Genomic DNA, 144,179 nt, shown 5'->3' on the forward strand with positions numbered 1-144,179 from the left:
GCACGTTTTACTGTTTGTGTTGGCAATAAAGGCAGCATCTGCTGCGTAAAACACAATGTAAATACGGATAAATTATTTATTAGTTTGTTCAGCAAGTCCACAAATGTCTTTGTGGCTTTCACTTTCAATGGTATATTATCAAGTATCTTGCCTAATAAGTCATCCCCCAGTGAATGCAAGCCTTAAATGGTTTTGTAATCACTTATTTTCCTCATATTTGTCAAACTGTGAGGACAGGATGCACAAACACAAGAAGCATGTCCTTTTATTCTCACCGTTTTCAGAATGTATATGCAAAATACATTCGACTTTTTCATTGAAATTGTCTTAAAGAATAAATACAAACATTAAAAAGTACATCAGATATAAATGTAGCATAGCAAATATATAGCAAATATAAATAAAACACTTCGACAATAATGATTTTAAAAACACAAAAAGAGCTTAACGCTTTGATTAAAATCCATAGGCTCACACTTTTTGAAAATTTCCAAGTGAAAATAACAACTTCGTCATATAATTAACAGCTGGTTTCTGTCACTTAACATAACAGCTTATAAATCTGTCCTACATAACCTCTTTTTTTTTTTTTTTTTTTTTTTTAAACTGACCTCAAGCCAGTGTTTATACCAATCCTGTCATTCTCCACTATAACTTTCAGAACACCTCTATCCAATCAGCCTTGAAAAGTCTCAATAAACATAAATAAATAAATCTAATTTCCTCATCCTGTCTCAAACAAACCCTCCCCCTCCCCACTGAAGCACAGACTTTCCCCAACAATGTGAAGAATTTGATGAGCTTGCATTCAGGCCATCTCTGCTTGGGCAGAAATGTTAAACAAAATGTCAGAAAACTGGGAGGAATTACATCCATTTTCAAACAACCTATGAAAAGAATTTGAAAGAATTTGTTTGTACACATTAAAACAAACAAACAAAACTTGTTTTTGTTTGTTTTAAGCAAAACCAAACAGCTGTTGCACACAGTGATGAACGGACAAAACAAACATTTCAAAAAACAGTTTGTCAGCACAGACCTAAAACTTTCCAACTTTCCACCCAACTACTCTTGAGTACTTCGCAGACTGATCAGACTGTCTCACACTCATTGACTCTTCTCAAATGTTATGCATGCCTGAAGGTGTATACCAAGTTAAGGCATGTTACACTGTGTTCTCTACAGCCTTCTTAACAGTCTTATTTGGCCACTTTGACCAATATATTGCTGAAAGGGACAAACTATTTGAAATACATTTTACTTCAAGCAACATCACAAGCAGGGCACATAAAGGTTTCAAATGTACACAGGATAAGAAACCAGAGCACTAATAGCTGGCTGGGAAACAGAGCTACAGGTGCAGCTGACACCCATGTGTTTTGATTAAACCAGCAGAACAGGTTTTCCTTTGAATGAGCTTTGGCTGTACTGTGATACCAGCACTTCCACATTAAAGTCTATGTCTGTATGAGCTCTGGTTGTATTAAATGTGTGCCCAGACGACTGTTTCTGGTGATAGGACTGGATGTTTGAAATGCCTGCACTGCTGCCCTTGTGTCTCCAGGGCAAGTCAGCCTCAGTTTACTGGATCAGATTTAGCAACTTGTCCAGAGAATAATTTCCCAACCTTTAATCTTTAGACATGGTCTGGCCATGCAGTGTTATCATTGCCACTCGCATAGTTATTAATGATGTGACATTCCAGTAAATTCTAGATGGGCATTTCCCTCACTTAATTTAAAAAACCAAAACAACAAACAACAAAAATGGGTATTGTTGTGGAGGAGTTGTATCAACCTCACAGTTGATACCACTTTTAAACAACTGTGAGAAGAGGTCAAAGGGGAAGCAACATAAAAGAAAATCATGACTTGTGAAAAAGGGGCTACAAAGAAAAGCACATGAAAGGAACGTCCACATCAAAATATGACACACCTCTCTTTCCTGCCCACAAATGAATGCCTCTCACCTATTTATGAATCACTAGAATGCCAGACTGTTTGCACTGGGTGAGGCAGTTTGGAGAAGGTTTGAGAAGGCATTTGCTAATCTGGTGGACGTCTGTTGGAAATTAAGTGACCAGACCCGCATCTCAAATTTTGGTGCTGTAAATAATCACCAGAGCAGCAAATATCAAATATTTAGAGGTTTTAGAAAATTACCAAGTAATTTTAAAGAGTTCCTTTTTTATTCTGAATGAAGGGTCTAAAAGTCAAAGACAGCCTGAGAAGCTGGAAAGACAAAGACAAATGCAGTATTTGAGTTTTTAATAGTAGTGTTTCAATATGTTTGAGCTAATAACTGCTTGATCCAGCAACACCGTCTGCACACTCAGACCAAGCTAAATGTGAAGACTTGTTGCTCCTTTGTAAAAACTCATTTCTTTCCTCAGTTTCCTCAGATGCTTTTGTTTTTCTACTAAGGGAAATATTACCATTACTGCTCTATAAAGTAAAACCTAACCCAGTTCCATATATTGATCCCAAATGTTGACTAAATCTCTAGTAAGAACCACTAAAATTATCAATTAAAAAAAGAGGGGTAAGAAAGACTGACAGATAAGATTACAGTAGATACAATGCATCTACAAGAAGACAGACCCACCATCACTCTTCTGCTTTCTCCATGTTCCTTGCATCTGTACACTGTTGAGTCCTACCATTTAAATGCTTCCCTGGGTAAAGAATGGCCACATAATTAAATAATGTGACAGTGGAAACAGTAACACTACTGCAGTGCACGAGCATTTAAAACACCAGCACCCTGTGACGTTGACTCTGAATGGGTCGGTTGTAGGGAGTTCAGTTAGTGCATCACATTGATACCTTGTTTATGTTAACGTTTGTACTGTAACGTTTGTGTTAGCTTACCTGTCGGAAATTTCTCAGGATCACGCTTGCAAAAAGGAACACCTTTTTAGTTCTGCTAGCTAATGAGTGAAATGCGATAGTAAACCAATACACTGTCAGTTAAACAGCATAATTGGCATTGAACACTAAACCATATAGGGAAACTATGACATGCAACCAAATTTGTGATTAGTAACGTTTTTTTGTTTGTTTTTTAATTCTATTTTGTCCTGTTTTACTTGTATTAATCAAAGGCGTGTAGCTGATTTTGTCCTGTAAAGACAAACTCAGCCAAATGACTTCAGCCACTCTGTCAAATGGCTGAAGTCATAACAGAGCGCATCTTTAGCATGGTTATTACCAGCTGGGAACATCATCTCACTCCACAGCATGTACACTGCAATTGTGAATTCATGAACTGAACTGAATCATCTGTAAACTTTGCAAACTTGTTATTTTGGACTGGAAAAAAAAGTGGTTTTTTTTGGATTTGAAGCTTTATTTTAACTTATTGACAGAAGCTATTTTTAGTTTCCTAATTACACACTTTAAAATAAAAAAATACTACTACCACTTTAATTTTTATTACGTAATTTTTTATTTACTTCATTTTTATTCTGACGGCCCTATTGAATATTGATAAAAATACACATGTGATTATTTTCAAATTCATTTGTTTCCTGGGTCAACAGGGTGATATTCACAAGTGGGCAGAATTTAGCAGGTGAGGTACTGGAGCCTAAAACAGGAGGTTTGCCCCGAGGAAGCGAAGATCAGAGTTTTTGAAAAAAATTGTTGACTAATCAAATGATCAAAGACAAACTGGCAGATTAGTCGACTACATTGAGAATCTTTAGTTGCAGTCCTAATATTAAGTACGGATCGCACCATACAAGAGCACTGAGATGCCTTAACATATCAAAGACCATACCTTGTCTTAATGCACAGACAAAATAAGTGTCTTCAGAAGTAAAATGTTCTTTGACAAATGACACAGGAGTACATACACTGTTTCAAGTATGCTGAATCCAAAGAACAGGTGGTTATCCCCCAGGAGTTTTTATGCTGACTACACCATTGGTGCCCCTACCACAGAGATTAGAGAGCAGTTTTCACATAAAAAACTGATATACAACAACATGACAAGTGTTTGTTAACAAATCTTATGAAACCACACTGCGAGGCCTGTATGTCTGAAAGCCTCTGCTGACATCACCAAATCAGACATTACATGCACCACATGACATCAGCTTTCACATAACCTTCAAATGTGAGGAAACATAGTTCTCTGTGGGCTGCTAAATTCTACACCACATCCCATCCAAACCAAGCACTTAGCTGTGAAAAGCCTAAGATAATGATACAGAGAGCCACTGGTGAGCACTGGGCGTTCCAGCCTTGTACTGCAGGACAAGGTTAGGAGAAGTATCATTACTCAGTCTACAGTCTACACAGACACGTGGTGCATTTTCTGCACGCCACACTTCTACTTGTAACATATGGATGAGAAGGAAATGACTGAATGCCATTTATGTGGGATTTTTTTTCCCGTATGCTGACACAGATCTGTGTGGTTTGGAAAAAAAATTACCTTTTTGAAGCTTCGTTCAGTACAGTAGTTCCCCAAAAATTTTAAAGTAAAAAAAACAAACAAAAAACAAGTTTGCAGCCCACATCTCACAGTTTTAAATCAATTACTGACAATAAAAGAAAAGATTTACACTGAATTTTACTTAAACAGAGGTGCAAATCATCAGTGAAACCGTTCTCTGTACTGCCTTAGGCTACGTCCACACTAGGGCTGGGCGATATGACCCAAAATTCATATCTCGATATTTTTTAGCTGGATGGCGATATAAGATATATATCTCGATTTTTTTTTAAAGCCATAAGTTAAGAACAAAAAGAGAGTTCTTAGTCACACTGTGTCCCAGATGTCACACGGGCACTTTTATTTACATACAGCGTAGATGTACATGAAGAAATTACTCAAAAATAAATTATCAGCATTTATTAAATAATCATGGTCCATAAATAAAAGAAAATAATGTTGTTTTTGTGCATAACAAAAAGCTCACAATTGTGCAGTCAAAATGTAAACTAATAGACGCTGAGCATAATAACAAAGAGACAGATTTCACAGCTGCACCACGTCTCTGAACAGGTGCCATTTGTGGTCCTTATACACACAGTACGTATCACTCCGCGAGGCTCCTCCTCGTTAGCCGTAATCCTCCGACAATCCATCAAGTGGTGCAGCTCCGTAGCTTAGCAAAGTCATATTAAAACATTTTTTGACAGATTGCTGAGCGCTGTGTACCACATAAAATCGGTTCGCAGTCAGTAAGCACAACCAGAATTCATACATAAGGCGCACTGTCGATTTTTGAGAAAATGAAAGGATTTTAGGCCATGCAGCCCCTCCTGGCTGCATGTCGTTAGCGCGGTTAGCTCGTTAGCGCGGTTAGCTCGCTAACACGTTGACGCCGTCCAGCCCCACGCACGGTAACTCGCTAACTGAGATTTTCCGCTTTCATCTTGTCATTGCCTGCAGGTGAAGCTATGGGGGAGGCGGAGTTGTGTTCAGTGAAGGAGAGGCCAGGCCGAGTAACGTTGCGTAGAGACAAAAGTGGACGAAAGAGAGGCAAACCTGCGGCTCCACAAGTATAATTATAACGTAACATAGACTATATCGATATAAACGATATTGTCACATCTTATATCTGGTATGAAAATATATCGATATTTTTTAAAAAACTCGATATATCGCCCAGCCCTAGTCCACACTAATGCATTTTTGTTTGAAAGCGCATTGTTTTCTCTCCGTTTTGGCCTCCCGTCCACACTGAGACGGCGCTTTCCCCAAGGAAAAACACAGCGTTTTGAAAACGCTCTTGAAAACGCATACATTTCAAAACGGAGCTGTCCCGTTGCGGACACTCGAAAACGCAGGCTTTCTAAGACGATGACGCATTTCAGTCATGTGATGCAGTCATGTGACCAATTAAACAAAGATAGCAGAGTGCATTATACAGCAGTTGTTTTGACTGCTCTCAATTTTGACAGCCCTAAAAATGATTAATATCAGTTTGTACAGATAGCTTTTCTTCAAATTCTTTAATTCTCACTCGCTTTTGTGAAAGCGCAGGACTGGAATGTAAGCGTTTTTGGCCGTTTCAATGTGGACGCACAACTCTGAAAACGACTGAAAACGCTAGTGTGGACACAGAGCGTTTTCAGACGAAAATGCCGTTTTCACATCTATCCGGGCTAGTGTGGACGTAGTCTTAGTGTCACATAAAACCCAAATGGCATTCCTTCAGGCCGAGGTGTACTCCATTACTAGCACACATTTGACTTCTGGTTTGTTGAGCAGTAATTTGATCTCTGTTGTTTTAAAATGTGGAAATGCCATCTCACCTTGGCACCTGATACCCCCTCACTCACAGCAGTGATCCTCTTTCCTTCACCTCTCACTGTTGTCAGCTTAGCTACTTTATCAGTATAATTAGTCACCTCTCATAGAAATCTCTCTAGAAATCTTTTATAAACAAAAACAACTAGAAACCAAACGAGCAACTTTTGGGACAAGCCATCTCCTGTACCGCTGTCAGAGATCCTACTCGCCTGTTGCAAGAACACGTCTATCTGAATCTACTCTGCTCTGTCAGCAGCAGAGAGCACCACCTGTGAAAGAGGGCACATAGACGTTTTGCACAATGTGAAAGGGGGGGGGGGAGAGAGAGAGAGAGAGAGAGAGAACCCCCCCCCCCCCCACCCAAAAAAAACCACACAAAAAAAAAACCAAGACAAGACATACTGTTGGTTTCTCTTTGAGTGATAATTAAAAATTTTAAAAAATATACCCCACACTCAAAAAAAAGGGAAAAAAAAAAAAAAAAAAAAAAAATCACGGCACAACCATTGTCTTATCTCGTTGTCTTATAAAGCTTAATATCCTCATTAGTCCACACTGTGCTGGTCGAACGTGCCAGCATTAACAACTTTTCTGAAAGAAATCCTGTTACATCCCGTATGAGTTTGTCATACAATGCTGCTGTTATAAACATTAAAGCTGGTAAATAAACAGTCTTGCTCAGCAGCTGTAAGCCCACCCCTTGGTTGTAATTTTGAACATACTTTCTGTTGATCGTTACTGAAACCCCAGAGGGCACGGAGAAGCCTCTTTGCATACGCGAAAGACTAGCAGTGAATTATTTAAAAAAAAAAAAAAGACAATTTCAAAAAAGCTCAGCACCAAGGAGTTGTAGTGATACTTCAGTTCTCTGCAGGATCATTTGCTTTAATTTTTCATTCTCCTCAATGGGTGAAATTACTGAGGCCACTTGTTTTCTGAGCAGACATGTCAAAAACACTGGCATTATCTCACAAATTTTACTAAAAATACAAGCTACTGAAAACGAATAACATGTTAACATATTTGATAGAACTGCCTATATTTTAGGTTTTGGACCAAAAACACTGGGACATGTGTAACGGGCATTTTGCTTTCAAAATGATTTAGTGAGCAGTTGTTAAAAAGGAAAATATCCCCTCTTATTGGATTTGTCTGTAACCATCTGTAATCTTTCTTAGTTGTTTGAACAAGACACAGAGCATGTCACACAGTTTTCCATGTGTAGACATAGATGTTTTACAACACAGTGAGGAAAAACTGAATCACACAGCCCATCTCGTATGTTCTCTCGTGAGACGCTGCAGACACAATCATAACGCAACAGGAAGTAACAGACGACTTCTATCCAATTGAAGGTCAATTTTCCCTTCCGATTGCCATCAGTTAACCATACGATGCCTGCGCAGAGGGTTCTGTAAAAAGGCAGCAAGCCTAAATCAGATAAACACTGAGCTTTAATGAAGCCAGGGTTGTGGTGACAGGGGAAGTCTGTTTGTCAATGGTCTCCTACGGTGCTAAATATGGATCATGCTTCATCATCCAAAACAATAATCCAGTTCCAACCACTCTCATTTCTGTTGTTCTACTAGAGAATGAAAAGCTGGAATTATCCATCGTGAAAAAGGCATTCATCATACAGAAGCTGTAGGGGGGAAAACCCATACAATAGAGTTTGATTTAGTAAACACCATAGGCCAATATAGAAATTCCTAAAACACACATAATCACACAACAGCACACTCATCAGCACTAAGCAGCACTGTGCCGCTAAATGAATGTCTGAAATCCAAGCAGAGGAAGGGCTGTCTGCTATTTGGATTCAGCTGCAATGTCTGAATACCACGCACTATTCAGCTGATAAAGCAGACAGACACTCCAGTGTGGAGGAGGATAATGCCACCAATCAAACTCTTGATTCAAATAACAGATATTTTTCCTCCATTTTTAAGCGTCTGCTTCACAGTATTCACTATAAACACTTTCCACATGTCTAATAGTTATAACGGATGAGAAAACTTTAAAAGAACAGGACAGACTAGTAAAGAATTAAGCAAGGGTGTGTGAGAAAGACTTTTCCCCCACCCCCAGATCCAGCTCCCGTCCCCCTGATGTAATTCCAAGAACACCAACAGTGACATGCTTTCTCTAAATTAATATACAAGTCTTGTATCCAAATGATTTTCTTGATTCCCAACGACTGCAGCCATTGCACGCTCTTTTAAGATACTAAGAGAAAGTGAAAATCCGCCTAGGAAAATTCTTAGGTCATTAATTAAATCCAGTGTCATCATTTCCAGAAAATCCCTGAACCAGAGACTCCAGGGGGTTTCCGGCTCAAAATTAGCACATGAATTGGTTTGTGTGGTAGTCTTATTAGAGGGAGTGCTAAAAAGGAGGATTTCCTCTCACGGCACTATGCTGTGGCTTTCCCTCATGGCACATCAACACTTACTAAAGTATTCACAAACAGGTTTCTGGGATCCTATGCAAAAGAACTGTCTATTTTCTCTCATGCTGTATTATTCATTCATTAAATGAGTGTAGTAGTGGCAAGCATGTATCCAGATGGCTGAAATAACAAAAGGTAAGCACATCATCTAAGTTTGTTTTCTTAGCTGTGACAGTGAGATGCAGCTAAGGCTGTGTCTGTTGAATGAGCTTCAACAGTGAATGCGCTAGTATGTGGTGTGCTGGTTGATCCAGAAATTTTAATTTCAGGCCTCTTAGGAAAAAACAAACAAAAAAACCTCATCCCTGTGAATAAATTAGAAAAAGAAACCCCGGAAAACCAACTCTATTACTCTGTAATTGATTCATTATAATTTTTTAGGCATTATCTGCTGCCCTGAGTCTGAGATACAAAAATCAAATTCAGCACATCTACCTAGTTTAAAGTAACAACATAATCACCTGTATGTCCCTCATTTAGGGATGGTGATCATGCAAACTTGGGAGGCTTAAATGACAAGCTGAATATTAGATTAAAGGCAATGGAGGAAATCAAAGAAAACTACAGACTATAAATAGGTGCCCTTTCATTTCAAAGAGTCCCAGTTGCTACCTACTTTATTACAGTATAAAGGTCTTCATTCAGGCTGCAAGCTTTCAGAGGAGCAGATGGTGTCCTGTCTGGTACAGGGGTCACAGCTTAAAAATCTGAAAGACGGGTCTTGAATAAACACCATCGTTTGAGTTTGATTATAATTTCAAATCTGATTAAATGTTGTAACCAAAACCTGTTCTTTTGATCTGTTCATCTACCACAGCCAATCTTAGTTGAGAAAAATCTGAAGCACTCAAAAGAAACAAAAATCTGATGGGCATATTTATGACAAGAATAGATAAGAGGCACGTTGTTGACATAAAGAGCAAAAGAATTCAGCAGGGGTTGCTACAAACACAAACAGCTGGTACTTGGTGTCAAACAAATCCCACCCCCACCCAAAACCAAACTGAAGGAGGTGGGATAACACTGAAACTGCAATCAGTTGGCCACAGAAATCCCTTTTGTCATCAGCATTTAACACATTTCAGGACTTTAAAGAAGTCTGACTCATACTCACCTCACAGAAAGAAGATCTTGCTCGTTGCCTCTCATCGTCTTCACAAGAAGGAACCCACCGTGATGCCATCATTTAGCTTCAGTTAAAATGCTGATGTCTGTAAAGCACCACATGAAAAATGTAGCTCCACCAGGATGTTAAAAAAAATGCTCCAATCCGATTCACACCTCCATACTTGCTGGATTTCTTAATCCATCTGTTTGAGAGATATGAGATGACATATGTGTTTAGTGCATTTAAAAAAATGAATTCAAAGGCAGATTTAGGAATCAGCTGCACAGCAATTACATCTCACACTACTCCAAGAGTCTGTACAAACAACATGAATGAATACCTTGGTTGTTTATAATAGCAGACCACTCGTGATTAATTCTAGACAATCAGCATTATGCAACAGGGTCCTAACCAAACGCTACTTCTAAATGCTGTTTTTGTGTCTCATCCTTGGAGAGCTTCACACTCAGGTGCTTGAAAACAGGCTGATTCAGGGTAATACTATGTGACGGCACATAATAAAAAGGTAGAACAAACTTAATTTGACAGTCAACTGTAATAATAATTCATTTTAACTAACTTAATGAAGTCTAACAATGTTGTAGTAGCCAACACCAGGACTATAACCAGCGTAAAGCACAACAACGTGGAGAGCCAGCGGTGCATTAACTGAATAGCCAGCAACAAGTGGACTGGGGACTGTCGGGAGGCTGGGCGAAATATGTCCGTCGCATTCAAAATTGAGACACGAAACCCCACAGAAACTATTTCTTACAAAATAAAAACACACGAGCTTTATTTGCCGTTTGTGTTTCACGACAAAGCCGACGTTTGTGCTTTTTAGAGGATGGATTTCAATCACTTGATTGAAATCGATGTTTAAATGAGACACGAAGGGAGCATGCCGAGCTGTTGTTCCCGAGCGCTCAACAAAAGAAGCTTTTCCCTTTGTTACTTTACATAAAATACCACAATAAAAGCGGTCCAAACGTCCACACGAGGCACTGCTGCCCCTTTTGCGTGTTTATGGAAGCTCCCTGTAAAACTAGCAAAGTGGGCAAAAGCGACAACCAAGCAAACTGCGGCAACAGGCTGCTAACAGTTAGCCTCCATGCTAACGGTTGGAGTTAAAACAAAGTTACCTGTGTAGTTGAGAAGCGTCATTACAGGCTGTCAACGACGGCGATGCTTATCCATAAAAATCCACAGAAAAAGTACAAACATATCGTGTATGGTCCAGTGTGGAGGGCGTTGTCATAATTTAATAGAGTCTGAGTACAAACGACTTTCCGGTGATTAATCCAAACCTACTCAGTGGAGGCGCATGGTGCAGTTCGGAATTTTTTTTTTTTTTTTTTTTGTGCCTCCACTGTTCCCGACTCTCTGGGAGTCCACCTTCGGTCAACAGGACACTATCAGCCAATCAGGAGCGGGGTTGTATTTGACCGGGCCAATGAGGCGCGAGTTTACAATAAGCTTGTATCTGCGCTTGTAAACGGTGGCGTTTTTTTTAACCGTTCCCGTGAACTATTAGAGCAGTATTCCCGGGAGAACAGGGGAGAAGATGAAAAGATGCATCGTGTAACAAATCCGCAATTCAAGCCGTTCAAAAACTCGTCGTGGTTTTGGTTTAATACGCACAGCAAGGGTGAACGAGGAGTCACATGCCCCGGTTCAAAGTGAGGTCGAGCTGAGCTAGTAATGTGGAGGGCAGTGGTGATTTCACACATACCACACAGCATAAAATCTTTTCTTTCATCTTATCCACGAAGCAGATAGTTAACAATAAATGGACACTCCTTCGCTGCACTTTAGCTGCAGACTGAAATAAGTGCTCGGATTCTCGGGCCCCTGACAAATGCCCCTTTTATGCCTCTCCAACATAAGGAGCCACCTGTTCCTGGGACTGGCAGCTTTTGTTACAGAGGTCAGTTAGGGAGGAGAATTTCACAAAGCTGTCCTGTCCAGCCGGTTCTACTTTCAGTGGGTCCAAGTGGGATATATCAGCTCTGAAAATTGATATAAAACCTAAATACTTAGCATTATATCTTCAAGCAGCTGTTTTTCTTAGATTTATGGTGTACATATTATTTATTAATGCAATTTGAGCTTTTCTCTTACACAGTACCAGTATTGTACTGTTATTAACTTCATTTTATTTATTTTTTTAAAATAACTATATTGTTTATTATTGTGTATTGTAAATGTTGGGGGGGTTTTTTTCAATTATTTTTAGTTTCCGTTTGTATGACTTTGTAATTCTGGAGAAATCACTCATTTCAGCCTCCATTAAAGTCAGCTGCACTAAAGCCTGTAGTTATTTAGATCCAAAAACATTTTTTATTACAATGTGATGTGTAATGCACATGTAGCACCCATGCACCCATAGTGCTGAAATTGCACTAATTCTTTCAGACATGTAATGCTGATATAAACACATATTTATGTCACACACATTTATATTAAAAGGTTTTTGTGCATTTGTTTAGCTGGACTACACAGCTCACTTGAGATTATATTGGGCTGAATGTGGCCTGTTAATTAAAGGTAGTTTGACACCCCCGCTTTAAAATATTACAACTATATTGAAGTTTGGTCCATAGTAAACTGAGAAATGCTATTGACATCCAATTGTAAGATATTATACATGAACTTTTTCTGTAATTGTGAATATTTACAGTGGTGCATTGCTGCTTTTGCTTCTGAAAAAGATCAGACTACTTCTTCCACTACTGTAAAAAGTACTGACTACAAATTTAGGGGTTGCAATAATGTAATTCAGTTGTAGCTCTTACTTTATCACTGTTGGAGGTCTGGTGAGTCAAAAAGGCAAAGTCTATTCACTGTCCCAAGAGATGGTTTTCTTTATGGCACGTTGTGCTCAGTGCTTAAGCAAAGGGAGTCACATGTCAAGTGCATACAAAGAGCACAGCAGCTCAGCACAACGAGCTCTCTTTTGTTCATTTTGTAAGTTCACTTACAGTTAAAACCCCCTTTTTAAAACAAAACAATGGCAACCTGATGTTTCAGGATGCTTTTGGTTTAAAGCTTTGCTACTTCAGGGCCTATATAGGTGCCAGTTTTCCATAAAATTAAGAGAAGCTCAACACCATTAAAAAGACATATGAAAAAAAGAAAAAGACTCCAAGCCCCTTTTGTATATCATCAGCCTAAGAAACATATTACACAAGGTCTTCTTTATATTCATAGCTCAGCCAAGGAACCATTGTAAATCAATTAGTACTAAAAACATTCATTCATAAAATCATGTGGGAACATTAATAGTAGAATGCAGAAATCTTAAAAAAACATTTTATTGTATGTTAGAACATAAACTGATACAGAGAAATGACAAAAGTACTCTACAGCAAGTGAAAAAACAAGCAAACACACACACAAAGGAGGTAGTAATGGCACTTAGTGTTGACAAGACTTGAACTGTTTCTCCCCTGTGTGTTAAAAGTGATGGAAAATCAGATGAAACTTTAAAAAGGCATCGCACAGGTGGAGAACAAATTAAAAAAAACCCAACTTCCTTTCATTTTAGGTTTTGTTGGTATTCCTCACATGCAGTGGTTATTGAATGCTTTACATTTCATAAAAGAAGCAGTACACCTGGGATGATTGGATGCTTTAGATATAGAGTTAGAACAGCATTCCCCCCACTTAACACTACACGTTTTAAACCTGAATCACCTGTGTCAAAGCAACAAAGCTCCGACTTATCCTCAAGCATGCGCTTTTTGTGTTCAAATCTCCAGTTAAATGTTGCAGTGTGTGTTGTTAAAAATGTTAACATGTTCGGAACCAGGAATGTTATAACAACGCAGGCATGATTGGGATCAGATGTCACCATAGCAGCTGTAAGTCAATGGCATCTCACAGGAAGTGTCTGGGCTTGCTGTCCGATGACATCTGCTCGACAGTCGCCTCTATCGCCGGCCCTCTCTTTAAATCTTATATTTCATCTTCCCGGTGTCGCTGATCACGCAAATGTGCTAAAAGAAGCACCAAAGCACAGGTCTTTATTGTGTTACTGGATTCCCAATACAGTCGTCAAAAAAAAAAGAAAGAAAGAAAGAAGCCAGACAGTGACTTACACTGAGATCTCTAAAATACTCATTGTAGTCTAAAGCATATCCAACCACAAAACGATTGGGTATCTCAAAGCCGACATCTGAAAGCACAAAACGACAAAGGCAAATATTTCCAATAGTTTGGGACTCGGCAAATGCAACAATTTTTTTAACTGTGAATGACTCACTGAGCCATAAAAGGGTTGGTCAGGTACGTACAGTCAGGAACACATGCTGAGCTATGCGGCACTCTCTTCACCAGCAATCTGAGGGGAACAAAAGCAGACATTATTTACAACAGCCGACTCAAACCGTCTCAGGAGACAGCGTCACTTCAAAAAAACCTGCGGTACCTGAGATCTGCATCACAATGTTAGTCTTTGCCTCTCTGTGTGTCTGTGTGTGTGTCTCAACTGAAAGGGGAAAACAGTGATTCGCAAAGCAGGAAATTGAGCTGGTTTTGTTTGGCGGCTTTACCCTGCTACTTTGATCATTTTGGGCCCGAAGGCTTCGACGTGCTTCAGGAGAGTCTTCATCGTCTTTCCGGTGCCTACAATGCCCTGTGAGGGTGGGGGTGGAAGATGTAGAAACTGGACTGAGAAAGTAATAACATGGCAGTGAGGAAAAAAAAAGAACAAAAACTCAATTCTTCTTTCTCTGGACTAGAAGTGATACAGAAACTAAGTGCAGTCAGTGTCACACTGTACTCAAATTACGCAACTGTTTACAAGCATTCACTAGGAATTACTTGAATTCACTGAAAAGAGGAATTTAAACACAAACATGTGATATTCAATCAAAAAAAAAAAAAAACGTCATCTGACCTCTTGCTCTACGATGTAGGCAAACGCTGAGGCGAACCAAAGCCACAACAGTACGCTCGATCATGTCAGTGTGCCGCTGGTCAGTACGCACTACAAATATGTGAAATGTGTGACTGTCCTCACACATTTTTCATCTGTCACTGAATATGAGCCAGAACAGACTAACAGCCTTAGCCTAATTATAATACTGCAGGAATTTAAGATTTTAAAACCTATTTTACTTATTTTTAAATGCACTTTGCTTGTTTCCTTCTCTCATTTCATTTAAATTAAATGACCCATATTTAAATTCCTTACACAAAATAACTATTATGATGTAGTATGATCTGTTTTCTGTCAAGTCAGCTCAAGAGCCTCTCACTACCACAGTGAATGCTTTATAAATACTTTATTATCACAGTCCTGGTAAAAGTGGGGTTTCTATACAGAGGTCAGTCACTACATTGGCTGCACTTGCCAATAATGCCAAATCCTGTGCTCAAAACGTTGGTATTACTTTTGACAGGTGTTTGAGTTTTGAATCTCATGTCTCTAAGCTCATCCAGTCATCTAAGAAATATCGCTAAAATCCTTTGCTGTGAGCCCCGAACTACACACTTGCTTCCCTTCACTGGCTCCCAGTGAAATTCAGACCACACTGCAGATTTTTATCAATCACAAAGCCCTGCATGGCCTGCTGAGGTGTTATATCACCTGATCTCTGATCACCTGATCCGGGTCTTTTAACTGCTCCACGCAGGGGCGTCTCCAGAATTTTTTCATAGGGGTGGCCATATGGGAGGTGGGGGGGGGGGGGGCACAAAAAACAGAACTTCCAGTTTTATTATGCTGTTGTCAAACACAGGTTACTTGAAAAATATGGCAAAAAAGAGAGGAAGAAAATATATATACGCTTAGTTAATTTCCTGATATTAAAGTTGATATCACTGAAAATCGGTACCTGTGTGTATTTGTAGGTACTGTTTGTTGGGATATGTACACTTCTTTAAAGTATTCTCCTATCTCTCTCGTATCTAGTGAAACATTTTGTAACCTTGTGTGTTTCAGTGCGTTAGTATTAAAGTCATTACTATCTATCAGTGCTTGTATTTTACCCCTTGTAAATACCATGGAGTGATGACTGCCATTTTACAATACTGATAGCAAAAAGGGTTTTTTACTGACCAACCCACTGCACAAGTCAAAACTAAGACAAGGTTGTCTTTTTAAAAATGCAATTGCATAACAAGTACACAGCAGTATCTATGTCTTATAAATATGGAAAATTCTGCCTGTGGAAATCCTGTCGGCTGAGTCATCGACCTCCTTAGAGCCTTTCCTGATTTTGACTTTTTATTTCCTTTTAACTCTGTTACTTCCTGTACAATGTGACGCACCTGATGTAATGTATTGGTTTTTATGAGACGCTAAGTCTTTCCATCTTGCTTTATCCCGATGACGTTGACACACAATAAAGATTTTAATATTACTTAAAGCTGAAGCGGCCACAGATTGCGAGTTCCCTGTCACACACAGTTGTGCACTGACTAAAGGGAGCTGTTTCAAAATGTTTACTCCTACAATCTTTTTACAGTAAGTATCATGAATGCCCACGATGATGACTGCAGGCCTACATTTCCTTTTTATTTTTTTGCAGTGCACCTATTCCAGTATGTAGGGCAAGGCAAGATTTTCAATGATGTTAGTTAAAAAACACACACACACACACACACACACACACACACACACACACACACACACACACACACAAAGCAATAAATCTATTTGGTTTCTCAAATATGGGTCAGGCAATTAAAAAGTGTCCTCATGTTGAATTCAGGACCTTCAAGAAGAAGATAAAAATTTTAAATGAGTTTTCCTGACCTGGAAAACATCATCATCAACAACAACAACAACAACAAGGAACACAATAAGGTCCATTTGGTGAACACGGGGAAAAGCAGAGTAGCAAAAACATGGCTGACTCACCTCCACAACCAGAACATTCTTATGGAGCGAGCATGTCGAGGAGAAAAGAGAGGGCAGGAACAAACAATTACTCTTGATTGAAAACTGATAATCTGCTCCACACTTACTCCAAGACTAAAACTCACACGTTTAAAAAAAAGACAAAAGCCATTTAGAGGTGATTTAAGAAGCAATTAATTATAAACAGAGAAATACACTTTGTTGTGTTCTAAAGTGCAAAACAAAACCAACTGACAAATAATGTTTCAGGAAATGATCAGGCTGCAGCTGAAATAAAAGCAGAAGTACTGAAATATGGCCAATATCAGCTAAACCAACCACATTTTTTCATACACTACATCCGCGAGACTCTTTGCATTTATGATATCAGTGATTCAGCTAAACGAATGATCCTAATCCAGATTGGAAAGCTATGTTCCTGCAGCGCTGCCCTGAATGTCGCACAGAAATAGCTGAAATTCTGCGAATGTCTGTCTAATAAACTGAAGACGACTGGGCAGTGTCTTTATTAAGAGCCGCTATCTGGGCTTCGCTTCAACTTAGCTAGGACACGATGAAAAGTGAAACTCTCTAACTGCCGGAGTTTACTCCACTTTTTTAAACAAAGGGTTCATCCGAGGGTGCAGTCGTGCTTTGTTTAGGAATCATTATTCATCCAGATTTATTTAGAGCGCACTAAACCCTGGAGAAATGCAAAAGCAATGAGCTATACAAGATATGTAAAGCTCACTGTCTGAAAACTACATTTCAGGGAGGTCAAAAAGCAAATGAACAGTAATGTGTACACTGTTAAACAATTAGGTAACCTCTTCCTGGAAAGCATCACCTCATTCTGTTAGGACCTGGGACAAAAATTAGCAGCACGTCACAGTGAGCTCAGGGATTTCACAAGCACACTAAAGATTCTGTGAGGAAAGCAGTGAGTCAAGCCTACTACCTCATATCCTATTCAAGTTTTAGGCACCTGGCTACTGTGTGCATGTACTGCTGAGGTATGCGTATGACTGTGAATGTTCATATCAGCTGACTTTAATTATCTAAAAATACCACTGCTGACTTGTAACTCCCATAGTAACGGTTAATGATTCATCCCTCTGTATGCTTACATAGATATGTGCACGTGTGTGTGTGTGAGTGGGAGTTAAAGCTGCTTACTTGGCAAAAAGGTTGTACACAGATTCTTTTATAAGAAATATATGGGTATGAACAGCAGAGCTCACATAATTGTGAGATGGTTCAAATCTCTGGTGAAAATTGGAATTTAGGCCGGTTTTATTTATTAATTTTTTTCTAATAAACCAGATTTAGTAAACAGAAATGTGGTTTGAATGCTCTGTTATGCCAAACACATTTACTTAATGCTAAGAGGAGTGCTGTGTGCTCTCTATAGGCTCATCTTGTCTGTCTTTTTCTTTTCTTTCTTTCTTTATTTAATTGTGTAATTTAGGCCACTTTCCCTGCTGAATAGTCTTTGAACCTTTTAGGACTTTCCAGATTGAATATAAGCACACAAATATTTTCTCATTAGTTTTTATTTCAATTTTTTGTTTTGAATTCTGCTTATTTTCAGTTAGTTTCTTGTTTCAGTTTAGTTTTTATTGTATAAAATGTTTACTTTTACTTTAGTCTGAATTAGTTTCAGTGTTAGTTTCCATCTTTGTATTCACCATTGTATGGTGGGCACATGTCCAAGGCAAGATTTGGGCAAATCAGCAGAGGTATTACAATAAAAACACAAAACCATTTGAAAGCAGTTGACTCACTGTCTCATGGACATCTAAAGACATCCATCAACGCCTCATCAGGCATGTTGTAACTACATTTTTACCAACCTAAAACTAAGGGTATTTCCTCTATACTTTTAATTTTATTTCAGTTAGTTTTCAAAGTTCACAATATTGTTTCAGATAGTTTTAATATTTTTTAATTTGTTGCTTTTATTTTTGTTTTAGTTGACTAAAATGTTTTAGTTTGGTTTAATTTCACTTTAATAATACCTCTAGTGGTCACTCAGCACTATGAATGATCTGCTGCCGTCACAGAACCCCATCATGCTGTAATCAGTGCTGATTATTCTTTCTAAATCAAACTAGTTACATGTCATGTAATCAGGGCCTTTAATGTTAGATTGAGTCCTTCCTAACCTGCTGTAAACAAACAAATAAAATGTTTTCTTTGTCATATATACAATTATGTATATATGTATTTTACAAGAAAACAGGATGAAAGCATCTAAAAGTTTTGCTTTTCTTATTTCCAATCCTGGAAATGATTTTACAACTCTTTATAATAAGGTGACTGTCATCACCACAAGTCTGCACTGTTTCACTGAGACCCTTTGTTAGGTGGCATGCACTATCAAAGGCTGGCAACAGCCTGCACACACACTCGAGTTCTGTGAGCTACCATCTCTAATTACAGGATAACACGACGAGCCGTAGAAGAGGGACTGTGTTAAGTAAATCTGTCATCCCCTTGATCTACCGAGGTACGCACTCAGTATGGCCTCCAATTTACACCATACATTTTGCTTCACTTGAGATAAAATGGAATAAACCTTTTGTCATAGCTGGCATGTGATCAGCGCTAGGTGTGTCAGAAACTGCCATCTTTGATCTCATTCACTGAAGTGAGGCAAACAGCACATTAGGGGGAAGGGTGCCCTCTTGAGGCTGCTGTCTATCAACAATCACCATCTCCATGCTACCTATTTTTACAAAAGCAGGGCCCATCATAAGGCTCAGACGTCTCAATGATAATGAAAATCTTACCTTTCCAGCTAATAAAGACAAGTCCTCTCCTCCGAGGATGTGAAGATCCTCTGTTGACTCGTCATTCTGTGGACATAAAATACAGGAGAAATATTTTCAATTATCCATTCATCTATCTATAAGAGATATGATCTCTCAAGAATGCACTGAGTCTATCCTGGAGCTTCATCTCATTTGGACATGGCTGAAAAAACACCTCACCCAGGAGGCATTAGGGGTGGGGGGAAAAATCGATACTGTGTAGTATCGTGATATTTTGTTTGCTAATAATGTATCGATACAGGGACAGCAGAAATCGATATTTTGTTACAAAAAAAGTTTTTGTGCTCTGACTTCAGAGCATGTTGATCAGCTCCTTTTTCTGAGCAAGAATCCTGACATTCCTTCACTGTCCAAATGTGTTTAACTTTTTTTTGGCAGCAATAAACATGACAGTTTACTTATTTTAATTTAAGACATGTTTTATTTTAATTAAGTTCAAAACTTTTTTATTTAATGTAAATTTATATTTTGTTTTAATTTACTTTCAAATTCTTCAGTTGCTGAAGGGGCTGCATAGTTTTCATAAATTGCATAGTTCAGAATAGCTATAATTGTACCAGATGGTTGCATTCAGTTAAGTTGGACTAGACTGTAATACAAACCGTTCAGTTTGTCAACAATAAAACTGACTGAAATGAGAGAAAGACTGAGTGCGAGACTTTGATATTAGATAAAATGAATATTGATAAAGTTTACTTTTATGTACAGAATCTGAATATCGCAGATATTTTAAAAAATCGCAATAATATCGTATCGTGCATTAAGTATTGTGATAATATTGTATCGTGGGATGTATGGTGATTCCCACCTCTAGGAGGCATGCAAGTCCAATGCCCGAACCAGCTCAACTTGTTTAATGAGGTATATCTGTTCAATTCCTCATTAACTCAGATATAATCAACTAATCACATGACAGCAACTCAAAGCTTTTATGTATGTAGACATGGTTAAAATGACCAGCTGAAGTTCAAATCGAGTTTCAGAATAAGGATAAAAGAGGAATTAAGTGACTCTGAGCATAGCTTGGCTGTGACTGTGCCAGACCGGTCTGAGTATTTCAGAAACTGCTGATCTACTTGGATTTTCCCACAGAACCATCTCTAGGGTTCATAGAGAATTGTCCAAAAAAGAGAAAATATTCAGTAAGTGCCAGTTCTCTGCGTGAAGATGCATTGTTGATGCCAGAGGTCAGAGGAGAGACTTCATTGATCTGATAGAAAGGCAACAGTAACTCAGATATATCTGTATGCACATCACACTGAACCCTGGAGCAGATTGGCTGTCACAGCAGAAGACCACACCGGGTGCCACCTTCGTCATCTAAGAACAGGGAATAATTCTCCACAGAGAAGTTTAACCCTGTGTAGCTTGAAGGTGTACCCAATAAAGTGGCCAGTGAGGGTATCTCACCAGCAGTACTTCACAGCTAAAAAAAATTGTCAGCAATCACATCAAATCATAACAGCACTTTCAAGGCAAAGTTAGAGGAAGACACCAATGTTCTAATGCATGAAAAATAATACACATCTTGTGACTAACTCTAAACTCACAGGTGATACTTTTGAGCGTGAAAATGCTTTCCACTTCTCACACAAATGCCACTCAAGATAAACTGTCAGCTTTCTTTGCTGGAGTGGGCAACAGCTCACCAAGTAACTCTTGAGACGAATGAAGTGTACCGTCATGGGGATTGTGCGGTTGGAGTTGTGGCTAAGGTCCTTGATCCTGTCCACCAGGTCGGCACAAAACTGGTAACCTCCTTTCAGCACGCACAGGACCACAATGGCGTGGTTCCCCAGGTCATCCATGATGTTTCTAGCGAGACGTTCTGTTCTGTGTACAATGAAGAAAAGGTGAATTACCTCTAAAAGACCTCTTTTCTCGTCAGTTAAGACAGTTTTGAAATCCCTGTCGGTCCACAACCATATGTGATGTTTAAATTTGTTTAGCTTTGTGTTATTATTTCACCATATTGAATAATTCTGGTTAAATATGCAAAGACAGGTAAACTGATTGATTAACCGTTTACTACATTTAAATAAATGTTTTAAATATTTTATAAGAAAGAAAAACAGATGGCTCACATGTGATTTAAACTGACTACTGGCAAAGCACTTTTTGACACTAATTGAGCACCTAAAACGCTTATTCAGCCAGTCGCACGCACATTCCTACTGCACTTTTTATTCTATGCCTAAGCAACTTGTTTAAACATCTGACCACAACTATACATAGTAGTACATGCCCATGCTTCAGTACTGTTCCGCCCGCTCATGCTGTTTGACATGAAATGATAATCATAAGGTGTTCTACGTGCGTAAATTCTAAAAATGGTTGATTTGAGCCCATTGCTAGCTGGTTGCCAGAGAACCTCTTTTGTAGATATAAATTACAACTACTGTTATTACATAAAACTGACATAGTTCTGTTAGTGCACGGGTATTAAGAACAGATCATTTTAGACCTTTGTTAGACGATTGCTGGGAAACATCATGATGTCATGATATCGGTAATAGATTAAAAACTTCAGGTGCATAAAATGTACCCGTGTGCCAAGTTTGGTTATTCGGCTCCTGATCGTGTAACGGCAGGTAGCAGAAACATAAACAAACCCACATACAGAGCTTTTGTGTTTTACAGTAAGATAAAAAGCTTTGTGTCACGTGACAAAAACACTAATTATTTAATTAAAAATTCATTTTCTGATTTCTTTTATAGACATACAGAAGTTAATAAGTACTATTTAAAACAAAGTATGATTGAACTCCTGCTGGCTTTTCTCTTTTTACCAAAAAAGTATGAATACACGCGGGGAGTTACTGTGGGATTTGAGCTTTCATTGGGGAGCTGTGGTTTTTTATTTGTTTTGTTTGTTTCTTTGGGGAATTTCTAAGCTTTACCAGGATTCATTTCAATAAAAGCATGCCAAAACCTCCGTCAAGTTCATATCGCATAATCTGTGCATGATATCCCCTGGATTTCCCCAGAAACTGTACAAAGGCTTTTATGCAGCCCCCGTGCAAAAGCATATGGGAACATTACTTCCTTGATGCACGATTTTATCAAAGAACAAAGAAAGCGACTTCCCAGTTGTAGCCATGTACCTGTCCATAATCACGCCATGCGGGATGATGACACAGTCTAAATCTCCGGAGTAGTGTGCTGGATAGCTGAAGAGATCTAAACTGTAGCCTGGCCAGTCATCTTTAATCTGCAGGGGGGGAGATAAACGCAAACATCATGTTTCTGCTGTACTACAAGGAGAAAAACAGCGGGTACGAGTTTTATCTTGTTTGCACCAGAAGCGCATGTGACTTTAAGCAATCTGCAAGGCGCGCAAAGTTGTCTGCCTGCGCAAATTGTGCATCCATACACGAGCGACGCTTTTCTTCGACACTTGTCCCTTCCCCGTCAGCCCCCTAATTTAATTACCACAATCCCCTCGCTTCTTCCTTCGGACTGGACGGCAAATTCTGCCATGTTGTTTTTCCACCGCCACAAAAGGAGCTTTTGTCTCAGGAAAGTTGATAGAGGGAGTTGGCACCAACAGGAGAGAGGAGGAGCATCGGGGTGAAGGAATGTTAGGAAACCGAACACTTTGCATTTCTCGCTGTCAAACAGCAACCATCCAGCAGGGGCGCTCTAACATTACATTTACATGTAGTGCTGCTTTTCATGGGGCCCCACCTTTCTGTGTGTACCTGTTCAAGGGCTAGTAATGAAGTGATCACTTTTTGGCACAAAACCGGGCAGTGTTGGAGAGAATACCCAAAACTAACAGTATACTACAGCATACAATCATGAGGAAAATCATGCAACAAAAAATATATATATTTATTAAATGTTTTTATTATTCAGAACGGGCAGTGCCGTGGAGATCGTTTCATGAAATCTGCCTTTTTCTAACCATGCATCATTTTTACAAAGTTACAAGTCTTTCAGCTGAAAACTTCTTCTGTAAAAAGGAGAGCAGCTCTGAAATGCAATCATCAGTATTCACCGGAAGGCTTGATATTTGTTGATTTTGAATTGCCATGTTTTTCACATATGCATATCATTCTGCTGTCACTGTTTTTCCATGAGAGGAAAATACACAGAGACTGAATCTGAGTGGTTTTCTGAGAGAAAAGAGTGAAAGAGATGGATCAGCTGCAAAGAAAACAGAAGAGGCGTCATCACTCTGGGGATATAACGAAAGTTTTTAGTGTTGTGCAAGAGTAACTGGGGGAAAAACCCAAAACTGAAATGCTGATTACTGATAGGGTAGGGTTTTACTTCAGTCAAAACATTCCCACTGGGAAATACTGAAAGCAATCTTTCCTGTTCCATATCACAGTGTGGAGGATGTGAAAGTTTTGACAAAATGTGTTAAAGTCGCCATCTAGTGGAAGAAGACAAACACTTCTGGCTCTTCTGTACACAGCTTTTCTTCTGATCAATCATTTTGTCTTCATGTAACTGAATCTTTAAACAGCCTGGATACATGACCCCTCTTAAACATTCATTAAAACGTTGCCTTGTGCCATTATAAAAATAAGAGATGAGTAACAGACTGTAATACAGAAAAATTCAGGGGCCACACCCTGTCTCCTGTGCATGATATAATCTGTGGGTTACAGTGTGTGAATAAGTGAATTTAAGATGAAGCATCCAGGCAATGTGTGAGTGGTAGTTTCACTGCATATTCAAGCAGTATGGGCTCTGCTGAGAAGAGGGAGACACAAGGTGTCTGAGCCACTCATCCATGCCCCTTCCACAGCAGCTGCAATTTAAACAGTGCTTCACTGACAGCTGGAAAACAGATGTCAACAGCAGCATTATATTTCAGTCGGCCTGTGCAGTGTCACCACCTCGGCGGTGTGAGAATTACGCTGCATGACAAAAAAAATCCCTCAAAAATTAAGTAAAACTCAGTCTGCGTGAGTTATCTCACTTGATGTTATTGTTTCAGATGACAAAGCTGCAGGCTTGACACTGGAATAATCTCGCTCATGAGCATCTACTGCAGCACTGCAGAGGCCAGGAGATGAGAAGTCTTGTCAGATTGTTTTTGAGGCCCTCTCTGCTGGTGAGCACAACCCGGCTCCTTCGCTGCCCTCGGGGTGCAGGGGAGCAGTTTGGCTTTGGCACTTCACACTCGCTCAGCAGTCAAGGCCTCTGACCGTCCGCAGACTATACCACCAACTGCTCCCACATACCCTCGGCCCTGTTGTTTGGCCAATTATGAATATTCACTTGCTATGAATGTAATTCTGTCAGACATGCAACTGTCCATTCAGATATTGTCAGCGGTGTTGTTTGTATTTGAAGAATCTGATCATTTTCTCATTTTCTATCAGATTTTGAGCCAAATCACGGACTTCAAGTGATTTTGCTTGAGCAATGTCCTGCATTGTTATCCTACTAAGACACATCATGAGCCACACTAAGAACTGAATTTTAAGCTTACAGAAAAACTCAATAGACCATAAAAATTTATGTAAGGTGTAAGGTGAGACTTCTTTGTTTGAATTTTGGGTTGATGAGGGGAATCCAATCAGAAAAAAATTGGGTTTTAAGGAGGAGGAAGGTAACTGGCAAGTGTAGATGAACAGAGGAGTCGCACCAAGCTGTGAATCATACAAAGCTACTTTGGTCCAAGAATAAATATATCGAGCTGGAAGAAACCAAAATAGGTCTCCTTTAAAGGCCTCCTTCCTCAGCAGGACACAAAGAGCTTGGAGCTTGGTGAGTATGACAGAGTAAGAGATTTTTTTTTTTTGTCTTGGTCTTTGGATTTGTCATGACATGACGTGAATCACATTGATTAATGCAATAACCTATTGTGCAACAATCTAAACCCCTGGGTCCTGACATTCATGTGAATACTATGCAGACATACTAAGCACAACCCACACAGCAGCAACAACCGCCATCAGCAGCAGCCTCCCCCAGCACGACAATTTGTCATCATGAAAAACTGCTCGAGCAACATGACAAAGAGCTCAAGGTGTTGACCGGGCTCCCACGATATCAACAAACATGACAAAAAATTATATTAACAAGACCAAATCTACTTCAGTCTGTAACAACTGCTGAAAAATACTACCAATTAAGAAAGAGCCTGTCAGTGTCAGCCAGTGAGAGGTGCTGATGAGTATATACAGAAGCTTTTGTGGCTCACAGTCAATACACTCTAAGTTTCTGGATGGCACAGTGGTGTAGCACCACTAGTCACAACAAGAAGATTCCCAGTTTGATCCACAACTGGGACCTCTCTGTTTGGAGGTGCTCCAGCTTCCTCCCTCAGTCCAAACACATACCTGTCAGGTTAACTGGTGATTCTAAATTGGACTTGCTTGTGAGGTAGATAAAGTGCTTTAAGTGTACAGAATAAATTGCTCTATGAGTGTATGGCTAAGGTACAACCTGAAGTTAAAAATGCTACATAAACACATGTGTGTTACATCCTCAGTACACACAAAACCCTCTGTTCACTGTAAATGCTTGGATTTGGTTCAGTGTGCTTTTATCTGAGTGCATGTGTCCAAATATGTTGAATATGTTTGGACAAGAGCCATCATGAATGGTAGGAAGATGTGGAGCCATTAAGGGAGTGGGGGCTCACTAACCTTGGCTGACTTTCAGTTATCACAGCAGTGATTACCATCGCGCCATTGACGCCTCCGTGTGAGCAAAAACGTAGAGTCGTTGCTGTCTCGTAAAGCCACAATAATAAAAAATGCTGGATGTATGATCATTACATATCATTTTAATGTGTTGAAAACCCTTTTCCAACAAAGCAAGTCAAGCACAGTGGTGCACATTAACACATGTTGAAAACCCATGAGCTAATTCACAAGAATAGGAAAACAAACAAACAAACAAAAAAAAAAAAAATAGGAGCCTACATTAAGCACACCATAAAAAAAATACAAATACAAACAAATAGGCCACACAACATAAAAAGTGTCTATAAACAAGGTTAGACTGCTCAGAAAACACATTATTTGACAGAATGACTCGTCCCTTCTTTAAGTACTTCATCGTTAACGCTTCCTTGTAAAACTTTGATACTGAGAAGAATCAGCCTGATAGGTATGGAGGCAAGCATGACTTTAAACATCTATATTTGTTTTGGTGTCAGTTCTAGAGTTACTAAAGCACTTCCAGCAGAATAATGCACTGATTTATATGCAAATGAACATCCTAACAAGGACACAATTCAACAAAAAATGCATAACACGTCAAAAACTGTCCTCAGCTGAGCCGCAGTTCATCCACCTGCTCCTTCCGTCGTGACGGTGATCATTGGCTTCATGCTACGAGCATCTGTGGGCCTGCGCCGCAGCTTCAGGAGCAAAGATCCACTGTGCGAGCATGTAAAACTCTATTAGCATAATGACTTCCCTGTTTAAGTGGATTGCAACAAACTGAGTTACATGCGTCTTTGACAAACTTTTGTCTGCGATGAAAGCAATATTTCTTTTCATCTTTCTCTCGGAAAGGATCGGGATTAGTAACAAAGTAACCAAACACGGTGAGTAAACTGAGCAGTTTTGTTTTGGCATGATCAGAATCTGCTGCGATAAAGAAGAACTCAGAAAAACACAATTCTTACTTTTCCTATTAAATCTGTCATTCGTGTATCTGCAGAACCAAAACCAACATTGTGTAAAATCGTCTAGGTTAATGATTCTTAATGAATAATGTCAAGCTTGTCTGATTTGATGACAGGTATTTATTTATTGTTTTACAGATAACATACTTCACAGGGTTACCTTAGAGGTAAAAATCTCCTGACAGAACTTGGTTTTGACTCGTCGGAGACAGCGAGGGGAAGATGAACATACTTTTTGTCAAGCACACATTGTAAACAACTGAGCAATATTTAAGTCTAAATGGCGTACCATAGAATAGGTGAGAGACAACAAAATGTAAGTAAGAAGATGTGCCTCTTGCTCGCAAAGACAAAAGTTTCATTTTTACAAAACAAATAATGGTCACTGACATTTTTCTACTTTTTTTTTTTTTTTAAGTGGCTGAGAGGTAGAATGAAGTATTTTCAGTTAAAACCAATGATTTTATTTCTTTGCTTTATCTTATCGTCATAATGAGCGAAAACATTACGAGTGAATAAGGAACCCCAGCCCTCTGATTATAATGTGAAATCTGTACAAACATCTCCATTGATTGCAATATCGTTTAATTTTTTGAAATATTTTTTATTGTGAAACTTTTTGTTTGTATCCCAAAAGTCCATCGTTATAAGCAGAGGAAATATTATTGAATTTTTCTGGTTAGGATTTCGTGGTACCTCGCCGTACGGTGGGGCAGTGAATTCCGTTTTTTCTTCTTCTTTTTTTTAATACTGCGAATAGCAACGTCAGTTCATGTTTTTTACATTTTTTGTTTGTTTTTCGTGGATGGAGTGTAGAGATGGATATATTCAGTTGGAAGTATCTGAATGAACGCTTCCGGGTCCTTCTGTGGGCGATGTCACTGACGAAGGAGTCGGAGCATCTTGCCAGCCACCGTTTGTCTGTAAAGACACAAGAAGACAAAGTTAGCGTGAATATGAATGTGATATGAAATATCATCATTCTTTATATTAAGGATGGGCTGCTAAATTGTGTCAAAAATCTCAAACACGATTAGCTTGGTTATTGTTCAGGGTTGTTATTTAACTGACTTTGGAGTCATCATGCATTTACAGAGCTCTTTTCTTCTTTAGTTTTCTCCAAACCAAATCACTAAAATTAAAACAAATAAACACAAACTACAGTTAATATGAAATAAAATAAAAAGAGTGGTTCTAGATTTATAAGAAAAGAGTAAATAGAAGGAAAAAAAACATGTTTTTTACCCCAAAATAAAATATTCTTAGTAAAAACTCTCCTCCTCCTGTTTGTGTTGTGAACAAGAGTTAGGTGAGGAGTTTACCTCACAGGTTCATGCAAACCATGAGGCTGGAGCCTGGAGGTGTTTAACTCGGCTGGTTCTGATCAGATATAATAAAAACAATCTGCACGTTGGCATATTGCTACTCACTAACACATTATGTCCTGTTTTCTTTAAAATCAAAATATGCCAGGGATGACGCTGGTCACAACTTCTACACTTCGGTTTTGTGCAGAGTAAATTAATACGTTATAATGCGTTAATTAATCTGCAGACTCCTGTCAGAGCGAGGCTGGAATATTTTCTTTATGTTGAGCCAAATGACCACACAGGACAGTGGTATTAATCTGCCCATTGGACTCTTAAACAGGGAGACAATAAGACGATTTATAGAGCTTTTTGCTGTAAAAATGAAACTTCATCATATGCTTTCATTACAAGGGACTACCGGTGCACTACACCCTAGTTTTATAAAGTACCCATACGCCATACAGCTACACTGTAACTGATTATACTCTAATATCTACAGGAAGATACTATAATAGGTGTGTGCATATGTGTTAGTATGCTGGGTCACTACTGTAATTCACTGAGGTAAGGTTGCTTGGAAAAACTAATGAATAGTGAAGATTTCTTTGAAAATTACAGTTTTACTTTAAAATATACACAAACCTTTTTACAGTGTGCTGTACAGACTCACCCGTCCCCCCAGATATGTTCAAATAGAGCCAAATATTGAGCCCAACAAAAGCACTCTTTGCCTTCTATATGACATCTATGTAATATAAACCACACTACTTAATATTTACATCTTTAGTGTATTGATTGAAGATAATAAATGTGGAACTACACCTGCCAATAAAAAGGAGTACGCTATAGGTAACGCCTTCGAAAAATATTCACAGCAGAAGGTTTTGCTTAGCAGGTTTTGTTGTTAAATATATATGAAGAATACCAGGTAAACCCTAAACGTAAAAACAAATATAAAAGACTTCCTCAAAAGCAGTGATGTTGCTCCTAAAACCTCTAAATGAAAGCACTAAAAACTGTCAAACGATGCTTTCAGAAAAAGAAATAAATTATCATGCCACTTCTTTCACTTGGACCTCCACATGGTCGACATAATGTGAGATAAACAGCAAAGATAAAACAGCGAATACGCAGACCTTTCATATATCTCAGAATATACCCCTGAGATGGATGATAAAAGAATAAATTATCACAATAAAAAAAAAGCTCTTTAAAATGGAAGCCTTCTCAAATCATCATAAAAGGTTGGCTAAAGACCATTAATTGTAATTTCAACGCTATTAGTGAGTGCTGGGAATGTGCTTTGGCAGCCTCTTATTTCCAAACCCTGTTATTTTGTGTAAAGACCGTCTGTCATCTTATTCAGAAGCAAGAAGAGGGAAAAAAGAAAGAATGAGGAGGGGAAAAAAATGCATTTCCAGTCTCAGAGAAAGTCGACACCCACTAGCAATTTGAGGGGCTGTAATTGCTGTTCAAGAATAAAGAAGGAGAGGTGAACCACGAGAGTTCAGTCAGTAAATCTTAGAAAGAATATAAAAAAAATATCATTTGGGCTAAATAGATGCACGACTTCATTCATAAGCTTCAATAAAACACTGCAATTTTTGTTAGTAAAACTGTAAAAGAGCCTCATATTGTTAAGAATTTCCGAAATAGTTATTTCTATTCTTTTCTAAAGCTTTCAAAGTAAGTGTTTCTACTCAGGCTGGATCTGCGATCTATTTCACAACAAACAGCACAATTAGTTTTAATTATTTTTAATATATCGATTACTGCAATTTGAATTTTGCAGGGTGGCTCATTTGAGTTTTGGTGGGGTGGGGCTTGCCTTGACAATAAAAGCACTTAAAAACCAAATGCGTCGTTGAGCATCCAGTTCCAATTTATTAATGAAGCCATTTATGGTAGCTGCAGTTTAACCACTCATTTATGTATGACAATTACACTGCAGTCATGATACGCTACGTTTCTCTGAATTACTAATTCATTTGATATTTGATGTTTAAAAAAATCCTCAAAGACTAATGAAGATAAAAGAAAAAAGCATTTAGAGCAGAACAAAGTTTTTTATAATCCTCTACTACCTCCACATATAAAAAGCGTTTTTTTTATGAACAAAAAGCAAAATTAATAAGAAAAAGAAAGAAGCCAAATTAGCTGCGCGACTGAGGTCAGAGATTCATAATTTGGTGTGTTGTTATTAGTCTAAATTACAGATGTAAAAGGAGCCTGTTGCATGCTGCAGCGCGCTGGACGCGTCCTCGTTCTTATTTTAGCACGAGGGGTGTTGCAGGCTTGGCTGTCAGTGCTGCTGTTCCTGTGGATGAATGATCTGGCCAATGTGCTTGGACTGTTAGCCCAAAGCCTCGCTCTTTCTGTCCCTGTGACTGTCGTATTGATTCTGTTCAGCCCCGCTCGGCCTGTCGCTGTGGATCTACATGCTAACACACTGCCTCGAGTGCTGCCTGTCCCGCCCTGCCCGGCCCAGCAAGGAGACCGAGACAACTGGCTGAGGCTTTGACAGGCTGCTTAACGAGTTATTTTAAGGATTAGCAGCAACTCTGAACTTCTTTTTTTTCCAAGCCAGTCTTGGAGGGGGAAATAAATATGAGTCGTCCTACAGTGGCAATGACAGAGCAGCGTCTGGTGCGACGATGACACCTGTGTCCTTGTTTCTGTCGACTGCAGGTGCCTCGCTAACGCTAATATCCTCCGACAGGCTAGGAGCATGTCCAGCTACTCAGCCTGGTAGCTGCCTCGTTGCCTGCCACCATAGGGCACGACTGGGGCAGAAGACAGAGGGGGGTTGGGGGCAAATGGCTGGACAACAGCCCAACCCCGGCAAAGTCTGCTAAGTGGCATTTTAGTGTGCATACAGATTTAGGCGATATCACCAACATTGTGCAGCTGGGGAATCACTGCAAAGTAAAAGAGCAAAGAAGCACTGAGAAGGACAGAATGAGATTGTTTACAGGTCTTACGTTGATGCCCTGTGGACTGTACATCTGGCTGGCTGCGAGGCTGTCACTGTATCCTCCGGTCTGGCTGATAACATGGCGAAGGGTATCCACCTGGAACAGCGGGGACACAGACAAAAGGACCAGTAAGACAAAAGCTCTGGATAACAAAGACAGTAATGCACAAGGAAAGGTCAGTCTGATAGTAAAAGGGTATCATAAACAGGAAAAGGTTACAAACAGCGAATCAGAATGATTTGGCCTCTATTACAAGCTCGATAACAGACGCCACAAAAGGACAAAAACACAGGAGTAAATATAGGATAGCTAATTATCAATGTATTTGTTGTTCTTGTTGTATATTCTTATGTCCAGACTTGTGTCTTTTCTTTAAACTATTTAAAGTCGAGCAAACACTCAGATGAAGTGCCACAGTATCACCTGCTGCCAATAAAACCATGGTGTGATGCAGGATTTGTTCTACTGTTAACATTTTGTCATGCTCTTTCCAGATTCCACAGTCCAATTCATATTTCTTTATATTTGTTTTCCCCAGAAACACACTTTCCATATGGATTTCACAACAAATCTGACTGCTCTACCAACTAGACAAACATATATGAATTTGTACTTTGTGCCTTTTTTATACTTGCAAATCTTTGAGATTGAGGTCATTCATTCGTGATCAGAAAAATAAACCCTTTCGGGTTCAATAATTAAGGGCAAACCCCGAAGACCTTTTTATCTACGATAAGGGCCGTCCCTTCTGCATATTCATGAACGACCTAAAGCGATTGGCGTGCTGATCAGAACAGAAGAGGAGGAATGGAGGGAGAAGGAAGTGATGCCGAAAGCACTGAAACCAAATGAGGCCTTCACTACGGGTGGTGATTCCTTAATCTGTGGTGAGAGTTGTAACACTGCGTTGGTCATGACTGTCCACTGGGGCAAGGTCAGGGAGCTACAAAGTGCACCAGTGGCTATGTGAACTCTTGTCAGAGGTGCTGATGAGTGTTGCACCGTTTCCAAAACTGTCCGCAGTCGTCTACTCAACTGTGGCTTGACAATGGTTTCTACATTAATGTAGTGCTTCAGGCTAAGTATAACCTCCGTTTCACAATGTAGGTCAAGTTATTGTGGGCATCTAAACTCCCAGACTGGTCAGCGGTTAAACCACATCACAAACGAGCTCAGGAATGTGCCAGTTTACGGCCACATGGGATGCTAAACTTGGAGAGGCGCCTACCTGGGATTGTATGTTGGCCCCAACCTGCCCCCCTTGGTACGAGTCCCCATTGAGGGACTGCACACTCATGAACAAGTCTCCGGAGTTTGACATGTTAAAAGAGCCAGCAGAACCTGAGAATACACAGAGGCAGAAGAAAAAGAAAGACGCGCAGACAGGAGGAGAAGGATCAGAAGAAAGGGGATAGTAACAGAGAAGAAGAGGGGGACAGAAAAAGGAGTTAAAATGAAATCATGCATAAGCACAAAGGCATTGAATGGGTTAGTTTGAGAGCGTGGCAGGCATTATGAAAAAGACTTTTTCTACAAAGTTGCACACAATAGACGCACTGAATCAACCAGCAAGAACAATCCGACAGGTTCTCGTCGTAAAACTGTTTAAGATCCAATTAAAACGAGCCTCATGGATCATATTACTGTTACATGTCCGTGCTGCTAGTGTTTCATTAAGGAAGTAATAATTGATCTGCAGGAAGACCCAAAGAATCGTATTCGTCCTTTAATGGACCCCAGCTCCCCAGATGTAAAGAGACCATCGCGTAACTTGATTTCAACACCCGGTCCTAATCCAATACAGTCGCAAAGTCTCTATATGACAAAAGACTCCGCTTGCCCTCTGAGCAGCTTAATGGCATACATGAGGTCAACCGGACAAGAGGCAGGAAAAATTAACGTCCACAAGACCAAGAGGTCAATAACAGAGAGAGAGAGTGAGAGAGAAAGAGAGAGCGAATGAGTGAGGGAGGAAGATAACGACGGCAGAGAAGAAAGGAAGAAAAATGGAAGAAGAACGGCAAGAAAGCCAAAGTGTATTACTGGGTTAATTAAGGAGAGCGTTCTGTTAGTCTATAAGAAACATCACCAGAGACTGAATTCTTGAGTTGTGGCTTTGGTATGAGAACGTCAATACGCTCCATCTTACGCTTCTATCTGCTCTGGTGAACAACAAATATTGATAACGCCTCTATTGATGGAACTTGTTTCACTATAGCCCAGCGGCCTTTAATCAGAGCCCGAAGCTCACCTGCTGAATTGGGAGTAGATGGGGAGTTGGCCTGGCTGCCGTGAGCGGACACGCTGGTTGCATTGACTGCAGTCCTCGCTGCATACATGTTGGCCTCTTCTTGGAACTTGCTGATGTTTTTCTTGTATCGGATCCTCTTGTTCCCGAACCAGTTTGATACCTGTCAAGACGGTAGCAAGATAAATAAAAGCAAATATAAGATGATACTCTGCACACCTAAAAAGTCTGAGTCATGCCATGTACACCAGTTAGCACAATAACCTCCTCTCTTCTTTGCACGGTATTTCATGTTGCTTGCGAATTAATTCTCATGGAACAGAGCAATATGGAAAGCCCTCCATCCACTTTCTTCTGCTTATACAGACACCCAGACCTCCCTCTCTCCAGCCACCTCCTCCACCTTATCTGGGGGAAAACTGAGGCCTTCTCAGCACTACAGAAATATAACAGCAGTATTCCAGTAGCACTCTTCTTGTTTTGATGAGGACTTCATGGACCAGATTTAACTTTTTCCTGCAGTTGAACTGCAAATGACTGTTACCACCTAACCTAGAACCCATTTCATGTATTTCTACAGAAAAATAATCTGCTATTGAAGATAAGTCAGAAAAATAATCTTGTATTGGTGCAAAAAACCCCAAAACAAAACAAAAAAATTGGCAGATGCATGACACAAGAAATTCACTAACGACTCTTATATGCAGATTCTCTGACATTTACTGTCATAGAAATGATACCAATTCATGCTGCATAGTTACACTGACTGGCTGACTGGCTCTCCAATAAAACAGCCCAAGGCAGAAGTGGCTCTGCACTTCAAGCAGGTAAATGATCAACTTTCCATATTCAGCTTTTGCCACGCTCTACATGTTTGAATTTGGTTGCTATTCCCTGTGAGTTTTTTAGCCCTATTCAAATTAGATTTTTGGGTGGTCGTCTTTATTACTAGTATTTATTTAAGAAGTGATGGAAAATTATAGCCAGCGTACCAACTGAGTAAAAAAACAAAACAAAAAACAATGAAACAACCCAAAAAGAAAAACGAGGATCCATGATAAAGCAAAAATGTTACAGTACAAAAAGAAAATGCATGCAAAAAAGAAGCTTTTATAGTTAAAGTCTTTGTAACTATCCAGTCTTTCCATGAAAAAACTGTGAATCATTTTTTCATCAACTGACTGTCAAATGCTCCTGGAAAGGTATTGGTAGCTTTGGAAACTACTGACAACTTGGTAAGAAAACCAACTGTTTTTAATGTGAGTGTTTCTAATGGTAACCCCAGGCTGACAGGGCTCCCGACCGCTGAAGCACAGAGCCCTGCTGATTTAGAATAATTGAATTGTTTTTGAGCAACACACTTACCACAGAGCCTAATTTTCTCAATTTGCCTAGGATCTTACCTGTGACACTGTGATGCCACATTTTTTGGCCAGTTCTTCTTTGGCCTCCTCGCTGGGATAGGGGTTACTGAGATGGGAGTAAAAATACTCGTTTAGGACCTCTGTCGCCTGTTTGTTGAAGTTCCTCCTTTTTCGCCTGATCAGAAAAAACACAGAAGAGAAAAATGACTCCTCCCTTGCACCATCAATAATCTATAACTGTAATAACAAAATCAAATGGAGTGATAACAAAAAAGCAGCTTAGAGTCAAATAGAAATATAAGTACATATGAATAAGATTTAGTTGGGGGCGCACAGACACACACCTGGCATCAAGAAAGCGTGAGCGCAGGATCATAACAGCTTCACAGGTGCTCTGCTTCAGCTGCATCTGAATGGAGCTGAACTTGCGGTGGATGATGCCGACCATGCGCTCGATCTCTTTGGGCGAGATGGGTCGTGTTCGAGACTGCTCCCTCAGCAGGTTCATCACATGGGTGGTGAACTCATTGCACGCCTGGATGCACAGACAGGCAGGATTCATAAAAAGAATAACTATCGCAGAGGCTCGACAGCTTCAGACAGAACAAAAGGATGAAATTGGATTCTGGTGAGCCTGCACCTTCACTGGTAAGCCTTGGCACGAGCAGTGCTGACAGTGTAACAGCAGTAGTGTTAGAGGTAATAAGAATAGTCTGAATTAAAGCGGCAGACACGCAGCGATGTTTCAAGCCAAACAAATGTGGCAGCGGAGTCATACAGCGGAGGCAGCGAGCACTTGCAGTGCTCTGAATATTAAAAAGACTTCTCTTCAATAGCAGAGAGAATGTGACAAGTGAAGAGAAATCTAAAATGACAGCAGGCTTTCAGTCCCGTTCATGTTCAAGAGGTTTAAACTGTCTCCCTCTCTTTTCACTCCATCTTTCCGTCTACCTCGTTCTCTCTCTGTCTGAATCAGTCACTGGATATGACTGCATTCAGAGTCAAGGTGTCTGTTGCTTGTCAACACCAGGGTTACGTCAGTCAAAGTGATGCACTGAGCAGCCGTTCTGCTTGCACACACACACGCTAGACACTACTCACTCATACCACGTGAGGTGTACATAGCGTGGTGACACAAAAATGCTCAGGTGTATATTGGCTTTGACAGTTAGCGATGACTAGCCTTCCTCGGAGAAGATGACAAACCCAGAGCGCTTTGACTTCCACGGGAATGACAAGATGTTACAGTCTTTGGAAAAGAGCTGGTGTGTGACTGATATAATGGCTGTTTGCCTGCTGAAGATAGCATCTCCGAAAGGCTCAGCTTGCCTGTCCCACGAGTGCTGATTTCAAGAACATTATACTCTTAGACTGACAAAATTACTTAAACATCCTCAGGAAAATATCTCGTCTGTCCTTTACCAACTTATTCCTATTTAGGCTGGCAGCGTGGAGCCTCTCCCAGCATGCAAAGGGCAAGAAGATCTGGTCTGGACGGGACGTTAGAAAGCTAAAATGAAAAGCCAGATCCTCAACATTACAAAAACAGTGAGGTCATACTGACAGAACGGCAAGATCTTCCATCCACATTGATTTTTGGAACTGCTGAAATTTATGCCAACAATTCTCACAAAATACAGATTCTGTATCCATCAACATGAAAGTGCAACGTTTTGCCTTTTTTCAAACACTTAACACCAAAGAATAGAAAAATCACATTTTTGCTGACAAAAGGTTTTCTCTAATAAAATAATGAATTTACACACAGGATTCCTTGTTACATATATCCATATACACAATCCAAGAAAAAAGGGAGTTTCGTACCATTGACTGGCTCATGGGCACATCAATACGGGAGATCATCCTTTTAAAGGGGGGTTAAATTTATGTGTCTTTCGTTGAGCAAAGGGCTCAGTTTTCAGGAAAAAAGCCTCACTTACATACAGCTTATGTATGCACTCGCATTATACTAAAACAGCAACATAAATAACTTGTGCACACAGAGGACCTGAGCTAAATCCGTGATCCATGATAGCTGAGGAAGTGTTGAATGTGTTTTGAAGCAACGTGTAATAAAGAATGAGCTTGCTTTACCCCCACCTGCTCGTACTTCTCCAGCTCCGTGTGGTAAATTTGCCGGATCTGAGACAGCTTGGCCCGATAGTCAGAGTGCTCTGCTGAGTTGTCGGCGCCAACGCCGCCGGTGGCTGCCGCTGCAGCGGCCGCAGCTGCCGACCCGCCGCCTTTCTCCGGTCCGGCCACGCCCTCCGCCAGCAGCATGTTGTCCAGTCTCATCAGCTGGGGGTCTGGAGGCTCCTCCTCCTGGGCACCTCGAATACTGAGCACTGTGGAGGACAGAAGAAGAGGTCACGAGAGCAATGATGTAATACGGGCCGATCTGCATGGGTGTTCAAAATGACTGTGGGTATAAAAAATTTACAGCGCCTGAGAAAGGAGTCTTAAGTATTCTTCCATTTTACTGAGTAGACACCCTGAAATACAGGCGTCATTAAAAGAGTTCAAGTCCACGCCATAAAAACCTGCAGCCTTACACAGGCTGGCAGCTGAGCGAGAGCATAAAACTATCATTTCATTATTTTTGACTATCATTTCATGCAAAAAAAGAAAAAAAGAAAAACGACACAGACTCCTACCAGAGTTTATGTTTCATGTCTCTAGCTGAGGTTCAGTTTCTAGCTGAGGGCTTTATTATCCTGTTAATGTCTAAACAGAAAAACAAAACAATTATGAGTCCTGCCAGAGTTTGAGTTAAATAAAATAGTCCCAGTGCCATATTTACACACAGAAATGAAAAATGATGAGTACATTAAAGAAATATAGTAACATTAATCATAATTAAGAGTTCAAAATGCATCACTTAACAAAGAAAATATTCTTTCAGTAGGAATAAATCTAACATTTGTTTCAAGCTGTATCCATATCTCTCCCTTCTGTACACGGCCTAATAACAGCACGCCTCGGACGCTGGTGCCACAGCCACTGTTTAGATAGGACAGCGTCTGAAGCTAAACTGAAGCTTCTCATACCTACAGGCGCTCAGCTCTCGGCTGACACTCATCTCCCATGGTGTGGAGAGTGAAGTGTAAACACAGCAAAGACAGGCCTGCTGAGGTGGACAAGCACAAATGACATACCACACCACAACACGCACAAGTGCAGGCTCAGCTCGCACGAAAACTCTCCGCCGGTGGCTCTTCTAACACTATTTTAACTGTGCACAAGTGGTTCACCCTCACTTTCAAACAGAGAACGAGGTTTTTTTTACTGCCCTGCCTCTTTCTGCCACCAGAAGGCTCCCTCGGTAAAGAAGCAGAGCGTCCTGCTTTTCAGCGAGCAGCTGAAAACAGCCGACCAGGTGCAGCCCCTCCGTTCCATCCCCTGTCTTCAAGGACAAAGACAAAGCTGCCACGACATTTGTCATGCACACTTTAATCCACACATCAATCAAAATGCTTAAAGAGGACGGTCTTACATTACATACTGTACGTCCCTTCCGTGATGGCTGTAGGCAGTGAGGGGATGTGACAGGCTGTGTGACAGAGAAAGCCATATTGTAGCTAAACAGTCTCAGGTCACAGCGACGGCTCCTTTGTAATGAGGATGTAAGGCTGAGACGCCCTGTGACCTTTCCGGGGAGCAGGGGGTCCAGATGGATTCCAGGAGCCGCGTGGGGAGCTTGTCTACCACAGTCCACCTCTTTTCAACTGCCCCCCCGTCACCACCCCGACCACCACATCCACCCCCTCCACCTTTTTTTCCCCTTCCCTCCCTTTTTCTCCTCCAGCAATAACATCATCCATTCCCATCAGCTCCAACACGTGAGCAAGCGCAGCTCAGGAGGCAAATGTCAATGGCTATCAGACGGCTGGAAAAGGTCAGGAGTTCAGATGGGGGGGAGTGGGCGCATGTGCGAGAGTGTGTGTGTGTGGGCGCATGTGCACATGTGCTGGTAGATGAATATGTGGATATTTTTCATGTGAATCACACCAGCGGGAAATTATAACACTCGCCAATTTGATTCTGACAAAATAGTGGCACATCCCTACCAGAGGGGGAATCTAATGAGCCTAAGAGTGATTTATTCATTCCCTCCAAGTCCCCGAGTGCACAACTAAAAGCATGAAATGGATTAAATAAATACAATTAATAAGGAAAATCAAACAATTCACTGTGCTGTGGCATAATTACCCCAACCACAGCCATCAGCTTTATTTATTTCTGTTCAGTAATAGCAATGAAATCGATTAGACCTCAATGCCAGTCAAAGCGCTCGTCGTGAACTCTGCGACCACGGACTATACATTAACGTAATCACCTGACAAAGGCGAGTGCCCTCTATTAAAATAAGTCACCCGCTCCCAACAGTTGCACAACAACAACAACAATGGCAGCAAAAAAGAGAAGAAAAACTCTTTAACACACACTTTTGACTTTCTCTGGTGGCGACAAAGGAGCGGAGACCGCCCCACTCTGCGATTCTCTTATTCCACGGACAGTCACAGATTAGTATCTATAAAAGGAAGATGGCCATCATCTCATCTTGATCATTACCGACAGACTTAATTGAACAATGAGAGGACGCAATTCCCCTCTCTGTCGCTTCCTCCTTCCCTCCCTCCCTCCATCCTTCCTCCTGTCGTCTCTCCTTCCCTTTGTTTGCACGTTCTTGTGTCAATTCTTTCCCGAGATTTGGGCCACCAACCCCACAACCACCAAAAAAAAGGGCAAAAATAAATGTGCATCGCAAACTATTCTCGAGCCACTTCCTATATGATGAATGGACTTCTAAGAATAAGCCTTTGTTTTGCTTATTGACAGGATTAATTTATGCCGTTTTACTTCCTTAAGAGCTGGCTCATGCCCATCGCCGCACTGCCTGCTGTTTGCAGACAACAGGAGTGTAAATAAACATGACGATTAAGCCACCCACTCATACAGGGAGACTCAAGGTACAAGGAACGCACACACACACAAACACACATGCAAACACACTGGATGAACAAATGTAAGCACTCTTAATAATGAGGAAGCACACAGTAAAAAAAAAAAACACAGCTACGCACATTGCTGGACTACCCTGAGCACCCAGCCTGGCGCCCTGCAAGCTTTTTTAAATGAAAACATGTTTAATTAATGACGTCAAAGTATTCTGTCACAATTAGGAAGATTTACAATCAAACAAGGCAGCAGTGATGTCCCTGACAGCCACGATGAAAGTTTAGCCTTCTTGCCTCTGACTGGCAGCTAGCAGCCAACACTGGACTGGATCCATTTCCCATCAATACAGTAATGCAATACACTCCACAGCCCCGTAGTGTGTATGTATGTGTGCGTCCTCTCTCTTGCCTAGCTCTTGTCCACATCACATGACCCAAGAGAGGACCAGGCAGTGGCTGTGCTCTGTATTGATTGTGTGGGCAAACGTCATCTTGGGTTTCAGCAGTTAATAAATCAGGCCTGCTCCTGACACAAACGTGTGTGTGTGTGTGTGTGTGTGTGTGTGTGTGTGTGTGTGTGTGTGTGTGTGTGTGTGTGTGTGTGTGTGTGGGCCTGTCACAGACCAGTCAGCAGGAGTGAAAGCGACAGCCACATGATAATGTAACATCACCACCATTCATCCCTGCCACACAGCATTCTGAGACAAAACAACAACAACCTAGGAACCTGAAAAAAGCAGCGTGATTTACAGCAGACATGACAAGTATCACTAATACAAATCCTCCCCCCCCCCCGCGCCTTCAAGGAGTTCACCATCCTGCCCTCATCTGCATCTGATACAAGCCCAATAACGCAGTCTTCATAAGAGGCAGCACTGAGCCATATCTCATGCAGACACGACGTAGAGGTGAACTACATTTCTACACAATGCTATTATCATCAGCGAGAGCACTAAATGAATATTGCGTTACATTACGTCCAATTTACGGTATGCGCTGTGTGATCATTCCTCCCGAATTCGATTTGGGCTTTAATAAAGAAAAGGACAATCGTTACGAATTCGCCAATCAGACATCTCGACAAAATATCAGCCGTGAAAACATTTAGATTCTTCATCCTTAAAGTCCTTTTTTGCCATGTTTCTGCAGGATGTGTGATTTATGCGCGAACTTTCTCCGGCTCCGTACGTTCTGTCAATGAGATAATGGAAAGCTGTTTAAAGATTACTGCGCCGATTTAGCGTCACGCACCTATAACACTGTCTGACTCACAATGGACAGTTAAATGGACACATTTTAAATTCCATTCATTCTTCCTTAGTGTCAAAATATGGCACCTACATTACCCACAATTCAACGGCTCAAAATAATACTGCATAATAGCAGAGACGGCGACATGTGTCAGCCTCTTTCTAGTGCTCCTTAAGACCTGCAATCACACTGTGATGTGGAGCTCTCTTTAAACGTGGCCCAGAGATAATTCTCCTCTCCAGCGTGCATTGTTTCATTGAACTGCTTGTTTTTGGTTTATTTCTGATGCACTGAAACTATTTTAAATTTGATTAATATCGCGGCAGTTCAAAGGGTAATTCCTCTCAAAGCAAGGTGAGGAGCTCACAATTTTAGCCGCGAAAGAGTACGTATTTCAGCATCGATCTGTAATTTCCAAAGCCCTGTCGTTTTGTGCGAATTACAGCACCAAGCTCAAAGATATTAGGTTACTAAATCGACTGCAAAAACTGGAATCCTCACGACAGGGAGCTGCAGCAGGCGATGCCGGTCAGTTTTTGACCCCTGCATTCGTCACAATACTCTGTGATTGAATTTTCTGTCAACTCGCCGATCAGGTAATCACTGTTTCATCTGTACAGACGAGTCCGACGGCACTGATCTCGGCTTTCAAGCTCGACACTTCAATGCTCACAGTTACAAACACATTTCACTTGGTAGCGGGAAAGCAATCATCATAAAACGCGGTATTGTGACATTTTTCAAACTGACCCCACAGAGTTGAGGTAAACTACTGAGCAATGCAATTATCATTACCGAGAACACTGAATGAATATTATGTTACATTAAATCCAATTTACTGTATATGTGGTCATTTCTATTGAATTGAATCTGGGCTTTAATAAAGAAAGGACAATCATTATGAAATTACTAATCATAGCTCACAGCCTGCGCATGAAAACTCTTTAACACTGAGCTGTTTACAGGGGCAAGAGACGAGTTGGGGTTCTTTTTTTCTGACTTATTGTCATGAAGTAATTAAGGCTCGATTGCGTAACCAAAGCAGGAAGAGGATATAATGATGGACATGGAACAAGTATGGAAACCAATATGGAAGCAAATATGGAAACTGGCTGACAAGTGAAAAACACCCATGTTTGTTGGAGGAAAGCAAAAAAATAAAAGGAGAGTGAAAGAAACTGAAAGTTTAGCATTTTTTCAGTGTATTTGTTTTTTTTTATTCGCTTTAAAATTTTCCATTTACTGCCAATTAGTTTCCAGCTCATTTCATTTTAGCTTTTAAATTCCTTTTTAGTTGAATTTTTATCCGTATTCGTGTTTTTTCTTTATTAAGTGAGGCAGGGGTGGGCCATTAAATTTCCCAAGGGGCCATATAGAGTAACTGGGACACCAGTGAGCTTATAAAGAGATAAAAATTAATACTGAGCAGAAATGAGTTCAGCTTACTGGTCCCAGTTACTTACTGTTGGCCCATGGGAAAATTAATTATCCTTTTTTTTTGTTATACAGCTAATTATTGTACGTATTTATTATTATCAGTGAGTAGGGGCGTGCTTGTCCAGTGCCGCTTTAAGGAGTCCTAAAATGTTTTCCACTTCAAGCTCAAAGCGAGATTTGTGGCTATCCATGAACTCATGGGAAACTTTCTCAGGCCCAAAATGTTCTCTCCATCACCAGATAATGGGAAGCTGTACAGCCTCAGTACACAAGGGCATAGTCATAAAGTACCGCTAAAAACAGCTTTATGTTTTATCAGCCATCTCGAGTATCATGTGCAGAAAAGGGGCAGAGCTGAAGTGTTGTATCTGTCACTGGGTGGGGGGATGGGGACACAAAAGGACAAGGAAAAACACCAGAGAAATACTGGAGAGACAGACAGAGATGAGGAGATGTGGATGGTGCTGGCAAGGAGTGATGGAGAGAGAATGAGAGGCGAAAAATAGAAATGGAATAGGAAAGCGAGGTGTCAATTAAAAAAATGAACCCCAGTGCATTTGGGAGGTGACAGCTGGTGGGAGACGAGCTGACAGGCGTCACATTAGGCGGATTTGGTGGCCGCTCCCCTCATCCCTTGCTTTTTTTTTTCTTCCCCTCTGTCTCTCCCCTTCTCCGGCTTTCTCCACTAGCGACCGGCAGTTTCTCATTCGGCGGCAGCAGCGGCGGTGGTGGCAAGAACTCAGCTTGGTGTTTTTCAGAACAAGTTCCCCCTGCAGCTACTCCTAATAACGGTAATTATCGTCATCATCTGAGGCTTAAGCAGGCCAGTTTGAGGCCTGAGGGGCTGGCCTGATAATGAGGCAGCCAGCGCCAGAGGAGAAGACCATTCAGTGCACCGCCCTGCCACCAACGCAGAGCACTCCCATTTAAAAGCCTTCATTAAAATAATTCATTATTCAAAATAGGCAATACATTAGCCCCTGGGTGTCTGTCTCTCTTAAGGTGTCTTAAAAAATATATATCTCCTTGATTGAATCAAACTCATGCTCAGCCCATGCAGTTCCAACTGCTCGAGGCTGCGTAGGAAACCACAGCAACTGAATAGCTGAGAAGTCACAAGCTTGTGGACCAGCGAGCTGCACAGGCGGCCTGCAAGCAGAGAGACAAAGATGTCTCTGTGGAGAGAGGACAGTCCACAGGATACCACAAAGTACACAAAGACTGGTCGTATTCATTTTTGGATAAACGTCAGGCAGGGTTTGGCTTTTTTTAAAAAATCTATTTATTTTTAGATATTTATAAGATTTTTTTCACAATAAGACAGGTGACAAGAAGAAGAGAAGAAGAGGGACGAATATACAGGTGCCAGAATTTTAACCATACATGCTGAATTTATCGTCTGCCCATTTTTTGAATCTGATATTCATGGACTTTAAAGAGAGTGGCCGGGCGTATGAAACATTGGCGTCAATCCTTCATGGGCTTCAGTACTGGCAGAAAAATTCTAGCCTCATAAAAGGGTGGGCCAACGCATCAAACAATGTCTCAAAACTACTGGCAAAGTAAAATGAGTTTCAGCACTGATGAGATATTTGATCCATGAAGCCCCATTTTTTAGGCGAGCTGTCAATATTTTTTTTCCCCTGCTGTTTAAGTAGCTAAACAAACCCCTTTTTTTCAGCCTCTAATCAAATGCCAGCGCACTGACGCTGTCCTGGGCAACAGTTGGTGAGGAGGTGATGTGTGAAGTGTTCGGAGCCAGGAGGAGGTTGTCCGTGATAGTTAGCGTCCTGCCCTAACTGCTGCCCTACAAGCCCTCCCAACGCACCAGGACGAGACACAAAACAAGAGGTCCACTAAAACAATCCTCCTCGAGTCCCCGCGGTGTGTGTTCCTGTGCATGGCACATTTCATAAGGCCTCGCTCTTTGACTGGTGATGAGTTTATGCGACGGTAATTAACAGTAATTAATCCTTAATTACAGCAATTAGCAGAGTCGCAGTAAATTAAGCCACATCTGGAGGCACGGAGCAGGGCGAGACGAGTAGGGGTGGGTTTTGACTAGCGGGGGGAGGCAGAACCCACGTGACCGAGATTGTTTAGGTCTACCTGGGATGCCCAGGGTTGCCATCCCTGCTCAAGGCAGTTTGACGGGAGCTGTGATACACTGTGAGATCTCAGAGGTGGATGATGGGGCAGGGTCTGATGAACACGAAAGGCTGAGAGACGAGGTTCATTGCTGAACAAAATTGTTTCATCTCAGGGAGAAAGGCTCCCTTAAGCTACCATGCAAGGACACCCACCATATGGCCGCTCATAGACAGTAGTGCTTGTGGTTCTGCTTCGCTGTGCTCGGCTTCACTCGACAACATGTGAACATGAATTTTTACACAACCGTCACCGCAAAGCAAACCTGGCTCACAGTCTGTGGAAGAAGGAGAAGGAAAAAAACTACACCCACTTTCTTTTTTTACAGGGGAAAATATAGAGAGAACAGAAACACAGAGATGCCGCCGGGACATTTTATTACTAACATGATGCACAGAGCCTATTCACAGTCACATGGCTCAGTCTGCGCTATCCTATACTATTAAAAAAGATTCTGAGTGGTTACTTAGATTATCCCATGATACATTTCATGCCCACTGGGAGCAATATCTCCAATGATGACAATGCGTCCCTCCATAAAGCACAAGTGGTCACTGAGTGCTTTGAATGGCATGATAATGATGTTAGCCATATGCCTTCTGCAAATAGATCCTTTTGTCTTTTCTATATATAGATAACCTACAGCGTATACATTATCTGTGCATCAAGGAAAAGTGACATCAGAGCCAGATCCAAATGAGATAAGTGCTAGTGTTGTGTGCTTCTTGACTGGTCAGTAGTTAATTTGTTCTGTTTTAGAGACAACATTTGTATATTTCATGGATTAAATCACTGGTAGCTGTTCAGCTTCCCTCATTTGTACCATACAGCAAAATCCCTGAAGCTTTCCACAAGTTTAGATCACACTCCAGCAAATCCATAAAAGACACTTTTGTTGCCACATGATAAGTCACAGCAAAGCTAAAAATATCAGCACACTTTCCTGGAGGATGAATTTCCGGGATTTAAGCTATAGCCGCAAGAACAACTACTCTTCTTCACTCGAGCTGCTGCAATTAAGCACAACGTGGAGGAATTTTGGACCTGCAATGCTGTTTTATGCTTCTGAACTACATTTCAGAGGCAAATTTACTTTTTACTCCACAACATTTTCATGACAGTCATTATTTTGCAAATGGCAGATTTACAAAGAAAGCATATCTTAAATGAATATCAGTTAAAGAGTAATTAGTTTAAATGACTGCAACGAAAATTATGTTCATATTAATAATGTGAACATCTGTTTAATCAGCATATTTTTATTACTTTTGTTACTTAAAGTATTTGATTGAATTCAAATAACTATCACAGAAGCTTTATTAGTTAGTGTGTGGGCCTCAACGTATCTCTGCTAATAACAACAGAGTTTAACTTTACAGCTTTTCTCGATTGCTTTGGTGCAATTCTCACATCAGAAAAGACATTCTCACTACTCTTGCAGTTCTCAAATCAGTAACGCAGCCACATTAGACGTGATACACTTCTCACTTGAATCTCGCAACTCTAATTTATATGATGTAGTCCCGAAGTGGGCCATTAATTTTCCAAGGGACATGCTGTGTTGGACTGCACTGGTGTTTTCAGCCAAATTACTTCAAACTTGTATAAACTAATAAAGAACAAGGCCAGGAACACAGGGCCAGTAACAGCACTAAAACTGCCCTTCAGTTAGAAGCAAACATAAACACAGAGCATACTCTTAGCCTTGTGTCATGGCACCTGTGACATGGCAATGACACACGGGCTTGTACTATACGTATGCACTCATTGGTCACTTTATTAGGTACACCTTGCTAGTATGCGGTCGGACTCCCTTTTGCTTTGTTGCTGTGCTGCTCAGCACAACAAGGTGCTGGAAACAGAGAATTTGCTCCATGCTTACATCATAGCATCACACAGTTGCTTCAGATTTGTCAGCTGCTCGTCCAAGTGTGGTCCAAGTGCAGCCCATCTGTGCCACGTTCGATGTGCTGCGTGTTCACGGATGCTCTTCTGCACACCTTGTTGGTAACGAGTGGTTGAGTGAGTTTTTTTCTTGCCTTTGTATCTGCTTGAAGTAGTCAGGCCATTCTCCTCTGACCTATGATTACGAAATATAAGGTATTTTCATCCAGAGAACTGCCGCTCACAGATATTTTTAGACCGTTCTCTGTAAACCCAAGTTGTGTGGGGAAAATCCCGATCGATCAACAGTGTCTGAGATACTCAGACCAATCTGTCCGACACTAACAATAATGCAACGTTCAGTCACTTTAGCAGGCTGTCTTGACCATGTCTGCATGCCTAAATGCTTTGAGTTGTTGACCTGTGATTGGCTGATTACTTATTTGCATCAAGGAGCAGCTGAACAGGTGTACCTAATAAAGTGGTTTCTTAATGTATGTAGATGAATTTACTGGATTACACAACAGATGGTGCTGTGACCAGATTGTATTTATTTTCTTTGCCTGTTTTCTGATGCATACAGTTTCACAAGTATTTAGCTTTTGGAGATTTCAGCAATTTTGCAAAGTTTTAAATAAATCCTTCACATTTTATTTTTGTTTCTGGACACTTTTTAATGTACATTAGGCCTTCATCTTTGCTCTACTCAGTAAGATTTTTAATAAAAATGTTTTTAAAAGAATTTGATGTCTAAGTTTCAATACAGTGGTGAAATGTTTGTTTTTTTCATTCATCAGAGTTGAAGTGCTTGACTGATTTCTCATGTTTTGATATGTGTGAAAAAGAGAACTGCATTAAGAGTGCTGACAATGATTTTTCTGATGTGAGAATTGCACCAAAGCAATTGAGGAAAAACTGTAATTAGCAAAACAAAAAATGAACAACTTTAGCAATTAACTGTATTTGAATTTGTTTTATCTGATCTATTCAGGTTTTGCACATAAACATGAAAAGGTGAAACAAGTAACAGTCTGTCTGTTCTTTAATAAAAAGAGAGGACAAATGTTTATCTAAAAGATAAAAATGACTCTTCTTTATAAAATCCTGAGGTGGGCCATTCGTTTTCCCAAGGGATCTTATGAGAAACTGGGACTGTTGTGGAGGGCCGCATCAAAAAGCTTATAAGGGGCAGTCTAATCACAGATACCCACACCACCGTGTATCCAGCCACCTCCTCCAGCTCTCCTGTAGGCCAACGAGGTGCTCCCAAACCAGCTGAGAGATGTAATTCCTCCAGCAAATCTGGGATCTGCCCAGGGGTCTCCTCCCAGTAGGACATGCCCAGAACACCTCAACTAGCTGCTTTCAATGTAGTATTGGAGTAGTATCAAGTTTCAACTCTACTCCGAGCTCCTCCTGGATGAATGAACTCCTTGTCCAATCTCTAAGGCCCGACACGCTCTGGAGGAAGCTAACTTCTGGTTTTCTGGTCACTACCCCCAGCTCGTGGCCATAGGTGAGGGTAGGAATGCAGGGTGACCGGTGAATCGACCAAATCACTGGCAAGGATCTTACGATCTTATCGCCGAATAAAATAATTTGTTTGTAAATGTCAGAAATCTGCAACTGAGCATTTTGTCGCATGAAGCCATTCTGTTTGTGATGCAAAGCCGAAAAACAAAAACACTCACATTTGAAAAACTGGAGTAAATGTTTGATCATTGTTTTTGTAATACAATATGTGCGATCAACTAATTTAATCAAGCAATTAATCACCATGAAGTATAATACTTGATTGAAACACATTATGCACTCAATATTTGCACACTAATAGATCCTTTGAAAGCAGAACGGATTCGCTTATCTCATGCTCGTCATCAAAACAAAAGTAAAGACTGCACCAAGGCTCACATTCATGCCCGAATGCTTGATGGGTTACAAGTTGCCAATAATGCTGCAACACTTGGGAGATATGCCCGAGCAGGAAATATCATCTTTCCCCGCATTTATCAGGCAAGCTTCACACCAAGAGAAAATAAGTCATAGTGGCTTTGTTCCTGCTGCGTGTGCAGTTTGTTAGGGTGCTGTCACAACTACAGAAATCCCTCTGAGGTTTGCTGTTTTGCCAGGCCTGATGTTCAAACGCAGACTAGTAATGCTCAGTGTGCCCTGAGCTGTAAGGAAAGAAAAACAATGTAAGCAATCACTGTCCACGAGTGAGACCACCTCCGCTGCATTCACTCACTTTTCTTGGCTTAAAATGTTTGTTAAGATCTGCTTATAGCATGCCATATGTGCGACTGTTTGCCTTTGACTTAAAAAAAAATAGCACCAGACACTTTGCATAAACAAAACAGAATACTTAGAAGGAAAATGCATGCACTTTTTTTTACATGGGGAACCTCACTAGACACTACTAGAGCTGCCTTAATTTCAAAATAATGCAAATAGATTTGGCTAATGACTGCTAAGGGAAGCATTCTCACTGAGTAAGGGTTAGAGCGAGGTCAACTTGGGACACCAGTTTAGAGCTGTAATAGTGAATATGATAGTACAATGGCTGTAGGCAGAGAGAGTGAGACACGAGTGTGTTTACAGCAGAGGTAGCGGTCCAAGCAGTCTAAGTGGCCCGGCTGGCAGGCCTACCACACCACTAGCGGATAAAGCCTAGTCATTAATCACTGGCCTGTGGGATCGTCCCACTGTAGCAGAATACTAGGTCAGGGGGAGCTCCTGCTGTCAATCAGCACTAAAAAACGTGCGTGAGAGTCTAAGTGGAGTGGGACTGTAAGCGGAGAAATGTGCTTTAGATAGGAACGTGTCATTTTCAGCCTGCAGCTACAAAAAGCATACAGTACTGAGAAATTAATGCATTAATGCAAACACCGGCGTGCAAGTGCTAGACGCCATTTACATGAAAAGCACATCAAGTCATCTGTTGGGAGTGAAAGCAGCATTTTCTGCCCTAAAAGCTGAAACTTGATTTTAAAAAATAGAGACAACACTGCTCTATTTTTATGTTTTTTTAAAGAAGAAGAAGAAGAACAAGGAGCAAACTGATATATGGTGCAGACCGTCCTGTGGCACTAAGACTGCACGCCGGAAACACTGATATCCCGCTCAGGTATGAGAAACCTGTGCATTGAGGGACTGCCGAATGCAGGTTCAACCAGTGTTTAGCCCTTTTTTTTTTTACGGTGCTTTCATAGGCTAATTCAGAGTCATCACGGCATGAAAACACTTGCATTGGCAGAAAACCAGCGTGGCTTTAACATGGGTCATGATGCTGGGCTGATGAGGTGATAAGAGAAGTGAGGAAAACGCAAAAATCTAAAGCCGGTGAAACGCACTGAGCTCCTCCGACCGGCTCACTGTAGATGAGAAGTGCAGATAGGCAGCATACTTTTATAGTCTCCGCTCTATGCAGCTTGTTTGGTTATCTACTCTGACACGCTGTACTCAGTTTACTCTTACGTCATGCAGACCCTCTGCTCACGCTGTGTTCAGCTGTGTCTGTTTCGCAGGGGTCACAAAATGTAAACGTGAGGTCGTATCTTTCCTAGTAAACTGAGGGATTAATAAAATATACCGTGCATTCTTAAAATTAATGACAGCCTCTAATAAGATCATTATTACTAAAATGAAACTGAGTCCATATCTGTCACAATTACTGCAGTTCTACTTGTTTTTTTTCTCTCCATTGACCCACATATCCTGTGTTACTGCTCACAGATTTAAATAGACACTCTGAATATTTTCACTCAATTTGTTCTGCAAGCTGAAATTCCACATGCTTCCTTCAGGGGTTGAACCTGTGCAGATGGCACGAAGAAGCACTGCTAAGAGCCCTCTGCAGAAACTCGCTCAGATCGCTGTAACCATGGAAACAATGTCAAACATTTTATCAAGCTTACAGATGCCCAGCTGAAAGCGAAATCACTAACGAAAATGAATAATCCACCAAACACCACCATCATTTGACTAAATTTAAGGCGTCTGATTTCTTCTCACACTCAATTCACGTTTTTTTGTTTTTTAAGTGATAAAATGTTATCCTCTTGTTACTACTGCTGATGTCCGAGTTTCTGTCCTTATTGTGGTTTTGTGATTTACTTCAGCACATGACGACAACGCTAAGATCATTAAAACAGCAGAACAGCAAAAAAGGACAAAAAGGAGGGTAGAAACGGGTTTTTCAGAGGCACACCGTTAGCTGACACCCCTTCATGAAATGGGAAAAAGGAGCAATGAAACACCATTCTCCAAAAGATTAAGTGTTAGATGGTGACGGTGGTGGTGTGGAGCGCAAACATGTGGGCTCAAAATCTCCCTTATGTATTCAAATAGGTTGAAATCTTGTGACTGCGAAGGCCAGCATGTGACTCACATCATTTTCATATTTAAAACATTCAGCGTGGCCAAGTGAGCCCAAGAGACCATTCCCAAGAGAATAGAAATGCTTCATCGTAGGATCAAGATCAAAGTGTCCTGATGTGTAGTAACCATTCCCTCTAAGTGCGGACAAGCAGACTCAAAGCATGCCAGCAAAAATGCTGTAACAGCATAACAGAGTTCATGGATCCTGGATGGAGGTCAAAGGTCTGCTCTGCTTGTTTCTCAGTCTTTGTTACGTGGAAGTGCACTGACAGTTTTCCTGAAAAAAACAGCAAATTGATTTGGATCCGTTTATTTTTTCTAGTTTTCCATCTTTTCATTCATTCAGAATTAAAAAATTAATATTATGCTGAAGTTCCACTTCTTAAACTGGATCATGCTGCAGCTTCACCCGCCCTCCCCGGCCCCCTGGGTGAGACAACAGTCATATACTGTCGGTCAGCTTCTACACACCTGCATCCCCAGCTGGACCTCAAACTCCCTCCCCCTCCGCCCAAGCTCCACAGCGCTCTACTCCCAGCTGCCTGGGCTATTTATAGGCCTTGTTTCATTTCCACACCTGCAGGGGGGCAGAGTTGTCACAGTGGGCCCACAGAGGCTCTCTGGAGTACTGCACGGGAATGAAAATGCACCTTGCTGATGCAGGAACTTATTCTTGTCACTCTCTCCCTGCAGACTCGCATGGCACTATTTTGTTGTGCATATGCGGTGCAGTATGTGGTGCAAAGATAACGCGAAAAAAGCAATGCGTGTAAATAAGATTCCCCCGTAAGTAGTGTGAGGTGTATTGACATGGATTACACTTTGAATAATCAGGTGTTTGCAGTAACACGCACACACACACACACACACACACACACACACACACACACACACACACACACACACACACACACACACACACACACAGAGCAGCTTGATATTATATCGGCACATTCCCTCACAACATCCTGCATGGACACTACTCTTTTTTAAAACTTGATTAAGCGGAACCAGCTAGGTGATATGCAACAACACCTTAAAGTTGCTATTTTTCCTCCTACATTTCTGTTTTTTTCCTGTCATGCTTTTCTACTCTGGATGTAGTGGGCTGAGGATCCAGTCAGCGGATTACATTATCAGTCTGACCTAGTTGCCAGCTATCTCCTGAGACCTGAGGAGCCAGGCTTTCTGCACAGCCTTCCGCTGCTACAACACGCACACTGTGTAACTTTAATTTATCAGGGGGAAGAGGAGGGAGAAATGTGACAGGTTGACAGTTCTCTTTGCCTGCCACTCCGAGCACTCCCCTCTCCCCGCAGTGTGCTGGTTAAGTGTCCTCGCTATAGAACAGTGCATTACAGGAGCGACTATTATTCAGCGCCCTGGAAACTCATCAGCTAGGTTGGAACCCTCTTATTAACGCGAACACTTAAAGTGAGATTTGCACGGAAATATGCGATTCAGGAGGTGAGGCGGGGAGCTATTTTTTTCTATTTTGTCTAAAAAGAGCAAAGAAGTCGATACACGATGTAATACACGGGAAGTAGTCACGTCATTCGCTTATGCACCTAAGCAAAAGTCTAAAAAGCAGTCCGTTACAAATAAAACAACGAAGAAAAGCAATTCTTAATATCTCTGTGGAAATATAGGTGGTACTATTTAAAGTATAACAAATACTGGCTATAGCCCTGAAAATACTTGATCTGGGTCACATGTTAATACATATCACCCAGGCTGTCACTTTATGATTATCATTATAAAAAATTGCAATAATAAAACTAACCAAACCAAATGTTTTTCCTGTGTGTTGTTGTGGCAAATTAATTTAACAAATGCAAGGAGGTGCTCAGACTAATCTGGTGTGCAATATTACAGAAATAATTCTGACCTTAACCTCAGAATTCCAACATTTGTTTCAGAACGACTCAAATTCCTCTAAATTCCAATTTTATTGTTATCATTTAATGTCAGAATTCAATTAAATTTAATGTTAATTTCAAGGTTACAGTCAGAATCTCAGATTTTCTGACATTTGTGTCAGAGTAACTTTGGAATTGTACGGCTGGTGTCGGGATTTGGACATTCTGACTTACTTTTTCTCAGAATCCTACGATTTGTTTCAGAACAACTTCTTTTCTCAGCGTTCTAAAGCTGAAGTCAGAATTCAGACTTTTTCCTCAGAGTTCCGATTTTTAATAAATCAGAATTTATTCTAACTTACTCTGTTTTGTCATCAAAATTCCAAAACCGAAGTTACATTTCTAACTTTTTCCATTAGTATTAAAAATCTCAGACTGCTGACATTAAAATCAGAATTCTGATTCTTTGTCTCAGCATTTTAAAAAAAGTCATGACCTATTTTTGTTTGTTTCATGCGCTCTAATCCTCATGATTGAAATGGGATTGACATTTAGTTTTTGAATATCACTATTAATGTCGTTGCAGTTAACTTGACAACCCTACTTGTCGTATTTTAGGTGTGAAATGTAAGAACATTAGTGGAGTACTTTGGTTTCCTTCCACCAGTGTCATCTCACGTTAAGAAAAAGCCACTGCCTAAAGTCATATTAATAAAATCATATTAAAGCGCACACTAGCAGAAATTATTTCTTACTGTAAGAATATGGCCTCCATACTGGGCGACTACAGGAGCTTTCATTTAATTTCATAAAGTCAATCATGTAGCAATTAGTCAAGGAAAGGCATAATAGGCGCGCAAAAGAAACAATTTGGGGCTGTTATTCTGAAAGCACAAAGGACTTTAAAAAAATCACAAAGCAGTTTTCAGAAGCAGAACTGAAATCATGACAAACTCAGACATGTGAAAGGCAGCGCGATGACAATATAGTCTGAGAACAAAAGACTGGACTAATCAGCCTGCAGATTTAAAAAAAGAAAGAAAGAAAGTTTCCAACAATAGCAGCTCTGACGTCTGGAAAAGGAAAGACGAACCGAAAAAATCGGTACGGCTCAATTAAATAAAACCTTGAAAGAAGAAGGGAAGTAAAAATTCAGGAGAGGAAATATTATTTATCCTCCACGTTGAGCGTGCGGTGATAGATGATCAGTCGAAATATCAAAACAGGCTGGATTAATGGAGCCATTCTGAAATTGTTAAATATCAACATCTCACATAATATTCAGGCTGAGGAGAGCCGAACGTGCATATGAAAGATTTTTGGGTCATGACTGTTTCCCCCAGGTGGAAGAAGAAAAAAAAAAGAAAAAACAGCCAGTATGGTTTTTCTGTGAATATTTGGGGGTGGGAGGGAGGTGGAGGTGGGGAGGAGAGGAGAGGAGAGGGGAGGGGGTGCTGCCAGATTAGGCTACAGCCTGTGCCAAGGTTATAAACAGGCTGTTATCAGGCTTCCAAACAGAATAATCCTCCCTGTATCAGCGCCCAAACATATGGGGCCACACAAAGCAGCAGCAGCCCCTGACAGACACCCCCTTTTAATTACATAGAGGAGGGGGGCAGGACCTTTCTTCCAGTGCCTTTCCCTTCTCCGCTTTACTTTCTCTCCGTCTGGCTGTCTTGGAAATATATTTATTCTCAGATGTAAGATTGCATTTGTCATAAAAAAAAGAGCCTACAAATGAACATTAGAGAGTTTAAATTGCCTCAACGTTTTAGGTATTTTAGATCAGACAGCTGGTAGATTAATCTATTAGATGACTGTAACAAACAGTGATAATTCATTTTTTTTGTAATTGTATACTATCTTTGGGATTTCAGCTGTTTTTTGGGCAAAAAAACCAAACAAAACATAAGAACATATGCAAACACACCTCAACAGTGAGTTCCTGGTTCAGTTCCTGTCTGTCTGGGCCATTTGCTGCATATGTCTTGTCTCTCTGCAAAGTATCAATCAACCAAATGCTCATCAACAATGAAGTGATCTTAGAAATGTATTTAAACATGTCATTTTATGCTTTTTTCACTTTTCATCCTTTGTCCATATTGTATAGCTGAAAAGATTAAAATGACTAGCAGACATTAGTAATGTGATGATTGCACCTTGGGTGATTGATCAAAGCAGCTATGATGGAGACTTTTAACTACTGTGTAAAATTTAATTCTTAAAATCGAGAAAATATTTTGAAGGTAAAATAACAGCTTGTTGCAGTAGTTTAGATATTAGAATAAAAATAAAGCTATCAATTCAAAAACATGCAAAAAAAATTGTGTTTCTGTTTCAGTCAGCGCTTAGCAGTTTGGAAGGGGGGGGGGGGGGGGGGGTTCCTCCCATCTGAAAGAGATAAATTCCTCATTCTTTTATATACTGCCTACAGATTTTAAAGTCTTGTTCAATAAAGTTTAAATGTCACAGAGGTGTAATAATGGGGATCATATAAAAGCTGGGCTTGGAAAAGCTATGCAAAAATGATGGCGTCCCGTTCAGCTCGTGCAATAAACTTTTATTTGGCTGAATCGGCCAATAAAAGTGAGCTTTGAAGGTTGTCAATGGGGAATAATTGGTCCATTTTACAGGAGCGATCATATTTCTTTGAGGCTTCTTTTTTTTCCTCATAATGTGCGAATGAGTCTCGACACGAGGAGAATCTTCTCGTTAGGAATGTGACTTATCCACCAACCTTCAGCCAGCACAGAAGGGCATATAAACAGCGACACAAAAAAAAAAACATCTGGAAAACCGATGCAGGGCAGGTAAATGACACCATCTGCAGCTCTGGTCGCCTGCGCTGCAAGCCCTCCTCTTTTGTGAGATTTCACCATGAATGATGGAGATACACAATAACGGTGCACGCTTTTGGCAGCAGCAGAGCCCATTTCACACACCCCCAGACAGAGGGAAGAGTGTAGACCTTAATGACGTCCAATCTTCTCTGTCACGCCGGGCTGGAGGCTCACCGGGGCAAAAATCGACCGACAGTTCCAAGTGCTGTTAACCGGTTTTGAGAACTTCTCGCTGATTCACAAAGCACACCTTTATTTCAAACGCGGCTGTATGTCATCGCTTTCTTTTCCCACAATTAAAGTCGGGCGATCACAGTCACACTACATATGCAGACACATTCACAAATATTCAGCGGCACAGCTTGAAATGCTGGCTCTTATAAAATAAGATGCTCAGTCTGGAGGCAGTTTCGCTTGTTTCAACATACCTGGTGAGACATAAATGTCAACCACTGTAAACAAACACAGTCCAAAGAGGATGACTCGCTCAAAGAAAACAGAAGGGGTTACCTTCATTTGCCACAGACAATCATTCTGAGATCTGAAGGCCTTTTTTTGTCTATGAGCCTTTCAGACCATCTCTGTCTGAAGTCTTTTCTCTTTCTCTTTTGACTGTGACTTTAGCTTTTTAACAACAAAAACATGTGTTGCGGCTCGTAACAAATAAAATCAGCGGCTTCCTCTTTTGATATTTTCAAGCGGCTCCTTGAACAAATAACTCTTATGAACCCAAAGGTTTTTTCAATCCTGCTTTCTCCTAATAACTGAATGACATTCGGTAAAGTAATACTCATTTAAGCGAAGGAGAAAAAGAGTTTTGTTTTTGTCATCAGGTCTGGGCTAGCTCGCCGATTCGATTTCACAGCTGCAGAAGCATTTGGTAAGAAAATATCTGAGTGCAGCTGTAAGCCAAAGTGTCAGCGTCTATCCATCCTGGTAGAAAAGGCCCAAAATAATAATCAAACACTCGAGCCTCTTCGGAGCAACGCTGCCAGTGCCACACAAAAGCAGACAGACAAATACAATGAGTATCTCCACACCCCTGCTCTGACAGGAGGCGCTGGCAGAGTCGGGGTAAACGGACTGCGCTGTGCGGCACAGCAACCCCTAATGATCTCCCCTCTGTTTCAGCGGACTGAGAAAAGCCATTACCTCCCGCCACATTACCCTGCCATCCCTCACATGGTGGATGGCTCCTCTCTCCCATGAGCACCTTGCTCCAGTCATGGCTGGCAGTGCTCACCTCCTTACCGCCTCCTCCTCAACCCCGTCGCCCCCCTCCTCCTCCCACTGAAACCCCCAGCTCTATACATCACATTTAACACTTTGACACTAACAGTCTATAATGTTTCTATTCTACAAAATCACTCTGCCAACTCCAGGATAGCAGAGCAGAGTCTGAGGAAAATAAATACCACTCTCAGCCGCTGGCAGTAAATTCTAAAGGAAAAGGAAAAGTACAAAAAAAGAGGCTCTTATACACTCGGCCTCTTCACTCGCCATCTAAGAGGTCTTCTGGCCGCAGTGGAAGCGAGGGGGTAATTTCAGTCGATACACATTACAGCTCCCACTGACAGCAACAGCTCGCGCTTTTTTGCATGGAAGATCGTCGGCGTCACACAAAGAAGCCACATAAAACGTGGACGTTCTTCGCGAGCACTTTATCGGCGTATGAAATAAACATCTCGCTGCTTTAATTATTAAAATCAAAAAGTGGCATGAATAAATAAAAAGCAGCCTGAATAAGTGATGCGACAAGACAAAACTCCAGGCATGACCTTTGAAAGTGTCTCAATGTGTCAGCAGACCAAAATAGAGGGAGGTGCTTTAAGGAGGAGGTTTAAAGAAAAAAAAAGAAGGAAGCAAGGAAGGGAAGAAGGAAAGGGAACAACTGGGGGGGGGGGGGGGAACACCAGCCATAAATGAAAGACGTCAGAAGAGATTAGTCTACTCAAAAACAGAGGAGAAACAATAAACATAGAAGGCACCCACACCTCATTGCATTACAATTTGTTTCTTTTGTCTCTCTCTTTAATATAAGTGTTTACTTGGGCAAAATCCAATCATTTCATTCTCTCCGAGCGTATTTCATGTATATAAACAAACATTTGCTCGACCTCACTGGAGTATTAGCTTTAATGTATCGTCAGCAAGCCTGGCTTTGAGAGGGCATTAATTTCAATTCGCCGATTTAAACACTCCAGTTTGTCGCAATCCTTCATCGCAGTACGCCACCAAGTCAACACACACAATGGGCCTATTTTTCAATCTAATGGCGGGGGCTTACTTGCCATTAGTTGGGGGGGAGAGGAAAAAAAAACTGCTTTTGCCTTTTGAACAAGCCACTCAAAATGTAACCCTGCATTTCAAAATGAATTTGAATAATTAATTGCAAGTTAAAACAGCCCACGAACCCCAAGAAACGGGCTGGGGGGACGGCAGCTCGGAAATATATTTCTTGCCCCGAGGCCAGGAGATGTCTCATCTTAGAAAGCTGGAAAATCGCGTGTTTGAGGATAGAGTGTGTAATCTCCAGTGAATCTAATGAAACAAAGTAAAAGATAACGCCACATTTCATCACATTGGAGACAGAGAGCTTCCTCTGGCTTGCCCTTGAGGTGGCAGGAATCCATAATCTGAGGAAATCAGTCTTTTTATGTAGTTGAGGTATCACGAGCCCCTATTTGACCTGACTCTCGCGACAATTGATTTATGAGCGGATCGGATACTTGAATCAAAAGTCTACACCTCTCCCCCTCTCTCTCGCTCAAATGATTTATTTTGAAGACAAGGCTTTCTGGAGAAAATATTACAAAACCAACCACCGTCACAAGTCATTTCGGATGGCACGCGGCCCGTCGACGAGACAACGGGTCTTAACCAAAAATGTGCACTCGATGATAATAAAGCACATCTGCCATCAAAGCAACACAATCTCACACATGTCAATAACACACATTTACAGAATCTGCCTCTTCTCCCGCCGTCCTTGGCCCATTCCTTTGCAGCGAGCTTGTCTTTATTATTTAATTAAGCCACTACGGCCATTACATTAATAATTGAGTGTGAGAGGAGACCCAGGGCAGCCGCAGGCTCTGGCGCATTGGGCTTCCTGGTGAGGAGTGTATTAAAAATGTGTGTGTTTATGTCCCCGGGGCGTCTGTCCTGGCTGCATAAAATTGAATTGGTTATATCTAATATATCATCCCCTAAGGGTGACTGGGTGGGTGAGGAAGAGCAGGGAGAGCTGGGGATGGTCGCATCCTGCCAGCAGGGAACGAGTCTTAGAGATTCAGAGAGAGAAAGAGGGAGAGAGAGAGAGATGCATGAGGCTGTGACGTTAATGTCCCTCAGAATCAAATCGATGGCTGTCCGAATCCTCAATGAGCATGGCCTTAAGCTACGAAGCACAAGACAAGCCCAGAACCAGATTAAACCCACTCGTTACCGCAGTCTTTGTTCACTTCTGGTGTCTGGTGATGCATTCAGTGCATCAGTGAGAATGGGTGGAGGATTTCTTATGAAAACGGATTACAACCGGATACCAAATACATGCGAGAGATAGAAAGACAGAGAGAGGAGAAGAAAAAAAAAGCTTATGGCATTCATATGGATACTAAGAGGATGAATGTTGGTGACAATGTAAGTGTCTGAATGTAAAGGCAGGAGAAACATCACTCATGATCCCTTCCTTTCACAGACTGAGGGGCTGACTGCAAATGCACTCTCCCTCTCTGTCTTTCTCCACCTCTCCTCTTATCTGCTTTTCCCACCATCCCCCCGCTCCCACCTCCACATCCAACGAGCTCCTGCGCCTTTATCCAACTCCTGCACCTTTAAGGCCTCCAGACTCCAGAGGAATGAGCATTTTAACACCACCATTAAGGTCAGGGCCTAAATTATTGATCTGCCACCTCTATCAGCATAACGGTCACGTAGCCAGTATCACAATCTAACCCTCGGCCAGCTCGCTGCAGCTACCTCAATTAGAGAGAGATTCTCATTACAAAGAGAGACGGCGAAAGTGAGAGAGAGCGAGAGAGAGAGGGAGAGGAGAAATAAAAAGAGAGAGAAAGAGGTCCACGTCGGATGATGAAAAAAGGGGACAGAGAGCATTCTTTACACCCACCCTCCGCCTCCTCCTCCTCCTCCTGCCCCCAGTCCACCTCCTCCTTCCCCTTGAAGTCTCCCATCATCTCCCCAGACAAGACCCAAAGATGACAGGTCTTATCCTCACCAAAATGCGGGCGATAAGGCAGCTGTAAAAGAATAATAAAAGAATAATGCATGGAGGATGAAAGAGGAAGGCAGACAGGGAGTGAGGCGGAGAGAGAAAGAGAGAGAGAGGCAGGCCAGGGAGGGGGCAGCAACATAAATAAAGATGCGGCACTGTAGGGCTGGATCTCCTAATGAATTCGGAAGGTCCTGGATCAATAACATCAGCACGCTGACGACACATCACAAATGCCAAAGGAGCCGTCCGCTTCAAGCGGCGCCTGAAGAAAAACAGACGTTTACTGCGTGCCTCTTCTTCTTCGCAAAAATGACCGAGAGCGTCGGAAATCGTTGAAAACCTCTCTTTTAAAAACGAGCCGAAGTCGTGAAGTGTGTGTTTGTGCGCGATACTGCTGCAAGGAGCATCAGGAAGCAGGAAGCAGCTTTGATGCTTGGTAATGGGGATGATTTCCACCTAGGAGATGCGGTTGATAGTGGCCGTGCTATCAGTGCCATTAGTAATGCTGATGACAGATGGTTTCTTTGTCTCTATTCAGATTTATTTTCACAGCTGTCAGAGGAAAGAAGAAACACACTGAGTACATCATTACCCAGAGCAAATAGCCTGAAATGAAACAATCCCTGATATGACGGTCAAAATGTCTGCTGATCTGTGAGGGGGGGGGGAATAAAAACTGGAGTATATGTTAGAAAGTGTTATAGCAAAGAGTCTCTTAAAAATGGATCAAAGCAGAAGTTGAGGTCGGTCTCGAAAACGTGCCCTCTCTCCCCATTCGCTCATACACAATCATGGCCTAATGGCATCCATTAACATAATTGCCAACATAACTAGTGTTCCGTGTCTGAGAGCCGTTCCCCAACTATACGGGGGAAAAAAATACAGATACAGAAAGATGAGAGGAGATGAAATTGAGCCAAACTGGGACCATCCCCAAAAACATATTGTGGGTGTTCAAGCTGGAATCGCCTCCTCCTCACCCGCTTTTCAAAGCTACAGCGCTTTGTGGAGACCCCCTGGGAAGACTCTGGCATCTCAAGGAATGTGATGCCAGTATGTGTGTGTGTGTGTGTGTTAGAGAAAATTTTTTGTATGCAGCACAGATAGCGGGTGAAAGAGCAGAGAGCTTCCTTCACATGTTGGTAGCTGCCTCTGCGTTCAAAGATTGGGCCCCGACGCACCAAACACAACCTGCCAGGCGAAATGAAATTCCCATTATTTTTAATTAATCCCTAATTAAAATATATTACTCCACAGATTCCACAAATCTCTCTTAATATGCAAATGTGGCCAATTCAAGGATATTTACATGTCATTAATTAAGGCAAGCACATTCTCTTAGTCTAATGAGCTGTGGCCCGGGTCTGCCAAGGAAAACTAAACACTGGGCTCAGGAGTGAGTAAGCACAGCCACGGGGGGATGCCGAGTCTCTGTTGAGTCAGGACTATCAAACACTAATGCCGGGGTGAAGTAGACAACAGCTCTGCTTGGGCTCACAGGAAAAAAATCCACCCTGAAACAGTCTGACATCATTAAAAACTGCTACCGGTGACGGAGCTTACATCTGTGTGCTTTTCTTTTTTAACAGCTGGCGTGTGATCTTCTCAATCCTGAGCATAACTGGCCAAACGCAGCAGCTGTAACATCAAACTGATGCACTTCAGCAGAGCTCTTTGGTTGCTATATGCTACAACTTCATGTACTTACATCTGCTGAAAGTACGGCTTAAACAAATAACAGCCTTTCAGCGCCGGTGAACAATCTTATGTTACTCTTTGATTTTGTTTCAGCTCCTTACCGAGGCCCCCTTTTTTACGACTACGTCAAAGTCTGAATTTTATCACCATGACGTAGTTTTTCAGGGATTTTTTTTTTTTTTTTTTTTGCATTTTTTGGAAACTTTAAGATCTTGAACTAAATTTAAAGGTGTGAGTTGGAACAGTGTTCGGATGCATAGCAAAGAGAATATTAAATTACTACTCTGAGATACAACCCCATTCCAACACTGGGAATGCCCCACAACACAGGACAGTATACGTGTTTACCACTGTGGACTATGTGAACTGGCATTGTCTTGATGATATAAGCAACACCTTCCCTGCTCCAAACCCATATTTAGGTAAGTCAGTATTAATAATGCCTTCACCATCTGCACTAATGCACTTGTGCTATCATCACCATGGATGTTCACTTTTGAACTGTGGTGCTTATGTAAAATTCAAACTGAACGCTAATTAAAAAAATTACATTAAAATGGCTCAATTTCAACATTTGAGATGTTGTATTTACAGGTCACAAATAATATTAGACAATCACTGAATTCTTTCTTTAAATGGCAACCTGTCTGCAGCGTACTGCCTCTCTCCCAGTGACATCCGAGACAGGCTGCAGCCCACCCATCCCCCCTTCCCACGCCTCTGAATTGGATAAGCAGGAAAGGAAATGGATGGATAGATGGATGGATTGCTGGCACATCTACTGTATGTCACTCGAGTTTTGAAACCATGCTCTTGCTGCACTGCATGTCAGCAATTTGACACCTTCACTGTTTACTCTGTATTCAGGAATTTAGAAACTGAAGTATTTACACCACAAATACTGTGTAACACATGTCCTTCAAGTTTTGCCATGAAAAACTGCCATGAAGCAATCTGAGATGTTTAGGGAAAAAAATGGAAAAATATTCACAAGTCACTGAAATATGCAACAAGGACACGCTTCTTCATTACAGGCCTCATAAAAAAATGAAATCACCTGCACCTTGACCAGAAACAGCACTGAAATTACACTAATGCTAATGATCCCGTAACATATTCAAATGCTTGAAGGGCAGACCTTATCCAATCATCAAACATCATAAACGTTTATACAAAAATAATAAATGATAACACGCATACACAAATGAGAGGACACTTGAGAAGCAAATATCAATTAACAATAATAATTACTGCAACTGGATAACAAACTCACATTCTGGAAAGACCTTTTATTGCTCATGTAAATACCTCCAACCCCTAAACACTCACCACCCTGCAAACACATGGCCCCCTTTTTTGTGCTACTGTGACGTCAAAGCCAATTGTCCATTAGTAGTTTAAAGTCAGCCCTCAGGGACCTCCTAACAGCATCGAAGCCCCAATCAACAAGTCACTGGTGTGATGTATTTATAAAGTAAATATCCAAGCTTATTGGATTCTTCCTTTGACCACCTCTTCATCAGGTCATTTTGCCGAATGTAGTTGTTTTCGACTTTTTAAACACTTGCCTGCTTTTACAAAATCGTAATTTCATACTTTTGTGTTATTTTACTTATTTTACTTTAACTGCACACCAGTGCATGAGGAGCATCAATCCCAACACCAGCTTCTTAATAATTAAAGAGAATATGTGTAGTGTATCCAACCATTTCCCCAGTTGTTACATGGATACTTTTCATGAATATCATGTTGTATGAGGTGATTTGAAGGAGAGTGAGGAAATGAGCTGGGGTAAGATGTACCTTGCTCATCTCCTTGTTCTCCCCTTTTCCAGCTGCTCTAATTTGACACCTTGAGCAGGGGGAGGGTGGGGGCGATGACGATGGGGCGGTGGGCAGGGTTAACTAGGTGGGGGAGTGCAAAGACATAGCGGAATTCATTAAGAATAGCAACCTGTCTCTCCCTTCAACCTCCCTCTGACGGTAATGATATCCGAGGTTAGCAGAGAGCACACCAGCCAGAAGATGGGAGGAGAAACAAAGACAGAAAGAGGGAGAAACCGAGAGAGTGGGGAGCTCCGGAAAATTAGAAAGACCTCAAATACATCTATTTCCAGTGGAACAAGTTCATGGTTCAGCTCGTACATCGGGCACTTGCACTGAACCATCTCACTGAGGACCCTGTTTGCCTGGTTGCTTCTGAGTGTATTTCTGCATCCTGTTAACATTCACATGAAATGAAAGAGGTTTCAAAAACTGTTATTTTGCCTCTGACAGTCCTAATGCACTATGATGACATACCAACAACCAACTGCAGACCTTCGAAAAACCCATTTACGCCACACTTTGTAGGTTGGATGGAGTGCAATCAGACCTTTTCAACATTGTGATTACCACGTACTGGCACAGTAATCTGTGGCTGAGGAATTGGCTGGCTAATGGCAGTTTCACATCAGCCATCTATAGGGACCTTGCAGACAGGTAAAGTGGTAGTTGCAAGATATTGAAATGGCCAGTGCCACCTGGGATGAAAGGCCTTTAAAAAAAGCATTAAGAACTTATTTTTTCCCCCCACTAGAAGCAGAGGCACTGAGTGTAAGTCGAGCAGCTTTATCTCTGCAGTGACTTAAAACATCAAACACCTCGCTTTCCCTCACAGCCACCGAAGCTGCAGCTTGATTTTAGAGCTGGAGGGGGAAATGATTGAGGGGTGAGAGGGGGAAAAAAGTTTCAAAGCTGAGCTGAAATCCTCGCTGAAACAGTGTCCCGAGACCTTTCAAACACTCATTTCCATTTATCTAGCAGCGACATTTTTCATGACGTACTCTCTGGCAAACTATCTGACTCATAAATCCAATTCAAGCCTATTACTGGAGAACTTTTAAAGCTATCCTTCATTAATGTTAATGGGGTTTTTTAGTGGAGGCCAGTGGTGGTTAGGACTACATGGCTGCTTTCCCAAGCTTGTTTAACAGGCTCCAGACAGAGATGGATGCTTCTTGCAGTCCGATAGGCTCTCAAAACCATCTATCACCCAGAGGACCCACCCACAGAGCTGGCGTTCCATAACAAAGGGCAGGCAGGAGAGCTCCTGATTGACAGCTTTATGCGTGTGGTGGCTAGTCAGACAGCAACGAGGAGACACGGTATCTGTTTGTGGCCTTGGCGCTGGCCCCCCTTTCTGAAAATGAGTTGTGAAGAACAGAACAAAATAATGAGTGAGCAGGGGAATCGATCAATATGCCGACACGCGAGATAAATGAGAGAATCAAACACACGCACACACACAGAAAAAAACCCCATCCCTAATGCTGCTGAGTAGGTACAAAACTAATCAGGCAAATGAAGCTGCCTGAGCAACATAAACTGTGAATGGAGAGCAGTGTTAAGGCATAAACAGTTATTATCACAAAGATCATTACCCTTACACCTCCAGACTCACTAATTACCATGGTAAACAGCCATACTCTAAAAATGTATGGCTGGAGCATGCAGTAAAACCCGCTGCAACATGTAAATGCAGGTACGAGTCACAAATAAAGGGCTAACGCGCTGCTCAAAAACACTAAAATCTATAATAACATATATTTTAAACAACGTTAAAAAAAAGGGCCAAGTGATTTGCTTCTGTCACAGCTGCAATCATTTTACGAGAGGCCACAGTAGCTCTCAGGGTGTATATATTCTCGAAAGGCAGACCAAAAAAAAGGAAGGGGGTGGGGTGTTTCAGAAGAGACACACTAAATTTGGACAGTAAGTAGTATCACCCCGTCTGCGCGGTACACCGCACATTCGCAACGCCCCATTTAACCGCACACGGCGCTTCCCTCTACTGCCTTCATTTGCATACTTCAGAGGGGCCCTGACGGATGAAGACGGATGGGGCAAAATCAGCCTCACTGAAACAACTGTTTTATCAAGGTTAAACTATCCAAGAAGCTCTTAACCCCCACGCCTTTATCACACTACAGCTCTCCCAATATCAATCTATCAATATGATCTTATCGGGAGGGAGGTGGGAGAAGACGCTCTTCATAAACTCAAGTAATAGGAACATAAAGGAATTTTATGTGTTTAGGGGAGGAGACTGCTAAACATGGTGCTGAAGGACATCAATAAAATCCAATAAAACAGGCTGCAAGGTGGTGGCAGCAAAGCCAAATAAAAAATATTAGAAGAAGAGCTGCTCCCCTGAAGGCGTGAGAGGCATGCGCGGAGTCACGGGGTCGTCGCTTCATATCTTGTGAACGACTCGTGAAAGCATCGGCGAGAAAGCACTAAAATCCTCCTTTTACAACATGGCGTGGGCGAACCTGCACATACTGTCATGCGGTCTGCCTCAGGGAAGTCTGAAAATAAATTATCCATGTACGCTCACTCACTGAAACTTATTCAATGAAGTGGTAATAAATGCATGTCTAATATTACTTGTCTTTGTGTCACGTGACCTAGTTTAACGTAAAAACGAGAGGTCTTGTTAGGTTAAACTAACACAGTTTGCCTTCCTGTAACAGCAGAGGCCATGCCTGTGTGTATGTGTGCACATAGAAAGTGAGGGATTTCGAAAGGGTAGTCCATAAACCTAGACATGAAAATAAGAGTAATTAATAATGCACACAATGGGAAGATTCCTATAATTCTTCAAATGAAGTCAAGCTGACTACACCCAGAGAGTGACATCAGAGCATCTACCCCTAACCTTCAGGCCTACCCGTACCTATAAGGTAACTTAAGTGGTAATTAGACTTATACTGGAGGTTTTTGCTAGCTTTTACTGCCTGTGACGTTTATTCACACAGATATGTGAAAACACAGATGTGCAAGTTAATTTATCATGTCATTCTTTTTATCTTCATAGAGAGACAGCAACAAACGGCTGTTCACGAACACCAAACAAATGAATAATAAATACATACAGGTATTTTTCTTTTTGTAAGCTACACTTTTTATTGTATGAGATGCACAGTTTCAGTGTTTGATGAACACTTATTTACACATATTCGTAACAACAGCGTGCACATGTAAAGTACCCACAGTATCAAAAATGTACACGTAATGTAATGTTCCTGTAATTTCTTTCAAAATTTTTATTTAGCTTTTATTTAAACAGGTATTCCCATTGAGACTCGTTACAAGAGATACCTGTTTCAGGCAGGTACAATGTACAATTGTACCAGTTAAATGCCATGTCACCTTTCATTTTGAGATCAGCTACTACATATATAATTTGTAAGGATTTGAATGTTTAAAAATGCATTTTAAATGTCTCCCAGAAGTTATACAAATGTCAATAATCCTAGTAACCAAGATTATGATTTTAAATATTTCCTAAATAATGTCGTAAACTGTAAGTATATAGTTTATATCCTTCGTTTTATCCAGAATAATTGCATCTAGGAAGAGTTAGGGAACATACATACACTGTGATCATCAGTGCCAAAATACTAAAACTACTAAAGACCAATAAAAACTACAAAAGACCATTGAAAGCCAGCAAGTCTTCATCTTAAAAGCACCAACAAAGAGCAAACCTTTGATTGTAATTGGAAAGCTTGTCCAGCAATTGTGGGCTGCTGCTCCAACTTAAAGTCAGCCTTACCCACTAACCATGATGGTGGAACAGTTAAAATGCAGTTCTTCTGAGGATATGAGAGACCCAGAAGGAGAGTAGAGACAGGGAAGATTTGAAATGTACCCAGGTGTCAACCTATTCAAATAAAAGGATCTTCAAATCAGTTCTGTATTTAACAGGTAGACGGTGCAGAGAACAGTGCAGGTGTGATTCTTTTCTCTTTTTCTGGTACCAGTTAGGAGTCCTGCACCAGCTGCAGGAATAAGATGTTTATGTTTGTTCCTCCATACTAAGTGCGTGAACACCTGAAACTTTTGTAACAATGCCAAAAACAACCTTGCGGCATGATGGCATCCAGGGTGGCAGTATTGCCAAAACAACACAAAAGCATCACACTGGCAAACTGTCAAACAAAGATTAAAACGATATAAACCTTACACAAGTTATGTTTCGATAGGCTCCAGCACAAGCACTTCTCAGGTGTCACTAGCACAGCGTTCACACCACATTCGGAGCATTAAGACAACTTTTATGGCCCAGAACAGCTGATGCAATTACAAACTGATACAGAAAATAACAAATTGCTAATAGCATAAAAATACCCATAAACCCGCATGAATATACACAAATCATAAGAGCAAACTACCTCCTAACTTTTAATCTTTTGAAGGGTAAAAACTCCGTTAGGAGCGGCTCGGTAATAAATGAACAGAAGTATATAATTTGCTGATTATGCTCAAGTAGAAAAAAGAAAATGACAGCAATTAACATAATTTCAGTAGGAGTTAACTGTCCAGAACTAACATCGCCAAAGGCAAGCTGGCAGACAGAAGGCACAGTGGAAATCCACAGCTTTCACTCTTTGGGTAGGGGATACAGATTTTTTACTGTACAGGGAAGCAGCAAGGAAGCATCACCGCATTATCAATCCTCATGGCTGTTACTGCGAAAATTGGGTACGTATTTAACCAAACAGAAAATGGTTTGGTTAGTTTTCACACTGAAAACATATAATAGCAACGAGGCAACGGATATCTACACAAAACAGATTAAGATAAAACTTTGAGTCAAACCTGCTGACGATTGAGAAAATCGGCGCTGCTTCTAATGTAATTTGAGTTTAACGACATTTTATATGACACGAGTGGCATTAATGTATTTCTTTCTAACAAAAAAAAAAAATCTTTCACTCTAACACCCTTTTTTGAAAAAAATCCTGCATGTTGAGGTTTCCCTTTTTTGCCTGCCTCCTTCAGAAGCCGGCTTAAGGGCCCTTATCTTACTCTCAGAGATGGTATTTACACTGCCAGGTGGCTAGGCCAAGTGCTGACCTGTGCTAACATCCGTGCTCTCGCCCCACTGTGCTAAATGCTACCTGTGGTGTCACATTTGCCAAGGGAAGTGATCCAAAAACTGCAGGAACCCCGCATCTCTATAGGCCCCACGGAATTAGCAGCAACAATCCCCAGAGACAGCCTGCCTGCCTGTTTCTGCCCCTGCAACACACACTGTGACACGCGCGCAGAAATAGTACATACCGTACACCGCACTGAAGATTGCCAGCAAGAGACTGTTTGATTTTGCAGCCACAAAAACAACTCTTTGTGTGGCTAAATTTATCATCGCTCTCCGCCACAGTATTTGTGTCTTTCTCTACAGTTCAATATCTCTTCTCTGCTTTTTTGTGTGTGTGTGCGTGTGTGTGTCTGCATTGTTCTTTGTCTGTGCCTTTCCTTCCAGCGAAGGTGCCGAGGTTACCAAGGCTCATCTGTGGCCCCTTTTGTCTCTCACGGCACAGGCGAGGTTTATTAACATAAATTAGAATAGCTCACCGAGAGAGTACCTTGTCGCTATGCGTTACCCACGGCAACCTCTCCTCCACTCTCAATCCACCTGAGCATGTGCATGTGTGCACGGTTGTGTGCGAGTGTTTGTGTGTGACATAAAGAGAGAGAAAGATAGAGCGAGAGAAAGAGAGCACACACTCCCCTGCATCTAAATGTGAAACTCTGAAATGAGGGAGACACATCCACACCCATCTCTCCCCTGTCCTGATTAAAATAAATGGTGCTATCTGCACTGCATGACTCACTACACCATGGCATTACTATCAGTAATTGAAACATCCAATCACTACTGAGCCATCAGCCTCACTGCTCTCCCCCATCTGACTTTGTGGCACCTGATTGAACGTCACACTGTATGGGAAGTAACACAATATATGCCCAAGAGTTTATCCGAAGAAATGTTGAGGAGAGACACAAGAGTACCGCATCGAATAGCTGTGTGTGGATGTACAGTACATATTTAAATGTGTGTGTGTGTGTGTGTGTGTGTGTGTGTGTGTGTGTGTGTGTGTGTGTGTGTGTGTGTGTGTGTGTGTGTGTGTGTGTGTGTGTGTGTGTGTGTGTGTGTGAACCACTCAGCATCCTAAGCAGATATCTAGTGAGAGTCAGGCAGCCTCATTGATTGGTGTTGATTCCATCTGGGCAGCGAGCAGCGACTGACAGTGGATCTAAGCCGCTGCGAAAGGCAACCATTAATCTTGGTCCTGTTTAAGCAGCATGTATTAATTTGTGTCATTTTTACTAAGTCAGCCAGGGAAGAGTGCTTGCCATTTTATGTTTGACTGTTCATCGAAGTCAGGGGGTCCTTTGTACGACCCCAGCATGCTGCCTACACACCACTTACATTTTAGTGGCAGGGTGCCAGGAAAACACACCTCCATCAAGAAAATCTGAATATGTTATAACTTACATTTTTTGGCACAAGAAAATATATGAAAGGTATTTAAAAAAAAGGCCAAAAAACCCCCCAGTATAATTCAAAGGTAGGAGTGTATGGTTAGAGCCCCATGAACATATCAATAATAAGATCTGCAGGTGTTTCAACACCAACAGTATGAGGATATATGCGTTTGCCAGTCACGCTGCGTGAAGCAATTCCATGAGACTGTGGAAAATCCAATCAAATCCAAACAGCACCAATAACAAAAACAATGGGTGAGGCAATTGCAGTTGCAATAATGTCACCAGAGCTGTTTTGTAGACACTAAAAGCTGCTCTAGAGACAAACATCTGATAAAAAAGAAACTCCACTCTGCCATAGAGCAAATTTCCTCTCTAAAGCAATTTTATATTCGATAAGTGGGAAGGCATTCTTAGCGTAATGGATCTGAATATGATCTCTGTCAGAAAACTAAGAACACAGTCTCGAATAAAAGCCCGGCGTGCAGAATGGTCAGCGCTGCTGCATCAGATAACCAGACTGAAAAGTGCAGGAAACAAACTATAGAAAGAGACGCAATGAATTCATATTTCTCTTGGATAGGTGAGCCGATAGCTCCGTCTTTCTGTCCCTATTGCCCTTTCAGCGAAGGTGAAGCAAACAGACGTGGACGCCAGTTTAACTTGTGACTACGTAAAGAGGACAAAAACAGTGGAAAGGTAAACACACATTATCATTGTTTTTGTGTGCTAAAGAGGGCGAGAGGTCTGTAAAAATAAGGAGTGAAAGCAAACATAGAACAAGCCCAGCAACATACCTATATCTCACACACAGACACACACCCTTCCCATACATCGACACACAGAATATGACCATTCTACAGCCAGATCTGTTATCACGGCTAATTACAACTCCCACCTCACATATACAGGGCTGTAATTAGCCTCTTAAAACATGATTAACATGTCTCAATTAAGCCAGTCAACATTTGCATAATATATTAGCTGTCCTAATTGCAAGTGAGTTTATATCAGAGGACAGGAAACAGCAAAAATACTTGCTGTTGCCCCTGAAGTGAATATGTAGTGAGCATAAATATGAATATAGAGGAAATGCCAGTGAATAAAAGGGAGTCCGGTCTATTTACACATGTCATAACTCACTTCAAAAGCAAAGATAAACTGACAGTCAGCACATCCCCTCTCCGACTATACTTATAAAAATATACTACATGTTTATTATTATTCACTTAGACGAACATTTCTGGTAAGTAGAGGAAGAGTTTTCCGATAAATGCATAAATCAAAGCCAGGCAATATTTTTCTCGGGAAAACTTCGCACACATTTTGAAGTTATTTATTTGAAGTTATTTATGAGAGAACAGGCAGAGTCCTGTTCAGCCTTATTTCCGTGGAAACTAAAACATAGGGGGATAAACTGCTGCTTCGGCACTTCCAAGCCGGGGACAGATATACAGTCTCCCAGCTAGCGCGGGGAAACCAAGGACATAGCCATTAGTTTCAGGACAGCGCCACATTGGAGACTAATGCCTCCATCTGTCACTGGAGATGAGAGGAGGGTAACAAAGAGAGGCAACACTAACCCCTGAACTCATCATGGACAGCCATGTCAATTAAATACTGAAAAACTGCAGGACTGGGAGCCATAGTGACCAGTTTATCCACGGCTGAATTGAGCCCAACCAGTACCTCTCCAAGTGTTTAACGCTAATGTTACAGAAAACGGTAATTTGACATTATCGCCGTGCACCTTTGGGCTTATTTCAGTCAAGCAAAGCAGATCTGACACCACTTATTTGATTAGTAATTAGTGAACAGTCAAAGTCAGGATCCATGATGCTCAATACTGCTATTTACTGCTATACTGATGTTACTGAATATGATCACTTATTCGTTTCACTCATTTATTTAAGCAAAATGCCAACTCTTGTTGGCTTCACCTACTGCATTAAGAAGCTTTGCTGTTTTTCATGGTAAATAATACATATTTTCAACAGCTGATCAAACAAAACAAAACATCTGGATATGCTGCCTTATCCCATCTGGATTTTGCAGTGATGGCATTGGACAAATATGTCATCTATTGGGGACTGACTAAGTCTACTGCTCAGTGTTACACGTTTTTTTTTTTTCCAGTGCTCTGCTTCCTTAATTAAAAGCTTGGTAAACACAAGTTGGTGCGTTTTCCTGCACAGAGATGCTGATGGAGATTCTCATTGGTATGATTACCAAGCTAATGCTAAGTATGCTATCAGTTGCTACTCATCTCACCTGGTCATTTACAGGCTGCAGTGTGTCCTCGTTTTGCTGTTTTGTTTCAATCCATTAGACTGTTTTTTTAAGGTTAAAACAAAAACAATCCCATATAATCTGAATTACACATTGGCAGCCACCAGTTGTTGGGTTGTTAGAGACCATTTGGTCCAGCCGGTATTATTGGTTAAACTATCATATAGTTTCTAAGAACTCTAACTGACAACATATAGAACCAAAAATCAGCTTTTCTACAATGTAAAACATTATTTTCATAATAAAATTAGTAAACTTTAAAGTTTACCTCAAACTGCAGTAAGTTACAGATTTTCTCTTGCTTAATAAACTACTCTGAAAACAAAGTGTTATGCTACCAAAATGAGGTACAAATAATAACCCGACAGTAAGTCGCTGTGCACCCACCTTTACCTGACATATTTTACAAAAGCAGGTGCAACACATTTATATCGCAAGACAAAAATCAAGTCCTTACATCATTTTGTAAAAAGTTTATAAATTCACCAGATAACAGGACTTGAACCCTTTTTTTATTTATTACTCATCCCCAAAGTAACTATCCTTTGCTCATACTGAGGCTCATTAGCTTTAACCACTTTACCTTTGTTAGCTTCTTTAAAATAACCATGTTCAGGGGGGATTTAAGTGTCTGATTAAAGTTTGTTCTCACTAAAGTTTTTCTGATTGTCCCCCCAAAGTGCACACACCACTTTTTGCCTGTGCCACTGTGCCCAAGTTTTACATGCAACGAATCAGGTCTGGACTGAGAACACTGAAAATCTGTGCCTGGCTGCTTGATCTGTGCATCTCTACTATCAAAGAGTACTCTTGAGCCATCAAAACAAAAGCCGCCTTCTTGACACTGAAAGAACAACATTTGCTCAAGAGTTCATGACACCTCCAAAGTGACCAGATCAACACCACTGTGAATATCTAAATTGTGTGTACACGTCCAATTAGCGGCACATGCATGGGGAGGAGGGGGGGTTGAGAGCGGAGGGTGGCACTTAGCGGGATGGACTGATTCAGCAGGTCTCCAGCTTTGATAAGTTCAAGCGGTGTAATGCATTATCCGTCTGATCACATTAGTCATGCAGGAGCTCGCCATCTGACCCGAGCCTGCATGGGAGTAATGTGAGGCTGCTGACAAGAGTGGCCTGACGAAACGGTCGCAGGCCCACAGATAGACAGAGAGTGAGAGAGGGAGAGCGTAGGCCTGAAATCTGACACCCAGAAACACTGACTTGGTGGCTGGCTTCTCTTACTTAGTCAACCTGTACGTGCCAGCTTGTCTCGCCGTAATGGTTCCACACAAACAAAGACGCTCTCCGGTTCTCTTCACAGGATGTGAAGCAAGCACAGGAAAACAAATTCTAAGTGCTCTCAGGAACTGCAGAAACAATGATGATAGTTTAAAAAAAGAAAAAAGTCGAGAGGGGCCAGAAGACGGGCCAAACAACCCCGGTGTCGAAAGGTACGACTGTAAGTCGTAACACAAATCTCTGTCGCTGCTTTTCCATCGGCCAGCGTGTGAACCTGAGCTTGTTTAAGCTTGCTAAATACTCTAAATCTGTGACACAGGAACGACCCCTGCGCAAATAAACAGGGTGTGGGGGTGTGTGAGGTCATCAGTTAAGGCCTGCTATTGGCATGTGCTCCTGCCTTGTTTGCCAGCTGCTTGCCAATGGACACCTCACTGCTCTAATGTCCCATATTGCTGCTGTCAACACTCGCACCACAAAGAAGAGGCGCGTACAAGACACACACACACACAGACACGTGAACATGCAGCACCTATAGATGACGTAAAGAAGAAGGAGAAAAAACACTTCCTCTCTTCAGTTAAAGGTCGAGGAGAAAGCGTTGCTTCAAATCTGCCCTGCTGTACTCATCGCCCCCTGCTCGCTCTTCTTCTCGCAGACACTCTCACTGCAACAGTGTAAAAAGCAGGGAGAAGCTGACTCTTTATAAAGAATATAAAAAAGGCTGACAAATTACAGGCTGTACTCCGCTCGCATACACTGCACTCAGCACATTTGGCTGTAAATGCCATGGTGAAGGTTTGAGTCATTTTCTCTGTCACTGCAGTGAAAGGATTTTCAGTTTCGTCTGCACAAACCTCCTATGGGCGAAGATGAGCCACGGCTCAGCTCTTCAAACGCAGACAGGGAGGACACAGAGAGGCAGCCATTCACTCTTGATTCCCTCACAAATTGCTTGGGTTATTCTTAACTTTTTATACGTCGTTCTGTCGCCATCAAAACAATGTAGCTATTTAGAGCTCGCTGATTTGTGGTTTGGGAGAAATGTTCCCCAGCCACATTTTAAGTAAAAATAACTGATCCGATGCATTAAAAAAAAGAGAGCGAGAGAGAGAAAATGTAATCCACATTGAATTGAATTATGTTCCTTTTCCAAACTTGGTGCTAAGCGGAGGGGAGGGCAATTTGCAGTCTGGGGGGAGCCTCTCTCGTCAGAAGCCCTGTGAAATCCTGGTTGCCAAGAACGGTGGGAAGAGAGGAGAGGCAGGGGGGAAAAGCCAGGAAAAGGTCCAAGTCACTTTGTTCTTCTTTTTGGAAACGAACTCTGGTTGAACCCGGGGAGACGCCAGACAGTTTACAAAGAGCCAGGCATTACTCTCTCACTTTTCCAAGCCTTGCAATTTAGAAGCAGGGCCCCAGCCTGCTATAGCTTCTTCCTCATGGGCTTCACGTTTTAAATGTGACGAAAATCAAGTGTCTACACGTTCTCCCTTCATTTTCTTTTTCTTTTTTTTTTTTGGAGGGGGGGGGGGGGGGGGGGCTGTGCCAAACTCTGACTCATAAGAGTGAAGCTTCAGTGAACAACAGTTCATGTTAAATTAATGAAAACGGCATTGCCTCCATACAGCACAAGTCCCGTGTTTATTCTCAGCTGTCTGCATGGCTGCGACGCGACAACCGAGCAGCCAAAGTGACAAGGCTCTCTCAATAATCTCAGACAGCTTCAAAGTTGTGTTCACAGATAAGGTTATATTGGATCTTTTGTTTTATTTCCTCCCCTTCAAAAGCAGCGCTCTGCCACATCCCTCAGAGAATAGTCACAGGCTTTCATCATGTGAGGAGCTCTCCTTTTAATCTGCTGTTAAGAGAGTAATAATTCACACATTCTTTTTCATGACTTTGACCCAGGCTGCGAACATAAACAGAAAATCCCCCTGACCTGTCTCTGCATGCAAAACAGCTCACTTCAGCAAACACCATCAAACTCGGCCAAGGAAAACAGAGAAGAGAGGAGCGAGAAAGAAAGAAAGAAAGAAAGAAAGAAAGAAAGAAAGAAAGAAAGAAAGAAAGAAAGAAAGAAAGAAAGAAAGAAAGAAAGAAAGACAGACGGTCCCAAAGAGGCCCAAATGTCCAATGACAGCGAGCTATCCAGTGTCAGTGAGGTTTGTGAAAGAAAACATGATGTAAATACATATTTACTGGTTTGGGAGAGTCAAGTCTAGATAACCGTGACCTCTGCTTTTCTTTAAAAATGCTTCAACGATCAAAAGAAGACACCAAAAAAAGAGAGAAAAGAAAACAAGTGATGCTGACACACAAGGAACTGGCCATAAAAGTGACCTTACCTGTTTTCTCCTTTATTTCACATAAGACGTTGAAGAGAGCCGGTTTCATTCTGTGGCAGTTGAGTGCATGTTTTCTAAAAAAACAAACAAAAAAACAAAAACAAAGGAGGGATGGGGGGGACAGGACACCACTTTCCAAATCAGTATTCAAACAAGTGGCAACACAACTGAACTTGCTGAAATCCCCGAAAGGTTACATTTTCCCAACATATCTCAGCGGATTGCACTTCAAAGCATGCAAATATATAAAACTTACAGGAGCCAAAGCATGGGAAAAAATATATTTGTTAAAAAAAATCAATCCATACTTTGTGGGTATAATTCTTTTGAAAATAATTTAAATGCACAATGCATGACTTCAAATCTTTGGAAAACACAGATTTATCCTATGCAGCATCCAATAAAATTCACTCAGGTACTACAACTTGCCTCAAATGTTTGCTATATGTATATTTTATTGCTAGTGCAGGCTATAGAAAGGGATCTGCAACATGTTATTACAGCATAGGATTACAATGTAAGCTCCTTTGTAACAAGGCAGAAGACTCTCACTTTGACTGAGGTGCCTCAGTGCTCCACAGCTAAAACACACCCCCGTGTCAATCTCATATAGCCACGCAATCATTTATAGTTTCGATATATTACCTTAAAAAAATGACAGAAAAGTTTTTGCAAAGAATTTACCACGAATCGTGACAAGTTTTTAGGGTCTTTCTTTCGCTTTCGCGCAGTCACGGCACTTCGGTGGGCGTAATTGCTTTCATTTAGAGGCAGTCTTGATCCGAACCACAATGTTATGATCTCCCCCCCCCCCCCCCACCCCCTCTCCATCCCAAATATTTCCATTTTCACGTGAATAAATAAAGTGTTTTGTGAAGCCTCACCTCGCCTGTGCTTCGTCTAAGCTTTGGTCTGTGATGGTCATTATTTGCTGTAATATATCTCCGATGTCCTGCTTTCTTCCCTCTCCGTCCGTCCCTGCCGTGCCATCCTGCATATGCTGCGCCAGGCCGGGGTGTCCGGCCATGCCTACCCCGTGGGAGTGCATCAGCCGAGGCTGCTCGTCCATCCTTGACCACGGTCCCTGCTGCCTCCACTCCAACTTTTAAAATTTTAATATCAAAGAGGGGAAGAGAGGAAAAAAGAAAGAAGAGAAAATATCCTCGGAAATTCCTCTGGATTCCTCGGTGTCTCTCTCCCAGCCCACTCCTCCTTTTTCCTTGGTAAGCTTTTCTGGATTTGGGAGGAGGGAGACTGACAAACCCTCTCTCTCGCTTTCTCTCGGTCTCTCTCCCAGCTGGTTTAGGTGAAATCTGATCTGAATCGCTGCTTTAGGCTTTGGCCACTCCTGCACCGCTACTGTAGGGAAGGAAAAAAAAACAGGATTGAACATTAAAGGCTCCTAATGTGATTAAAAGTGGAGAGCGTTGTGCTCCTCTTATGAAACCTCCGATATACTCAAGAGCTTGATGCGCCAAAACGCGCTAAAGACTCAACTTGCCTTTGAAGGTTTTGGATACAAAGTACCACCAACTGTTATTGTTTCGCTTATGTCTGGTAACTGACTCATAATCAGAGTGTGGATGAAAAGCCTCCGCCCCTCGAGCCACGATTGGAGAAGAAGAAGCGCGCAAGTCCCACCTCGGTCCTCTCCGAAAACGTCAATCATCTTCCTCGGGAAGGTGGGACACTGTAATAAACATAAAGAGATGTGACCGGACCGGGTGGCAATACAGTGATGGATCGAGGGTGCATATGTAGCCTAATAAATAATTGTGAGTGGCAGTGGAGCTCTGACCCAACAGGACAGCATGGTGGTGCTCGGAAAAGACACTCTGTCATCCGGACTATATATTTTCCTGCTGAATATTTACACCCGTGTAATCAGTCAAAGGAACAATAAATCAAGATGAATTTATTAGAGCATAGAGCAGTTTGTGGAAAGCGTTTTACAAGTCTTGAGTTGGAATATTGGACCACAAGAGTCGTAACAGAAAGCGGTCTAACTAGCAGCCTTCCTCCTTTGGAATCCAACACAACAGCCTACTTGTGAGAGCAATAAGAGCTAATGCTATTTAATAATATAATATATAATAAAGATTACTCCAACCATCAGTTACCCAGTAACAGAAAATAAATCTCATAAAATATCTGGATAATTGATTAAAAAGAAATGTGATCATTTTTCCTATCAGTTTACAGCTGTTGGGGAGTAATGCTGCTGGCCAAAATAATTATTTTTTATAATCTAAAACCGCCTCAGTTTATTGAGATGGACTTTTAGGCTTTTGCTATGTAGGCAGTTCAGTATTTCTCACCCTTTCCTGTGTTGGTCAGTGGTATCCTTCATTCCTACTGGTAGCTGCTTCACCCACCTGCTGTTATGACTAGTTTAACTTGGTACCTGCGCACTTCATATTGCTAAAGGTTATTTTGTTAGTCCAGAACGTAGGCTGCTACCGAATGAACTAGCCCAGCTTTCTGTCATTGGATTTCCATTTTAAATCCAATTAAAAATTGCATTAATTAAAAATAAAGCCCTGCATGGGGAGCTCCCTGCTGAGTCGTTATTCCAGCAGTTGAAGTCTCTTATCATCTGATCAGGGTCCATCTGTGTTGCACACACAGTCCAGAGGATGTAGCATCCAAACAGCCCGTCAGGACACTGAATCTGTAGTTTGTTTTAAACAGCTGCCAAAAACTCAGTTTAATACCTTAGCTTTCTCAAAACCTCAAAAGTTCACACAAAATGTGTGCATGTCGGTCGTGTATCAACAAATGCCCTTATATCTGACCGTGTTTGTACGTTGGGTGTTTGGATGTGTCTTCATCCAAACACCTTGTGTTTTGAAAAATGCGAGGGCTTGTTGAATAAAATGTCAAAATTGTGGAATAAAATGTTTTACACGTGGGAAAAAATACAAATATGTAGTCTAATACTTACACAAATACACTGAGAGCTGAAAACCTATAATTTTACTCCTATTTATTTATTTACTGTTTACAACCACAACTCAGCCACTCAAACGTGCCCCCTCAAGTCACAAATTCACAAATTTGCACACTTTGACTTTTGCAGCACTTCTTGTGGTAAATGTGTTGCAAAACTATTACTATTATTTTGCCTGTCATCTTTATGAGTTACTAAACTTAACTGACATTCCTGGTCTCAGGTGGAAAATTACTGATAGTTTGTTATTTATTATTATTTTTATTTAGCAATTAAAGAAGAGGGCTTAAAAAAATCACTATGAAGTTGACACAGCAAATGAAACTATCAATATAAATTTTTTTTGTACCTTTCTTTAAATGTGTTTATTTTTCTTCCAGCTCAACTTTGCCATTTGAAGCCTGTGTGGATAGATTCACCTTTGAAGTGAGCCTCAAGTGGTCATTTGGTGAACTGCGCTTTTTTTGGCACCAACGCATTGGCTTCATTTTGTTTTTAGCGGCATCACACACGAAACCTCGCAAACTTTAAGACGAATACCTGCTGCTGAGAGAACTTTGGCTCTTTGCAAGGCTACTGCATAGATAGCATGCTAACACTAAAGTAGTCAAGAACCGAGAGGGATTTTAAAGCTGAGTGTATGCCGACCCCAGCCCCGCAGCCAGAGCCTGAACTTCGACAGGTAACAAAAGCAGTCATGTTTGTAGCCTCCATTTCTATCCGAGCATGCTTCTAAAGTAGAATCAACTTGGCTTTTTCATCTTTGTCTTGTGTTGTCAGCTTTGTGTTCATACCTAAATGAGACATTATTTCAGGTCATTTTACGGAGTGACGAGAAAGTAATGCAATGAGTAGTGTAACAAATTACTGTGGTGAGTAATGTAATGTGTAATACATACTTTTCTTGAGTAACAAGCTCAACATTGGGAGCCGGTACAGTAGGAATGAAGACGAGCAGATGCAATTAAAAAAGGGCACTGTATCTGCTTTGTCGTATTTACTTTTTGACTGTGACAGCTATTTTCTGACATGTCATAGACCCAATGATTCATCAAGAAATGAATCAGATGATTAATACATCATCAAAATAATTTAGTTGCTGCCTTGCAATAGTATTTCTCCCATTAACGCCTGAAAAATCGAAATTGTAACGTGGATAAACTGCAGTTCTGTGCCTCGGAGTGTGGTCTGTTCTTCTTCTTTTTTTTTACTGGCCGGACAGAAATCGATCAGTCAGTTTTCTCATTACGTGCTGAATAGGGAGGTAGAGTAGTAATTGTCACAAGGGGCAGGGTGAGGTTGAGGGTAGTGGTGGTGATAATGTCTGACACTCAGGAGCTGCAAAGACTGCACAGCACAGCCTTGAAATGGAAGTCTCCAGTCCAGCAGCCATTCGGCTTTATTTTATTCCCTATTTAACTGTGTCATAACGTTGGAGGGGGCCTCATATTTATCTTGTAAATCTTCTGAAGGGAGATGGTGGTTCAGCTGCAATCGTGCATGCTTTAAAGTGAGAGAAAAAAAAACATTTAGGAGTCAAGACAATTAATTTTCTTTTCCTTATATTTTTTACTCCATCATTCAGCTAATATAAAACCGCAGTGTCAGGTTGGTTCTTCAAATCCCAATCTGTGTCAACCCCCCACTCATCAGTCTCCTAAGTTCTGATTTACAAATCAAGGCAGCATTGATTAGCGTGAAATATGATCGAAAGAGCTCATTCTGTTCACTCTAAATTCAAATTTATTCCACTGTAAGCCAATAGACAAAAATGACCTTACTGCTCGGATGCCGTTAGGAAAGTAAACTCTGAATAGAATAAATAAGACCTCATTTGTGGCTCTGATTGCTGTATTGAGATAAAGCAGCATTTTCAGCCTTAATGAAAGAGAAGAAGAAGGGGGAAAAAAATCGTCTGACACTGCATATTTTCCCTCCATTAAAACCAAATGTGTTGTTGCAGCATTAATATTCTCATAAAAAGTAGAGTTTGATTATAATTGCAGATGAATTTTGATGTAAAAATGTTCTTATAAACAGTCGATGTTTTCTGCAGAAGTTGCAGAGTTGTTTTTTGGAGACTAAAAATGCTAAGGAGTTTGATATTCCCAACAGAAATGTAAACTAGTTGAATTTGTTGGCGAAGCTGCTCTGATGAATGGAAGAAGACAGATCGTACCAAAGATTATAATGCATCCGGGACTGGAACTTAACTACGGCATGAACTATAAATAAAAATAAACAGTGGCGTAACATTTTAGAAACTCCCGTTACCTCTTGAAGCGTCCAAAACCCCCCACAAAACTTTATGCACTTTAAAAGCCTGATAATGTGTAATAAACCATGTATAACATGGGTAATTTAGTGGATTACACACTTCCAGATATATTCGCCTGGTTTACCAAACCAGGTGAACCAAATCACAATATTTCGAGCTTCATAACAAACCGATGCTGACTCCACAGCACATATTCTCTTATCTGGACCAGGGTCAAACAGCTCCTCCTGGAGAGAGAGCTGCGGGTCAGGGCAGGGTAAGTTATGTATGAGGTAGGAACACAGCGCGGGAAAGCAGCAACTGCATGGCACAGGAAGTAACCTTGATGAAAAATTCAGTTGTTTGCTGCTCCTGGCGTCCCTCAGGCATGAATAAAGTGAGGCCCAGACAGAGAGAAAAGACCTGGGCTCAGCTTGAAACTACTCACCGACCCACTGCTGAGGAGCACACACACACACTCGGCTAGCATTAGGAGATGGGCACGAATTAAACTTTAATCACGCCTCAAATAGATTAAGCGACAGGAGCCGAGTCAGCATTTCCAAGCCCCTGCTCTGCTTCAGTTGACCATCCTCCTCTGAACTCCTACTAAATTAAATACCCACCCGTTCCAGTTTCTTTGCACCTCAGATTAACGATTAAGGAAATTAAATACTTAAACCAGGAGTCGACAACAAAAGCTGCGCATGGTTAATGTAATATTATACATAAATCCTCTGAATGAACAGCTTCTGTTTCTTGGATTTCGACTGCAGACGAAGAAGAAGAAAAAAAAAACTAGATGCGTAAGGATGGAGATGCTTTTGAACCCTGCAGCAATCTCTTGCATCTTTGAGTCAGTGATCATTTTTACTGTGGAAAAAGCCGGATGTGTTTTTGTGCAGCCGAGGCTGGGTCAGGGTGAAGAATGACTGATATGAAGGGGTTGACCTGTCACACAGCATTTGACTTACTATCCTTGGAACAGGATAAAAGGGGAGCCAAATGTCAAGTGATACAAGTGACGCATCCTCAAACGCACATATCCGCACACAGAGAGGGATTTGGAGATGAATGGTTTATAATAAAAAAGCCCCAAAACCCACCAGCGATTCTGTGGATGGCATGTAAAAACAGTAAGATGATCATTTTCATGAAAATAATAGTCACCGGTGGCACTCGCAGTGCATGTCAGCCACAGGATTTCCATGCCCTTTTTTTCCCCTGAGTGTGTCTGTTCTTGCTGTAGGGCCCCTGTAAGCCCTTAGACCTCTTGGCAAAGCGTGGGTTGTGCCTGGTGGGGGGAGATGTGACGGATGCCGGAGCCTCGGAGCCCGCTAGCTACTCTGTGAATTTTCCCAGACTCATTTGCATTCATAAAGAGCCTATTCCTTGTCACAGAGTGTTTTCTTTTTTAGAATGCCTCCAAAAAATCCCGTGCGACTCTTGGTGGGAGTGCACCGGGAAAATCCGACTGTCAAAGACGACAAGACGAATGAATCCCTCTGTCAGACGCGTGCGGCTTCGACGATGACAGATGGAGGAGAGCTGTCCCTCCGTCGATCGGCAGGCTTCATTTTATAATGAATAAATCTGAATTTCGGCCCCTCCCGTAATTACAAGCGTTGCTTTATTTGACAGCTCTATGCGTTTGCTGATGGGGGTGTGATTGTTTGTGCGTTTGGTGGGTGGTGGCACCGACCAGGTGACAGCTTGATCTCATTTTTACATGGGCACAACTGCATTGCATTGTGTAGCGTGACTCTTGCTTTCCTGTGTTTAGCACCAGTCACCTAGAACGGTAGCTGGGTGTAAACATGCTAGTCATCGCAGCATTTCCCTCCCTCCCCTCACCTGCTCTGCCGTGAGCAAAATGTTGCAACGTTTGAAAAGTTGTTCTGTATGCAACCCTGCACTCTGACCTCTTGTGGACGAAGGGCAGGATCCTCATAAGGAATTCTCAGGCCTGGTTTCCCCGTTCTTTGATAAATGAATCCTGGTGGACCTTTTGTGTGTTTACAGCTGTTTCATAAAGCCATCACCACCATTGACATCACCAGCATCGAGCACTTAAGTTGGGGTCAATCAAAGAGAAAAGTCACAATCAGAATGAGGCGCATGATCATCTAATTAGTGAGTAGGCCTTGCCATGTTTCTTTTCACGTCATGTTGAGGCAGACAAAAAAGAATAGGGGTGTTCTTAATCTGCTACAGCATTTAGATGGGTGGTCGACATCTACATCTTCCACATGAACACAAGGACTCGAGGTGTACTGTTACCAGATGGCTTCCCCTGCTGATTGTAGCTGATTGGTGCGTTATTTTTTGAAATAGGCAAATTGTTATATCGATCGAATACCAAATAAATACAGGGCCAGTATTTCTGACAGTTTCAACTTATTAAGGGAGCTTATGTAGGGAAGAGCAGTGTGTCATGACTTATGAGATAAATCATCGTCAATTTGCAAATTCTGAACACATTTTATTGACCACTGAATTACTGTGATTTTTACTATCCACAATAATGAGTTAACACACCTTTTGGCTTTTTATGTTTGGTGAAACTGGGTTTTATGGATACCTGGGATATAAATGTGCCTGTTTCTTGAGCACTTTGGGTCAACCTCTGTTGTTTAAATGTGTTATAGGATAAAAAGATATAACCACAAAAAGGGTCAGACATTTTTCATAGTGCATGTCTGTGGTATATTTTGTCATTGTGTAATTTACACACAATTTAGTGAGCTACATTCTGAACTTCGAGGGTAGAAGCATCGATCATATCATGCTAGTGTTGACACAATAGCAGTGCCAACGATACTATCGATATTTGGATCGATCCGCCCATTGAGACAGCGATAAGGTGCAGACCAACCAGACCAACATTTAGGAGTACACAAAACATAGGAGAACAAAATAAAATGATGTTGCCCACAGGTGGCAGGTGGTCCACTTGGCCTATTACCCATAATCTGACTCTTCCTCAATTGCACTCAGTGCTACCACGGGCCTCTAAAAGGCACTCAAGATGCCTGGGTGGGGGCTCTTTTGGCCTGAACACCCTTGGGGAGAAAACACTTATTAGGATATGAACTTGTTTTCCTACACAGTCTTATTTTCTGTCGGCCTAACCAAAGGAAAGACTTTCACCAGTATCACCAAGGCAACACCTAAAGAAAACATCAGCCTTTAAAACATCACAAAGCTCTTTGTTTGAGTGTATTCTTTTATACACGTGTGTGTAAATATGTGCTGTTTGCATAGGTAATGAAGAGGACCTGCTTTACAGTCTGAATACGGGCGAGCTAGCTTACTGCTTTTAGATTATATGCCACGTAGCTTGTTCAGCTGCAAACTCCTGCAAGGATTACCCTTAATTATACTGTTCAACGTGTCATAAGTTAGTTTGGATCCAACTCAAAGTGAATATTCAGTCAACATGAGCTGGAGCTATGGGTCTGTGTTATGTTAGGCCAGTTCAAAGTTGTTAAAACATGGATTTGGAAGCGTGGTTTGTTGTTTCCCTGCCAAAACGTATGCATTAATCTTGGAAGATTAATACTGTAAATCTCTTCTGCTTGTGAAAGTATGAGTTGGACAAAAAGACATGATCAGTCAGTAAACCTGCAGACTACAGACAGCCCTGCTGATGTCATGTGTTTGGACCTCAGTGATCAAAGACCAGCAGTTTATATTAGTCAGTTTTTCCGAAGCCACAATACCACAAGTGCTTAATTGTACATTTTTTATTAATATTTTTACTGTTTCGGTTTTTTCTAAATATAAAACTAAATAGAATTTGCTGTAATTGTGATTTAAAGGTCTCAATTATTAGCACATAATTTACTGTCTAAATGTAATTTGCTGAGTTGTTGTTTGTAATAACCTTCCTCCTTCAATGACAGAAAATAAAAAGGCTTTGAAGAGCATTTTGTTTTTACCCACAAAACAGCCGAAAACAACAGAGCAAGTTGAATGTGAGCAGCACAGATTCTCAAAAACCCTCAAAGAACACGGTGCAAGTGGAGGATGATAAAAAAGGAGAACATCTGGTGAGCAGAGCACAGTGCCAGGACAAGACAAAGCCATGTGTCTGGCAATCATATACCTACACACACACAGGGAACACAAACACACATGCACACAGACCCAAACATTCATTCATGCATGCACACTCAAATCTGCCTGCCCCCAAACTTGCAAACAAGCAAAAAAAAAAAAAAATCCCCCCTACACACAGACACACACACATACACACCCATACACCTTCATTGTGCCAGCGCTCATGCACAGCAGGGTGCAGTTAGAGCGAAAGAAAAAAAGTAGGATGTGATTGGAGAGTCCACTGTTCAGGCAAGACTAATCTGCATACTCAGAGGCTTAGAAGTGAATATGCATGAGAGAATAAAATGATATGCCTTGAAGCAGACCACCCGCTCTCTTTGGATTACTGTACCCACCTCCGAGCCTTTTATCTTCTTGTTGGCATGCAATCAAGCTGATTTAGTGTGCACTTGCTGATGGCTTTACACAACAGATAGGCCTTATAAGGTACATAACCTGTTGAGAAAGAAAAAAAAAATAATGTCAAGAAAAAGGTTGATTTGCGCTTAAAATGTCACCAAAAGTGGTTAAAAAAATACTTTTGCCCATATGTTTTTTGGCCATAGTTTTTTTTTTTTTTTTATGTCTGATTCAGTTAACTGTAAGTAGATTCAACCATCTGCAGACAGAGAAGCAAAACAGAGAAAATGAATATTTGGAAGAATTGCACAGTATTAGACACAGAGCTCTGATGACCCATCAAATATTGAAGAAATGTCTGCTGGAACAGACTTCAGACAGACTTCCTCTAAGACTGTCCCTGCCAATGAATGAATATTTCATTTCAGAAAATAAAGTGGCCCTGAGAAGCACCATTACCAAACATTCTCCACGTTTAGCTGAAAGTTAGGGTGAAATGATAAGAGCCGTCCATGCATAACACAATCTGATGGGGTAATGCATTGGCATCACATTAGCATGACTGTATTTGACTGAATGACTCTGTGTGTGTGTGTGTGTGTGTGTGTGTGTGTGTGTGTGTGTGTGTGTGTGTGTGTGTGTAGGTTTTCCCAAATGACTAAAATGAGAAACTGGAGAACTCAAATCACATGGCTTTTCAATTTATCATCTTCCTCATTTAGTAAGAAGAAACAAAAGTCAAAGATGTTTAAAACTCACCTCGCATGCAGTTAGAGCTGTCGTTCGACGCTTTGGGGCAGTAATCTAATTTTGAAGAAAAAAAGCATGCAATATGTTTGAACTATGGGCAGCACAGTTGTGGAGAGGTTAGCGGGTTTAAGATTGGCCTTGTGATGACCTGTCCAGGGTGTACCCCGCCTTTCACCCTGTGTCTGCTCCAGGCTCTACTGCCCCTAGAGTAATATGTGCAGAGTATGGTTCAGCAAAGCCATGTTGGATTAAGCAATATCCTACCTGAAGAAGATGGTGTAAGGATGACAGACAGAAAAACATACAGTGCTTAACAAATTTAATAAACCACCACCCAGTGTGAGGTTTATGTCCTAAATTAACAGTACTGGTAATTTGCTAATCGCCCAAAAAAAAATTTTATGTTACAGTCTGTGCAAGCTATTTAATCAAGATGATAGTTTTAATACTAAAATATAATTATTATTATCCATCAATTTTCTAATTCACTGTTTTACAAAGAAGGAGAAACTAACTGTAGAAAAGCACAAATTAATTTTTTTTACTTGCATTCCTGAACCGAAAAAATAATTTTATTGGTTAAATATTAAGCTTTAGCAATTTATGTCTTCTCAGACAAGTCCAATGTGCTCAAATTTGGTTATAAAAACATGAATTTGGTTAAATATCATTTTAAACTATTTGGTTATAAACTTGTTTTTGACAGATTTCTAAACTATTTGCTTTCCTTATTTTTATGACAGGTGATCTAATAAATTTGTTTATTTATCTTCATAGCTGTGCTTTCTATGTGCACTTATGCAAACGCAAATGGATGCTGATCTTTTTTCTTTTTTTTGCTGGATTGTAGGTCCACTCTGTCCTCTCTCCGAGGACGTGAAGTTAAAAAACAATTTTAAATCCTGAGTGGTGAGACCACAGGAATGTTTTCTGCTTTCAATTCATCTTCGCTGAGTTTAAGTGTCGAGAAAGCGGTGGCATTCCTGCAGCTTGTTTGTGTCGGTCTTCTTTAATTGTACAAAGTTCAATTCTCCACATTCACTATCTTTTACTAATAACAAGTCCTGCAGCATTCTTTTAAGCAATGTTGCGCTGAAATTGTTGAAGTATTTGACCATGCACCTTCCACTTCCACCTTTTTAAAAACACCTCATGTATAGCACTGTATTTATGTAATTCTTTTCACAACATCAGAGTCACATTTTTAAACATACAGATATAGCACATTATTCTTTTGTTTGCATCACTTCCGTGACCACACAGGACCAAACACCAATCAGTCTAACATGCGTGTTTATGGGAAGGAAGCTGAGCGATTCAGCTGGGGTTCAAACCAGGAAACAACTTGCTGTGAGGTGACCATTTTAACCACTATGCCACCAAGCATGCTACCCAGCTGTTCCCAGTTAGCATGTATAGTTGTGCTGTTTTTAAGAACTTCACAAGTCTTCCCGTCTTTTGCGTACGCCATCTGAACTAAAAAAAAGAAAAGAAAAAAAAGAAGAAGAAACAGAGAGGTACGTGGGTTGCAATAAAATCACGTGGGGCTATTAAACTATCATTTCTCAGTTTCAGTATTTGACACTTTCACTTTGGTTTAAATCATTAGCAAATAATTGCATTTTGTTCTAACACATATTTTACACATACTTTATTTTGGAAAGAGGTTTGCACACTCCTGCTGAAGGAGCTTGAATTTCCTTTCCACTGGATGCTACCCGTACCACTTAATTCTCTTCCATTACATTTATTTAACAGCATTATTTACTAACTCCTTGGCTGAGGGTTGTTTAAAGTTTACATATAAAACAAACAATCACCTTATAAATTATGCATTATAATGGAATACACTACCTAAGCAAACCAGTGTTCAGTGCTCAGACGGAATCGAAATGAAGTGGTGGTGCAGCTGCATACAGTAGGATTCAATTGTGAGGGAAAACTGGACGCTGTTTTGCCCTTTTATGACTAAATTTAAGTGAAGGGAGATTGGAGGAAAAAGAGAACCTGTAGGAAGTCACACAGCAACTCATCACAAACATATTTCATGTGTACAGCAAGCTACACTGCATTGCCGAAAATATTCAGTCACCCATCCAAATAATTGAATTAAGATGTTCCAAGCACTTCCATGGCCACAGGTGTATAAAATCAAGCACCTAGGCATGCAGACTGCTTTTACAAACATTTGTCCAAGAATGTGTTCCTCTTAGTGACTTCCAGCATGGTACTGTGATAGGATGTCACCTGTGCAATATTCCAAAGCCAGCTGTTAGTGGCGTTCTAAAAAAGTAGAAGTGATTGGGAATAACACAGCCACAAAATCACAGAGAGGGGTCAGCAGAGTGTGCAGACAACCCCAGACGTCATGTGGCCTTCAGATTAGCTCAAGAACAGTGCGCAGAGAGCTTCATGGAATGAGCTTCCATGGCCGATCGGCTGGATCCAAGCCTTACATCACCAAGTAGAATGCAAAGCGTTGGATGCAGTGGTGTAAAGCATGCCGCCACTGGACTCTAGAGCAGTGGAGCTGTGATCTGTGGATGGACAAGTCCCTCTTCTCTGTCTGGTAATGATGAATCTGCATTTAGCAGTAGCCAGGAGAATGGTATTTGTCTGACTGCTTTGAGCTAGGTGTAAAGTTTGGTGGAGGGGAATTATGGTGTGGGGATGTTTCTCACGCACTAACACATCCTCCAACCACACACACCCATATTTTGCTCCATTGCGGTTTATTTCACACCTCAAACATTTAGTAAACAATTAAGCAAATACAAATAATCTGCAGGTAGTAAGAAAATAAACTACTAACACTTTTACGCTACGTCTGCGCCTACACGGGTATTTTTGAAAACGCAGCTGTTTCGTCCAAACATAAACGGCGTTTCGAATCACCAAAAACTGAGATTTTTTAAAACTCCTTTTTTGCGTTTAAGTGTGGACGAGGAATACAGAGTTCGTTACACAACGTTAAAGGTATGTGCCTTTTTTTCACGTCACGCTGTGCGCCACGTTATTGTTTACATGAGATGAATTGCAGAATGGCAGATAGTCAGATTAACAGCATTTTGTCTCTATCTTCAGGTTTTACACGCTTACATACACACACGCAGTTACTGTCCCTCCATTTAGAAAGGCAGAGGTGTCACGGTGTAATTGTTTTACATGTAGTTGTAATAATATTCGACATTGCTATCAATACATTTTTTAAAAACTGCCTCTCTGTGCAAAATGGGTTTAAAAACATAAACAACTGTGGGATGTCGTCTGTGAAGGTCCTCAGTCATCCAGGTCATCGTAGTCTAAGGAGCTTGCAAAGAAAAGCGTCTGGACTTCTTTAAGTTGCTTGAAGATGTTTCACCTCTCATCCGAGAAGCTTCTTCAGTTCTAAGGTCAAATGGCGGAGGGAACTCAAAACTGGATTATAGTTGGTGTCGTAAACCACCGCCTCTGTTCAAAGATGGTCGCTCACAGTGGACATAGATGGCTTCATTCACTCCTCTTTCAAACCATCTGTCCACTCTGTCCAAACTGTGAACACTGGCTCTTCTATGTTGTGCCATACGTACCTCCACAGGACAAGACTCAGCAGTCCATCTGCATCTTAAGGATAAAGGACACTCTTTCGAGGATGCCAATGTTCACATTGGTTCCCTCCCCAGACACCTTAACGCCCACTCACATCCTGGGCCATCTGACCTCAGGAAATCGCATGATAAGGTGAGGCCAGGTTTCACAATGAGCTCACCCGAAACCCTGGCTGATTGGGACCCACACCCAGTTTCACACCTTGGCTCAGGTGATTAGAGGATCATCAGGGGTCCTTTTGTCCCTCTGTGGGGGGTTACTCCCACTAGGTTTATATCTGGGACTCTCCACCATTTGACCTTAGAACTGAAGAAGCTTCTTGGATGAGAGGTGAAACGTCTTCAAGCAACTTAAAGAAGTCCAGACGCTTTTCTTTGCAAGCTCCTTTGACAACTGTGGGATACCATTTGTCCGTGATTTAGACAGGGGGAACAAATTGCGGCAGGATCAGCCTGATATTATTTGTATCCTGCTGTAACTTTACTGTATAAAGAGCTAACATCTCCAAAATGTCAGGAGTAGTTAGTCATTACCACAAGTGTGTGTGAACTAAAAATCAAGAATGTGGGATACTGTTTCTCTGTGATTTGGAGAGCAATTATGCAGGGGAGACCTACCTTGGCAGGTGTGCAGGTGAAACCAAAGGGAAGATATGCTTCACCATATTTTCTAGTCTTTGGCTTAGAATGAAGTGGTTTGGAAACATATTCAGTTATGCTTCATCTCCTGCTTTGCGTTTGTGTGGGCGCCCCGTGCTAGCAGTGTCCAAGCGTTGTTGTTTTTTTTTTTTCCCTTCATACCGCGCCTCCCCTGCAATGGCTCTGCGCCCCCCCTAAGGGGTGGGCCTCACACTTTGGGAAGGTCTGCTTTAACATATGAAGATACTTTGGATTATTTCATGCTTCCTACTTTGTGGGGACAGTTTGAAGATGGCTCCTTCCTGTTACAACATGACTGTGCACCAGTGCACAAAGTAAGGTCTGACATCACAAATGTCCTTACGGAAGAACAGTCAAAAATTTCCATAAACACTCCTAAACCTGTGGAAAGACTTCCCAGAAGAGCTGAAGCTGTTATAGCTGCAAAAGGTGGGCTGACATCATATTAAACCCTATGGATTAAGAACTCAAGTTCATATGCATGTAAAGACCAATGATGAATACTTTTGGCAATTTAGTGTACGTATGACTTAAATAAACAGTAAACAATAGACAATAATTACAATGCTAATTAGATTCATTATCATAACCAGTTATATATTCACTATCCATCATTTTGGTTACATTTAATAGACAGCAAAGTAGAATAAAAACTGATGTAATAACAACAACGACTGACAGTGTCACACTAGATGAGACATTCATATGAGTCATACATGTGAGATAACCCCAACTACAATAAGACATGTAGTCACCATCGTCTTAACATAGAAGGTTGGAGTGTGTGGTACAGGAGCAGCAGAGTTTTAGAGCGACAAGAGCATGCACACGCTTTGCCCAACATCCTGCCTTCAATCATTTTTTAGTGCGTGTTTGCATTTAGACGCAGTCACTGACACAAATGTCAGAGCGTGCACGGTGTATACCGAGAGGAGCAGTAGAGGTCATCGCTGAGTAACAACACCTGCAGAATCTCTGCTTCCCCTTCTACCCTTGAATTCTCCTGGCACAGAAAGAAAAGACAAAGAGAGGGTGAGAGCCAGAAAAAGATGTCCGCAGTGTGGAAATAGTTAAAGCCATAAAGACGTACAGTACCTCAGCCCTGACCCCATGCCCTCCTAGGCATCCCTCTGCGCAGAATTCTTATTCCCTACCAAACTGACAAAGTGTTTTTAATCTTTTCTTTCCCTCTCTCCTGGAGATTGGGGAAACAAAAATCAATAGCTCCTGGCAGGCGATCTAGCAGGCTGGTGAATTACAGGGTCTATGCTGCAACCACAGCGCTGCATCACAGGGACCTTGGAATGAGAGACCTTGGGAGAGACATCAGAGACACAAAGGTTGCAGGGTCACTCTTGGTCCGCAGTCTGAGGAGAGAGGTATTTACTGCCTCGGCCAGCTCGCCGCTATGAAAAATAACTGCCACTCAGCACAGAGAGGGATGGCTGAGGTGAGAGAGGGAGACAGACAGGCAGGGAGCCTGGTGGTGTTTGTATAAGCAGCTTAAATGTTGGTAGCTGCAATAAAATGTATAACACGCGTTATGTGCTATGTGCCGCACAGGTATGATGTCAGGCTGGAGACTAATGCTTTTTTCCTTCTTTCACACAAACAGGAAATGATTCATTAGCGTTTGGTGATTTAGAACGTGGCAGCGCTGGCCGATCAATATGCATGGGCCCATCTGTCAATATGTGATTTCTGCTGGTAATTAGCCGATGTGGGCCAGTGGTTGTGAATATTGCCTGGCAACTGACAGCCTGGTTGTTTCTGTCATCACTTGGGGGGTGCACAGGTGGTGGCAGCTCACAGTCGATCAATAAAATACTGTGCTTCAAGGCCCAAACCAGCTTCATAAAGACATCTACTGTGATAAAATATGGGGTTTAGAGGCGGTTCCAAATTTTCATTTCGATATAAAGGAGGGTCCAGATTTATGGCCAAAGAGTCAAAGACATTCAGTTATGAGACACAAATAACACCAATGAAAATTACAGGTTTAAATGAATGTTTCTGCAAACGTACATTTCTGTATCCAAGGCACTATTGAGAAAATGTGTCAGATCACTCAATTATAACTGCTCAAGACAGCTGGCAGCAAGACAATTAAGAGTGTGAAAATGATAATGATGATTATGATGGAGATTTTTTTAAAATTGCTTTGTTTTCAAAGCAGGAAGAGCTTTACGGGCATTATGTGCAACCCTGAGTTTGTAGCTACAACTGATATGAATTTCAGCATTGCTTCAACTGTTGGCTTAAAGTAAATCTAATAATTACCCTCCTATTATTCTCCACCAAAAACTATGCATCTCTAAATCTTTTATTCTACTAAATAATCACAGAGCATGTTCCTTTAAAGGCTGAGGGAAACATATTAGGTTACATTTACCAACCAAATAATTTGTCATGGAACCAACAAGCATTTGTCGCAAGTCAGCCAACACAACCACATTGACTTGAAGAATGGGATGCCATCCCACAGCAGTATGTGACCAAGCTGGTGACCAGCATGAGGAGGAGATGCCAGGCTGTTGTGGCTGTGTGTGATCCTTCCACATGCTACTGAGGCCTCCGGCTTGTCAAATGAATAAATTATTAAATTAAATTCCAACTCTCAACTACTCGACTCTGCTGGTCAACCCACAAATCCATTTTCCTCACATATGTGGCACCAAGAGGAAATAAATAGGCTTTCCAGTGGTATAAGATTTATTACCAAGAAGCACTGTTGCAACAAAAATACAAGAAATAGTCACTCAAACTCAATTTTCCTTACTTTTTGTGCTAAGTGTATATACCGTTAAAGTGGTCAACATTAAACATCTTTAAAGTTTCAACTGATGAGGTCAGCTGAGGCTTCAGTTCAAACACTTCATTTCTGGCATTTTTTTTCAACCCTTGGATCTGAATGATGTCAACAAAAGCTCTAGCTATGAGCAGAGAAGTCGAGAAATTTACGAGGGGTGGCCAACCAGAAGAAAGCTGCCTTAAAAAGTGAGTGTGTAGGCCTTTTGTTACACAGGACTGTGAAGGTCCATCTGGTAACCACCAGTCATGAGGAAAATGTATGTATTTCTTGACCCGTTGCGAGTGGTAGTTGCTAGCATAAAATTGGTTGCAAAGAGGTATAAGGTGCTGCACCAGAAACTTCTTTTCAGTTGCGTAAGTCAGTGACAGAATACCACAGTTTGTTTAGTTTGCATGGAATATCCCGACTTGTCTGCACAGACTTCCGAACTACTCACTTTCAAATTACAAGCTGCACCTTTTGAAATGTGTTGGTAACGGCAGTAAAGCAAACAGGTTGGCATTTACATGCAAAGCACGAGCCAGCAACCAAAACGCTGACAAGCAGGTTGGTGCACCCCCCTCTTTAAGACTGATTTCATCTAGGGACAAACAGCAACCATTTGCGCAACATTTTTGGAGTACACAATTTGCCCTAGTGGTGGTTGTTAGCTGAGGGTCGCTGGTCTGTTTCTAGACCTCTGTGTATGTGCCTTTAGCAATCAGTTTCACAGCAACTACTTGCAACCAGTCAGAGAAAACATATTTTTCCCTAGCAGAGGTTGCCAGGAGGTTGCAGACTGGTTGCAGATGGTTGAGGTGTTAAAATGGCATTTTTCAGGCAGAGTGGACTGATTGGCTGTACAAAACTAAAAAAAAAAAGAAAGATATATTTGAATTTTTACTCTCAAACTTCAGCAAAAAGAATAAAAAATAGCACTGGAAATAATAGGTCAACTTTAAAAATTTAAAGGTGGATTCACAAGTAGGTATGCTGTGCACAGACTGCAACATGATGCAAAAATGATCACCAAGAGACACAAAATGCCTACACAGGGAGACAAAACAACCATGAACAGAAACAAAAATGATTACAAAAGACAGGGCTGCTCTGTGCCTCTTTCAGTGTGGGTGTCTTGCACCTAGTATGTAGGAGGCATTGCTGGCCTCCTGCAGCTACGGACCCATTGTCTTATAAACCATCCACAATCATCACACACTGTAAAGCGGGGCTGTAGGAAAAAACAAAAGTGACCAAAATACTCGTGTTTTTATTACTCTGTCCAGAAACTGTACATACCATAAGGTCATGTCTTAAATAGTTGAATTTCTTGAGCTCCTTAACACCTAATTACCCAGAGCTAGCTGTCAAATTTAGATATATTGATTTCATTTAGGCCTCAGTTCGTTTTCTGCTACACTTGTAGCTGCAGTATAAGGAGCTTATTGAACGGTGCTGCCTCGTGTCAATAAAACAATTGCATTCGTTGAACTCTAAACATGAAATCCAGAGAAATTTACATTTGCTCTTAAACTGTTTATCTTCAGCACAACACCTGAGCTGTGACATATGTTATAATCCTTCATTTAATCCTCACAATATGTGTCCAGGTTCATAAGTTCACTCAGAAAGAAAAGCCAACAAGCAGGGCTGGTGTAAACTCCTGCAGAAGGATGCCTCTCTGTCTCTCACTGGCATTTGCATATTAGAGTGTTTTCTGGGGAAAATGAGCTGTAGAAATTAATTCAGGATTAATTGGTGCCTTTATCTCGTTAGGACAATCTAATTTAGGGGATGATGGAATTGTTTAGACTCCCTTTTGCATAATTGGATTGCGGTGAATGGCTGTCATTACCGTCTTTTTAGCATCGTCTGTGGGCCCCCTCTCTCTCTTGCAGGCCCCAGCCTCATAAAGAGCAATCATGTGTTACGCCAGTGTTTTGCTAACCCCTGGAACACACCAAGCACGCTGCAAGAGGCAAGCATGTGGCTAACCGCGCAGTAGTGATTAACTCTCTTTTCAGAGCCATTAGCATTACAGCAAGCAGCACACTGTTGGGGAGATTTCACATGAACACATAGGCGCACGGCTAACAGCACAGCGATCATCGCCTGTTGGAGACAGCAATTAGTTTTTAGTCTCAGCCCCTGTTATGTTCTGTGGTTTGTGTTTCTGACAGCATTACTTGATCCCCCCCCTCGGGAGGAGCTGGACGTGACATCTCAAAAATCTCTCAATGCTTTTTGAGAGGCTTTCATTTTCCTTTCTTTTCTTGTCCAGTGCATTTCCGACACATTTCACCCTTTCATTACTTCCACAATATCTCTGAGACAGTGTGCTGGGTTTTTTTCAACGTGGGATGAAAATCAATAGTAAAGGAGCAGAGCTCATGTAAAAGATCACTCACTGGAATACCTGATCTTCTCACTTCAACAACATTGATGTAACTATGGAAACAAGTTCTCAGGATGAACAGGGATATGTCTATCTACTGACAAAAGGCTTCTTTATGTCTCTCCCAGCCAGTTACCCCATGCCACAGCACAAGAGAAGCTTATATCTGGTGCTCCCCCACTATGATACTGTCATCATTTTTCTGAAAGCACAAATTGTTTAGATATTATTCTGCGGCCGCTCTGTGGTAAACAAGGCTGAGTGAAATCTAATCTATGGTGCTGATACTCAGGCTGTGCCAGGCTAATTGAGTTGATGTAGTCTGTCCTTCTAGGAGCTGGTCATACTGTAAAGACAGACTCTATCAAGTCATATAGTTCATGTATTGTACTTACTAGACGTGTCTTGCTTTTATATTGTCACTAGGAGTGTCACGAGTCTCCAAATCCAAACAGTTTGGTTCACACCTTGAGGTTTTAGACATTGTTTAGGGGGGGAAAATATCTTTTTTTATCATGTATTTTCATTTCATTGTTACATAAAGCATCTCCACATGGCAAAGGCCTCACTCACACAGGCCTAGAGACCACTTGGCAATTCACTGACAACCTCCACTAACCAGGGAAAAATGAAACTTGAAAAAGCGCTACACAAAGCAGAGACAGAGAAACAGTGGTGCACAAAAGGCACAACTTTTACTTTCATAGTGAACAATTTTCGTTTCACAACAGCTCGACTAATAATCAGAAAGTGCTTCCAAACAAGTTGTTATCTTTTAGATAAACTACAGGCGCCCTCTGCGAGTAACCAAAGCCACTGAAAGCAGATTATTAATATAGCACTTCCGACCAGTTTCACCTAGCGACAGCAAGCAACTTCCCACAGCCACTTGCCAACAGCTCTGGTATATACATTGTTCTCTAGCAATGTTTATGGTCTAGCAGTGGAACCATGAGTGCCTTTAGGTCTTTGTGACTGAGGATAAGCAATTGATTTGACTATGACGAAATCAAAATTTGCTGGTTTGAAGACAACAACTTCAAGCAAACACTCACAACCAGTGGAGGAGAGCTCATTTTTCCCTAACAACCAGTGGTTGCCGGAGAGTCACTGAGCAGTCTCTAAACCAGCGTTTAACACAATAGTGCCCAGCAGACTGTTCACAAAGCTGAGGGATCTAGAACTCAACAGCCGTCTGTGTGCATGGGTGTTGGACTTCCTCACTGGCAGAACTCAGGTGGTGAGGGTGGGTAGATGCGTCTCTAACAGCATCACCATCAACACAGGAGCACCACAGGGATGTGTCCTCTCGCCACTGCTCTACTCCCTCTACACTTCAGACTGTGTGGCCACCCACGGCTCCAACACCATTGTGAAGTTTGCTGATGACACAGTGGTGTTGGGCACCAGCTCCAACAACGATGAGCGGCCTACGTGGATGAAGTGAAGAATCTGGCAACATGGTGCCAGGATAACCATCTCCAGCTGAACGTCGGCAAGACCAAGGAGCTGGTGCTGGACTTCAGAAGGAGTCCGCACAGAGACTACAAGCCCATTACCATCCATGGAGCTCCAGTGGAGAGGGTCCAGTCCTTCAAGTATTTCGGTGTCCACATCTCCTCAGACCTGATATGGTCTGCCCACATTCAGGTCCAGACCAAAATGGCTAGGCACCGCCTGTATTACCTCTGACAACTGAGGAAGTTCAGGGTCTCACCAGGGATCCTCAGGACCTTCTATGCAGGTGCTGTGGAGAGCATCCTCACACAGAACATCACATCCTGGTTTGGGAACAGCTGTGTTAAGGACCAAAAAGCTCTTCAGAGAGTGATCCGTACACACCCGCCCTCTCACATCATTCATAAGTGACTGAGACAGGACTCTCTTCTAGACACTCTAAACCCACCGGCACATTGTACATTTTAAATTCTTTTAATTTTAAATATGTTCATATTGTCTATTTTGTAAAATGTTCAGATTGTCTATTCTTATTTAATTCACTTAATGTACAGAATTCACCTGCTTGCTGCATACATGCTACTACTGCACATTCACCTAATGTATATAATATATAAGGTACTTTCCACTCTCCCCCCTTTTGCACAAGTCGAGGAGCGTGTCAGGTTACATTTCACTGTGTGTTATACTTGTATAACTATGCTTGTGACGAATAAAGAATCTTGAATCTTGAAACCTGTGTGACTTGGGCCTAACTAGCATGAGCAATTTCTGCACCACTATAATTCATGCTAGATGTAGGCAGCTTCTTTCAATAAAAATAAGAATAAAACTGTCTTTTACCACAAAGCTTGGCTGCTAACGTCTCTACAGTTAATCGCAATCATGATATCCTCTGTTTATGTCAAGATCTGTAAGCTGCAGATTGTGTGGAGCTGAATGTGGACCCAAATGGAGACAAGACACTGAGGACAAGAGAGAAAGGGAAACGCTAAACAGCCTAAAATAATCCTGACTTACAGTTCATCTGCCATGGCTGTCACATAATCCTTCTGCTTTGTTTGTGTTATGTTCATGTTGCTGCATTTAGGTTTTACAAAATCTCCATGTTTTATTAGCAACCTATTGAAAGCTTAATAGCAGTGGCAACTTGTTGGGTGGGTATAGAGGGGTAAGAAGTATCACAATTTTTTATTTTCTAAATAAGGACACAGATGTCAGCAGATCCTTGGAGGGAGATTGCTGAAACTATCTGAATGGACGTGAGGGAATCTATAAACAAGTGGAAAAACCTGAGGGACGAATACATTTGCCTCCGGAAAAAAACGAGGAAAAAAAACTGACCACAACAAAGAGGTGGGGCCCAGGAAGGAAAACAATTGCAGCATTTTATTTTTTTAAACTGGTTGGCGTCGCATATGAAACACTGGGACACCACCACACAGTAATTAACTCGTAATATATCACACACAAGCATAAATGTGGGCAACAGCCCCTTAGGTTACATCATAGGCTCTCCAAAGGTTCCCTGCAGAAGTCTCAATCAGGCCTTACAGGCAACCGGCTAAGACGCAGCACATCAACACGGACTGTAACTGTAACAAGGAATACTCCCTATAAGCTTTTATGTGTCCTGTTAAAAGTAACTAATGACATAGCTGTCACAAAAATATAATATCAGAAGGCATTTATATGATTACACTAGCTGTTTTTCCGAGCTGGTGCAACAGGAAAAACTTTTCCAGTAGGATTTTCTCCACTTCGGTTCGGGACGGTTGTTTGCCAAGGGCACAAGTGAAGAGTTGGTCCTGGGGAGGCCTAGAGACCACCAGAGAGTCTGCAAACCCACCCACCCCACATAAGCATAGTAAACGTTGTTAGAGAGTTACAAACACACTCACAGAAGTGTATTTACATTCAGAAACTACTCTTTTTTTTTTCTCTGCAGCTGTTGTTCCCACACGGATTCAATTTATTAGCGGACCAGCACTTTTAAATTGCAATTGTCTTATTAGATTTATCCACGTGAGGTCATGAGAGTCATATTTTTGAGTGGCCTTATGAGTAGATTGTAAAAGGGAGTGAGCAAAAAAATGAACTGTTTGGCCCGCGGAGGCTTGCCATGCAAAAATAAAATAAAAAAGCAACAATAATAACATAAAATAAAGGGGAGACATGTGTTTGCGAGCCATCTCACTGTTAAATAACAACCCTACCCTGGCCACGCTGATAAAAACTGCCTGGCTCTGCCACTGTTCTTACATATATCAACCCACGCTTCCTCTAACAGTGTTAAAACTGTCTTACCTTATGTCTGCTGTCACTCTCTCTGCCCCCCCTCTATGTTCATCATGCATTCTGTGTCATGTTTTGATGCATTTTAGCCCCCCTCTCCTCTAGTCTGGTGCCATTTCCATTCTTTGCATAAATGCAGTCTAACAGTATTAAGTATTCATGCGTGTTGGGGAAGGTGGTGCCTGTCCTTCAGGGTAAGTGTCAGGCCTGTGTGCGGCACAAGAAAAGCCCCGGGGAGAGGAGAACATTAGGATCCATCAGCCTGACAGACAAATCATTCTCTCATGTAAACATAAATATGAGGGTATGTTTCCACTGCCATCCCACTATCTGTTGCTAGGCTACCTTGCATTAAGCAGTGTAGCTGTCCCTGTTCATTTTGCTCCAGGGATTCCAGCAATACCATCATATAACCTGCTGAGTCTTAATGAGAAGGCCTGCTCATATGAGTGGATATGAACATGGCGAGATGTGAAATTTATTCAAAACGCAGGATTTCAGCTGTCTGTCAGCGCAGAGGCGGCGCGGAAATGTTTATGAAGCTGAAGTGTTTTGGAAAAAAAGAAGCTTTGAGGGAAATATTTCTCTGCCTTCTGCACAAACACACCTGACACAAGAAAAGGTCACAACGGATCAGTGCACGCTCACACGCATGCGCGCGCGCACCGACGCAGCACGCACGAGCACACACACAGCAAACAATATGTGACGCCGAGCTCCATAAAGGTCATTTGTTGTGGAGAAATCACTGATCCCCAAATGCATTAACAAAGTCAATTAACTATTCTCCCACAAAGAAGAAAGAAGCCCATCTCCAATAAAAATAGAGCGCGCAGCGTCGTCCGGGTACCCCCACAATTACAACAACTGCGTCCCCAGATAATTAGGTGTGCTGTAAATGGGGGGGGGGGGGGGGGGGGGGGGGGTAGAGAAAGACAGTAGAAGGCAATGGTCACTGTGAAGAAAGAGCAAGGAGATGAGGGAGAGGAGCGCCAAACAGCTGGTTTGAATAGATTGTGTGTGGGATGAATTAAAAAGTTGAACCTTTCCCTGGTTGCATTCAGATGTCTGCCTCCTGGTGATTAATCATGGCCGTCAGGACCTGTAATCCTTTTCAATGGGAAACAAATGCAGCTACTGTCCTCTCTTTTGCAAAAGCGCCCAGGGCCCAGGGCCACAAGCCCGCCCGCCTGGTCACAATACCTGAACCACAAGAGGAGGCACCCAGGGGAGCACGGATGTGCGGACACACTGTAATCTGCTCCAAACATGATGGGATGAACAAAAACAGTGGATTTCAACAAAACTGTGGCATCCTTCACTGGTTGTCTACATCCTTTTTGTATCTCACAGTCAATAGTTGAGGCTTTTGGCGCAGCTTCAGGTCCGACTGGTTGAACATAACTGAAGCAGCTATTTTTTTTAAAGCATCTTTTTTAGCTGCAGGATCCTCTTTTTGAAACAGAAGAAGGGATGTAAAGGGGCTTGCGAATGGTGTCAGGGCATGTGACAGGATTTCAGATGACAGGGGAGTTTTTCTCTCTGACTGATATCGGTCCTCTCCGCTCGCAGCTGCTTTAGTCAGTGAACTTCATGTCACGCTCCTACATGGTGGTAAACAGCTGATCTAGTTTCGAAAAAGACAGTGAGAAAGTCAAGAGCCAGCAACATCGAGAGCCCCGGAGAAGAAAGTATGTCATCAGCATAAAAATAGAAGCCCGCTAACGAATTCCTAATCATATCCCCCGTGTCCTCGAGGGGCTATGCTAAAGAGGTTAAAACAACGAGCCGGTAGATGAGAATGTGTGGCGCATTTGCTCGAGAGATTATTTCCTGGCATTTCAAAGGTTTACACAGTTATTGATTGTTAAATACACCATTATCTCCACAGAATTGCACAGCGTGACTATTCTCTGTGCAGCCGTGTATCCTATCTGTAAATGTTAAAAAGTGCAATAATTGAGAGTGATTCCTCCCCGGTTTCTAACACCAGATAGGATTTGAGGGCTGCTCTGCGCCTCCTTCGCCAATCAATCAAGCAAAAAAAAAAAAAAAAAAAAGTAAAAAAGATAACTCGCAAGCAAAATGCACCGCTCAAAAGCGTCGCTCTCGACTTAAGCTCGGCTGAATCAAGTAATGCCTGTGCAGCGTTTTACGAGTGAATAAATCGAATGCCCCTCAAAAGAGAAGGCCCCATACTGATCCTAATGGTGTATGTGACCTCTGAGTAATCACCTGAAAAAAACTTAGCATTAAAAAAATCCATTGTAACCAACAAAAGGCAAATGTCAGTGTTCCCACTGTGTGAAAGAGTGCTTTTATATGTGTGAAAGGTTGTGAGGGTAGTAATTCAGTGTGGCTGCAGAAGGTGGTGCGTGTTGGCAGCGCGGCAGAGTGTGGAGAATGGGCCACGGCCAGCCGTTTCCAGAGCCTTTGTGTGTCTCTGTTTGACCAGGCGTCTCCTGGTCCACAGGAGCACAGCTTCAACACATCTAGCAAAAGAACAAAGAGGCCATTATCAGCTGTATCTCATCTCCACCCTGCCTCAACTCAATGACACCCGGGGACAAACAGCGGCAGGGCCCGGCCGCCCAGCTTTGCCGGGGCACTCAGTTTGAAGCGGACACTGAAGCGGACTGGGAGGTCCATTAAGCACAGAGGCGACGCCTTAGCTGTGGACAAACATCAACACAAAAGCATGCAGCGCTGGTTGCCAGGGAGATGCGAGAAAACAGAGTGCAGTGCAAGTGGTGACAAAGAGAAGGAGGGGTCAGGCGTGATGGGCCGCTGCCAGCTGAAAAGCCTCTGCAAAGTGAAACACAACACCCTTTTTTTTTTTACTTTGGGTTGCAAACATTGTGAAAGCTCCATTCACCGACACTCTGAGGAATCACTGTGCCAACAAGTCAGCTGCAGAATTATCTGCTATAATGAAGGGTGTTTGGTAATGAGAGTGGGATCTCTTGGTTTTCATGAGCAGGTAAATATTGTGCACATTTCAGTCTTTACACCATATCACAAAAATGCCAGTGAATCCTCAGATCAACATGGGACAATGCTCAGGAGGTTAAAACACATAATGCACTGCAGATCTGCTATGAACCTGACAGACAAAGGGATTTAGACAGTTTAGCAGTTATTTGTAAAAACCAAACATATGTGCATATTTTGACTCTCAGTGTATCATTCAAACACCTGAACAACGCACTGGAAGATTTCTTTTTAAAAAAATGCCCATATTTTATATTTTCACATAAACCGAAAGGTTAGCTAGTAAGTTGAAAAGTATCCTCATGATTTCAACAAAAGGGCTTAAAATGTCTAAGCTTTTGGTCACATAGACCACTAGAATATAATGATACACTATATGTACATTGGGTACACAATGTTGGAACACACCTTTAAACCTCTGAACTCAGGTGCCACAGGTATATAAAATCATATACACTGGCCTGCAGTCTACCTTCACACACATTGGTAAAACATTGGGTCGCTCTGATGAGGACTGACAAGAACAGTGGGGCAGTAACTGGATGTCACTGTCACTTTGTGAAATTCCATGATCAGCTGTGAATGATATTATTGCAAAGCTTGGCAACTCAGCCACAAAGTGTCGGATTGTGTAAAGGTGCATGGTGCATGAGCATACCTAATGGTCGGCTGACTCAGTAACCGCAGAGCTGCAAAACTCTGGTATTAACATCAGCACAAAAACTGTGTACTGGGATCTTCGTATTATGAGTTTTCATGGCTGACCAGCTCCTGGAGGTGCAAAGCCTAGGTGACCGGATCCCCCGTACTCTGCTGAACTATTCAGACATTAAGCTAAGTATAAGCAGTGGAGGTCGGTGTGTAAACGTATTTAGCTGCGCCAAAATAACTACAGAAATCATTGTCATCCTTTCAGACACTAACAGGAACATAACTCACTACACGAACATGATGTTGTATTGAGCATGACTTAAAACTAGCGTCGTCAGGGAGGTGTTTAGTGAGGTCACAGAGGAAGAGATCTGAGGGTGGGATTTCTACAGAATTTTATAGAGCGGATACATTTTTCACCATCACAAGAGTCGCCTCCTGTTGGTCGTTGGGCAAAATGCAGTTTGTGGCACTTTTGCGTTGGCTTTGCTTTTCAGACCTGGATGCAGCATCTATCCTTCAAGTTTCCAACTCCTCTGACTTTGTTAAACCACACATTCATTTCAGCGTAGACTGCTACAATGTTTCTATTTGTGTGCATAAACTGTGAAACTGCAAATGAGTGTGGTGAAGACAGTGTAGCTCAAACTTGTGCTATACAAAAAGTCTGTATGCATTAACTTACAAAGTTGTAATGAGGAGGTTGATTTGAGCACTACACATTCACGTTTTAACAAACGAAAGTACACACAATTAAAGTCTATCAATGGATAATTGATCATGACAATGTCTTTTTTCTAATTGCTGAATTTTAGGTCATTTGTACCTTGAGTGATTATATTTTCTCGCTGGTTTGTTACAAACATGCATGAAGAGTTGAGGTTTTGTGTTTAGAATATTCAAAACTGTGTAGGCCAAATTAATTAGGCTACGCTGAGAAGTCAAACATGCTTGAAGTTTATTTTCGTAAAAAATTTGCCTCATATTCTGCCGATGTTTCTTGCTTTCAGTTTTTATTCAGGGCAGACCGTACGTGGTGATTTATAGTGTATTTCTGCATCACAAGCTCTAGCTGCTCAAGCCTGCTTTCTGACTCTTTTTCACTTACAACCAGCGAATAAAACCTGTCGATACAATCATCCCCTCTAACCTCAGAATCTGACAGCATGTCTACTAAACACTTTTACTATAAGGCTCGGAGAAGGAGCTCATTTCTTTCTCTCTTTCTTTCTAACAGCGTCTTTTCCTCTCCTTTCCTCCTGTACTGCTTGTGTAAATAGCTCTTCCTTCTCTCCACCTGCCTGAGCTGCTGTGGCCTTGTCTGAATCCTCTGAATTCCCAGTCCACTGCAGCGTATCCGGCTGGAAACACCACAGATGCCAGCATTTGGTAAGTTTCATAGAAAAAAAAAAACAAGGAAAGTGATGGGATAAAGATGTCAGTTATGGCAAATAGAACTCTGTCACACTCCTGTAACATCTCTGTCACTGATTATCAGACCGGAGATTCAAACTCACACTCTCTCCCACACACAAAATGCCGGCCTCGTAAACAGAAGCGTATGATGAGCTCTAAAAAAAGGGAAGGAACGCACAGCATTACAGGAGGAAGAGGAGAGGAAGTATAAGCAGCCAAAGCCCCACTCTCCAAAACTCAGAGTAAATAGTTGTAGCAAGACTGCTTAGCAGATTCATCCATAGACTGTATGGGTGCAGCTAGAGATAATTGCTAATTATTATACGTGTTGTGCATTTATAGTCTAACATACGGAAAAAAGAAAAGAAAAAAAATAATTTCACTCACACAACTAGAGCACAGAGGTCCTGAATTATTTGCTAGATAATTGTAATGAAAATGCTTCACAAGAGTTCAGCTCAGTGATTGGAATTAGCTGAGCTGAATGCTAACATGGAGCTAACAGCTACAGCTTCTCATGTAGGCATTCATCTGTTAGTCAAAGTGACCACGCCCCTGGTAACGGTAACTAACCCATCACCAGGGGCCTAGAAACCAGTTGGCAACAATCTGGCAAACATCAATCATGAGAAAAAAAGTGTACTCTCTGAGTGGTTGCTGGCAGTTTTTGTGAAACTTATTGCTAAAGGCTGATTCACACAGGTGACCAGTGACAGGCCAGTGACGCCCTGGTTACTACTGGTTGCTAGAGAAAAAAGTGTATTCTACAACTGGTTGACGACTGGTCGCTGGAGGTTACTTGATGACACTAGGATGAATTTGGTTGAAAAGAGGTATACTGTGTTGCACCTCGAAAACATCCTTGTTATTGCTTTGGTAGCTAGCAGGTTACCATGGTCACCAGTAGTTTGAATTGAAAATGCAGACTTCTCTGCAAATGCTCGTCAACTAATCGGGCCAGTCACTTTCAAAGCAGTTGCAGCAATAAAGCACAAATTTCGGTATGAAAGAAACATTCTCATTCTGGTTTGCATCAAACTTTTTCAAGTTTTGCTACTACTCTGAGAGTAAATGACGGCTATTTGCAGACAGGCCAGTATCTTCTGTGCAAACTAGAGGCAACCCCACCCCACAGGGAGGTTTTTGGTGCAGCAACCTCTTTGCAAATGATTTCACATACTAGAGCCAGCAACCTCTCCCCAGCCGATCTGGAAATATGCTTTTTTCCCCCAGCAACCAGAGGTTGCCAGTGGGTTTCTGACTGGTATGACTGAGGCCTTAAACAAGTGAATTACTTATGAATGGGGGGAAATAGTTAAAAAGCTTTCTTTTGCACTAGTTTTTAAACTTTTTTATTTCTGTTGTAAATTTGAGCATTTTGATGGAGACCCTGGCTCAAGTGGCTGTGAAGAATGGACGGATTTAGAAAGCTCTAATGCAGCAGAAGTACAGATATAATCTTTTTATTTTTATTCTTTTTAGTCAAAACGCCAGCCCTAATTCTGCTAATTCAGGCATGTTAGGCTAAGTAGCTGAAATCTGGAAAGTGTTTTAGTAACCCGACCCCAACACCGACTTCATATCTAATTTATTTCTCTATCCAGGTTCAAGCAAAGGGGGGACCTTAAGCGTTTGGATTGTTTTTCTTGAGGCCTTTGGGGTGCGAGATGAGGATCACAGGGTGAGGAGTCAAGGGGAGGACAAGGTGACTGATTGAGTCGAGGCGTTAGGTCACCATCAGGCAGCTGAATGAAACCCAACCAAGACCCTCCTCGCAACTAACTATGATCAAATACATCATGCGGCTTTTTCAACACACGTGTCCAGCTGGACGCGATATTGCTTCCACATGTGCATATGGACCCGGCTACGCAGCAACACACAGTAACAGGCTTATCAGCACACAGCTCACAGCGGAGCGCTGACAAAAGCAGCATTTTGGCGGAATAATGGATGCGTGAAATCAATCTGCGAGTTTCAAAAGGTCATCATGTGCAAAGGAAGCCCTATCATCTGCACAAAAAGAGCCTCAACAACGGGACATTAATTGAAAACGGATGAACACGAGTTGTTTTAAAATTCAAAACGTGTGTGCTTTATACATTAGCCGGATAATTAATGTGACGCGGCCGTCACAAGTCGCCACTGGGACGAGAATTAATGGACGGCAATCGCTCCATTTCAAAGAAAATGTATGGCGGAGTACATGATTTCTTCTCCGCAATCTTTAAACATTCATCCAGCAGTATTTTCAATGTAGAATTCAATTATGTAGAACACCTGAACAAACAATATCTCACACCCAATTATTCAGCGCCCTGGAAACCATCGGCAAACAAATTAGCAATGTTAATGTGAGAGAGAGACTTGATATTTTTGACTGCGTGCATGCACAAAAGCAGAAGCAGAGGACACCCCCACCACCACCCACCCACCCTGCGTGCTACCAATTCTGGGCTATTGTTGACTGATGAATTAAACAGGGTGGATTTCATTTGAGAGCAATAAAGGAAATTTCAGGTGTCAACCCTCCTGCTCGTCCTCACATTAGAGTGCTCTTTAGACTGCGATCAGTGTTTTCATTATTGCCAGAAGCTTCCAGGTCATAACAGCAGTGTTTTTGACTACAGACAGACATATTTCAGCTTCACTTTGAGCAGTCCTATCCTGGTTGACATTTCAGCTTCCAGACAGAACAATGAAAAGTTACCATGAGAAATCTTGGCAAGGCTATTGCCCTGTGTATTGATTGGGCAAAGGCCCAACATCCTCTCACTAAAAAGAGATTAAAATATCAGACTTGTCTAAGACATTTATAGAGTCTATGACCTCAGCCAATGCTAAAGTGGAGTACATACATCATAGTCCATCTCTGTGAGCTACACGGACTCTCGAGTAGCACTGACAGAAAGAAGAAAGAGGGTGAAAACTCAACTGCACCTTCACGGGCTAATGCAAGGAGCAGGGGGGTAGGTTTAGCTACAAATCGTGGGTGTAAATCAATCGTGTTGCTGTTTCATTAAAAATTCACACCACGTCGTTGCATGTAAATGTTAAACACTGTGAGCTGTTGTCTCAGATGCTTCTCTTACACCTTCCTCTTTGGTTAAAATGGATGAGAGAGATTCTGTGGGAAAGGCGGGGAGACAAAAGCTTGAAAGATGTGCGCATCCATTCACAGCTCCAGAAGACCTTCATTACAGAACAAGCAGGTCCTGTCAACGTCTTTTCATTACACGGCCCCATATATCCACCCCTGGTGTCCAAACAGTCCGCTCTGTCGCCTGTCAAGGAAAGGCACTCTCGGGGAAAGTCCTCCTATCTCCCTGATCCCCCTCGCCACGCCTGATTCCAGACTGCGAGGCGGGAGAGGCCAGGCAGAAAGGGAGGAATCGTGTTTGCCATCAACAGCTCAAGAGAGTAGCATGGCAGCAAGATTGATGACACCCTCCCCGAAAGTAACAAAAGAACTCCTGTGCACGAGGGCCCGCTTATGGGGCTTGATAGAGTTGTCATCCTCTTAATAAACAGCTCTGATATGTCAGCGGCAGTGGCAGCAGGGACTATACCAAGCTCACCCACCAAGCCACGAGGCAGGACCACCCACTGGCATCACAGCACTCTCACTCCAGATCTGGGGAGAGACAGTAGCGGTACCTCCAGATGGGAGGCCTCTGAGGGAATTAGCAGAGCAATTTGTTGAGAAGAATAAATAAATGACAAAACATTAATATCATTGTTGTGTCACAGAGACTGGAACGAGTGGTATTTGTTGATGATTTTAAGCTTCGTGCATAGGAAACAGCAACAGGTTTTTCTCTGTTTAGAGCAGGTACAAGTAAGAGGCCAACTGCTTCACTCCTGGCAAGAAGAAACTGGGCATTAGCTCGATGCAGCAACTTCCTGATGCTCTTGCGCTGCTAGGCACCTTGAAATGATCTGTAAGCAGTTGAAATCTACGTTAATCCCAGTTAATATATGTATGCAATGTTGAAATGTTCACGCTAAAGAACTACAGAGTATCAAAGAATTTATTTCGAATAGGGGATAACACAAAGTGCTTTACACTTTGTTGCTATCATTAGATTAGAAAATATCAACGGACAATGGAAATGTTTAGCTTAGCCTAGCTCAGAATAAAGAATGCTAGCTATTTGGTGCTGCTTGCTTTTACCCTGGGATTTCTAGGACTTAAGTACTAAACAATTAAGATTAACATATATGTGACTCAGCATGGGGAAAAAGCTGAAGAAAGAAAAAGGCAGAGAATCCCGGCTGTGCATAACACTGCTTGAAACCAATGGTTTCTGGGAACCTTTAGTTAAACCTTTAGTTTTCTTCTTCATTACTAAACAGCAGTAATTCAAAGATTACACAGAGTTTGACTTATTCAATATAAGAATTTATAGAAAATAAACCAATGTAGGTAAATGAAATCTTTTGTATATACTGTTCTGGAAATTTAAAAATCTACATGTGACAGAACGTACATTTTGAAATGTAAATTATGCCACATATTATACCAATTACATGTCTTTTGTAAATAGAAATATAAAGTAGCAGCTGGTTACAGATCAAAGAACCCACCAAACATCTTTTTGTTCCAAAAAAATTCTCTAACATTAGATTAAAGATGTAGTATATGTTACATGGTGAGCTTACACATAATGCCTTCATGTTTTTTTCTACAGTATTACACAAATAATAATACTTTTTGTTGCCACTGAAGGCAACATTTAACTTTGTGTTTTGTTCTTACAAGTAAAAATGATCAGCACAGCTAGCGAATCTAAAGTATCTCTTTACAGAAATATAGTTTTTCTAAAATAATTAATCAGATAAAACATTTAAACTTTTAGCCTTGATTCGGTACAAAGTTAGAAAACTGAATTTGACATGAAAGCCAAGTGCTGTGGACATCTTAGAAATAAAGCAAGTAACATTACAAGTCTCTGTCGCATATTTTATAAAATATTAAAAAAACAGAACAAAGCCGCAAACATGCCGTGTCATTTTGAGGAATGAAGATGACAAAATGGCATGAAAATGGAGCAAAAGAAATCATTTTATATAGTCTGCCATGAACAGTATTCACTTATTTTTCACCAGAAATGTTGTTGTCTCTGTCACGATTCAATCTGCAGCACACTCCCCACACGCTGTATAATACCTAGTTAAAGCCAGCAGGGTGTGAAATGGTATTTGGAAATAAATGAAACTGACTATGAAACAGTGGAGTTGGGAGATATTGCCGTGTCAAAATGACAGACAAGTGCTGGAATGGAGCAAAAAAGTTATTATCCCAAAGAACAGCAAGGGTGGATTAAATATAACCCATAATACCTCTCACATTTCTGCATTCATCCTCACCAGAGGAGAGAGAGCATGGACAAAGATCTGGTGGAGGCAAAAATCCCAACAGCAGCCGTGCTCCTGAGCAGTCAGAAGATCTCCGTGCTGCCATGCCAATAACTGCGATTGCAAAGTGTTTGGTTATTGATGTTCCATATAAAGTGTTTTGAAGAAGCTTTAGAGAAACACAATCCCTCGAGGCTACTCCTGGCCTGATTTACAGCTGAACTGATGAGTCACAGAGGACACGCTGGGCATTGAAATAGTGACAAGTATGTTGTGAGCCTTATTAATTTTTAAAGTAGAGTGTTGTCCTGTGGTTAGCGGAGGACATGGTGATATATGGTGATAGAGGGAGCGCGAGGGTTGGGCCTAATTGTTAAAAGGTTGAGTGGGGTGAAGGTGCAAGGAGGGTGGAGGGGAGTTATTCATCAACCTCAGTGCTGAATGACGGAGCTGCAAACAAGAAGGTGAACACACCTTGTTTTACTCCATAAATCTTCTTGCATTTAATATCAGTATAGAAACTCTATTAGCTATAATGAACCTAATGTAACTTCAGTCTTCGGTGTCCTTCGGCTATATTGCAACAGGCCAGTCTGAATTTCATCATGTGAGATCTGACATACAGTCCATCAAATGAATTGTGAAGGTTAAGCACACAGAGCTGCACTGTCTAAAAAGATACTGCAAGTGCTTTGGTTTGTATGTTTTCTTGTTAAATACATTTAGCATCAAGTGCAATCTTAGTTACTGACTGATTTAAATAAGCAGCTCTGGACTCAAGAGTTGCTAAAGGACGTTTTAGACTGGTAGCTACTGCCCTCTGCTGGAATATCAGGTGAATTTTGTGAACAAGGATTAATTCTTTCTATGCACATTTCATTCACTGCCATTTTTTCGTTAAATATAAAGGAGAATTTAAATACTTTGAAGGTAAAGTCTTGGTTTAGAAAAGACTGTCGTATGAGAGGTGTGCATTGGTGGGCCGGTCTTATTGTACTGCTACTAATCCAGTTAAGGTAAATGAGGTAAAACTTTTTGGTTAAACTTTTAACCATCAACCTTTTTAAGGATTACTTTTTATAATTTGAAATCTATTCTGATGCTGGCGGGAACTGAGTAATTTTTTGCACTTGAACGGACCAACCAAAGGGCGGTGCGTTCAAGTGCATTACTATTATTCAGGAAACTGTTACTGAGAACAAAAAAGTGGATGTACACCATGAAATATCTTATATACACAACACACAAAAAAAGATTAAAAACATTACTAGTACCAACATTATGAAATGCCAGTTACACTTACTGGGCACTTCATTAGGTACACCCCCTCCCCCTTCCCCTTTGAATTCAAAGCTGCTTAACTCTTCATGACTCAGATTCAGTAAGGTGCTGGAAAGCTCAGAATTTGAGGTCCATAATTATATTTTAGCATCATACACCCATGATGTGAATCTCCCATCTCATCATATCCCAAAAGTGCTCCATTGGAGGTCAAAAAATGAACGTTAACAACAATATTCAGGTAGGCTCTGATGTTTAAACAAAGCTAAGGGGCCCGGTGTGTGTGAAAAAAATATTCCCAGCACCATTATACACCAACTGCAGCCTGAACCGTAACCATATGAATCATAATTGACATGGATGGTTCTTAGCTGACAGTAATGGCACCCAGTCTGGCCTTCTGCTCCTGCTGCTCAAGATTCAACATGTTTTGGATACTATGGTTGTAACGAGAGGTTATTTGGGTTACAGTTGCATTCCTATCAGCCCAAAGCGGTCTGGCCATTCTACTATGAGAACAACAAGACTTTGGATATTTTCTTTGTAAACTCTAGAGATGGCTGCGTGGGAAAATCCCAGTACATTAGCAGTTTCTGAAATTCTCAGTCGAGCCTGCCTGTCAACAACAAACACACCATGTTAAAAGTCACTAATAAGTCACTAATATCACCCTTCTTCCACATTCACTTAACCACGTCTCTATCCATAAATGTATTAATTTGCTGCCATGTGATTGGACGATTAGATATTTCTGTTAACACACAGTTGAACAGGTGTAGCCAATTAAGTGACTGAAAGTATTTATTGCAAAGAATTAATTTTTATTATGTGAAATTTGGTATTTAGGCACTTTTATGAAACGGGTTAAACAGACACTTTCAAATAATAGAATACATCATATTTTTTTCCCTTAAAACAAATTAGAAGAGAGACTTCTGTGCCCCCCCCCCCCCCCCCCTCCCAATAAATAAATAAAACTCTAAAAAACAAATGATCTCACCACTAAAAACAAAATCTTTGGAACAAGAAATAATACCACTAAGCATATAGCGCTCTATTTAAATCCACACTGTGCTCTGAGGATCAAGGGGGATTTGGGGAGAACTTCTATCTGTGTTCTGTTTTCTAAAAATTGCATTAGCTGCCTAATTTTGTTATTCAATTTATAATTTATACCATATGCCATATTTGATTTTCTATAGATCTGCTTTCTGTTATGACGCAGAGACAGTTAAAGTTTTAGCCCCACCTCCTTCCCCAAAACAGACAAAAAGAGAAAAATGGTCACCAATATTACATCTATTAACTAAAAAAACGGCTCTTTTCTATTAAATTATTATCTACTGATTATTTATTCTGAGGTTTCTATTTACTAAAAGAAGCCAATTTATGGTTTTTGTTGTCTGTTTTTTGGGGTTGCCTGTTGCAGAATGATTTTCCTCCTTTGGGAGGTAATAAAGTAATATTTTCTTGTGTTGTATTGCATCACATCCTATAAGTTAGTACGAGAAAACCAGTTGGGAAAATGAGGAAAAGAACTGTGTCATAGGGATAGTACTACTACTACGTTCTTCTTCTCTCCTCTTATCTAAACATCCTCACTCCCTCACCGTTTTAGTGCAGCTGGCTTGTTTTTTCAATATTTATTTTAAAAAGTCATATACACCACCAAATACATTCTCCAAGGGATTAAGGAAGCTCTTAGATCACACACTGAGTCTTGATGAATGAAATATTAAAGCTGGATATTGTTTACTGATATACATCGTGTAATATGTTGAAAACAACATGATGTAACAGCAGCCACTGGAGTCTAAAATCATCAACCCTTTGAGGGCTGGATTCAAAACTCAAAGTAAAGTTTTTAGATCACAGGATGATCCAACATGCATTATAATGTGGCCCCCATGTACCTGTAATGCACTCCTGACATGTCCGGGTGGGCATGCTCCCGGGAGATCTCCTCACAGACGTGGTTCAAGGCAGAGATGATCTGCTGGATAGTCTGTGGTTCTGCTGATACTAAAATACTACCCAAAGGTTCTCAGAGTTGGAGTCAGGTCTGGGGGACCTGAGGGCCAGTCAGCGACATCAGTACCTCCATCATCCAGGAACTCTCTGCACAGGATACTGTTGGCTAAAGCATGGAGTTCTGTGCGACCTTCCAAAGATATGCCACCCTGGACCATCGCTGACCCTCTGCTGAATCACTCATGTGGGACTCATGCTCCAGACTCCTTTTAATCACATGAACCTGCTCTCATCTGTGAGGAAAACAGGGTGAAGGTGGTGGACCTGCTAATTATGGTGTTGTCCGGTGACCGCCAAATGAGCTGCATTTTGCTGTACTGCGACCAGAGATTCCTCTAAATGATGTTATACTCTCCTGCCACCCTCAGGGCACTGGATGTTATTATGTAATGCACTGGCATTGCTCCTCCTGTCCACATATCGTTCCTGCTGCTGGTCCGATGCCCTTCTCCTGATGCCTGGGCCATCTCCTGCTACCTCCTCTGCACTCCTGAGGTGTGCTTGAAGTCTGCAGACCTTGTGTCTGCACATATGAATGTGCCATGCTGGAGGAGCTGGTTTACCTGTACCACTAGTAACAAGGGCAGTAGCAAAAAGGAGAACTAGAGAAAAATCCATCAGCAGGGATGAAGAGGAGAGATGATGGATTCACTGGGTTATCCTTCCTAACCGGACAGACTAATATGCCTCAGTCTCAATTGTGTTATCCTGTAATGATTAACTGTTTCTTCACTTTTTGAGCAGTCTACAGTTAATTGATCCCCTAAAAAGGCTTTAGTGACAGTAAAGGTCCATTTTTAATCAATCTTTTCTCGTCAAGTAAAACTGAATTTATTCTACATGGGGAATAATGTGTCTCTGTTCATGAGGGTTATCCTCTTTAAATATTAGAGCTGAGTTCACAGAAAACTCACAACAGACTGGTGGAGCAGCTTGCATTGTGCCTCTGGGCAAATGTGACAACGATGAATCTGTGAAAACTCAAAGTGTTCTGTCTGTTTGGGTGCTGAGATCTGCTGAACATGGGCTGCAAGCTTTACAGCACTGTTGGGGTACTTATGACCTAGTTTCCAAAATGAGCTGATACTATTAAGAAAAATTCGATTCAGAACTGAGGACTCACGCTGTGACTTTGTATTTCAAACACACTGTGCCAATGTTTTGCAGAAGTCTTTTAACCAAAATTATAACTGAGACTTAAAATACAGAATGAAGCTTTTTTCCTTTGACACAGTAAACTTGACCAAAAATATTATATTCCTGAGCTTTCGCGTCCATCTCACAGTATTCACAGGTGTTTCTGCTATGACTTTGTTTATCATTGCAGACGGGATTGTGTAAAATATTCTCATCAGTCTAATGTTAATGATTTTCAACTTGTGCATCAGGTGTATTCAGAAAAATCACAAAGATGCTTCAGAAACTTTAGAGACTCCAAAGGGAAACCGAAGTTTTCCAGCAACCCTCTGGTCGAGCAAAGGTAAGGAGAACTTACCTTGCAGGTCTCAGGAGGGTCAGAGTAAGTCAGGCTTCAGGAAGCCTCCATCAGTCTCACTCATCATCTTCACTCCTCTGAAGCTCCAGCAGGTGGTGGTGTACACCAACTAAATGGAGCAGAACAAGAGGATCTGCTTATGATGAAGATTTTAAATTGTAGTTATGTAAGAAAACTGTTGTTCTTGTTTAAGGAGCTAGACGCTTTTGAACCAGAACAAAAGTCTGAAGGGTGTAGGAAAGGGTAAAGAAGTCTGGTGGTTAATGTGGTCAATTCAACACTTTGGATAAGGGACACAACGTTCCCAAGAGGTTAGCAGGATTTCTGGTGTCAGAAATAGCTGCAGGGCATTTCCTCCTCTCAGTCCACAGTCCCAGGTGGTGCAGGTTGGCATTCAGCCCCAGGTTCTCAAGAAGTTCTCATAAGAACTTTCATCATCTGCCAGGACAAAGTCTGGTCTGAGCACAAGAGGCAGAAGGGATGGACAATGATGGACAACAGATGACAAAACATCAATTTCCTGATAACAATGTTGTGCTCTTTGGCTGTACACAGTATCCTCGTGCTCACCCACATTAACCACAACAGCTGACCTTTTCATGCAGCGCCACCTTTACATAAAAGTTCAAAGTGAGCTTAAAGAAGGGTCTCTCAAGGATTTAGTTCTAAGGTTAGATCTTTGTGTGTTTTTTCCCCTTAAGGGAGAATGGTTATTTTTTTGATTGTTGGCCACTCTTTTGCTATCACAGGATTGGCATCTTATTAGAGCGTTGAATGATACATTATTCACCTCAAAAAAAATAATTAAAGATGAAATTATTCGCTGTTTAAATAGTGGCCAAGAGAAAATAAAGTATTTTGATAAAGAAAGGTCTTCAGCTTCTTTGAATGTGATGATTTGCTGATATAACCATTTACTGATATGATATATTATTAGATTTTTGGACATGATGCAAATGTCCCAACTTTTCCATTATTTTCACTATCAAAATGACTTAAAATGTCAAAAATTAACTAGATTTCTCACCACTGATCATGTAGACCACCACAGAAATCACCAAATGTGCAAAAATCTTTTGTGAAAAGTGCTTTTAAGTAGAATTTACACGTCAAACAGCTGGTTTTTAGCAGCTCCCCTCCTGAGCCAAAACATGCATTCAGTTAGAAAGGCACGCCAAGGCCAGTCGTTCATCTTCTAATTCAAAAGAATGTAAAGGTAAACAGGTTACCTGTTTGGTAGTTTCTGCATAATATTGCTGACAAAGGCACTGCAAATTCAGATGGGTGAGAAATTAAAATGAAACACCGGCTGTTAACACCTACAGTGAGGTGGCTTTGTTATGCTGCAGGAAGCAGTTAGGGTGCATGCATTGGTTCAGTCCTTATCGTCCCCCTTGGAGGGAAAGGTCACTTCAAATCAATACAAGGTTGCTCTGAGAGATCACCTTTATCTTGTGATGAAACATTTCTATCCTGTTGGGAGCAGTCTCCGTCTGGACAATACCTCCTTTTCAAAGGAGACGAGGGGCCACTGAATGGTGTGATGACTATGAAAATGTATGCAACTACAGCCTCAGGACATGGCTGCCAGGAGGTCAGAGAGTATTTGCAGTAACTGTGGCATTAAGATCTTTTAAAATAATCTGCCCAGAGGGTCTTTTAATATACAGCTTCTATCTGATGCTTTGCCAGCTGTGGCTGTTTTATCCAACTGTAGAATGAAAACTAAACTAATAAAAACAACTGGTAAAGAGGCGCATGATATACATCTGCACATGAGTGTATCATAAAGAAAACTTGAAAATCCAGTTGAAAACCTCACTGCACCATCAGATGTCTGGTTGCGGGATTACATAACCTCCCACTAAAACCAGTTCGTTCATGGCACTGATTTCCACCACTCGGTGGCGTCTTGGACCGGAGACGCACCTGGCGGTGTGAGCGGAGCTGAATTGCACATTTTGCCCGGCACTGCAGCGTGTTTTCAAAGAGTTTGCCAGCCTCCATGTCAGGCTCCTTCTTTCTTTTTGTCTCGCTTCAGCTTCAGATTAAGCGCGAAGATGAGGATGCCCTCACGAGGGGGAGACTCACGCATAGTAACACGCGGCTCAGCTCCGGGTAGAGGGCGTTGCGGCTCTTCTTTCAGCCCTCCCCCTCCGACCAATCAAAGGCCAGACCCCGCTCTTATAAATTCTCCTGGATCCGGGATCTCAGTACCGGAGAATGAGAGAGCCACTAGTGAGACATCATTCAACAACACATTGGACCTGCCAGTCCTTTAGTTTTTATTTCAATTTTCTCGTTTCTCGAGGTAATTCGTCTTTATTTTTCCTACCTTTGTATTAGTTTACCTCCCGGTCAGGCAGCTCTTTGTGTGAGACTTCCCATTGTTCCAGACTTTGTGCAGTAACTTCTTTCTTAACCCGAGCTTCTGCCTTTCTTTGATTGCTTTGTATGGATGCTTCAGTTTATTTTTCCTAGGTGTGTTGATTTAGGTGTAGGTCAGAAGGTAATGTGTATGAAACAGGAAGCAAATGATGTAACATTGCCTCACCTGTTTTCGGCGATCAGCTACTGCGTGGATGGATGAGGTGTGTTTAGCGGAAGCCGTTTGTTTCCTTGTGTTTTCCACGGAGTGAGGTGGCATCTGCGGCGTTAAATGTAATCTTATCAGTAAACACGGATGGTGTAAAGTCGCCTTTTCTTTTGTGACCAAAGCAGAAAAAATAGGAAAACGCTGGAAATGTGCCTTTTTTAAAGGTCTGTTTTTTTTTCACCCCCCCCTTTTCTGGAAGAAAAAACAAAACAATGGGGCTGCTTTTGTGTGTGTGGGGGGTTTTTTTGCGCCCCGAACCCGGTTATGCAACATGTGATCAGCGCAGTCTCGTACCTGCTCTCATCTCCCCCTCTTCATCCTCAGGTGTATTATAGTAGCAAATAAGATGGCTACGTCCGCCAGCGCCAGTTTGAGTAAAGCTGTCAAGCAGCAGTACATGGAGCTCCCTCAGGGGGACAAAGTCCAGGCCATGTACATCTGGATCGACGGAACCGGAGAGGGGCTCCGATGCAAAACCAGGACGCTTGATTCTGAGCCCAAAAGCATCGAAGGTAAGCAGCATCTTCCTGACGCAGTCGCAGAAAGCCAGAGATGTTCTGCAGGCTATCACACTGCTCTGCTCCTCTTGTAGATCTTCCTGAATGGAACTTTGACGGATCCAGTACCTACCAGTCCGAAGGCTCCAACAGCGACATGTATCTGATCCCCGCAGCCATGTTCCGCGATCCATTCCGCAAAGACCCCAACAAGCTGGTGCTGTGTGAAGTCCTGAAGTACAACCGTAAACCTACAGGTAAACGGAGCTCCTCTGTTTTTGTTTGTTTTTTCATTTAAAAAAAAATTGGGTGATGGATGGTGATGTGCGTGTAAGATCATCATAAATGTGACCACTTCAACGAGATAATGGCTATAAAATTATTTGAAAATCTGATAGCTGAATATTAAAACTGATAAGCTAACGCCAGACGGCCGGTGATTTTATTGGTCTAAAGGTGTAAAGTGGGCGGGGCATACCTTTAAAGGAGAACTCCCGAGGAAGAGGGGAAAGGAGCCCAGCAAACTGTTTGTCAGCGTTGCTAAGCAACTATTTTGATAAAGTTGTGACATGACATAAACTTAGATATGCTTTGACCCAATGGTTCTTGGTATGAAGCTAGTTCTAATCAATTTAATGATTATTGCAGTCATGGTTGAAATATGCCACCCACTCATTACGTCTCATGAGCCAAAATTTGAGGTGTGTACATACCAGAGATACAGCATTGGTGATTATGGCAAATGAATGGGAATAAATGTGGAATTAAAACATAACTGAAGAATTGTTCTGTAGATTTACACTCATTTTATTTGAGATGAGAGAAGCTCACAATTACAGATCAGAGACCCTAAAAATATGCACTGTCGGTGGCCAAAGTGTTTTAGAACATTGTGTAATTTGCCATGTTGGTCTCTGCAGAAACCAACCTTCGGCTCACCTGTAAGAAAGTGATGGATATGGTGGCGGATCAGCATCCTTGGTTTGGCATGGAACAGGAGTACACCATCCTTGGAACGGACGGGCATCCATTTGGCTGGCCATCTAATGGTTTCCCCGGACCACAGGGTGAGAAACTTTTTTTTTTTTTTTTTTTTTTTTTTTTTTCCCCCTCAATGAATTAATGTGCACGGATACATGGATCCTTGCCTGGATGATGTAACACTTTCAATGTTTGCAGGGCCATACTACTGCGGTGTTGGAGCTGACAAAGCTTATGGCAGGGACATAGTCGAGGCCCATTACAGAGCTTGTTTGTACGCTGGAGTCCAGATTTGTGGCACAAATGCTGAAGTGATGCCTGCTCAGGTAATTAAAGAAGCCAAACATGAATTTGGATTTGAAACCTGGTTTTTCTGGTTCTTAAGAGACAGTTAAAAGTATCACTTGTAATGCTGAGCTGTCTCTCCATGTGCAGTGGGAGTTCCAGGTCGGACCTTGCGAAGGCATTGACATGGGCGATCATTTGTGGGTAGCGCGCTTCATCCTGCACCGTGTCTGTGAGGATTTTGGCGTTGTCACCTCATTTGATCCCAAGCCAATCCCTGGAAACTGGAACGGTGCTGGCTGCCATACGAACTTCAGCACGAAAGAGATGAGGGAAGACGGTGGATTGAAGTGCGTGGCAAAAGCTTCATGGACTTAAGTTCACGTCTAGTTTAATTTATTTCTTTAAAAAGTTATTTTTGCATTTCTGATGTGACACTTGTCATTCCTGCTTTCAGAGCTATTGAGGATTCCATTGAGAGGCTCGCAAAGAGGCACAGCTACCACATTCGTGCCTACGACCCCAAAGGGGGGCTCGACAACGCCCGCCGTCTCACTGGCCGCCACGAAACATCAAACATCCACGAATTCTCTGCAGGTGTGGCCAACCGTGGTGCCAGCATTCGCATTCCTCGTAATGTTGGTCAGGAGAAGAAGGGCTACTTCGAAGACCGTCGCCCATCAGCCAACTGTGACCCGTACAGTGTGACCGAGGCCCTGATCCGCACCTGTCTGCTGAACGAGGAAGGAGATGAACCCGCGGATTACTAAATCCACAACTGACTCCGACTGTTTCTCCCCCCCCCCCCCTAATTTCTTTTAAACTAGTACTGTATTTTTTTTCCTCCCTTTCTCCCTCTGAGATGATTTTTAACCCACATTTTTAATGGCTTAAAGTTGACTGGTCAACTGAAAACATGACAAGGTGTTAGATCCTTGGTAGTTGTGAGCTGGTCATGGCAGGGTATGCCTTTCCCCTCATCTTTAGCAGGGATTGGCTTTTGTAACACTGTTTTGTAACCCATGTCATATCATTCCCTGTTTTGTCAGTGACTAAAACGAACTAAAGCACATGGACACTGCAGAGTAGCGCTGCTAAGACTGGACAGCATTTGTAATTGAATAAATCTGACTAGTTAGTGTACTGTTAATATGTTGAACTGCCTTTCAACTATCCAGTCTTCATTGTTACTAATTCTGTCATTTTATCAAGTGTCTACTTTTAAATGGCAACATTTGTCTTCAGAGTTTTGACACACTGGGTCATCTTTGTATCGTACACTTTGTAGAGGTCTGTACCCAGATGTAAGTTGTGCAAATGTGGTGGATCTGTCCATAATGCCGTTTGTAGATTTCCTCAAGGAGTTTTATCCTTTTGTTAACTGCGATATTATAATGCACCTGATTTGGTAAAACATTACATTTACTGAACATGGTGATTTTTATTGAAACATTTAAAACTTTTATTTTTATCACAACACTGCTGTGTGACTCTTTGACTTCCCACACTTTCAACCGACTTGCTTCCTTGTAGAAGCTCAGACAGGTAGTGGTGTACTATAGCTGGTTAACCTCATCTGTTATTGCCTACCTTAGACTTTAAGGGTTGGGGGGGAACTAACATTTTAGGACTTCCGGTTTAACAGGTACATATCAAGACCAAGGTGTAATGATCTAAATAATATGGGTGCCAGTCGTTGTTTACAGCCCAACTATTAACCCAGAAAATTGTATAAAAAGCTATGAGCTTGCCAAGTTCCAAAGTGTTAGGAGTATAAATGGAGACCGGAGGACTCAAGTGCCAAAAAATATATTGCTTTTTGCCTACAGGTTCTATATGCAGATGCAAACATTGTTTATACAGCTTAAGTTTGCATTGCAGACCCAGTGGCAGCTTCTATCTTCTCATCTAACTTTTAAGAATAGTGTGCTTGCCAAAATATTGAATAATCAAAGTTGTCCAGCTATGGACAGCAAAGCATCAAGTTTTCATTGATAAACTTAGTTTAGACTGGAGCATTCATAAAGCTATCATGACAGTGTGAAAATCATGATTGATCCAAAGGTTTCTAGCTGCAGGAGGAGCTCGGGCTGCTCTTCACACATTTGTGCAAGCTGTTAAAACAGCTGGCACTGCTGTGTTGTTACTGTGAGTGTTAAAAGGAAATACACCAAGAGGAAACACTAGTAATGTTTCAGTCTGGCTGATGCCTTGGCAGGAGCTCAACAGCAGCTTTGTTTGGGCTCGTTTTTAGGATGGAATGAGAAGTAACTGAAAACTGGTGCACTCATGAGACAGCTATTAACTCCTTCAGTGAAACAGCCAGAGGCCAGTCTTCCCAGAAGTGCTGTGTCATTTAACAGTCAGACAGCACCGCAGATTGTTGTGGCTTGGATGTACTTTGTCTGCACACTGTTATTAACTTAAGAAACAAACTAGAAAAACAAGTCTTTCCTTTGAGTTTAGAGGATGGCAGGTTTGGGGTAAATTTCCACTAGTTGCAAATTTCTAGGTGCTGCCAGTTGATGCAAAGTAGTAAATTCAGCATATTTCTGGTGTTTACATATATTGTTTACCCTTAAGCGTTGCGATCTGTAGAGAACACGTATAAATTCAGCTGTGTTCAAATCCAACATGATGTCAGGAAAGAGTTGGGAATCTGCACTATACAGAGAAAATAACAGGATGGAAAATAAATCCTTTTTTTTTTTTTGCACTAATATAATGAGACAAAAGAGTGACCCAATTTCCTAAAAAAGCACACAACATGGTCATTTGACGTGACAGAACATTTACTTCTGCTGTCCTCTCCTTTCTTGGGGGTAGGGAGAGGTAGGGCTTTGAGACCTTTCCCCTACATCCCAGCTGCCCTTACAACACAATGCTAGTCAGATCCCTGATTGGCTTTGCATGGCGCAGGTTAGCCAATCATAATGCCGAAAGCAGGTTTACTCATATTTCAGAAGACGGTGAATGGCTTGAAGCCAAGACATGTACTTTGTTTTTGTCTTTTCTGGGAAAACACGAAACCTCTCCACCCTTTTAAACGTTGTTTTGTAGAAGACTTTTCTGAGTTCACTGAGTTCGTAACAGAAAACCAATAAGGAAAACATGTGCAGGATGTAAAGTTTGAAGGGAAAAACAAGTATAAACTGTGCTTTAAAACTTTAGAAGATAAAACCTTCCAATCACTAAGTTGCTAATTGGGCATTGAACTGTATCTTTTATTGTGAGTTTATTTAGAGACTGTTGTGCACTACAGCTAAAAGTGTGTGTGTCTGTGTGTGTGTGGGGGGGGGGGGGGGGGGGGGGGAGTCATGAATTTATTCTTGCCATTTAAGCAAAAGGAGAACCAAAACACCAAAACATAGAGCATTCAGTTTACAGTTTTAATAGACAAGCAAAAGAAGGCAGACATGAACAAACATCCAGTAAAACACAAAGAAGGGTGCAAAAATGAAAAACACTGCATATCAATATAAAATAACCCACAAGCAAGACAGTCAATAAAATTATGACAAAAGCTTCGCTATATAGAAGCTTGCCTATAAAAAATGGGATCTCAGACTTAAAAGGCAATCACTGATTCAGCAAACCTTATCTCCTCAGGCAGCTTGTTCCAAAGCTGAGGGACTTGTTGACAGAAGCAAACAAACATTCCCTGACTGGCACACACACTGCAACAGTCCAGTTCTCCCAGTAAAACTTCATGCTTTCCCAGAACCACACAGTGACACCATGTTCTCCTACCCAGACTTAAATCCCATTTAATTAAAGCACGTCATTTAGCACCAGTCCCTCCCTTAGCTGTGTTCCCATTTGCATATGTGACAAAAAAGAAAACTTGATCAGTACGCTGTGTTCAGTTCCTTTCCTCTTACTCGACACGTGCATGTTGCCATGTCGTAAGAGGATGCTGGGAGTTCAGTGCACCGCTACAATCTGTGAAAGCCACCTAATGGCATTCAGTCACCATCTAAATGAGTAAATCCCTTCTACTTCCTGGCTTTGAAGCTCAATTAGGGGTGTTTCCATTTGCATGCAGAATCCAAACCTCCTTCTGCCTGGGAAGCTCAAACGATGGGGAGACACTGGACAAAGGATGGAGCGGGATGCTGCCCTGTTGCTATGGCAACCACCGGAATGTACAGGCTGGATCGTGGCGGTTCTTGTGTGGAGTGCCAGAAAACCCCCCACACATCCATGTTATGTAAGTAGGGGGGAAAAAACATCAAATGGGGTCTCATAAATGGAGCTGCGCAATAGCCCCCTGGCCAAACACAGCTTTATGATGCTGGTCAGCTAGCAAGCACTCACAGTATGGCATCAATAAATGCAAATAACTCTTATTCCATATTCACAGTGACACTTTCTGAGATCTAATGTAACAACGCACGGGGATCTGCAGGAAAATCGGTCATTGTTAGAGGTTACTGCTCTGTTGTCAGTGCATGCACAGTACAATCCTACTCATTTCTGTTGTGGTGTTGTGTAACAAATCGCACTGGTTCAAACCAGTGCTGGCGCTTCTTGTAGTCAGTGCGAAATGGATGGAGAGCTCCCTGTATCATAAAGTCATGGCTCTAGAAGGACGAGAGAGTGATGAAATTTGCAAAACAGCTTCAAAAGAAACCAATGCAGCTTTTTGTTTTATGCAAAATGCATCTTAAGAAAGCTGCAAGAGAGGAGATGTCAGTGGAGGACACATGTGTCTCCTGGCTCATTTCTTGGTGGGAAGCATGAATAATCCTATTTTAGAGAGAAATATACAGAACAAGAAAAATTCTTTTGAGTGTGAGAAATCATCAGAATTTATATCTTTGCAGGGAATAACTCCATCTTTTCTTTCTCTTTCTCCCACACATTCACTAAATATTCACTCTAACATACATTTACAAGCTGTGCTTACAAGCGCTATCAGAAATAAACATGCAAACTCATCCCTGTCTTCATGAGCAGAGATAACATGCAGCTGCATATTTTGTCCAGCTGCACTTATACTCAAAAATTTGGTATGTTCCCACAGACAGGCTCTGTGCACTGGCTACAAGGATCCTGATTGGCTGAGCACTCTGGTGTGATTGGACTTATGTTAGATCCCCAACAGCCACTCAAATTTACCTGTGCTGTGATTGGTCACGCCATTACATATGACACAGTGACACAGTTTTGGCTGTGCTCTGCTGCAGGGAACACAGTATGCTTTTGTCTCTCGTCGATGGTAAAAACATGAAATAGATGGAAGCATGATAAGAGAGGAATGGGGAGGTGTGTTTGCAGTCTTTTTGTAGGTAAAAGTGTCAAAGGCAAACATATTAATGTCCACATTTAAAGTAAAGAGAAAAAAATATATATACAGTGCTTGCACGTCCATCAGTTTATTGCTACTCTTGCTTATCTACCTGTAAGATTTAGTTGGACTTCAGGGTAAAATATCTGCACTTTAATTCTGCACTTGAGTACTTCTGCTCAGTCATCCAGCATCTGTTTAACTTTTCTTCTTCGCTGTTGCTAAAAATTACTGTTCATCCATTCAAGTGTCAGGAACGTGTTGAATTCATAATTAAACATCCTGTCACAAACAGTTCTGAGCAGTTTCACCAGAGTTCAAACTGTCCACACTTCCATGGTTTGAAAAGAGGGCTGAGGAATGGCCAAATGCCAGTACTCTTCCACCTCAAAATTCACAAGGGTTGCTCCCCTCCCCCAATAACTCCCTGCTGATTTATCAACAGGGGGTTGTCCCTTCTTTAACATATAAAACAAAGGATGGCCGGCAGACCCCTACAAGTTCCTTTTCTTGGTAATTTTCCATTTAGTAATAAGGCACGCAAGGAAAAAAAGCTTCCATGTGCTACTGAAATTTGGGGACAGGGACAAGTTTTTTTAAAATGACAATGCTCAAAACAAAAAAGCACACACCACAGCCTGCATTGCATATTATACAAGATCCAAAGACATTTGAAGGGATCCTGGACATCCTTTAAGGAATTTTGCTGGCAAACTAACAGAAGACACTCATCAGATCTGGGATCTAACCCTCATGTTTACTTTTTTAAATAATGTAAAATAAAATCTTAAGTCGACTTAATAATTCATTTCAAAGAAAACTTTCAATGTGTACATCGCATTTTGTGGTTTCCAGGAGTGTAAAGAAGTGATCTTCAAGCTGACAGTCGCGTGGCAGTCACTACCTCAAACCTGTTTGCTCAAAAATTTGACTAACAAAAAAAAAAAGTGTCTCGTTCACATCAGCCAAACACAAGCTTATTGAAAAGCAACACTTCAAGATGGCTCAGCCAAAAACACCCTCCTTCACACCCTTTCTCCTTGTACACATTTGTAGCTATTGTGTGTATTAAAACCAAGCTGAATCAAAGATAAAAGATTTCTCGCCTTTCATCCTCGACTGATTGTCACAGGATGAAAGGCGATGTATTGCATCACAGGGCTAATGCAGAGAGACAGACAACCATTCACACTCGGTCACCAGTTAACCTATCGTGCATGTCACTGGGATGTGGGAGGAAGCTAAAGTAGCCTGGGAGAACATGCAAACTGCACTGACCACAGTATGCTGAGAAAAAATACTCTCTAATTCTAGCATATGATTTGCTGTAGCTGTTGGAGTTGGGCCGGATTCAACCATAGAGACTCCTGGTGTGCCAGGTCGAATATTGAGGGATTGTGCAGGACAGCTGGCTGGGATCTTCACCAGGATTTTCAACAAATCCCTCGCACAGGCGACTGTCCCACTCTGCCTGAAGTCCTCCACCATAGTCCCCTTGCCTAAGAAGCCCCACATCACCGGCCTGAATGACTACAGACCGGTGGCACTCACCCCAGTGGTAATGAAATGCTTTGAGAAGCTGGTCCGCAGACACATCACAGCAGCCCTGCCCCGCAGCCTGGATCCACACCAGTTTGCCTACAGAGCAAACCGATCCACGGAAGACGCTGTAGCCACAGCACTCCATGCTGCATTAACTCACCTGGAAGAGCATGGTAGCTATGTGCGGATGCTCTTCGTGGATTACTGCTCAGCTTTTAACACCATCCTTCCACACAAACTGGTGGCCAAGCTACAAGACCTGGGGCTTCCATACAGCACCTGCATGTGGATCAATAGCTTCCTCTCGGGCCGTAGACAGAGAGTCAGAGTTGGCCATCACACATCCTCAGCCCTGAGTCTCAGCACTGGCTCACCCCAGGGCTGTGTGCTCAGTCCACTGCTCTACTCTCTCTACACACACGACTGCACTCCTCGCCACCACAGCAACATCTTTGTGAAATTTGCAGATGACACCACAGTGGTGGGGCTCATTTCCAAGGGAGACGAGTCTACGTACAGAGACGAGGTGGAGCAGCTGACGTCATGGTGTAAGGCCAATAACCTCCTCCTCAACACTTCAAAAACCAAAGAACTCATAATAGACTTCAGAAGGAAAAAGGCAGAGATCCAACCACTATTCATAAATGGGGACTGTGTAGAAAGGGTGGCAAGCTTCCGCTTCCTGGGAGTCAATATAGAGGAGAACCTTTCCTGGAGTGTGAACACCTCCGAGCTGCTGAAAAAGGCCCAACAGAGACTGTACTTCCTGAGAATTCTCAGGAGGAATAACATCACACAGAGACTGCTGGTGTCCTTCTACAGAGCCACCATTGAGAGTGTTCTAACTTACTGCATATGCATCTGGTACACTAGCTGCACAGGGGCTCAGAGGAAAGCACTCCAAGGGATCATTAACACCGCCCAAAAGATCACTGGCTGCCCTCTCCCCACACTGGAAGTTCTACACAACGCCCACTGTTTTAAAAAGGCCCAAAACATCATAAAAGACACCTCACATCCTGGCCACTCCCTGTTCGAACTGTTGCCCTCAGGCAGACGGTACAGGGCAATCAGAGCAAGGACTAATAGACTCAAACACAGCTGTTATCCAACTGCAATAACACATCTGAATACTACAAAAAAATGTCCATCACGCCACTCTTGTGTTAATCTATGCACGGTCTGAAGCATGTGTGTGGGAATGTATGTGAATGTTTTACTGTTATATCTTATTAGTATTTTAAGTATTCTATCTATTTTATTTATTGAATTTTATTGTTTTATTTATATTTTGATATTGCTAGGGATGATGCAATGATCGGGGACCATTCTTAATTTCGTTGTTCTCATGACAATGACAATAAAGTTTCTGATTCTGATTCTTTATGTGTGCTCCAAAGCCAAAAGCATGTCGCACAGTGTTGACAGTACAATGCAAATACTGGCCATTTAAAAAAATTGATCGAGAAAGTTTCTCCCGGAGGAGTTTTTCACAATGAGCGAGTATCTGGAAAGAACACCAGCAGATCAGAGGACTATGGACAGTTCTGAGGTTTTAAACTCTTGGTTTACTCCACCACAACACAGACATTCTTTGTCTTCTCAGGAAGGGAAAAGAACACACGCACAAATATAAATGAGCATAGCCCACAGTACCAGTTGTTCCACTTATTTTTTATGTTGCCCCCAGGTGACAGTACACAACTAAAACAGGAAGACGTGGGTCTGCAAAGCTTTGCTTGGCACCTACAGTCCACCAAAGCACTAGCTGAGCTTTTTACCATGTTAATGGGAAAAGTTGCTTACACACTGGAAGTCCAGTGGTTTCACATCTAGGGATTAGTAAGATCACTCTGACGGTCATGAGAGGCTTATTGTGGAAGGATAGATGACAAAATAAAAGCAGTGCTTCCAAAGGTTACAGTTTTTATTCTTTTCTTAAAAACAGAATTGCACCTTTAACACATTTATGGGTCATATAGTTAAATAAAACCATCAGGGGAAACTTATGTATGATATAACTTCTAACACATTACATACAGTTGAAATGGTGAAGAATCCAAACAATGTGCAGCTCTTTTGCAAGAGGTCAAAAGTCAAAAATGTTCAGAGCCTGAGGTCCAGTGTTTAACATTAGTTTAAAAATGCTCCCAGTAAAATGTGGTGGAACAGAAACACAAAGCAGCCTGAAATACAAAGTACAAAACTGTAAAAAAGTAAACAACTTAAGTAAATTCACAGACTCACTCGGCCCTTCTGGGCAAGATCAAATTACTATTTGTAGAGTAACACTTAGAGTCAGCAGGTTTGAGCTTTAAAGGTTGGGTGAGACGGAGAGGCAGATGACATCACTTAACATGTAAAGCTTTGTGAAACTGTATGTGTATAGATGTTTTCAGGTAGTAAGAGCAAACAATAAAACCATAAACGTCTTGAGAAGACAGATTTCCACCATAGTAAGCAGCCCTGGACCTTTAAGTTTAACATCACATGATGTTAAACTTAAACCAGCCTGCATCCTGTGTTGACCTGTAACAGCCGAGCACACTCATAAGACTTCCTGAAAAGCATGTGAAACTCGAACCTATGAAAAATCTTTAAATAAGCTTATCATAATCATCTACATGTCTTCTATGTGATGCTGGCATTTCCCATAGCGCTTACTTGTTTGCACTAAGCTGGCTGATCCTGCCTGACAAACTCTATGTGCTTTTGTGCAAACAATAATCAGGTCACGACTAATGCAAAAATTGTACACCCTCATAAGAGAGAGTGTTGTTCAAGGACTCATTTTTTTTTCTTATATAGGAAATAAGAAAGCAACTAGAAATACTTGGCAAAATCGCTTCTCTATAAAGCTATATACCAGCAAAGGGAGTACATTCATTTTCCGTTTCCACTTTTTACGATTAAGATTGTCTCATTCAGATTTGGCTGTTTTTGAAAGACACGCTTAAATTAAACAAGACAAAGTATTAGAACACTTTAAGAGGACGACAACCTCAATCAACACAGCAGGAGCTTGGATACAGAGTCAGAGTTTATGCAACATCACTAGTATTGCTATCAGCTTATCAGATGGATAACAATACTAGGAGTAACTAAAGTACCTAGAAGAAAATCTGTAGTATCGTTTAACACTTCTTTACTTCTTCTATTTATTTAAAGCTGATTTGTTTCATACAAGTTCTTAAAACCAAAGCCTGAAGAGAATTTAGGTCACAGTTTCAGGACACTATTTAAAAAAAAACACCCCTTCAGCAAATATTAAAATACTATCCAAAAGCTTAATAATTAAATAAAGGGGACATGGTGTGTTAACTACTTATATGTGTCCCCAAAAGTTGATTCTGCTCATCTGGACGTATCGTTTTCAGTGGGAGAAACGTTTCCCCAAGATTGTTTATAAGGTTGGGAAACCTGCAGTCAGCTGAGACTGAAGAAGTCACTTGGATGAGTGACGAAACGTTTCTCCCACTGAAAACGTTACGTCCAGATGAGCAGAATCAACTTTAGGGGATTTACTTACCTGGATGATTGAGCATGCATCGAGATACTTACATGTGGTTTCTCAAAGGAGTAAGATTGATGAGATGAACTGACTACAACGGCAGTTTGAGCATTCAGACATTTAGCAAATAACATGTAAAAAGGGCGTTATAGTGTTCTGTGTGGTGGATTATGAACTTGAATATTTAAGGTTTAAAAAGTGAGCAAAACATTAACAACAAATATCACTAATTTTTCTTTCCAAAGGTAACAACACAGAATAAAAACTTCACACTTATCATTCGAGTTTACTTTACAGTAAATACTTTGCAGGAAGTAAAGGGCAGTGTAGGACTACAGGAGTTTGAGAAGAGATGTGTCCAGTGAATTAAAGCACAAGAGTTCAAAAGAACTTCTATGGTGAATAAAATGTTGACTATATTTAAAAATATTTACAGTGCACTACCTTGAACTTTTTGGATCAGGGCTGTGTAATAAAATATGACTTCAACTTCTACAAAGTTTTAATATTTTGCTGAACAGCAAACTCCAGGGCTGAAACAAACAAAACACGGCAGGGCAATTCCTCAGGAGGTGTCTATAAAAGGTGAATGTACACACTGTGGCATTGCCCACTGTGAAATCTCGAGGTGAGCATTTTAAATATGGATGTTAGGGTTACACATGACCGTGACACTCATACAGTAGCGAATCATTAAAACCTGTCCTTTTTGACTCTTGTGGGAACCATGATTTAGAAACCGAATGACACATTGCATGCAGCAACTCATGAAACTAGCAATTAAGACCATAAACTAATCAGGAAAGTTATTACTGTGTTTACTGGAAGCTGAGGGTCCGTTTTCCCGTACACTTCTACATAACCAGAGTTCTCTTTGAAACCAGAATGCAACTTTAATGCCCTTCTCTGCTCCCTTCACTTTTCAGACCACAAAGCTACATCCATCTTTTATATACAATCTATCCTCGAAACTGGGTGAATACCAACAGACCCAATGTTAAAGGTTTTTAAGAAGAAATAAATATTTTCTCAGATTCAAAGTTATTGGGATTCTAACTCTAGTCCTGCCCTTTGTCTTTCCATCCTCTCCCCCTGCATCACACACCCAGGAGATAAAGGATATTAAGACCGGGCAGAATTTTGCATAAAACAAACAACCTGGTTAAAGTCCGTTGTTGGTTATAATGAGGCGAGAGCAGGACCTGAAGGAAGAACACAGAGGTAAAACCCAGCTGCTTTACTCTATGTTTTTTGTGCGTTCACCTGAGCAGCTCTTTCTCTATTGAATCCTCATCTTTGTTCATAAGTGTTACAAAGTGTATGCTTATTCTTCCAGGATTTCTGTTGATCTTTTTCCACCTCCCTTTAAGCATACATACACAATGCATGCACAACGCACACGCATGTCTCTGGCGTCATAAAGCCGGGGTGTGTTTTTTAAGTAAGCTCAGTGACGGTGCTCCAGGCTGCGGAGATCAAACCACAGAGTCAGACTGTTTCTTCATATCTAAGTAACGCGGTACATGTCTGACCTGAGGCTTTGATTACGTGCACAGTTAGATGGAAAACACAATATTAAACATTAATTTATTTAATCTTGACTGTGTTTGTCTTGGCTTTTAAAAGGCAGATACCACAGTTTGTGTTACATAAGATGACGTGGTGACAGATGACTTGTAAATGACTGAGTTTAAAATGTTAAAAGGATTAAATGTTCTTCAATTTTGAACTTCCTTTCATGGCTGATTGAACATGAATTCACACGAAATCTGTGATTAAATGTAGCAACAGTTGGCAAGCCAGTTTTTCTTGTGACCATCTGACGCAAGTTTTCTTCCAAATTCTTTAAAATCTCTAAAACTGACAAAACTTCCGAAAAACTTCTTGAGTCACTATTTAAAAGAAGCTGAAAACAATGTTGAGTAGGAGAAAAGACGAGCCCTATTGCAGGTAACTTCCATGTAGCACAACCCATCATTGGTTATTCATTCTTTCTTTGATTGTGATGGATCACAGCCGAGTATTATTAATAAAACCAATGCATCACACCTTATGGGAACTGCCCTAGTTAGTCATGCTGGGGTGGATAATTTATGGCAGAGTATTGACTCTGAGTCATCCTAACCAAAGAAAAAGAGCAGCACAGGTCTAAACATAAATTGTCTGTGTAATTTTGTTACATAAATAAAGTCTAAAATTGAAAAAAAGTTCAGTTTAAAAACAACCACATTTTCATTTATTATTGATTATTTGAATACATAAACCTTTGATTTTATATATTTCAGTTGCAGTTGCTTCATGTTTATTAAGAGTGAAGAATCTTTTTTGTGAATGTATTTAATGATGTTTTTATTAGTTTTCCTGTTTAGTCATTTACATTATTATTGAATGGAGGACATATGTCAGAGGCAAGATATAGGAAAATCACTATCAGTATCATTTTTAGTTTAGATTTAGTTAACTATAATAAATATGTGTGATGGTTACATTCAACAAATCCAAAAAATGAGCACTTGGAACATCCATGAGTAATGTCGACCTGCACGCAAATTGTGTAACCCTGTGGATGTTTGGTGTTGTGCGCGGGCAGACTTTACACACATGATTAAAAGTGTAAAAATACACTAACCCTTTGTGTTTAGATCTACTGGATTTCGTACCCATTCACGTAACTGTCCCGTCTCTTGCCATTCACTTGTACATAATGAGAAAGACATTTTATTGTCCATGTGAGATGACACAAAAGCTCATAGCTTAAATGGTGTTTGTAATTGGATTGTTATGCAATGTTTAAATTGTGAAAGCAGTGCATTCTGGCACAGCCTGTTATCGTTTCGGTGTTTTGGCTCTTGATAATATCTTGTTTATGTGTAAACTCAACACAAGTTTCAATTTTTAACAGCTTATATCGTTAACTTTACATTACTGCTGCATTCATTTAGCAAATTAAGGTTACACTTAGCAGTCAGAGTATCTTTCTGCTCGCACACAGTATTTTGTAAAGTGTGAAGAAAACATGGTTTTAAATTGGAGTTAGGAATGCTGATGTCTGTTTGTTGGTCATATAATTATATTATGGAGAGGTATATTTAGCGATAGCTTAACTTTTCATCATGTAGTTTCACAAAGTTGAAGTTTTGGCAATTTTAGTTAACAAGCAAATACTTTACGAGCAAATAAAAATCATAGCCTGAAGGAAACCTATCAAACGTAATCAAATATTAATAAGACTGACTGGAATACAGCCTCAGCTATGTAAATGTTTCCTCACTAAAATAAGATGGCAAACACTAAACCTAATAAATGTGTCATGTCAATGACATTAACATTTGTCTCAGAGCACAACAGCACAACTCTGTGAGGATGTAAAATTCATCAAGTACACCTTGATTCCTGCCTGGATTCCCGTTTGTCTTCAGAACAGCCTTTGCACAAACTCAGTATAATTCAGATGCTCCATATTGGCATCACAGCATCACACAGTTGCTATGGTGTTTAAAGTTGGTACTAAGGGGCCCAAAGTGTGACAAGAAAATATCCTTTGCACCATTATAGCATCAACAGAAGCCTGACCAGCTGACACAAGGTAGGACAGATCCATGCCCATCCAAATTTTGCAGCAGAAATTCATCAGACTCATCAGGTCATACATCGTTTCTCTAATGCCCTATTGTCCAATTTTGGTAAGCCTGTGTGAACCGTAGCATCAGTTTCCTGTTCTTGACAGGAGTGGCACCTGGTGTGGTATTCTGCAGCTGGAGCCTATCTGCGTCAAGTTTGGACATGTTGTACCTTCAGAGGTGTCCCTCTGTATGACAGTACCTTAGTTAGAACAAGTGGTTATTTGAGTTCATGTTCCTGTCCTATCAGCTCAAAACACATTAGCACTGTGGCTCATTTTCTCTTTTTTGGACCATTTTTGTAAACCCTAAAGACGGTTTTGTGGGAAAATCCCAGTCAATCACCAGTTTCTCAGTTACTCAGCCCAGCCCAAATCACACCAACATTGCCATGTTCAAAGTCACTTAAGAGGTCAGATGCACAGCAACTTAAGAAAGACCAGCAAACAGAAAAACGCTGCAAAAGCACACATTACACAACCAAAGTTCAACCTGTGGACCTTTGTGGACTTTATGCTTTATTGAACTTTTGTTTTCTGTGCATTTACAGGGTTTTTCTATTTGCAAGTGTTTTCTTAAGGCGCAGTGTATTTGACCTTTCAGGGCCACCGTATATATATTTTTGGTCATTCTGATGTTCAGTTTGAACTTCAGCAGGTCATCTTGACCATGTCTCCATTGTCTAAATGCTTTGAGTTGCTGCCATGCAATTGGTTTGTTAAATATTTGCATCAACAAGCAGTTGAACAGGTGTTCCTAATAAAGATGAGTATATAGATACTTTAAAAGGAATATCTAACAACTCTGACTTCATTACCCAAGAATAGTCGCATAAAACAGTATTCAATGTGATGTTATGTAATTTCATATAAAAAAGTGCTGGACTCACAATGTTGTACTTTTTAAAAACTGCAGCAAAGATTAAAAACAGTAATACCAAAAACTTATATATACAGTCAGTGATATAAAATGTATTGATGTTGGCATGAAAGAAAAACCTGTCTCAGTATACTTCTCTTGTCTCAGTCCCCCATCAAGTCCTCATACACAGATTAGTTGGTGGTGTTGCATAATTGTCTGCAGTGTGTCAGGGCCTGCAAGTCATCTCATCCAAGCACACACATACACACACACACACACTTCAGAGGACCTCACATTGCTTTCCAGTAATTTCCTGGAGACTTACCCAAAACCAACCAAACTTAAACTAATCATTTATCCTAAAATGAAATGGTTTACAGAACGATGACCTGCTTTTTCCATCAAGCGTAGAGGCAGGTACTCACATTTTGATTATGTAAATAAAAGATATAACATAGGCAGCAGAAATGCACACATGTCACAAGCACAGGGGCGTGCTGTTTCTACGTCTTTCATTCTGCGTGCTGCTTTTACGTCACTGTTTACTTCACAGAACTGTGTCAATTCTCTCCGAAAATGTAAAGATGAGGACAAAAACAGTAGATAAATTGCTCACTAAGCACTTGAGGCTTGTGTCTAACCCAGACATTTAAAAATGATTGCACAAAAGCAGTGCCCTCTCCACCCCCCCGGTACCCCATTTAGCTTCTGTAAGATTAAAGGCTGATCATGTATCTGATGGGGCCACAGCAAGTTTCTTACTGCCATTAGTCTGCTGCAAACGCCTAATCCCAGCAAATCCTTTATTCTCCCCAGTACATCCAACACACACACACACAATGCCAGCCTTAAATGAGGCACAACAACAAGTAGGATAAATGAGTGAAGTAGGACCAAGGAATTAAAACTGCTGTGTCGCTGCTCAAAGGATTGTCATCACGGAGAAACAATTTTCTTCTAATCCACGGCCAGTAATCAAAGCAGACGACAATGACGCATTTGCCCACGAGGCTGTGTTCTTGGTGTCCGTCTGCAACCTGTTCAGAGTAATAGGATCACCGCAGTGGAGGGCAGGGGTTTTAGGGAGGTCACAACAGTGGGGGTGTAACAGGCTTCTGAGACAACATTGTTTAGACAGATGCATGTCTCTCAACGGTGAAGCCAAGAACAGAAACAAGTGTGTACAACTGATACAGAAGACTGAATGTGGATCACGTGTGCAGTTTGAGTTCATTTAAACAGGTTTTAGGTACTAAAGTCAAATCATGAGTAAAAACTTTATAGCTATAAAACTTATAACCTTTCTTATAGAACTTAAAACACTTCACAAAAAGAAGATTTTCAGAGACACAAAAACATTTTTTAACCTTAAACATAATTCGCATCAATATTTATTCATAGCAAATAATCAAGTTGGGATGTGGGTTTTAACAGACTTTCTCTCCCCAGCTTATGACCTTGTTTCCAGAACGAGATATCCGTGCTTTAGAAACAAACAAAAAACAGAACAAATTCTGAATTTGAAAATGAGGGCAGTAGTCTGTTTACAACTCTGTTACATCATCTCTGCTTTTACAGCACTGCGTAAGGATGTTTTTAACTTCACTTGAAATTCACATTCTTCCTTATTATCATATTTGGGCTGTTCAAAAGCTCTTGAACTCCTTTTTCATATGTCTTATTTAATGACCTTGTAGTACCATATCACCCCATTAGAGCACTTCGCTCTCGCACTGCAGGCCTACTTGCTGTTCCTAGAGTATTTAAAAGTAGAATGGGAGGGAGAGCCTTCAGTTTTCAGGCCCCTCTTCTGTGGAACCAGCTTCCAGTTTGGACTCGGGAGACAGACACTATCTCTACTTTTAAGATTAGGTTAAAAACTTTTCTTTTTGCTAAAGCATATAGTTAGGGCTGAATCAGGTGACCCTGAATCCTCCTTTAGTTATGCTGCAATAGGCATAGGCTGCTGGGGGACTCCCATGATGCATTGAGTTTTTCCTTTTCAGTCACCTTTCTCACTCACTATGTGTTAATAGACCTCTCTGCATTGAATAACACTTGTTATTAATCTCTGGCTCTCTTCCACAGCATGTCTTTTATCCTGTCTTCCTTCTCTCACCCCAACCGGTCGCAGCAGATGGCCCCGCCCCTCCCTGAGCCTGGTTCTGCCGGAGGTTTCTCCCTGTTAAAAGGGAGTTTTTCCTTCCCACTGTCGCCAAAGTGCTTGCTCATAGGGGGTCATTTGATTGTTGGGTTTTTCCTCGGTATGTATTATTGTAGGGTCTACCTTACCTTGATTTGGCGCTATATAAATAAAACTGAATTGAATTGAATTATTTTGTAAAGCGCTCACTCTTTTAAGTGAGTCACATGGTAAACTACAAATAAGCCAGTTTTGCACCCGACTATCTCACTGTGAAGGTATTTTGCTGCAGGTTAGCAGCAACGTAGTGTGATGAAACTTTCCAGGTCACGGGTGATGGGAAAGGGGCGAGACGTCCTCAGTGACGTATCACAGTTTTTAATACCTTTGAAAGCCCCATCATCCTATTTTATGCGGAGTCTTTAAAAAAAATGCAATTGAGAAAAAAAATAGTAAGCTAAAAATCAAACTAAATATGATATTTTTTTCCTTGGTTTTAATATTCTGACAGCATGATTTGATGTCAGCGGTTTACCTAGCTTTAATTGTATTCCAGCAGCACTTTCGCTGTGTTGTAATTTGGTGTTTTGGTGATAATATATTCCAAGCTGACAAATGTTTAAAGGCCCAGAGGTTCTAGTGTCCTTTATTGATGGAAATCCTCCGAAAACATCTGCTAATCAGCTATCAACCTGGGAACAGCTAACCTGACAATCTTTGCTATGCTAACAACGTCATAAACCATATGGTGGAGGGAATTATGTGCTGAACAGCTGCTGAGTCAACTGACTTCCTGAAGCCACAAGTCAGGGTTGACCTAAGTTCACAGTGAGGGCAAAACTCCAGTATGTGTCATAAGTGGTGGTGTGATATGTTTGATCTGCAGTTTTTATGTTAATCTGATAAGCTAGTTATTTTTGTCATATTAACCAACAACACATCACATACAGTTTTGCAGTGCCTTAGCCACAAAGGTGATGTCACTGGAAATACTGGAAATAAGAATGTACACAGTGACGTGGATTACCCCGCCATTTATTGTTCGAAAAACCTAAATCTGTTTGTGACTTGCTTGTCCAACACATCCCACAGATCTGAGGAATCTGGAGGCCATGTCATCATGTCAAACTTGTTGTGCATCTCAAACAATTCCTGAATCATTTTTCCTTTGTGCCAGGACCAATTATTCCGATGAAAGAAGCCATAGTCATCAGGGAATACTTTTCCCATGAAAGGGTATACATGGTCTGCAACAATGCCTAAGTGGGTGGTATGTGTCAAAGTACATGTGTCCCAGCAATACATTGCCCAAAGCATCACACTGCCTCCGCTAGCTTGCCTTCTTCCCCTAGTGTATCCTGGTGCCAGGTACCTAGTGTTCCCCAGGTAAACGTCACAAACACACCCAGCCATTCACGTTATATACTCCCTGATCCATTTCTGATCGTCATGTGCCCGTTATTGGCGCTTTCAGTGGTGGACAGTCGTCAGCATGGACACCCTAATGGATCTGCAGCTATGCAGACCCATACCTAACAAACAACAATACACTGTGTATTTGGCAGCCTGATCTACAGTTATTTGCCTGTTGGATCGAGTCACAGGGGCCAACCTCACTACCCATAACCTTCACTCAAGGAGCCTTGAATGCCCATGACCCTCAGTCACCACTCTTTGTTTATTGGACCTCTCTTAGTAAATAAGTTGTCTGCCGTTTCTGTTCTAATCATCTGGTTATTAGTTTTATCAATTATTATTGTTAGGCATGCATATCTATAGCTGTGTGAATACAGATAGGCTGTAAAAAGTTTAGTTTGTAGTGTTGTTCGTTTTTACATGTGGGGGTGGTTTTGATAAGAGTTAAACTTCTACCTACAAACCTTCTAGACTTAAAGCATTTATTTACACCAACATGAGTTGGTGAATGTCTGATACCAACATCACTGATTATTTTTGCTTAATTGTATTTATTAAATATTTTTTAAAGTTTAACTGTTAATTGTCATTGCACATCTGACTCTTTTTTCCCCATCTAAGTGTCTCTTTAGCTCTATAGACCAGTTAGTGACTACTAGTTGTCAGGGAAAAATAAGCATTTGCCAACCGGATAGTGAGCTAACAAATCTACTGTGCAAACTACTGTGTTGCTGTGTTGTAATTTGGTGTTCCTGTAATTATATATTCCAACCAGACAAATGTTTAAAGGTGCAGATGTTCCAGTGTCCTTCCTTGAAGTGTTTTTTATTAATAGGTTAATCAGAACAAAGACTTGAGTAGGGAAAAAGCTAGCCTGGCAATCTTGCTATGCTAACAAAGTTATAAATCATGTAGTGGAGGGAATTATGTCCTGAACAGCAGCTCAGTCAACCGACTTCCAGAAGCCACAAGTCCGGGTTCTCCCACGTTCGCAGTGAGCCAGTGTGTGTCAGTGGTGGTGGTGTGATATGTTTGATCTGCCTTTATGCTAATCTGATCATCTGGGTATTTTTGTCTGATGATGCTGTTATTGTGTCATATTAGCCAACAACTGTGTCATACAGTGCCTTAGCCGCAAAGCATGACAGACTACAACTTCAACAATATAAGCATGCTATCTGCGACAGCCTTAGTGTTGTCACTGGGATGGGCCTGAATACGGGAAACGAGAATGTAAACAAAAAGTGATGTGGATAGTCCTCACCATTTATTGTTTACAAATCCTAAACCTGTTTGTTTGACCCGTGTTTCATTTCTTTCGTGGCAAAATCACTTTAGGCTTGTATGGATCAGGATACAGGACACACGTCACTCAGCAGGTTTTGACATGCTTCTTGTTTTTCTGCTCTAGATGCATTGGATGTTTTTGGTAGATGAATTGGGTCACCATCATTAACCACCATAAAAACAGTACATAAATTAGTATTTGAAAAATATATTTAGGCTCCAATCAAATATGACTCTATATTAGCTGGAAACTGCCAAGTGAGCATTTGCCAATGAGCTGGCAAGTGGTTGCTGGAAGTCTTTGTGTAATCGATTGCTAAAACCGCAACCGCCTAGGCAGTGAACCCCTAGTAACCAGTGGCAGCCAGTGGGAAAAATGCTAAGTTGGTCTCACAGAGTTATTGCAAAACTTCAAGTTTTACTACTGCTCAGCGGTTAGTCAGGGAGCGGTTGCAGACAAGTTGTACCTTCAACAAGAGCTAGTGGTAATTGATGCAATCAGATAGCGAGTAATTAACAAGGAGGGTTTTTGTGCAGTTCTTTGCGACTAATACTTCCTGGCAACATATTAAATTTGGCAGGTTTTTCTGGTTGCCAGATAGCTCCCAGCCTGCGTGACTGGGGATTTACATTATATTCCAGTTAAAGGGATTGAATTCAAAGTTTAGCACTAACCTTGATGGTGCTGGACCGATCCAGGCCTGGTATTTCAACAGTAAATAAAGAAAGTACATATCACATTGATAATCACTAATGTGAACAGCTAGCAGGTTTTTCTGCAAGACAACCTGTGTCAACAGTGAATTGAAACAACTAAGATTACAAGGTCAGTAGACAGACCACAATCTATGTCACAAATATTTGGCTTTTCAAACAGTGCTCTCAAGAGAAGGGGAAAAACTGCTCTACCTTTAAGATAAAGAAATCTAATCAGTTTAGCAGTTCTTTAATGCAAACTTAATATGTATGTTTTCTGCTTTAATACTGTTTGTAGTTAGTACCTGTCAAATGGCTTACACAATATTCATAATAGCTATGAGAGCAAAGCAGTCCAATAGTCCAGAGCAGCCTCCACTCCCAGTTCATTTCATCAAACAAAAATGGTTGTCAGTGTGAGAACCACTAAGAGGCTCCAGACTTAAAAAAGAAGGCTGAAGGTTGAATCGTTCATTTCCTTACACACTGTACGGGGGTTTTGTTTTCTTTTTTTGCACCTGTTAGTTTCTGCTTCTCTCATCAGGAAGTTTCAGAAAATTTTCGTAGCTTTTGCTAAACAGACTCTCTTTGTACTAAGAAACAAAGGCTCATATTTTGGAAGAGTATTGGAAAGAAACATGCTGAGATTGCACATACAACCGAAATTTCAAAAAAGTTGGGATGCTGTGTGAAACATAAATCAAAACGCAATGCAATAATATGCAAATGTTATTTTAAATTATTACATTTTATTAACAATAGAGAAAAAAAATGAAAAGTTTTAGCTGGGAAAATTCACCATTTTAGGGAAAATAGTAGCGCCTTCTGAGGCACTAACAGCTTTAAAAAAAAAAAAGTTGGGGCAGGGCCATGTTTACCACCATGTGACATCCTCTCTTCTTTTTGCAGCTATCAACAAATGTCTGGGAACTGAAGGAGACAGTTTCTGGATTTTTTTGAGAGGAATGTTGTCCTATTCTTCTCATCATGTTTCCTGATCAGCCAAATGTTGTCAGTTGGTGAAAGGTCTGAACAGCCTGCAGCCCAGGTCAGCACCCAGATTCATATGCTATCAAGCCATGCTGTTGTAACAGATGCAATATGCAGTTTAACATTGTCTTGCTGAAATATGCAAGTTAGGGTTGGTTTAGGGCCCGGATGGCTTGGGGATAGAAGCTCCTCTTGAGTCTCTCTGCCCGGATGATGCAGAACCTTCTACCGGATTGCAGAAGTTGGAACAGTTTGTTGCCAGGATGGGACGGGTCCTTCAGTATCTGCGCTGCTCTAGTCCGGCATCTCCTGGTGTAGGTGTCCTGAAGCGGGGGGGAGAGAGCAATCCTGCAGCAGCGTTCTGCTGTACGGATCACTCTCTGAAGAGCTTTTTGGTCCTTAACACGGCTGTTCCCAAACCAGGATGTGATGTTCTGTGTGAAGATGCTCTCCACAGCGCCTGTATAGAAAATCCTGAGGATCTCTGGAGAGACCCTGAACTTCCTCAGTTGTCGTAGGTGGTAGAGGCGCTGCCTAGCCTAGTATGTTGCTCTAAAATCAGCATAGCATTGACCCCTGAAATTCACAGAGGTTATGTTCCTAAAGCACCTGCGAATTGTGAAAAACCACAAATTTTGGATGAAGTAAAAAAAATACCAAGAAATGCCATTTTTTAGAGGTTAAACCGTGCATATGCATTTGGATGACAAACAAAACAGAAAACATGAGATCACTAACTGAAACCCTCAAGGCGAGGCAATCTGTTATGATGTGGGTATGCTGGACTGCAACTGCTAGAGATGCAATAAGGAGAGATGAATGGCTGAATAGCTGATGGATGAGTACATGGGTATTTCACCATTCCAAGCCACGTTTTCCTCCAAAAAAAACAAAACAAAACAAAAAAACTGCAGCACTAACTTATAAATGTTTGCAGAGGGGCTTTCTGCAAACATTTATAAGTTAGTTTCCAAGGAAAAATCTGAGAACAACTGATGTCACAAACTCTGAACAGCAGTTTTCAGCATTGATGCACCTTTTCAGATATGCAAACTGTTAATTTCATAGGCACTTATGCACCCCCGTACCATCAGAGAGGCAGGCCTATGACCCGATTGCTGATAATAGGGTGAATGCTCCCTCTCCCTTTAAGTCCAGAGGACGCAGTGTCCATGGTTTCCAAAACTGAATTTTAAATTTCAATTTGACCATGGGACAGTTTTTCTTCTTTGCCTCAGTCCATTTAAAATAAGCTTTGGCCCAGAGAAAACAGCAGAATTTCCATGTCACATTTAATGGTCTGTTACTGTTTGCTATGCCATTGGTGGATGGCACAGTGAAGTGTGGTCACAGACAGAGATTTCTGGATGAAACAGTGATTTCCAAGAGAGAAATGTGTCTGTTTTTAATGCCTGAAGATCACGGGCATTCAGGATTGATTTTTGGCTTCATCCATTGCGCACAGAGATTTCTCCAGATTTTCCAAATCTATCGTGTACTATACTATGTACTTTAGATTATGAGATATTCTAAGTCTTTGCAATTTTATTATTTAGATTAGATTTAGATTATTCTGAAATTCAACTTTGATATTTTGAAATTCAATTCAGAGACCGAATAAGAAAGTAGCAACATTTGATCCGTTTCTATGCTCTATTGTGAATAACACTTAGATTAAGGTTTGCAGATCATTGCATTGTGTTTTATTTATATTTTAGATGCCATCTCAACTTTTTTGAAGCACTATTGTCAAACTTAGAAAACATTCATGGATATTAAAACTCTTTTACATGTTGCATGACTTCTAATCAATGCACTTAGATAAAATCAGCCAATGCAGGTAATCCAATTCAACTTTCAAGGGTTCTCAGATACTAAATTAATGGGATTAATGGGGACATGGGATTTTTTAATTATGAAAGATTAGCAAATCTAAACACAGCAGTTCTAGGGTAAACAGCAGAAGCAGATGGCATTACACATTACAAAGAAATCTACCAGGCCTAATTGGCCAGTGCAGTGTGTTGCCGGTTGGCGTCATATGGCATTGTGGAAAAATTTTATCCAGTTAAACCTTTTTGTTCAATGACCCTGCATGTTTTCCCCAGAGGACTGTGAACTAGAGACTGGTCGCACCACCAGACTGATCTCAAGGAAATGAATGAAAGGGTTTTGTAAAGCTGGACTGAACATTGCTTCACTCACACGCTAAGCGAGGTTACACAAGAGGACACAAAGAGAAGCACCATGCATGCTCACTGCATGCATATTAGAGGAGGAGTTATGCAGCACAGGATGTAAAGTTTGCGTGGGCATATTGGTACTTTTGCATGTGTAATGCCACTTGTTGCCACTGGAATCCAAACTAATGGTCACAAATTTTACACAATCTCTCCTTCCAGCTAGAGAAGAAAACTAAAAACTGTTTAAGTCGATAAGACTATAAGTGATGGGTCTCAGTGTGGTGGGTCCATTACAGTAAACTACAGACCCACCTGCTCAGATTACAGACAACTTTTGGTACAGCTCTGTTACAAGACTGAACACTGGGCCAAAATCATGAGGAGAGTGAGACATGGGTTACAGCAAATGTTTTTGCAGACCAGATGTGGCCCAAAAGTCACAGTACACCTGACATCCGACTCACAGAGGAGCAGCTCTGGCTGAATTTAGGCAAACAGAAACTCCCTGAGTCAAGGGCAAGTACAGGTCCAGAAAAGAAATCAATTATGAGTCAAACAATAAATGCTGTGTGAGTAAATATGTAAGAAAAAAAAAAGTGTAGAGAACAAAACTTTGTATTGAGTTTGTACAGGAAGCCAACCAGCTGAACAAGCATGTGGCATCTCTGTACATGTGGAAATAGAATAGAAAAAGCTAAATATTATAATAGCATTCAGTGAAGCTCATTAAACTGATACAAACAGCTGCATCATACTACATTTTATTTTACCAAGTTTTATATATATATATATATATTTTAAATTTCCATTACATTTTTATGTGCCATTAGATGAGTAGAAAAGAAAAAAAGACACTCAAGATAAAAAAGATACTCAAAAGCAGGCCGAAAAAACATGTTCAGGTTTAGTGTACATGGTGTTTGCACTATTTGAGTTCTTACCGTGAGCAGCACAACTTGAAGTGTCAAGGATAAAGACCAGTACACCCACTCTGAACTCTGAAGCTAGGGATTGCCCTCCAGTGGTGAAAGGAGAGGGAGTTTCTCAGTAAATAGGGCAGAGCAATTATCCATACCTTACTGCAAGTATTCATACATCAAGAGAAAATATAATTATATAATTGCACCGTTTTAGCAAAGAGCATGATAAAACTATCTTTACAGAACTTTTAAAAATTAGTTTTGTTAATCAGATATTTAACAGTGCAGTTTTGTTTGGTGTCTCAATGGCAACAAAAGTTAGTGAAGTTCGGGGTTTTTGTTTGCTGTAATTGAAAACATAAATAATGTGGACTCATTGCGCACATCTGGGGATGAAAGTAGTCACCCAGAAGTCACCAAAGACTTTAAAGCTCCACACAAAATAAAAGACACATTCTTCCCCGGTAGCATACAGTATGTCTGGAAAGCAAATACCTTGACTTAGATTCACTTTTCTTCCTCTTCAGCATTTTCACATCTTCTTCTGGTTCCCTAAAGACAGTTTTCACAATAGCATACCAAAAAGAGGTCATTACTAAAGCTCCACCGGTCCTTTTGAACTCTCATATTGGCATTTTTGTAAAGGT

General features: G+C 41.2%; 4 protein-coding genes across 13 annotated transcripts in view; 1 reads left to right on the plus strand and 3 right to left on the minus strand.

Annotated features, from left to right (window-relative positions):
- Positions 1–11,229, minus strand: part of arhgap21b (Rho GTPase activating protein 21b) — a 37,621-nt gene extending 26,392 nt beyond the window's left edge. For all 5 annotated transcript variants that reach the window (XM_086270917.1, XM_086270916.1, XM_086270914.1 and 2 more), the window contains exons 1-2: positions 10,967–11,229; positions 9,831–10,026 (exon numbers count right to left, since the gene is read on the minus strand). Coding sequence is in view for 4 of the 5 variants with exons in the window: in XM_086270916.1 (XP_086127042.1) it covers positions 9,831–9,902 (72 nt within the window). In the remaining variant the exon portion in view is untranslated. The remainder of the gene's footprint in view (positions 1–9,830; positions 10,027–10,966) is intronic.
- Positions 11,230–13,139: 1,910 nt separating this feature from the next.
- prtfdc1b (phosphoribosyl transferase domain containing 1b) lies at positions 13,140–23,067 on the minus strand. Of its 4 annotated transcripts, none has more exons than XR_015126111.1 (9): positions 22,938–23,067; positions 22,610–22,716; positions 21,155–21,338; positions 19,464–19,529; positions 16,693–16,710; positions 14,378–14,460; positions 14,089–14,166; positions 13,925–14,001; positions 13,140–13,822 (listed from the first exon to the last, which is right to left on the minus strand). XR_015126111.1 is itself a non-coding variant. In XM_086272433.1 (9 exons), exons 1-9 carry the CDS (start codon positions 22,983–22,985, stop codon positions 13,775–13,777), a joined length of 678 nt encoding a protein of 225 aa, XP_086128559.1. In that variant the 5' UTR covers positions 22,986–23,067; the 3' UTR covers positions 13,140–13,774. The 4 variants fall into 4 exon arrangements, 2 of the variants coding, with proteins under 2 accessions (XP_086128559.1, XP_086128560.1); XM_086272433.1 differs by having other exon boundaries at positions 14,120–14,166; XM_086272434.1 differs by lacking the exon at positions 16,693–16,710 and having other exon boundaries at positions 14,120–14,166.
- Positions 23,068–26,236: 3,169 nt separating this feature from the next.
- On the minus strand, positions 26,237–114,825 carry pbx1a (pre-B-cell leukemia homeobox 1a). 3 transcript variants are annotated; one of them, XM_086272431.1, is made up of 11 exons: positions 114,715–114,820; positions 85,552–85,651; positions 76,769–77,574; positions 75,885–75,958; positions 37,103–37,347; positions 35,347–35,537; positions 35,042–35,177; positions 33,642–33,801; positions 32,619–32,731; positions 31,397–31,486; positions 26,237–28,026 (listed from the first exon to the last, which is right to left on the minus strand). In XM_086272431.1, the coding sequence occupies exons 3-11, from the start codon at positions 76,951–76,953 to the stop codon at positions 27,934–27,936; spliced, it is 1,287 nt and encodes a 428-aa protein (XP_086128557.1). In that variant the 5' UTR covers positions 76,954–77,574; positions 85,552–85,651; positions 114,715–114,820; the 3' UTR covers positions 26,237–27,933. The 3 variants fall into 3 exon arrangements, with proteins under 3 accessions (XP_086128557.1, XP_086128558.1, XP_086128556.1); XM_086272432.1 differs by lacking the exon at positions 32,619–32,731 and having other exon boundaries at positions 114,715–114,825; XM_086272430.1 differs by lacking the exon at positions 114,715–114,820 and having other exon boundaries at positions 31,388–31,486; positions 85,552–86,218.
- Positions 114,826–116,867: 2,042 nt separating this feature from the next.
- Positions 116,868–120,550, plus strand: glula (glutamate-ammonia ligase (glutamine synthase) a). Its single transcript, XM_086271412.1, has 7 exons — positions 116,868–117,025; positions 117,635–117,822; positions 117,903–118,064; positions 118,728–118,874; positions 118,987–119,114; positions 119,224–119,423; positions 119,531–120,550. Exons 2-7 carry the CDS (start codon positions 117,657–117,659, stop codon positions 119,841–119,843), a joined length of 1,116 nt encoding a protein of 371 aa, XP_086127538.1. The 5' UTR covers positions 116,868–117,025; positions 117,635–117,656; the 3' UTR covers positions 119,844–120,550.
- The last annotated feature ends 23,629 nt before the right edge of the window (positions 120,551–144,179 follow it).

Source organism: Aulonocara sp. 'chitande type north' Nkhata Bay, linkage group LG18 (assembly GCF_057382095.1).
Source record: "Aulonocara sp. 'chitande type north' Nkhata Bay isolate Kocher_YH1m ecotype deep benthic linkage group LG18, A_spYH_male_GT1.1, whole genome shotgun sequence".
Lineage (NCBI taxonomy): Eukaryota > Metazoa > Chordata > Actinopteri > Cichliformes > Cichlidae > Aulonocara > Aulonocara sp. 'chitande type north' Nkhata Bay.

Bases quoted from the DNA above. Each gene is read 5' to 3' on its own strand.
- prtfdc1b (XM_086272433.1), bottom strand. From the start codon at position 22,985: ATGGCAGAATTTGCCGTCCAGTCCGAAGGAAGAAGCGAGGGGATTGTG. The intron at 22,717-22,937 runs GTAATTAAATTA...CCCCCCCTGCAG, and splicing joins GAAGAAGCGAGGGGATTGTG to ATTAAAGATGACTGGCCAGG. The intron at 21,339-22,609 runs GTACATGGCTAC...CATTGTACACAG, and splicing joins CATGGCGTGATTATGGACAG to AACAGAACGTCTCGCTAGAA.
- pbx1a (XM_086272430.1), bottom strand. From the start codon at position 76,953: ATGGACGAGCAGCCTCGGCTGATGCACTCCCACGGGGTAGGCATGGCC. The intron at 37,348-75,884 runs GTAAGGTCACTT...TGTCCTCCACAG, and splicing joins TGAAATAAAGGAGAAAACAG to TGCTCAGTATTCGAGGTGCC. The intron at 35,538-37,102 runs GTGGGGGTAAAG...CTGTGCATCCAG, and splicing joins AGCTGGAGAAGTACGAGCAG to GCGTGCAATGAGTTCACCAC.
- glula (XM_086271412.1), top strand. From the start codon at position 117,657: ATGGCTACGTCCGCCAGCGCCAGTTTGAGTAAAGCTGTCAAGCAGCAG. The intron at 118,065-118,727 runs GTAAACGGAGCT...TGGTCTCTGCAG, and splicing joins GTACAACCGTAAACCTACAG to AAACCAACCTTCGGCTCACC. The intron at 119,115-119,223 runs GTAATTAAAGAA...CTCCATGTGCAG, and splicing joins CTGAAGTGATGCCTGCTCAG to TGGGAGTTCCAGGTCGGACC.